This window comes from Lagopus leucura, unplaced genomic scaffold, assembly GCF_019238085.1.
Source record: "Lagopus leucura isolate 7727_CA_CO unplaced genomic scaffold, USGS_WTPT01 Super-Scaffold_100014, whole genome shotgun sequence".
NCBI classification, from domain to species: Eukaryota; Metazoa; Chordata; class Aves; order Galliformes; family Phasianidae; genus Lagopus; species Lagopus leucura.
In genome coordinates this window covers 4,714,711-4,858,889 of record NW_024962268.1, presented here as the reverse complement: position 1 = coordinate 4,858,889, position 144,179 = coordinate 4,714,711, and the positions used below count along the sequence as shown (strand labels likewise).

Genomic DNA, 144,179 nt, shown 5'->3' with positions numbered 1-144,179 from the left:
TTTTTTTAAAGAGGAAAGCTACATAAATATAAACTTCAAAAATGACAGTTTTAACATGCAAAAACATACTTACTCTGTAAATAGTGCAAAACCATCAATACAAGACTATAGCTGCTTAAAGTACCACGGCTGGCATCATTTATGTCATGAAAACTCGCCCACTTCTTTACAACCAATACTAATGGACGAACACGTTTCTCAACTGTAAACAAAACAAATTACTTCTCAAAAAAAGCACATTCAGCTAGGCAACAGTTAGTCAATTTTTGCTCCTTCTTGATCAACATGATACCATTCTTGCATTCTAAGGTTACCTTCTGCAAGCTTTTAATAGAACGCACTTAATCATTATACAACTTCTATCAATCTTACAAAGGTCACAATAAATATTTGCATTTGAAAAGCAGTAATTTGAGGAATAAGATCTAGAGATACCGAGCCAGGATAACTCTTGCAATGTAACTTGCAGATAAGACAAAACTGGATGCACCAGTCAGCAAAGCAACGTTGCACTCTCAGTTCTCTCCAGTATATTATATAAATTCCCTGAATTAAACTGCTATCAAGACAGACCAAATGTAAATGTTTTAAATGTATATGATGTAAACTTTGAGGGTAGGGAAAATAATTCTTATGATCGGCAGAGAATAAGATTAAGTATTCGTTGGACTTTATGAAAACAGTAATCATGCACTGAAATGCTAATTTTGTAATTTGCCTTGGGTTAAGTAGGTTTCTTTTCTACACAAATGCATACAGTGTGAGGAACAAGAAAGAGGATTCATAAGCCTTGGCTCAGTTCCAGACACAACTGGCAAGACTTGGTGGAAAGAATCCTGGGATGTCTGTCAGAGCAGATAGTCCTGGGCTTTTTAGGGGGGAGAGACAGGAAGGGTGAGGTGGGGTGGTGCTGTGTGTAATAGAGAGGCTAAGCTGTATGGTGCGTGCCATTGGCAATGACACAGCTACAGAGCCTCTGCTGCTGTGAGAGTCTACTACATAGGTAATTCAGACAGAAGAACAACACCAGTGTATTACTCTATAAGAAATAAAGGGGTATCTCTAGATCAGTTGCCCTTGCCCTTACAGGTGACTTCAACTTCCTAGATGTTAACTAGAAATACTACACACTTACTGCAGACAGGATCAAGAAATTCTGAAAGCACACTTCTTGGTACAAGTACTATAGGGAGCCTACTAGGAAAGATGTCCTGCTAGATTTGATAGATTTCTTGGTAGAGAAGAGAAGGCAAAGCGTTGTTAGTCACTGTGGTGACACTGGACATGAAATAGCTGAGTTCAAAATCGTTGGCAGAAGTAGGAAAAGGGACAGTAAAAGTTCATGGCCGTAAACTGGAGCATATGAAATTCAGCACCAACATGCGAAGGAACTTCTTCACAATGAAGGTGATGGGGCACACTGCCCAGGGCGTGTTGTGGATTCTCCTTCTCTGGAGATATTCAAGAACTGTCTGGACATCTACCTGTGCAGCCTGCTGTCGGGGGCCTGCTTTGCAGGGCAGTTGGACTCAATGATCTCTGGATCTCTTCCAACCCCTACAGTTCTGTGATTCATTCATAGATCCGGAGAGAATAGACTAAATTAGTTATGCTGGCCTTCCAGAAGAGGCCACCTAGGCAGAATGAAAGAAAAGTTGTGACACTAGGATCCCTTCCACTGCTTTTTAACATCTAATTCTTTTCTGCCATATAACAATTTGTGGGAAATTTGCAGCAGACGCTAGAAACAACTATAACAACATTCAATATAAGCCCTCACCCACAGCTATGAATTGAAAACATTATCCTATTATTTTAAAACTCAGAATTAAATTCCTTTCTGGACAAAGACATATAAAGAAATTATACTTAGTGTCTTATCCTGAGCAAGATTTAGACCCTCATAATAAAATGAATATGAAACACTGAAATGGCTCTCTTTGAAATTTCAAATCAAAACGAACCATTAAAGGTAACTTCTACTGATAGCTTCCTACACCTGCAACTGCCTTGCAACGAACATCTTGAGTACTGTGTTCAGTACTAGGCTCTGCAGTTCAAAAAAGACAGGGAACTACTGGAGAGAGTCCAGTGAAAAGCCATTAAGATGATCAGGTTCCGGGAGAGACATGAGACTGGTCACTCTGGAGAAGAAAGTCTGAGAAGGGATCTTATCAATGCTTATAAATACGTAAAGGGCAGGAGGCAAGTGGATGGGGCCAGGCTCTTCAGTGGTGCCAGTGAAAAATAAGGGGCAATGGGCAAAGACTGGAGCACAGGAAGTTCTATATGAACACGAGAGACAAACTTATTTACTGTGAGGTTGAAGAGCATGGAAACCAGCTGCCCAGCCTCCTTCTCTGGAGATATTCAAAACCCACAGGGATACTTTCCCTACTCTGGGGAACCTGGTTTAGCAGTAGGTTGAAGTAGATGATCTCCAGGGATCCCTTCCACCATCTATGATTCTGCGATTCTAATAATTAGCCCAAAGTCAGTCTGCTTCTTAAGTATGGATCTACTAAAAAATACTGTGGTACCAAGTTTGAAAAGCTTAGTTTACTAGATTTGTGTTACTTCTCACTAAGAAGTCTATCCTCCTCTGGAACACAAAAGCCTGAGAGGAGACAATCCATATTTCGGGGTGAGTGTAAGAACTGAAGCAGTATTTTATATTTTTCCAGGAAAAAACTCTATAAGAACATAGATCTACAGCCAGCTATCAGCCACACACACTGATTAGTAACTGTCAGGAAACAAAATTAAAGGTAACAGTACAACCATATGTTTGACACTGTTCTCCTTCCCTCCCTCCTTATCTACAGAAAACTTTAAATCTTGTAACAGATACATGCGCCTCAGTATGAAGAATCTTTATCACATTCTGAGTACTACAGAATTCAATTAGAAACATACCTAGCTGATACATTGGTTTAATCCAGGCATGTCCAACCCAGGCATGGCCCACAGATGGCCTAATATGGCTGGCAATGTGGCCCTCCAAATGCCCCTCACTACAGAAGTGACAGCTCTTCAACACAGAGCGGCCTTAGGCATGCACCTATCACTCAGCAACAACCAAACCAACAGTGCACTGCTAACACCGTCATCTGAAACCAGAGCACGGGGATGGCAGTGCTGACTCAAGTGATGGCAAATAATTGCATGCATTTTGATTCACTGGCTAAATACGGTGCTGTGAACAGTGAAGAATATGCAGCCATGCTTTCCATTTCAATAAAGGAGTTTGAAAATAGGTTTTAAGATTGCAAAGAAAACTGATTCATGTTTGTGACACCATTTTCATTGATATAAATAGATTACCTATGTATTTTCAAATTGAATGTATATAATTGCAATCAGATATTCAACTTAAAAATCTGATCACATCTCTTCACCTTTTGTAAGACCTCTCCTACCAGAGGGAAAGATCCTTTGCTTCGCAACCACACCTTATCCACTTCATTGCTTTTCGGCAGTACATACATTTGTGAATAATTGTCAAGGATCCTTCATCAAGCATGAAGCACAGGAAGAGTAAAATTTCAGCAAAGATCTGTAATCTGATGAACACTTTGAGGGCTCACTAAGAACTGTAGCCACTTCCACTAAACCAGACTGATGTATTAGTTAGAAAAACAAGTTCAATTATCCCACTAGTTTTCTGCTTTCGTTCTCTTTTCATTATTTTAAAGAAAATATTAAAAAATAAAATGCTTTGTTACTTATAAATGAACAATATTGTACATTTTACAAGGGCTGTTCTGAAAGTAATGCCTCCTGTATTATGCTGGTCTATAATGTCAGAGGCAGATGGTGGTGGTATAGCAGCAGCAGTTGAACCTTCTCAACAACATTCCATTATTTTGTGACTGATGGGAGCAGAGCAGCAGTCTGACAAAGTGGCTCCTGACATGGAAATGTATATGGAGCAAAGGTGTGAAATCGAGTTCCTCCACATAGAAGAAAATGCACCCACTAAAACTGATGCCTGCTGAGCATTTATGGAGATCAAACAGCAGATGTGAGCACACTGAGGCAGTGGGTGGTGTTTTTCAGCAGTGGCAACAGTGGATCACTTCTGCTGGTGCAGATTTTATAAGAACACAGCACACAGGTTCATTCATCACTGGTGAAAATGCATGGCTAATGGTGGCAACTATGTTAAAAAAAAATGTTTTGTAGCTGAGAATTTGCTCTGTCAAATAGTGCTATTGTGCCCTTCATAAGTGTTATAGTTTCCATGGAAACATACAGGAGGCATTACTTTTAGAGCAACATATTTGTATGCAGCCAAGACAACATCTATTCACTCAATGCAGCCATGCAAGTCAGAAGGCCGGACTTAAACTCAGGGTTTAATCCATGCATTTAAAGTGAGAAAGAAATTCCACTTAAATCTAACTAATGTAGCTAATTGGTAATTTTATGCAGTTCCTTACTGAACTAAATTTTCATAGTCTATCAATACCAAAATAAAACTAACAAAGCATGTTAAGCTTATAGAAACAAGGAAATTAAAAACTTACCATATGCATAGGTTCTCAGAAGGAATGTATTTCTTATTCCTACAATATTATTTACATTCAAGTCAAACTCCACACAGCTGTTAGGAAAAATAAAAAAAATCAATAATCATAGTACTAATTTCAAAATATTTATTACTAACCAAGTGGCAGAGGTGGAGAAATGCACCCTTAAGATAACTATACTGTAGAAGCCTCCCAAACGGTACAAATTACACAGTTTGATTCTTACTCCAGTTTTGTCTAGAGTAGTTGAATTATTGATAGACTTCAACTGCATAATCAAATACAGCTGTATTTATGGAGAATATATGCAGATACAAATGTAGAACACAGAACAGCTTAACAGATACTTGTTGGAATTCTAACAAGTCTTTCTCCCAAACAGAATTCCAGCACATGATTTACCATGGACACATTTGATGCTAATAAGCATTCTCCAACATACTCATTCAGCAGATCATGCTGGTGAACTGAAAAGGATATGCAAGTGGAAGAAGTCAAAATGTAAGAATCTCTTTGTTGCAACGATGATTAGGAATAGTCAGCAAGCATTTCCAAATGAATATTCTTTACTAGTAAATAGTGCATGTTACTTGAAAAAATAGTGGAAAAAAAAAAAAAGGATCATAACTATTTCAGAGAACACAATTTTTAATAACTGTTTCATTTTTTGTTTTTAATGATATAGTGAGGCAAACAAGCATTACATGCTTTATTTTTATCTGTTCAGCAATGAAATTTGAATTTCATACTGTCTACACACGTTAACTACCCATAGTACTAAAAAACCTATGAGGGTTGCTCCTGAAGTAATGCCTCTTGTTTTATTATGCTGGCCTGTAACATAAAAGGTTGTCAGTGGTATGGCAGTAGAGGTTGAACCTTTCCACCAATATTCCACTACGTGTTGTTGCCATGCGACAGATGGCAGCAGAACAGCCGTCTGACAAAATAACGCAAAGCAGGCATCTGACATGAAAACTCATATAAAGCAAAGGTGTGTCACTCAGTTCTTAATGTAAAAATGGCATGCACTGACAGTCATTGACACTTGCTGAACTTCTATGGTGATCAAACAGTGGATGAGAGCACAGTGAGGTGGTGAGTGGTGCATTTCAGCAGCAATGATAGCAGGTCACCTCCAGCAGTGCAGATTTTCTTTGAGCGGGGCATGCAGACTCTTGTTCATTGCTGGCAAAAATGCATAACTACAGTGGTGACTACGCTGAAAAATAATGTTTGTCAGGCATAACTTCCTCTTTGTGAAGGCACACTCACTATTCCTTATGATTTTCTTCCATTTCATATGCCTGGGAATGGTTTCAAGGGTAACCTATTTCATTACCTTCCAGGGATTGGGTCATTCTTCTTGCTCTTCCTGAACATATGAGCAGCATTTGCTTTCCTCTGTTTTTCAGGTACTTATGCCAGTTGCTATAATCATGCAAAAATTATAGAGTGGCCTCACAGTCACATCTGTCAGCACCATCAGCCCTTGTGAGTGCACGCCACCAGAGCCCACGGATAACACAAGGGGAATGGTTTTATAGTCAAGAGGAGAGATTTAGGCTAGACATTAGGGGTAAATTATTTATTCAGAATGTGGTGAGGCACTGAATCAGGCTGCCCAAGGAATCTGTGGATGCCCTATTCCTGGAGGTGTTCAGAGTCATGGTGGATGTGGCCCTGGGCAACCTGATCTAGTGGGCAGCAACTTACTCAAGCAAGGGGGGACAGGAACTAGATGATCTTTAAAGTCCTTTCAAACCCAAGCTCTTCTATCATTTTATGACTTGCAAATGATCAGCTTGCTGAAATATTTTCTGACCAGATCCTTCTCCTCTAAATACACCCTTCCCATTCCAGCCTTCCACCTTGGCATTTGGGACCTGGGATTGTTCTAAGTCGGTCTTGCAAGTAAAAAAGGCATTAAGTACCTGAGCCTTTTCATTGTTCTGTGACACCACACTCCCAGTCCCATTCAGCACTTTATCCACATCTTCCCTACTCCTTCCTTTGATAATGATGTACTTGTAAAGTCCCTCCACATTGCCTTTGATGTATCTTGACTGACTCAATTCCATTTGGGCTTTTAAATTTACTAACTTCATCACTGGATGCTCAGACAATATCTCTGTTTTTCTTCCAGGTTACCAATCCTTGCTTCTATGCTCTGTAGGCTTTTTTTCTTAATGTTAGATACTTACTATATCTGATAAGAACTACATTGCTCCCTATTCTAGTATATTCCTTTTAGTTACCTATTTTCATTGTGTTCATAACAAATACAAAACCAATAAAAGAATATGTAACACATCCACTTCACTCCAATTACTTCCCCTTCGTAAAAAAGGCCATGAAACTAGTACATAACATCATGAATCAAACATTTAACACTACATTTTGTTTAAACATGGAATATCTCCCTAGAAGAGGGAAGATTGTTTTCTTGATTTAAAATATATTCTGCCTTTTAGAAGACTATGCCATTACAAGAAACTAAATATTGTTTTGGTATTGTTTGCATATTGTAAAAAGCTGTGAACTGGTCCTTAAGTAGCTCAATAGTCCAGCTGTTTCCACAGAAAGAAAAATTGTTTTTCGCAACAGTTTACTTCCTATCTTTTTTTTTCCCCCCCTGCTACAATGCATCTGTCAACTGAAATCCTCAGTACACAAATTGCCTGTAGAAATACACAATGTCCTGCTATTAGTTCACATCACAGAAATGAAACAGCAGCCCCATCAGAAGAAGAGTTTTGGATCATCAAGGAATTGTTCTGCCACTGCACACTAGCTGTACAAATTTGCAATACAACTACAGCACAACATAAACAACAATAACAAAAGACTGCAATGGGCTAACTTATATAGAGAGTAAAAACGCAGACCATTTTCCCTTGTCAAAGTGCAAGAAATGAAGCTGAACAAAGTACTTGCCTGACTTTATCCCTGAACTTCACTATTGGCACTTTTGCTCGAATCAGCTGAGGTCGCTCAATGTAACTTGCTGAAAGAGAAAAATATTTAGTTAAGTTCCATGCAAGATGCCTAAAAAAAAAAAGCTCCTGGAATCAAACTGAGTGATCTATAGCAAACAGAAGCTTAGTACATTTAACAAAAATATTCTCAGAAGGGTGGTGCTAAATTAGGTAACATTTAGCAACTGCTGTGGAAGTGCAATCTAGGAAAGAGTATAAAAATGCACTAAACATAAGAAGAAAACAATAGGTCAAAAATTTTCAGCAGGAAATACTTCCAAGAAATTTAAACATAAGGAATGCCAGTCTAACGTGCCTTCACCAAGTAGTACTTACATTATTCAGGATTTCTATTATCATTACAGATCAGAAATAAGGGAGTAAGAACACACCTACATATACACCTATACACCACACATCCAGATAGCTAAGCCCAGCACCATGTTACAGCAAGTGGGACATGATTCAGCTGCATAGTTTTTAATTGAGTCTAATTTTCTTATGGTAGAAACTACGCATTTTACTGATAAAAAATACTAGTGTAACTGCACCTTCACTGTGCACAGATAATGCTTAAATTTTCACTTAAAATTGTTTTTTTTGATCAACAGAGCAAGTACCATGAAAGACTTTTCCCAATGAATTACCCCTGGAAACAGGGAATGTGATTAGCAGCTAAGATCTCACTTTCAAACAAAGACGGAATAAGTTCAATTTACATTTTGCTTTAAAGGAGATAGGATATACATTAAGTACACATCACAGGATGATTATCCTCAAAGTATCAACACCCAAAACCAAACACATGAACCCCTGCCAGATGCATCCAGTGCCACTAAGTGCATCTTTGCATTTCACTACCCAAAACTGCTGCATCACTCATGTTACCTCCCATTTACCAGTTCTCCTCAGTATCTCAGACTACTCTTAATGTTTGCCATAATCCTAAATACAAAGTGTCCACAAAACAACAACGGAAAATAAAGAAAAAATGAGTCTGTAGTTTAAATGACATGTGCTTGGGCAAGAATCACTGTTTAACTCATTTCTTATGTTGCAAAATATAGGTCATTTGAATTTGACTATAGTTAACTTTAGACATTTTCTACTTGTTTCTGTAAGTTAACCTCAAATTAGCACTCATAAGTGTGAGAAACATAGTAGTGCAGATTAAAGATAACCTTAAATGAAAGCTGATGTTCACTTTTTGCAAAACAAATTTTTATCAGTTTGGATAGTTACTTTGATTGAATACTGCCAGCTCTATTGTGCTTGGGTGGTATCTTCAAGTGAAACTTTTCAGGACTTCTGAAAGTGTTTTATGGATATGCTGTTTGGACAAGTAGGACAAAGTAATCCTCTACTTATATTTGAATGCATATATGATCCCAAGCAACACATAGACACACACACATATGCACACACACCCCTCTGCCTTCAATACATACCCAGAGAGAGAAAAGTCAATCTTACTACCTTACTATAAAGGAAAAACCTTACAGCTGGTTCTGTGGTCTATCTTCACTAGACATACAATGCAGTACAACTTACACTAGTGCATCTATTTCTACCTGTACCTGATGACATCCAAATCTCTCTCCACAACTCACCAGAACATTCTGAACTTAAAGCTATGGAATCCTGTCTTCTTTCTTTGCCAAATTTATGATAAAGACACCTGACATACGGTGTGCGGGTGACAACTGTTAGTACCCACATGCATGCCACATCAATTTAACTTTCCTCACTTACAGTCCTTCTCAAGAGCCTGTTAGGTATTAATGGTATTTGTTCTAGTGGAAACCCACTTCCAAACATATACTTGTATACAAGTACCTTCCAACACCAGATAGGTACTTGTGCCAAAATATTAGGCTACGAAAAATAAAAACAGTCAAGTCCAATCTGTTTTCCAAGGGTAACATAGAGCAGGTAATATCAGAAGGCAATGACCTGATGCTAACACCCTTAGTGGTTCACAATGATGACACTGCTAGCAGAATCTCTGTTGTACATAAACAGTAAATTGTAGTAGATGAAATAAATGCAGATTGAATAAGCATCTTAGTATGCTATCTGATCTTGATGCTATGACAGAAGGTACACACAAAAATCTTGTAAAGAATTCCACACAGCAACTTCAGTTTTGGGCATGTAAATGAAAACAAGTCACAGATGCCACTTCAGTGGTGAAAAAAACATAATCGATCCAATGAAGACTAAGTACTGTCATCATAAATAAAATAAACTATTCACACAGAATTTCAGATTAAGCAATTTAATTCTATCTTTTCTTCTGCAGAATAAATGATCAAGTGACTGTACAAAATATTACTTCCAAACATGGTACAAGCCAAAAGGATCTTTGGCATCCTACACACACAGCCTGATCTCACTAATGAAAGATAAACTAGATATTCTGGCACAGAAATCTGAATGCAGAGTAATGAAGTACCTAGGACAGTAACATCTAGCACAGGATGAATTAATCATTCATATCCAGAATTCACTTTTCTTGTAAAGTGACATCTTTTTGCAAAACCATATTTTAACTGAACAAATGTTTTCTTCCTCTTACGTTAAATAATATCTTACAAACTGAATTAAAACAAGATACAAGCCCTAGAGAATGACAAACCATTAACAGAACAAAACATTATAAATATATTGTGTACTATCAATTAATTGTAACTGGCATATACTGACAGCATCATATAATAAACATAATAATCATGTGTTGTATCTACTTTAAGTAAAAGAGTCATGCTATTCTAAACCCATTAAATTTCATCATCTCTATGATGGACTAAAACAGGAGTGTTAATTAATAACATTTGGTTTTATGGCAGGAAGTTAAGAGATGCTAAACAGTTGTGAAGAATTCACCAAGGAGATGTGGCAATGTTTCTAGGTCACATTTATTACAGCCCTCTGTTTTATCTCACATATACATAAACTATTCATGAGCAAGCAAGAAGGTAAGAGGAAAAGCTTGAAGATCTTAATGCTAATCAGGTAGAAGCAGGCAGAGAATGAAGAGTGCTCTTCTTAGGACATAATGTTATTCTTTCTACGTCGTGTTTGGAAAAATTAGAAAGATTTACATCCATACCATCATTAAGTACATTATATTCTCACCTACTTGCAAAATCCTTCAAGGTCATTGATTTTAGCTCAAGTTCCCTACTAGACAACTCCTACGAGGATTATGTTCTCAAATCCTGTTCTGACCACTACTGCATTCCTTTGTAGAACTAAGAGAAAAAGTCCTAATTAATTCAGACAGTAAGCATCGATGAACATAGTACAGCTAAACTGCTGTTAAAATAAATCCTGCCTAGACTGGATTAGTCTAAAGAGAGTAATAAAACTGAGGTTTAATTCTTCTTCATTTGCATTATTTTCTTCAATACACTGTAATAGTTACCAGCTCAAATTTACTTTTCTTGTTTGTACAAGACACTGGTTTGATCAGAGTTCTGCACATGCGCCAGTATTGTACAAATGTACACATGCAGGTATCTGAACAAATACTTCTACAATAAATCTACATAGATCTTTGAAAGAGGATGTAAGGATTGCAGTAACATATCTCTCTACTCTAGTAGAAATACAATACCTACATTTGAGACCAACATGTCACATAAAATACTGAATAAATATCAGAAGCCTCCTCCTGCTTGACTATGCAACTTGACAATTCAGAAAGGAACATATCTTTATTTCAGTCAGTATTCTAAATGCAGTGACAACACAGCCCCTAAATCTGATGGCCTCGAGTTTCTTGCTCATATTTGTTAACTTTTGCAAGTCTAAAATGAAATAAGCTGGAGTTTGCATGAATGCTGAATCCCACTAGAGAACTCCTTGAGTGAAACACTGATCTAAAAATCAGAGTTAATGACATAAAGAATGAAAGAGATGGCCCAAAGTTCTGAAGATAGTTTACATAAAAGAGGTGAGAAGCTGAGAAAAGGATGGATATAAGCTGTACAGTGAAGAACAGTATCACATACTTATTTTAGCTTTCATTTTTAAGTGTACAATAACATTACAGTCCAGAAAAAAAGAGGATGATGAGAGACACGCTTAGAAAAAACTCCCAAGTTTCTGTTTTATGGTCATGTAGTAGAAGATTTAAAAAAGCTTAGAATACAACCCATTTCACAAATGCTTACAAAATGCTGACAGAAAAACACCAAAAAACTTCTTTCTAGCCCTTTAACTCCTACACAATGCAAGACTAAGAACTTAGTTTTAAGAAGCACATTTCCTCAGTTTCTGTGCAAATCAAGCCTGAATCCACAAATCTATAGGAGTGCCCACAAGACACCACAGAAACTAATATTGCTTTCCTAGAGGCGAAGAGAATGCATATGAATTTAGATTCTGAGGGCCAGCTTGGGGAAAGAAAACAAGATAACTATTCCTTTTCAAATCACACAAGCTATTCTTAAATTGTGAATAAGAATTATATTTGTTTAAATAAGCTTTCATCAGAGTAACTGGAAAACCTCCTTGTACTGAACTTCAGCGCAATTGAAAAGAAGCCTGTAAGTGAATTAAATACAAATGAAAAGATATTATACAGAAAAGCATTTTCATTTTAAGTCACGTGAACGCTTCTGAACCTTATCCTACCAGCTCCATCTACATGACACAAGATAGATGGCTAGATACATGAATTTATGTCCACAGTGGTGTTAAAATTACGAGATGACCTCAGAGGTCTACATACCACAACTTACAGAATTAGCCAGGAGCAGTAGTATCAGCATTTTGTCTGGCCTCATCTTCCACAGAGCAATTGGATTAAATAATGTTTATCAAAAGCACATGCAATGTAACAGAGAATTGGGAAACAATTCGAAGAGGATAATAGCAGAAGAAAAACTTTCAGGGACTGTTGTCCCTGAAGGACAGGAATGTCTTTCTGTTAGCAGTACCCTGGAAAACAAACTTGTTTTTGTCTAAAACTCTCTCAAACATCTTTTGAAGGAAAAAAAAGAAAAAAAAAAAAAAAAGAGAGAGTGAGAAAGTAAGTGCTCCCTTTCTGGCCTCTGAAAACAAACTAATTTATCACTGTATTTCTCAGCAGTGGAAATTACTTGTATTACTTGCAAGTGTACCAGTCTAAGCTCTGGACTACTTAAACAACAATCAGTACAAAATAGCAATAATAAGTAATTAAATATCAGATGCCTGTGCTAACACGTCTGCTCTTCAAGTAAGCTCCTGAAGAACAGGTTGAAAGATTATAGAATCATGGAATGTCAGGGATTGGAATGGACCTTGAAAGATCACCTAGTTCAATCCCTCTGCTAGAGTAGGAACACCTATATCAGGTCACACAGGAACTCATCCAGGAGGATTTTGAATGCCTCCAGAAAAGAGAACCCTACAACCTCTCTGAGCAGCCTATTCCTGTGTTCTGTTATCCTCACAGTAAAGAAGTTTTTTCATGTTTATGTGAAACCTCATACATTCCAGCTTACATCCACTGCTCTTTATCCTTTCTTTGGATGTCACAGAGAAGATCCTGGCTCCATCCTCCTGACACTCACTCCTTACATATGTAAAAACATTACTGATGTCATCTCTGTCTCCTCTTCCCCAAGCTAAAGAGACCCAGCTCCCTCAGCCTTTCCTTGTAAGGGAGATGCTCCACTCCCTTAATCATCTTTGTGGCTCTGCGCGGGATTCTCTCAAGCAGTTCCCTATCTTTCTTGAACTGAGGGCTCCAGAACTGGACACAACACTGCAGATGCAATCTCACCAGGGCAGAGTGTAGGGGAAGGAGAACCGCTCTCAACTACTAACCACACCCTTTCTGCTACACCCCAGGATGCCACTGGGCTTCTAGGCCATATATGCACATCTGCCTGTAAAGAAATTCTGAAGTCTGCACAAAGATTTACAGTTCCCATTGCCATTGCAGGAGTAAGTAGTGCCATCAAAGACTGTATCACAAGACTGAGAACTAGAGGGACAGTCACTGGTAATAGTAAATGACATGATTTTTAATATTTATTAATATTAATTAATATAAAATAATAAAATTAATATAAAATTAATATAAATATTTAATATTTTTAATAATTCAAGTAGTGGTATAAAACCCTAGAATAAAAGAATCATTAACTTTGGAAAAGACCTCTAAGATCATCTAATCCAACTGTCCACCTACCACCAATATAGCCCACTAAACCATGTTCTTAATTCAACATCTTTATGTTTGTCGAACACCTCCACAGACAGTGACTCAAGGACCTCCCTGGGCAGCCTGTTCCAACACCTGATCACTTTTTCAAGTTCTTCCTAATACCCAACCTGCACCTCTTCTGGCTCAACCTAAGGCCATCCCCTTTCCTGTCACTAGGTATAAAAAGAAAAGAGGCTGACCCCACTTCACCACTACCTCCCTTCAGAGGAGAGGGCTCCCCTGAGACTAAACAATTCCTTCTCCCTCAGCTACTCCCCGTAAGGCTTATGCTCCACACCCCCGACAGCTCTGTTGCTCTTCTCTGAACACGCTTCAGGGCCTCCATGTCTTTCTTGTAATGAAGGACCCAAAACTGAACACAATACTCAACTCAATACACTACAGCTGAATGAATTCAGGGGGAGGATCACCTCCCGTGCCTGCTGGCTGTATTATTTCCGAAACAAGACAAGATGCCACAGGCTTTCTTGGCCACCTGGGCACACTACTACCTCACACTGAGCCAAGTGTTGACCTACATCCCTAAGTCCTTTTCCTCTGCACAGTCTCCCAGTCACTCTGCTCCAAGCCTGTAGTGTTGCAAAACCTCTTTCATGCAGGAGGCATTTACTTTTAGATCAAGAACAACCCCATTTTCATCTGAAAGGACACTGAACAAATCATAAAAACCACAAATTGACTTATTCCTCCTATATGTCTTGGTACTGTTAACACTTAAATTTTCTTCTCTAGGCACCCTAGTTAACTATCTTACAGGTATCAAGACCACAAAGAAAAAACAAACAAAAAAACTTCACAGTCTTCTGCGAGTGACAGCTTACTTTACAAAATTCTTAAAGTTCCGTCCACAGAAATGCAATGCATTCTAAAAAAGCTAGTACACTAGCTAGTACACTAACAGAGGTTTCCAAAAAGGAAAACCACTTTCCTCACATCTCTCTTTCCACTCCTAGTTATGCTTCATGATGCAAAAATCATCTGAGATCCTGCCCATACTTGAAGCTTACTAATTTCGGGAGCAACATTTAGGCTTCTTTATTTACTACCTATCAGTGCCATCTCACACTATAAGTAACATTAAGTATTTTTAACTTCAAATAATACTGTGATTAGAAGCTTGACAACAGAAATGCAATTGAAATTGTTATAACAGTGCATCAAAACTTCTAAAAATGCCAATAGTCTTACCACCTCACTGTAGTCTGGAACTTACAAAGTTTAGTACTGAAGAGTTTTTGGACTAAGCTGAGTATATGCCTTGCTTCAGTCTTCTGATTCACCTGAAATATAATACTGAAGTTAAAGAAAAACATTGTTGTCTCCAATTTAAATTCCTTATCCTTATGCAACAAGCATGCTTTACTTCTCAAACTATGAAAAAATAAACAGCACAGAAAACATCCAACAATTCACACAGTAAGACACAGATATACCAACCAAGATATACCAAACAGATATACCAACACATTCATCATCACGTGTTCAGTGCAGTAAAAGTCAGATAAAACATACCCAATTTATATCCAATATGCTAAGTAACTATTACACATCCAGATATAGAACATGAAGGGGAACCAACCCCACCCATATAAAAATGTAATTTGTTTCCTTCCTTTTTGTTTATGCTCCAGTTCCCTCAACATAATGCTCTATTTAAGTGGGTTTTTTTTGTTGTTCAATCAATTCTCTCAATTAAAATTTTACTTTTACAAAACTTCTTGTTATTTCGCATATCAAAATCCTTCTTATGCCTGCTCATTGAAATAGGTGACTAAGAATCTAAATAATAAATGACAAAGTTGCACTTCTTAAAAGTAGTTCCTGCATCTAAAATGAATTCAGTGTTCTTTAGACAACCTTCTGAATAATCTTAGGCAACCTACTTCTGTTCTGCTCTCTCCATTTGTGAAATGAAGACAAAGCTCATTTTCAGAATACTTTGCCGGGTTAAAGAGTTTATAAGGTTAATTTAGTATGTGCAATGTTATGAGACCCACGAATCATAGCTATAATCAGTGCAAAAAGATGTTATCCAATCAAAAGAGTATTGACATTTTTCTTTCATTTTAGAAGCCAGCCTTATAAAAGCACATATGTTTTTAAATGTTATTGAATAAAAAGTGTTCAAGTTATTAGAGAGAGTGCATCTGATCAGACTTTAACTATACACATAAAAATATATATTTAATTACTTACTGGTTCTTCTTTAACCACCAGACATAAATCCCCATCACTTGTACGAGTGCCAAATCCATTCAGAGAGGACCCAACCAAAAAGAGCCTGCTACCTGTACAAAAAGAACCACAGGATAAAACCTAGTGTGACACGTTGTAACTCAGAGTAAGGAAGAATTGTGAACCTCAGCAACATTCAAACCAATATTAAATAATCAAATTCAAAACATACATGGAAAAATTCGCTGAATTTCCCTCTGGAGTTCTGATCTGCAGAGCTCTTTTCTATTCAAATCACACGTCTGCTGTTGGCATGCTTGAAACAACTCCAAAACCTGCTGACTTAACTTGACACACATTCGAAAAGTAAAGATAAATGAAGTGAACATTCTTTCTTCTTGCAATCATAAGAAAAAACAGAAAACTGAGTTTAAAAAAAACACAAGTCAGTATTGTTTCACATGATCTGTTCCATCATTTTAGTTCACTTAAATTCATCCTGAACATCTGCCCTGAAGAAATCATTGCTATTTTTATTTATGTATTTTAATTGTTCAACCATTATCTTCAGCCTGTCAAGGAAAAGCAGTAAAAGACCAAGAATATCTTCTGCTGACTTAAATATCAACTGTTTGCCTAGAAGTAAGTAGGACAAAATGAAGTATTAAAACTGACTTATGTTGGCATCATTATTTTGCACAATGCCAATGATTAAAGAACTAATCAGATCTCTAGTGAAAACAGATACTAACTGATCCTCTTCATCCACCACCATTATATGCATTAATAAACATACATAAATATTAAAATAAATCTTCTGTCATGTTGGTGCAGATAAAACATTAACACTGACTAAACAAAAGCTTTTGTTTTTTTATTAAAAAAAGAAGAAATGAGCTTCTCTGATGTTACTCGATGATTTTATCAGAATTCTCCCTGCTCCCATATCCTTTGACTAATGAACTCTTCTTCCTTCTTTCCTTCTCTTCCCTCCTTCCAACTTCTGCTGTTTCTAAAACTGACATGTAGACATCCTCAATGTCAAAAGCGAACAGCTTACACAAACAACACCTAGACTATTGAAAAATGTTTCAAATGCCAAGGATCTCAGTGGCAGCTACAGTTGTTGATATTCCTTCTAAGGACAGCTCAGCATCTGAGACATTGTGACAATGTTAAAGAATCTTTGTGAAATTTTTTTGGCCCACCTCAGCAACTCTGTATCCTGCATATGCAGAAGGTAGATACCAAACACGGTCACAGACAGACAATACCTTATCTTTGGCCAGAGGAAGTGTTGTTTCTGTAACGTCCAGAAATGAAATATCTTGCAATCGAGGAACACGTATACTTAAATCTGGTACATAACACACATTGAACAATGGAGATGATCCTGAAAACAAACATGCACTTTCTTCTATTGAAGGCACTGCTTGGTTAACTGCAGGTGTTTCACGGCGAGGTGAACGATATCGCTGTCGTTTGACATCATATGGAACACTTTGTTCACTTAGTCTCCTAAAGAAAAAAAAGGAAAAAAAAAAAGTATTTTGCAAGCTTTTTTGCAAGCTTCAACCTATGACTAAAGAGTAGTAGTTACTGCAAAGAACAAACACTAATGATTAACTACATGACTGATTCACTCTTTTACAGAGCAGACAGTATGTCCATCCTAAGTTTCAGGGGAAATTAACCTGGAACATGGAATTAACCTGGAACACAGAATGGCAGAAGTGCAGCTTCCATTTAAGTGAACTGACGCTACCACTCACCAAAAGTACTTATACTAACCAGCTGAAACTAAATGTCAAGCTTAGTTAGGCAGGGCGGCTAGGAAAGATGAATGTTGATCATGCTATTTTTGTGGCCATCTACTTCTTATTTTTTGTAAAATATATTTAAAAGAAATTTGCACTTAATCTGTGTAAAAGAAGTGCAATGAGGAAATTCTGCGCATCCTGAATACTCAGGAGGTTAATAGGTTAATAAAGAGGTTAATAAAATCAGTATTGGGAAGGGGAGAAAAAAAAACTCAACCAAACAACCAACACAAATGTAGCATATGTCAGTGCAGGCTTAGATTATAGACAGTAAAATGTCATCCAGGCAAAAAAAGAAACACTTTTTTTTTTTTTGACAAATCAAACTAATGATACTAGTTAGCCATACCTAAAAATAACATTTTATTTTCAAACACAAACTTGTAAATTTCCCCCGTAATTCACCTGTCACAGGAATTTGTCTATCTTTAAGAACACAGTGATCTTAACAGAAAGTCCCTTTGCATCTGAATTTTTATATAGAATAAACTGTACTGAAAGTTGATTGAGGTTTGAATATTGTGAACGACCCACAGAAAAGTAAATACAAGGACATTCAACTTTTATGCACCTAGTATTGCATATAAGCTAACTAGCACAATAGTGTTCACGTACTAAGTAAAAAGCCAACATGAAATCAAGCGTACTCGTGTCAATGAATTAAGAATCAGTGAAACTGGAATTACTTCTTGCTATCAGAAAAGCTGGCAGCAATGTAGTCTAGGGACCAGGACAGGTAGTATTATCAATGAAATACAAAATTCTACTTAAGAGACCTCAAATTATCATTTCAGTTTTCAAGTGTGAGAGACGTTCTGGTAACATTCCCTACCCTCAGTCTTAAAGGAACTCACAGTGTAATGTTAAATCCAAACATGAGACTGTTTCAACAGAAATAGCTTAAGAAGAGTCAACTTGAGATCCAAGGATTAACTACTTGTCTGCAAATCTTTTAATGCGACACAGCTTTTCAAGAGGAAAAAAGCATGCGTGCTGCAGCATGAAACCAGGAACATCTCTAGTTCACGCAATGCCTATATGCTCAATTACAGTTAAACACCATGTTTTCATATACAGTTCCTTTCTGTTAAAAACCTGGTTGAGAAACTGCATATAAGAAATAAATATGAAGAAAGATTACGACATATGCTCTGTATCAGATGATTCACGAAATTGTTAAAAAGTGTGCTAACATGTATCAACTACTATTTCAGAACTCCTAAGGAAGATAAGTAATCTTTTTCTAAAATGCCAAGAGAAAACCATGCTCACATCTGAAATTCCTTTTCTTCTTGCAGCTGAAGAAACAAAATTACCTACATTTGTTTTTTGAGAAGCAGGCAAATTGTTTCCATACAAATTGTTTCCTCCTAAAAACCCACAAAACTTAAATACAAAGTCCTAAATTCAGACACCAAAAGCCAAAACACTGCATAATTAAGAAAAACAGAATAAACATTTACTGTTTCCACAAACACTGCACAGTTTTAACTTGCAAATATACAGAAGAGAACACTCACTGACACAAATCCTCCCATAGTCAAGCATACAAAGAATATAAGCTATCAAGGCATAAAAAGAAAATACACAAGCCACAGTTCCATAAGGCCACAACTGCTGGAAAGATAACTACATGTACCAAGCCACTTATGAGGACTAAAATTCTAAACAGCATATACAAGAATGTTTTGAAGTTCCATGACATGGAGATGAGGGGAAGGGAGGGAAGAAAATCATCAGTTCTGTTCAATATTCACAAATTTTCTAACTAAATGCAACTTGAACAAAAAAATTAGTATTGAATAAACTTTGTCACATGCTCAGTACAACCAGAGTTAACTGCACACCCACCCACTTCCCCATCCATCTTACTTTTTTCCTCGGAATGTCGGGGAAGGAGCAGATGTATTCACTGGACTGCCATTTCCATAAGTCAATGGTTGCGGTGTACGAGCCAGTGCAGTCGCAAGGTTTCCACCCAACGAAGCCCTGGAAAGACTACAGTCTATAACTGTTATTCACATAATGACTAAAACATGACTAAAACTCTTTATGAATTGCTTATTTTGCTCTGTATTATTAACTGATGCAATGGCACCTTGTACAGTACACACAACACGGCAGAGCACTAAAACTTGTAAATCAGTGCAAGAAATTATACAGCTCTGTTTTACGTGTGGCACACTCCAATCTTTAAGTCTAACAAAGTTTAATGTTAAAAACACTAAAAAATATCCCCCCAAATAGAAATACTTCTTTCAAAAGACAGTTAACAGTACTCATCAATTCAATCTCCAATAACAGATTTTACCATACTTACATTGCATTCTGAAAGTTAACATGAGCATTAATAATCTGCTGGTGGGAGAGAACAGGTCGTACGTTTAAAGGAACCTTATTGAGGAAATTATTCTGTTGTAGATGTTTAGGAGGAAAGGGTGGACGACCCAAGTTGGAGGAGTTTGGGAACATGCTCCTTTGCTAAAGGTGAACATGTATCCTTTTACCTTCAAGAAAAGCAAATAAACAAATGAAAATAGGCAACAAATAAGAGTTACCTCCTAAACTTTAGAGTTTAAAACTCTGCATTATTTGGAATATTTTTCTATCTACTGCTTAAGAAAATTATGATTGCACGCTGCAAAGGAGCTGCATCTCCTTTCAGGACAAGATGGAAAAATAAAAACACTGTATTTTCCAAGTTTCACAATTACTATCTATTTATTTTAAAATTTGCTTTTTTGTTTGCTCCCCTCCACTTTACTCTTAATTTTAGAAAAAAATCCATGAAACAAAATTTAAGATTTATAATCTCAAGGAAAAATAATTTATTTGAATGGAAAGTGTTTCATAATCCAATTATTCAAAAACAATGTTTATAACATACTCCATCATAAGACCATGCAGATGCTGCTGATCACCAAGCATAAGCAAAATTAGCTTTTTTGCATGATATTCAAAGAAGCTGCAGAAAGATAACAGCAATTGGAAAGTAATCTACTAATACTTTAAAAATAAATACATAGCATAGCTTTATACATATGTTTATACAGTGGATTCCGTAACAGTAAAGTTAATTTTTTCTTTTAAATTTAAAATTTATTCTGGCACAATTGACTGCTATTTGCATGGACTATGCTTTAACAGAACTACTGAAGGAATCTTTGTCTGTGCAACACGTTCAACTGCTGAATTACAGATCCTCAGTACTGCACTGTAGGTTCAACTTCTAAGATGGCAACAACAAAAACTCAGAATTTACAAGTCAAGACCAGATGATATGATTTTAAATACCAATTATCAATACTCTATACCTCTCTCAGCTACAGTGAAAACTTGGTATAATTTTGAGGTTTCTTCAATTATTGGTTTTGTTTTGTATTTTTTTCCCCCCCTTGGAGCTCATATAAGAACCCTGTAAACAAGGAGAAGTTTATTAAACATTTAAACATTCAAAAATCAGAAGAGTAATGGCAGTGTTTCCCTCATTATTGTATCAAAACCTTCTGTCTAACCAATGCCATAGTAATGCAACTGCAAGAAGTATTACACAGTATCTAAGTTTGCGATAAAATACCACTTCTAGGTTCTCTTAATTATCAAACAAATCACTGTATTAACAGTTACATTAGTAGCTATTCTGTCACAGCATGAAATAAAACCAGTTATTTCTAGTTTCACTGTAGTAAGGTGACACATTTGCCACAGTCTTGACCTCATCTTTCACCTACCACTGCAAAATGTCTTTGTGTTCCGGCCTCCTCAGACAGCTCTGGCAGATGGTGCAAGCAGCATTAGCACAGAACCTATGCAAAACAAGTGCAAGGAGTTTATTTGTGCACAGCTCCTGCGACGAAAGGCCACTTGTCCTTCTCTCCCTCTCCCACTGCTCCCTGTTACCTGACGTTTGTATGTAGTCTTAATGACACTTAAGCCTCAAACCCATGGAAAAGTACAAACAAAACATGCATGAAACTTGCGTTAAGAGAGGAAACAGACTCAGTAAGGATTACAGTGAGAAATGTGTAATTTGTTAATGGAGGGACTTAATCTTCACAGATGCAAGTCCCGTAAACACTCCTATTTCCACAGACAGCAGCTTAACAACAGGTAGCACCCCACAGCTCTCTCTGATCTCCTCAGGTGCTTCTACAGCATTAAATATGCTGTACAGAAGGTGACAGATATATTCGATCAGCAACTTAGCAGAGCCTCGCATCACAACTGAGGATATAGCTGTTACAGCAACAGGTTTTCCATTTTTAGACTGCAAATAGCAGAGAGGGAAACTACAGAAAGGGGGGAAGGGACAGAGAGAGAGGGGGGAACCAAAAGCAGTGAAGCAGTTTCCCTGACTCGGAACCCGACGAGCAGTGAAGCAGTTTCCCTCAGTCGAAGCTCGGCACAACGCAGTACCTCCGCTGCCCCACAGGAGCTGCGGCTGCACTTAGGCGGCTCTCCGGACAGTACCTCGACTGAGACGGCGGGGTGCTCCAGGAGCACTGCAGCTCAGGCTCGGTCCCTCAGAGGGGCACTTCCTTCAGACAAGCGCGTGCTTCTGCGGGAGGTAAACAAGGGACTGCCGGCACTCCTCCTCAGCGAGCGAGCCCGAAGGCTTGGCCGCGAGGCCCTTCCACCGCCCGGCCCAGGTCCGGCTCCGCCACGACACGAGCCCCGCCGGCACGCTCACGTCGGGCTCGGGCAGTGACCCGCAGCACCCACCTCGACCGCGTTTCGCAGACGGCCGAGCACGACAAAACCGGAAACGGGCCGTCAGCCCCCTCGCCGGGCGCGAGCCCTCACCCGGATCTACACCGGGCGGCAGGAAGAGCCAGCGCCGCCGGCCCTCCCCACCCGGCGCATGCGCTGTCGCCAGTGACGGGTAGCCGGTAGCGGCGGTGGCGGCGGGGTGTCGCCGTGGGGTTGCGGCTCAGCTCCTGGCCGGGAGCGGCGTCGGCTCCTTCGCCTGCCTGTAAAGAAGCGGAGCGAACGCCTTCGTCGGGCTGTGCGGTCTGGCAGCGGTCGCTGTAGGCCGGGCTCGTCCTCCCCGCGGCCCAGAACAGCTCGCGCTGCCGCCCGCGCCCCGTACTGCCTTGTCATCATGGCGGCCTCTCTGCCCCGGGGCCGGCTGCTGACGGTATGGCGCCCTGATAACTTGCAAGGAAATCCTGCCCGCTATCGAAGATGACAATTGGAAAAGGCAGACGTGGTGGCGAATTCCATGTGTTTCAAGGAATGCTTTGTAAAGACAAAATAGCCGAACTGAAAAGTGTCAGCTCAGCAAATTTTTTAAGCTGAATTTCAAATGGATTCTGTTATAAAAGCTAGTTAGGTTAGCAGATGTGATTACAGAAAAATCAAAACCATTTCCTGTCATTGAGTTTGTTAAGCAATGTATGGAAAGCACAGCACACAGAAGTGTCCTGATTTAAGAAAAGATTTTTTTGAAATCAGTTAATCTCACCAGTCCACAGCCGGGTGAACTAAAGGAACAGGAACATCTATTAAAAAAGATGTGGAGAACAAAGCTGCTGATTTCAAGTTTTATGCTTTGGTGATAAATTACTGCTTCTACAGATAGAACTCAACTTGCGTTTTTCATTCGAAGTATTGAATATAATGTCACCAAAAAAATGGCTTCCTGGGTGACACTGAATGACGCAATTAAATCTCTTGATTTGTAGGAAGCAGTTAAAAAAAAAAAAAATTTTTTTTCTTTAACCTTTGTCAACATATCTGGTGTAGCTACTGGATAGTGCCCCAGTGATGATTGGTAAAAAAGAGGAGCTTAATAGAAGAAGATGCAGTTACCACTAACAACTTAGGTTTGATGAAATATCACCATGTCAGACATGAGGAAAATTTGTGTCTAAAAGCTTTAAGAATGCAATAATGTCATGGAAGTAGTCATCAAACTCTGAATTTCATAAAGTCCAAGGGACTGAATCATCACCAATTCCGGGAGATCCTTAAAAGTATAGCTGCTGATTATGGGGTCATCATTTTTCTGAAGGAAGGTGGTTAAGTCAATGTAAAAAGCTAAAAATTTAAGCTTTATGATTTGCAGAGTGAAAACAAGCCCTTTTGCGGAATCAAAAGGAAAATTTCTGCCAGAATCTGAAGATTAAAAGAAGCTCACTACTTTAGCATTTTTATGCTTGGGACTGCTCATTTAGATGAGTTGAGCATGTGTCTTCAAAATGAAAATAACCTTGGCTGTGTCTAGTTTCAGACAACAACAGCATTTGAAACAAAACTTAAGTTATGGCAAGCTTAATTTATAGCAAATAATTTCATGCATTTTGATGCATTGGCTGAACACACTTCTGTGAACAGTGAAAAATAAGCAGCTGTGCATTACATTTTGATAAATATGAGAGCAGGTTTCAAGATTTCCAAAAAAGTTATTTTTTTATATATTTGGGACTCCATTTTCAGTTGACATAAATGCATTGCTTGCAAATTTCCTTATGATATGTATAGAGTTGCAATCAGACATTTAACTCAGAATCTGGTCCTGTCTCCTTGCAAGACTTTCATAAGCTCTCTTTTACTAGAGAAAAATCTCTCTCTCTTCACAGTCACACCTTATTCATGTCATCGCTTTTTGGCAGTATGTGCATTTGAGAAAAATTACTGTCAAGGATGATGCACAGGAAGAGTAATATTTCATCAGAAATCTCTGACGGACGCCTTTAGAACTTAACTAAAAATCTAATCCACTGCCACTGAACCACTTGGTGCATTCACACAAAAACAAGACCAAACATAGCACTAGTTTTATGATTGTGTTGATTTTTTAATATATATTTTAATTAAAAAAAAAAAAAAACAAAGTAAAAGTAAGTTTTGTTATATAATACATTAATTATATATTTTATATGTATCTCAAGGCAATTCCCATTCATTTAGTGTGGCCCAAGTAAGCCAAAAGGTTGGACAACCATGCCGTAAGCTGTGTCTTGTACAGCGTGTGGCTGTGACATTTCTGTGGCAGGATGGGGAGGAGTAGGTGGCAGTTCTGTCCCACTGATGAGCAGTGCCAAGTGAGACCTAGAGAGCAGGCAGTCAGTGCAGGTATTTTTAATTGATAGCTTAATTGCTATCAAATTCAGAATTAAGTTCCAAAGTTAGTCAATAATATAATATTTGGGTAAAGAAATCAGGATTTCGCTCCGAGTGGTGGTAGATGTACGAAGACTATGAATGCAAAAGCAAGAATGAGCTGAAATACTTGCACCCTGAGGAGAGGTAGAACTGAGAATAAATAGTGTAACAGATACTTTTGTTGTTGTTGTTGTTCAGACTGTTCACCTGTTTTTCAAAATAGCTACACTTTTCTATGAAGGACTTGAAATAACCTAGTGTTTTACAAATCAGCAACAGCCCTATGAGGCAGATCTCTGTGCTTTGACAAGAGAGCTATTCTGCTTTTTTTTCATTGTGTGCATTCTTCCATCCTGCTCCTGATTGTGATCCCTAAGAGTTAACAGATAGCATAGATCCTCTTGTATAAGAAAAGAGCTTCAAAGCCTTACTTTTTGTTTTAGTCATTCTTGTGAAGAATCAGGTTGCTTGTCAAGAGATAATCAGAGCTGAGCAACAGGGGGTTTGAAAACTAGCACTAGAGATTTCAGCTGAACTCCAGAATAGGATAGGATTAGGATTCATCGTGTACTTCTTGCCTCCAAAGATAATATTGTTTTAGAATAAATATGGTACAATTATTAGAACAGTTTGTTATGCAAATTTATTGGAACAACAGCGAAGAAACTGAACAATGAAATAAGTTTGTAATCCTTAATAGAAGCAGATGGCTGAATTTTGCCTCTAAAAACTGTAAATAACATTTATTTATGTTGGGTAGGGAAGAAAATTACTTTCAGAACCTAATTCTGGATACAGCAGTTCTTATTACTGCTCCAGTACAGTAGTTAAAATCTCTGTTATGGAAAGGAAATAATTAAACAACATTAAAGTTCTTGTTTGTTTTTGTTTTGTGGTTTTCTGAAACTTCTTTAGAGTTGAAATACTCCAAATTTGGGTACTATTTGAAGGTAAATAGTTCTGAAAAGTTTGATCAAAGGAGTTCAAAATTCAGTAGCTGGAGTAGGAAAAAAAAAAGGCAAAAAATAAACAAAACCAAACAGAGGAAAAAGTTATTCTTCTATGGAAACCTTAAAATTCCTAAGAAGTCTACAGCCTCTTTTCTCACTCTGTTTACACTGGGCAAGATGTATGGGAACTCAGCCAGCTGTATGTTTAGAATATGCTTTACAACAGCAAGCAGCCATATGCTCTCCTCACTGGGAAACAAATCAACTTTCTTAAAGCATTTTTCAGTATCAGAAACAGCCGGAATGTATCACTTTTTATGTTGCTCATGTTAGGGCCAGGTCTAAAATAATGAAACTGGCATTTCATTATAAATATGCCATTTTCATATTTTGTGCTGAGACCTAACATGGTAAGTAAATTAAAATAAGAAATGTAACTACGATGAAATGAACGGAGCTGAAAGGAGATTAATATGATGCAGAATCCACAGTGAAGACTGCAGTTTTTTCATGATGATATCCATATGATATACTTTGCCATTTGTTTAGCAACCAGGATATTCTGGGACTGATGCCAAACCAGAGACTTAGGTCTAAAATAAATTTTATGTATGAGGCAAAAAGCAGCTTTTCTCAGGAAAACAATACAAGATATTAATAAGAACTTAAGTCAGGTGTACACAAATCTATTGCTATAGGTTCTCAGGCGTACATGTAAGTATCTACTGCATTAAAAACATGATCCAAAAGTTTTGCAAATAAATACTGAGGGCAAAATGAATGTTTTTTTTTTTAATTGTTCTTTGTTTTTAATTAGACAAATGCATTATATCTTCCTCATTGTGTGACAGCCTCATTCTGATGTTCAATGTTGAACCAGGTTTAATAATAATAGTGTTATGCCTGTATGTACTTTCTCTTTATTTGAGAAATAAGGTGACGTATTTCTTTATTACAGTAAGGTTTTATATGCTCGTATGCATATCACACAATCTGCAGTGAACTATATTTGAAAAGCAGTGAGTATTCCATAGACATTGACATTGAAATATATAGTGACTATGCAAGAAAAACACACGTGTTGCTCCAAAAGTAATGCTTCCTATTTGTTTCCATGGAAACTCCAACAGATACAAACAGCACAATAATGCTATTTAATGGAGGAAAATCTTAGCTACAAAACACTGCTTTTCAGCAGAGTCACCACCATGAGGAGAGCAATTTTGCCAGCAATGAACAAGAGCCATCATGCTGCACTTATAAAAATCTGTGCTTGTGGAGGTGACACACCGTCAGCACTGCTGAAACACACCATCCACTGCCTCACTGTGCTCTCATCCACTGTTTGGTCTCCATAAATGCTCAGCAAGTGTCAGTGAATATCATTGGGTGTCATTTTTCAGATGGAGGAATTCAGTGACACACCTTTGTTCTGCATGCCCTTCCATGTCAGACACCAAATTGTTGGAATGCCCCTCTGCTGCCATCTGTCACACAACTAGAAAATATAACAGGATATTGGTAAGAAGGTTCATCTTCTACTGCTGTACCATCACCATCTGCCTCTGACGTTGTGGGACAACATAATAAAATCAAGGCCGTTATGCTAAGTTGTTAATGCTGTGCACAAGTTAGTTTAGTATGTATTTGTTAACAATTGCATGACTTCAGTGATTTGGTATTGTAAATTTTGTAATTGGATTCCTTTAAACACAACTTCTTTTAAACAGGAGGTTCTAAGTTTTGTATTTTCCTTAATGTTGCTGCTTTCTCTGCTGTGCAAATAAAGACAAATTTTAAAAAATAAGTTCTGAATTTTGATTGAAAGCAGTGGATGATATTATTCGATTCTTAGCTCTCCAAAACTGTGCTTTCACATTATTTGCTTTATTTTCAATCCATTGTAGTCCTGGGGAGATACTGATGTTCCCCAACTCCTAAACTAATCAGTAAAGCTTTGGAGGGCTTTGCCTAATAAGACAGTTTCTCAGGGTCAGATTTTTACTAAGGACACTAAATATTATGAAGTAGACATTTCTCTGTGGCTTGGTCTTTTTATCAGTGGGTGAGAAATGACCATTTAAAGTTAATGGCTCTGAAAACAGCGCTTAACCATTAGGTTAACTTCATGCAGATATTAGCATAGCCAAATGGAGGGACAAATAAATACAATTTTTTTTCTTTCTTAAAGAATTAAGCTTTTTGTAGAGACATTAGGTATGATGCCTGTGTTAGACCTGACCATACTGAATGCCTCAGCTAGGACACTGAGATTTGAACAAGTTGGGAGTGGCCTACTGTGGGCTAGCAAAGAAAATACTACTTGCTACCTGCTGTCTTCAGTTCCTTGCACTGCAAGATATTGAGTAGGTTGTGAGAACTGTTCTTTTTTTTACAGGATCATAGAATCATTAAGGTTGGAAAAGACCGTTGTGGTCACCTTGCATTCTGTTGTGTTACATTTTTTTACTGTCTCCATTTTTATGTCTGGTTCTGATAGCTTATTCTTTGTGGACAATGCAGCTGAAAATTCATTTTGCTTAGTTCAATTTTTTCCATGTTTAAACACTAATTTTGGTCACTCAGATATATGTGATGATGGTATTTCATGGAAAAACATTCTCTAGCGCCTTTAGTGATAAAAATGTGTGCTGATGTGTCTGTAGCTGATGTTGTGTTTTGGATTTAGACTGAGAACAATGTTGATAACACACCGGTGTTTCAGTCGTTGCAGAGCAGGGCTGCGCAGAGCCAAGGACATTTCAGCTGCTGGTACAGACCTGCCAGTGAGAGGCTGGGGGGACACAAGGAGCTGGGAGGGAACAGAACCAGGACAGCTGACCTAAACTGGCCAAAGGGGTATTTCGAACCATTTGGCATATAAAACCAGAGAGAATAGGTCAGGAGGAGATCTGCAGCGTTGGGACGGTCTGGGCATCAGTCGTCTGGTGGTAAGCAATCATACAGCGCATTACTTGCTTTGTATTTTAATCTTTTCTCTTTTTTTTTTCCTCTCTTCTTAAACTATTCTTATCATAACCTACAAGTTCTTGTACATTCACCTTCTTCAATTCTCTCCTGGATTCCACTGTGGAGGGAGGGAGTGAACAGCTGTGTGTTGCTCAGTTGCATGCCAGGTTAAACCACTAAACACTACTATTCTGGTTATTATAGGCCTCTGTACACAAAAGCTGTTGTGAAGTTTGCCAAGTTTTAAGTACACTTGGCAGAATACAGTACATTTTTATGTACTGTAAAAACTTTGAAATAAAATGTTCTATAGTTTCAGATTCTTTACTCAAGAAATCTGAATATTCCTATTGTTCAGTATAAAAAGTATCATAAACTTTATAGTACGTATTGTATGTGTTTTCTTCGAGGCTTTCCTCTGAAGCCTTAACACAGAAGTAACTGAAAATGTGTTTTTTACTTAGCATTTAAGTAGAGCAGCATGTAAAAAGTTGGACCTCTGACTTTGCAAACCCAAGCTTCTCATGCAGATTACTAACATTTATATTAGTATTACGCTATAGAAGTGTAAGCAGTGAAGAAACAAGCAGATATCTGTGTGTATGGAGTGCCCATGCACACTCTTGCCAGAATCAGTTAACAGAAGACCAGTCAAAAGTTAGAGGTTCAAAATGAGCAGTGTACTGCAACAGTAATCTGAAGTATTTCTTTTACTCAAAACCATTATGGTATAAGTTTTTTAATGAGCTATAATTCAAATAATCAAATGTTTCCCATTTTACATTTGCAGACATATTCCTTGCTGCCATTAGTTTTAATCAGTTTTAATCTAACTGTTTAGGACGGATAGTTTTTCAGCCAGGGTTGAGGAGGAAACAAAGTGGGGCTCCAAAGAGAAATTGCTAGCACCTTACCTCTAGATAGGCTACCACATACTCATTACACCAGCCTGAAGCTCAGTAATTGTTGTGAGATATGTATTAGTACAGTTTCTTCTGAATAATTTATGTTGCTGTGCAAACTGGGTTAGTATTAGGAGTCCTAGAAATGTCAGGTTTCAAAATAATCCTTCTATTGGTAAAAATATTCAGTGCAAAATACTATATTAAAGCAACATTGAAGATGAGCTTTTAAAATACAAAAGGCAGGAAGTGCAGTGTTAAGGTTGCCATGGAAACCTTAACTGTACACCTTTAAGTAGGTAGTATGCTATTGGTTTTAATAACTTTCTCTTTGTACAACTCTATTATATGTGCTCTTTTTTATTATGTGAATTCTAATGATATCAAATGCTACTTATAACACATATTAATTGCATTGGCTACTCAGCAGACATTAGAAATCAGGTGTGACCTGTGCTGACTCCATGGAAATAACTTGTGTGTTGATATTAAGGTGACTGTATGATGTGTATCCAGAAAACATACTATGGCTATTTTACCAGCTCAGAAATTGAGTGGGTTTTTTTTCTTAGAATAGTACAGTATGGCTATCACCTTATGGAGCATCATCATGGATAAAAATCGTAGAAAACAGAGGCAGTTTACAGGAGGTAGAATGTAAGTGGTACTTTCACTATGACCATAGCATGCTTCTTCAGCAAAGCATAAAAGTACAGCATTCATTCTTTACAAATGTGCATTGTTTCCTCCAGTGCTCCATCTTGTACTTCACAAGAACATAGGTATTGCTCTTTCTACTCTATTTTCTTTCCTGACAGATCAGTTTTATATAGAACTGTATAAAATCTCTACAATTTTTTGTTTAGGCTGTAGAACTGAGATTTCCCCTGCCCAATTCCAAGTTCCATTATCTGCCTGTCAAAAGGGCAATTTTTAATGAAGTTTTGTCTTCTTTTAATTAGTCATTTCCTCAGTTAATATGCAAGAAGTGCAAAGATGTTGAACATGAGAAACCTCAAGTCAGGAGACCTGGCAGCAAGTAGTTTAACTTCTTTAGTATGTTATCTTGAAAAGTGTACATTACTCAGATGACATCCTCTGTTCATGATCGCAATTCATATGGTATCTTGAACAACCTGTTTCAGGAGGGGGCACTTTTGCAACTGAAATTTCCATTACATTTATTAAAGCTTGGAAGATTGTCATCGAAATAGTATTTAAAAGAAAAAAAAAAAAAAAAAAAGATAAAATGCAGTTCATTAATTTTTATTTCTTAACCTGCTGGTAGCACTTTTGGCAGCACTACTTGGTTAATAGTAAATACATTTCTAGGATGTATGAATACTGCAAAAGGTGACCATGATGTCCAGCTAAAGTAAAACCCTTGAACCTACAACTGCCATTGAGGACTGCCCCCTAAAAAGTCATAAATCAGGCTTTAAATATATTGATAAACTAATACAATTTTGGGGAGTGAAATATTAGTTGTTATTTAACATTTAAAGAACAATTAAACAATTACAGCCATTGCTAAAACCTGTTACAAGGAAAAAAGAATAAAAAATTAGATCTTTGGAAGTCAGAGAAGAATTTCAAATGAAAACTCTGAGATCTTAAAACACATTAATCCTCGTTCAGGACTCCATTAAGCACCGCTGCTGTATGTCAGTACAAACTTCCTGCAAAGTCATACCCTGCAAATAATCATTAATATGTTACTCATTGATTTTATGAAATATTAGAATGTGACTACTGGAAATTAAAAGGAAAATTAAAAATACTTTATTTGTTTCAGCTTCTCTATCCTTCAGGAAGATTTGACACTCCCTTAACAAAAATAATGCGGATGATAGGGAACTGCAGGGTGAAAGAACCACTGTAGATTGGCTGGCTTCTTTTGTAGCTTCTCTTTTTGCCATTTTGGAGACTGAATTAGGGGTAGATAGACTGCTAATTGGTCTAAGTAGTATCTTCTATTAATCTGAACTAGCTAGTGGCTCTTTCAACAAAGATGATTGCACCAGGACTTCTTCTGGTAATATCTAATGATTTAATTAATTTCAATTTTATTGATTTCTTTTTCAGTCATTTATGCCTTTGCAATCTTGACTTTGTGTCCACAGCCTAGATAAGCTGGATGGCTCACAGGTTTACAGTTGCAAGGGCACCCTCTGGGGTGCCCATCCCTCCTCTCTCCCACTGCTTTATAAGCTTTCCTTTGCTTTTCTCTTACCAACGCAAGAAAAGGTACTTAGAATGTTTCTTTTGGCAGGGCATGGCGTCAAACACCCAGGAGGATCAGAAGCAGAGTGGCTCTGCGGAAATGGGCAATGCAAGCAAGCTACAGCAGGCAGGGCCGTGTCAGGCAGCAGACAACCGGTGTCCCATCTGCCTGGACACCATCTGCCAAGCTGCCCATGTGCCCACCTGCTTTCACTGTTTCTGCTTTAGCTGTATCTGGCAGTGGGCTGCCATCAATGCTGTGTGCCCCATCTGCAGGCAGCCTTTTGACCACATCTTGTGCGCGATGCAAGCAGATGGTGACTACCAGCAGTACATGCTCAGCACGTTCACCCATCACCAGAGGCATGCAGCCAGGGAGAGGATGTGGAACAGATCCCCGCAGCAGCGCTACAGCCTGCGCCTGCGTCACAGCAATGATCAGTCCATAGCAGGGAGTACAGAGCCTGCAGGGCCCTCTGGCATCTCTGCACCCAGCACCTTCAGAGAGCCAGCCCAGCCGAATGCTGTGCAGCGCCCACCAAGCCCCGTGGATGAGCATCCCAGAAACTTCAGCATGCTGCTGCTGCGTGCTCGGCTCCTGCGTTTCCTTGAGTTGGAATAAACAGCCGTAAGCATTCCAAAGAACAACCGTCTGCAGGAAATGTTTTCTAGTTCTATCTCAGCAATGTGCTTCTTGGAGTGTGTTATGATTTTGTTTCCTAGAATTGCTGCAACAGAGCATGTTTTGTTCTTCTGCTCCTGCCTCCCTCTTCTAAGTGCTGGGAGAGGGCAGTCTGAGCCTTGTAATAATCAGCCAGGGAATGTGTCCTGAAGACCTGCTAATGCAGATGCTGTAAAGAGTAACCATGCTGGTAGCCCTGTACCTGGATCCCTAGAGCTTTTTCTAAGCAGGCTGGAGGAAGCCCAAAGCCTCCTAGCATACAGCTAGACAAATGCATAATGCAACAGGTGAACAACTGGCTGGCGTATGAAGCTCAAAGGATGTTACATCAGGATGGCAACTAGTCACTAGAGGGGGCTCCCCACTGCTACATTTTAGGTACTGCTACATTTCTCTGATGTTTTCACAAATGACCTGGATGCATGAATTGAAGACATACTGAGTAACTTTGCAGGTGGCACTGAACTGGAAGGAGCTGTTGACTTTCTTTCAGAATTCTTGACGGATTGAAGGGCTAGGAAATCACCAGCCTAATGAAGTCCAACTAGAGCAAGTGCTGGATTCTGCAGCTGGGCAGTCCTGGTTGTACATACAGACTCGGAAACAAGAGACTGCAGAGCAGCCCTGCAGAGAGGAATCTGGCAGTTCTGGCTGTCCACAAGTATAGCATGAGCCAGCAGTGTGCCCAGGCAGCCAAAAGGGTCAGCCATACCCTGGAGTGCACCAGGCCCATCATTGCCAGTGGGTGAGGGAAGGGATTGTCATGATCTGCTGTGTGCTGTGCAGTCTCACCTCGAGGACTGTGCAATTTTGGGTGCACATTGTGATTTAACACTGGCAGTCAGATGCTGATCATTCACTCTACCCTGGTAGGATGGGGGCAGAAGAGAAAAATCGCAAGAAATCATGGGTTGAGATAAAAGCAGATTATTAGGTAAAGCAAAAGCTGTGCATGAAAGCACAGCAAAACAAGGAATTAATTTGCTACTTCCCATCAGGAAGATGTTCAGGCAGTTCCAGGAAAGCAGGGCTCATTATGTGCAACAATTTCTTCGGAACAAAAATGCTATCATTCCAAATGTCCCCCTTTCTCTTTTTGTCTAGCTCTTAATGGTGAGCAGGAGGCTACGTGGCATAGAATATGCCTTTGGCCAGTTTAGGTCAGCTGTCCTGGCTGTGTCCCCTCCCAACTCCTTGTGTATACCCTACTTTTTGCTGATAGGGTGGCGCAAGAAACTGAATAGTCCTTGACTAAGTGTAAGCACTGTTCTGCATCAACTGAAAACACTGGTCTGTTATCAGCATTATTTTCATAATAAAATAAAAGAAATCACAGCAACGTATCAGCTATTGTGAAGAAAATTAACTTTATTCCAACCAAAACCATGACAGAGCTACAATATAAGAAGGAAATAAAATATTAGAAAGCCTCCAAAAGAGAGCTATAAAGATAGTTAAAGGTCTCAAGGGCAAGATGTATGAGGAGCAAGTGAGGCCTGTGCGTGTGCTGAGCACAGAGCAGAGGAGCTGAGGGGAGGCCTGATGGCGGCTGCAGCTGGGGCTGGGGACAGGGTCCGAACCCAAGAGGGAGAGTAGTCAGGCACTGCAGCAGGCTGCCCAGTGCATGCCATGACCTCAAACTGCTGCAGTTCAAGAAACATTTGGACAGTGATGTCAGACATGGAGTTTGAATTTTGGTGGTCCTGTGTGGAGTCAGTGATGCCTGTGGGTCCTCGGTCTGTGATCCCTGGTCTGATCTCCTTGTTGGTGCTTCTTGGAACAGGAGGCTGCCCTGGACATCTCTCATTGTCCTTTCCAAGCCAGAGTTTCCTAGGATTGTCAGTCTTCTTGCCCACCCTGCTTTCTCCATTATGCATCTGGACTCATCCCATTCTCTTACCTTTGGATCTTCACCAAGACATCCCAGCATGAGTATCTGAACAACACCCCTTATAATATTTGTAGACCCCCAAATGCTTATGCCCTGTATCTCACAAGGACTAATGTAGTCCTGGCAGCTCCCTCTGACTGAACACTGCCAGAGCTTGCCCTGAGGTGTTGGAGTCTCCATCATCATCTCCAGCCATCTGGATATGGACCTGGACAACCTTCTGTAGGTAATCCTGCTAGAGCAGGTCCAGGGGTCTCTACCAACCCCAATCATTCAGTGATTTTGTTAAATAGTTGGTGAGATTCAAGAGTAAACTGCACCCACTTCTCTACAGTATCAAAGTCCTCCATTCTAAAACTGCCTACTTATGCCAGAGAAGAGAAAGCTAAGGGGTGAATCCTATTATTGTATATAAATAGATTATGGGAGGGAGTAAGAAAGACAGAGACAGACTCTTCTCAGTGATAATTAGTGGACAATTAGAGAAGAGGCAATGAGCAGACACCGAAATATTAGAAATTTGATAAACCATTGCTTCCTGTGGCATAAACTCCTATCTGTTATTGACAGGGAAAACCTGTCCTTTCTATATATTTGCAGTAACAACTGAGACAGTAACATATTGATTGCTTACCCTCAAAAATAACACAAAGGGCAACACAGTACACAGGTAAACACATAGTTTGTTATATATGTACTGGAAAGTCCATGCATCTGACTGAGGGCATTAAATGTCCAAAAGCTTAAATAAATGTGTTGAATTCTGTAATTTTCATCACTTGATTTTTTTTGTTTGTTTTTATTTTTACTTTTTTTAAGATCCACAGTACTAAAAACAGTATTACATCAGTTCCTCTTGAGAGGACATGAAGATTGCTTTATACTCATAAATAATTTCATACTCCTAAAAATCTAGTTAGAGTGTAACTATTGAATCTGGTAACTACTGTATCTGGTATGTTTTATTTTCCCTATTACATAGATTTAAATACTTCAACATTTTGATTTCCAAGACACCATTCTTGTGCAGAGGACAAGCAAATAAATAAAGGTGTCATGGCTTTATGATTTTTGTTACCAGTATTCCACATCATAACATCATGTAGTGCACAGGGAGTTAAAGAATTAATGCTCCAATTCTGTGGATTGTCAATAGTTTTGGCTATGCCTGTTTCAGAAGAGAATAACTACATATCCCAGAGAATTTTTCGTTTCCATTTTCCATTCAGAGGGGAAGATAAAACTGCTCACAGATCACCAGATGTCCTCTCTGCTCATCTCTGCAGCATGTGTTCCCTAGCTGTCTCACCTTTAGCATTAGAGTAAGGCCTTCGGTTTTTGAACACTCACTCTCATTTTATTTGATTTATTAGCTTCAATTCCAATTATATTGCATAGTATTGTGTTATCTTGTATTCCAATATCATATTTAGTAAATTAACTTTTCTCCTCAGATCGCTGCCACTTCTGTTTTTAGACCCATCTCCCTACACTTTTCCATTTTTCCTCTTCCCCCTTCCTCAGTCCGTGGGTCCATGGGTCCCCCCTGCCCCATTAGTCATGGAACTGAGCCAAACTGGGCTGTAAACCATTGACAAAAGGATAAATAAAAAAATTATGATTAGCCTACAAGGTATTGAGATGCGAGCAAGTTATGAGGACACATCTAAGAAACATCTCAAATGCCAAAAACAAAAACAGAATGTGACTAGCTTTATTTTTAAATAATTAAGAAGGCACGGGTCAAGACTCTTAAGTGTTACTGTTCGTGGATGATTCACTTCCTTTGAATTTAGAAAAAACACGTAACATATTTCCTCCTCATACCATGGAGTTTTTGATTAATGTGTCTGGATAAAACTGGACATATAATGTAAGAAAGAAGAAGAGAAAATGCATGGTTCTTTGGAAAAAAAGTACAAAGGAATGCATCTTTGACACCAAGTTCATCACATGATCACAGAATCACCAAGGTTGGAAAAGACCTCTAAGACCATCCAGGCTAGCTGTCTATCTATCAGCAGTAGTCCCCACTAAATGTCCCTCAGTATAACACTGAGTATAACCACTTCTTGAAAACCACCAGGTTGATGACCCCACCACCTCCCTGGGCAGCCTCTCCCAGCATCTGACCACTCTTCTGGAGAAGTATTTCCTAACGTCCAACCTGAATCTCCCCTGGTGCAACTTGAGGCCATTCCCTCTAGTCCTATCACTAGTTACATAGGAGAAGAGGCTGACCTCTACCTCATTACAATCTCCCTTCAGGCAGTTGCAGAGAGCAAACTGAGATGCAACAGCTTTCTGGAGGAGGCTGTGAGTTTGTCCATGGTATTGTCACACTGATCATCTGCTGACTGCAGCAACTGCATACTTAGCCTTCTGCCCACTTGTCTTCCAAAACACTACATTTTCTAGCCATCATGATCATTTTTAATGTAGACAGTCAGAGTGTTGCTGGGGCAGCCTCTGTGTGGAGAGGCTGTAGCTGCTCCAGGCTGGTCCCAGATGGCTCCAGTGGCTCCACTGCAGGGCACAGCACAGCTGAGCCAGTCAGGGCAGCCAGCAGTGCTACTGTCAAAGCAAGCTGAAGAATGAGTGAAGAACGGCAGTGTGAGGAAAACATGACAGAAGCAGTCTTGCAGACCGCAGTGTCAGAGCAGGAGGTGCTCCAGGTGTGGAGCAGGAGTTCCCTGCAGCCCAGGAGAGGCCCATGGAGAAACAGTCTGTCCCCCTGCAGCCCACGGGCATCATGAGGAACAGATCTCCACATGCAGCTGTGGAAGAGCCCACGGTGCAGCAGCCTGAAGAAGGCTGCAGTCCATGGAGAGCCCCCACAGGAGCAACCCCAGACTGGAGTTGCAGCCCATGGGGAGCAATCCACCTGAGGGCAACATCACAATCAAAGGGTTTACCCATGCTGCAAGTATATACATAAAACCATTCTGGGAGTGGAGCCAACTGATGGTGAACAAAGTAAAAAATTATCTTCCTTGCAGAGTTTAAAGTCAGCAAATGAAGTGAAGGTTGAGTCTGTAGAGAGTCTGATAGAAAAAGTTCGTGTGATGAGATGTCTCTGAGTAAGGCTCAATTCTGGGTAGAAAGCAAGTAATTTTTGTGTCACAGAGGTATTAGAGGTCACCTGACATCACCACCTAGAACAGCCAGTAGCTGTTGCTAACTTCTGTTTTTCACCTAGGACAGCCAACAGATTATATTTTCTATTCTCTCAGACCAATTTTCACTTTCCCCAGACAGTTTTCCTGTTCTTCTACTGAGAGTCAATAGCTCGCACACTATTTCCTCCTTTCCCAGGCTGCTCCACCTTTTGACTGTGTTTTACTTCTCTAGATAACAAATAGCTTCTTGGGTTAGTGCTTACTGAGAGTATCTCATGATGTCTCAGGTTCCCAGGTGCCCAGCTGCACTTCAGAGATGCCAGCTGTGCCTTCCAAGGACGCTTCAGGTTCACAAGGCTGGTTTTCAGGGCAGGCTCCCAGGCTAGCAGTTCCTGGGCTGGCAGACATCTTCTGCCAGTGTCTCAGCAGACATTTTCTGTCAGTATTTTTCCTGCTACCAATAGATTGTTCTTATAGCTGCTCCCATCAGGCAGGGCAGAAGTCTGAGGAATAACAAACAGCAAGGATAGACTGTTAGGAACTGACTGCAGCCCCTCTTTTCCCATCTGCTTTGTGCTCCTCTGGGTAATACCTGGGAGTGAAGCTGATCCTTAGAAAAAGGAGGGGAGGGATGTATTTTAGTTTTCTGTCTTTGTTTCTCTAGTCTATTTTTATTTGGCAGTAAACTAATTAATGTACCCCAAGTCAAGTCTCTTTTGGCCATGGTGTAAGTGATCCCTCTCTCTATTTTGATGCATTAACTTTTTAAATTTCACGCTGGTTGAGTGTGAATCTGCTAGAGAAGGTCAGCCCACAACATATATCTAAAGAGACTAATTTTTAAAAAAGCTCATATCCGTTTTCAGCTGAAAAAAAGAAAAATGAACTTCTTTCTTTTAATCAATCACAAGTTATTGTAGACTCATAACTATCATAAAGCATATTTAACCTCAAGAAATTCAAGGCGATGGTGAAAAATCAACCATATTACTGTATTGGAAGTAAAAAAAAAAAAAAAAAAAAACAACAAAACAAAACAAAACAAACAAACAAAAAAAAAAAAACCCAAACATTTTCACCTGTTTCATTAGAACTCTCTCAGAGAGGTGGGCTGGGTAGGTGAGAGGAAAATCTGGTTTTTAGAGAAGCAGTTTACTCAGCTTCAGAATCCCATAGTCTGAAATGGTTTAACACCTGAGGTCACAGCACCTTTTTGGGTACACATTGCAAGTCTTAGGATGCTGTGCAGAGTCTCAGCAGCAATGCTTTGTCCCTTGCTAACCTGCCACCAGGCTGTGCCACAGGACCGGGAACTGGGGTGGGGATGTACAGACTGCTGCACTGACTGCCCTATCCGGCTTACGAGCTGTTTGGGTGATCAACAGAAGGCAAAGAAGAGTAGCGAAAGAACAGGATGAGGTGCTTGGCATCAGCAGAAGAGAGGAAGTTATTTTTTTCTTGGACTCTTAGAAATATGAGGCCAGCGGTGACTTGTTGGTGTTGAAACAAGTGAGTGGGTACTGACATGGGGCCATTACAGAGCTTGTTCAGATCATTAGAAGAGCAGAATCGTGAGCGTACATTGATAAGGCACAGGGAATAAATGAAATATGGAAAAGAATGGGAACAGAGATACAGGAGAGCAGTAACATTGCCCAATCTATATTCTATATTTCACAGATCATGAAAGGAAAATCCTGACACCTTCATATAAATCGTAAACATAAAAAGAACTATGCCAAACAATGCCAGTAGAGTTTAAATGTAAAGCCAATTACTTGTGGGTTAGGAAATTGCAAAAATGAGTTTACATTTGTAATTTTAATTCGCAGTGGGAGTATGCATTATGTTGAAACAATATATCCTTTTGTCTCTCCAAACAGAAATACTGTAACACCAATCCTAGTTGTTATTCCCAGAATCTTAAGTTTCCCAGGAGGTGGATAGCATCATCCACCTCCAACTTTTAAAAAGCCCCTAGACTAGAATTACAAATGGAGTACAGTGGGGAGGAGTGAGGTTCCCTTAAACAGCATTCAGCTAGTACACCTATAAAATCATTCTCTCTCCCACTTTATTTCTCTTTCTCTTTTTACACTTAAGACCTGCTTCTATGAATTGTCTACAGCTCTGTAGCTCTGTAGTGTAAGCCTATTTTTTGTTTGTTTGTTTGTTTTCCAGGAAGGTAAAGGCTGTTCCTCCATGAAATGCATATTTTTCAAGTAAAGGAGTAGACCATGCTTCTTAGACAGAAGTTTTCCTTCATTGCAGATCTCTCTTTACAGTAGAGCTACCCCATTCATTGAATGAGGTGGGAATTCTGTGCAAGAAAGTATATAGCAAGGGGGAGTCGTATCAGCCTCTTCTTCCAGATAATTAGCAATATGACAAGAAGGAATGGCCTCAAGATGAGATGGGTGGTTCAGGTTGAACATTTGGAAGAATTTCTTCTCAGAAAGAGTGGTCAGGAATTGGTGGAATTCCCAGCTGCTCAGGGAAGTGGTGGAGTCACCATACCTGGAGGTGTTTAGGAAGATGTAGTACCCAGGGACATGGTTTAGTGGGCAGTGCTGGTGGTAGATGGAACTAGTTGGATTAAATGATCTTGGAGGTCTTTTTCAACCTTAATAATTCTATGATTCTATGATTCAGTGTTCATAGTCATGTGATAACTTAATCATAATGTATATGCACAAGAAGAAGATGAGGCATTTCTGTGCATCCTCAATTCTGGAATTTCTGACCCTTAAGAGCCTTCCAGCACAATCTCTAAATGTTCTTACAAAATTTGAACTGTATAAGACAAATCCCATCCTTTGGCATCATACACACCCACGTGAGTCACCAGCAGAATCAAGTTACTTTATTACTTGACTGTTCAGAACAAGTGGTAGAGTTCACAGCTGTCTGTTGTTATACAGTCAGCACCGGGCAAGGGTGAAAATACAGACTGAGCCCATGGGTTTTTCTGCTGTGTTCTGACAATAGAGAGACAGCATGCTTGGTTCTTAATGTACTGTACCTGGAGGAAACACCTGCTCTGCTAAGCACATCTCTCATGCTCTTTCAGTGATCAGATCCGAGCAGTTCTGTCTGCTCCGTAACACCCCATTTCACCCTCTCTTTTGACTCATCTGTATTTTTGACTGGAACTTTCCAATTTCTTCCTCACTCAGTACTTTCCAGTCTGAGGCCCTTCTTCCTCCCTCCACCATAGATTCTCCCCATATTTATTTTTCACTCAGTTTGTCTTCTTGGTACTTCTCCAAGCCTATATCATCAGATTCTTCATCTGACGGTGACTTGATCCTTGATTCACTGGATCCCACTCAGTCACTTGCCACTTCACTCCCTGGTCATTAGCCATGGTCTCCATTTAAACTTCTGTTTTCCTGTAATGTCAAGTGCCGTTCTGCCTTTTTGTGAAACTGATCTTAATCTCAAAGTCATCTTCTCTTTCAAGTGTAAGCTACACAATCAGCAATCTCTAGAGATTTGTAGATAAATTTCCCAAGTGTGTGTGAAGAGTCATACTAATCAAGTTCAGTATGGTGGATATTGGAAACAACTGGCAGAGGAATGGAAAAAGACTAAAATTTGGGGGAAAAAACACCTGGACAACTTTTGGAACATTCCCGGACTTTCCATTTCCTGAATCACTGCATGAAAATGTTAGTGCTTCTCAAAAGAAGCCTGGGCAAAACGTTCTCACATGGACAAGATAATGGATGTGTAGGATTTCATTCTCAGCGGCTGTCCAAGTCTGGGTGCATGAAAACTGGTTGGAAATAGTTGAAAGTATCCAATGTCTTTATGGAAAGATTCCTTATGGGAATATAATTTTATCCAAATATAATTCTCAAAGTCTCAGAAAAATTCATCTCTAAGAAGAAATTCTCAGGCAGAAAAATTAAGCTTTTTTTTTTTTTTTCTTCCCCCCTCCCGTATTCACAGAGAGATTCTATTGTTAAAACATCTAGAAGAATTTTTTTTTTTTTTAAGTGGAAGAGGAGAACTGCAGAAATCAGAAGCTAATTACTCTAATACAATCTCATAGTAAATGAGCATTTTATATACTACAAGCTTTCAAGCTGTGAAATCGTCTTAAAAATATCAAGCTATTATTGCAAAGAGAAAGAAATAGGAAGAACAGATACAGAGATCATGGATGAAATTTGGAATTTGTTAGGAACTCAACTAGAAATGATGTTAGTCTGGTTTGGCAGGACTTTGATATTTTTCTCTAACAAGAGGAAAAGAGCCATATGATTGATATGACTTCATGAAAACAGAGATCATATTGTTGTTAATGTAAATATGACTGAGAAACATTTTTTATATGTATGTAGTTTCTCAAATGTGACCCACAGAGCAGTAGAAAAGAAGACTCTGTGTGTGCAAGTAGTTTGTCAGGAAAGGGATGTTGTTTGAGAGGTTTGAGATCCACAGTGCCATTACTGCAGCACTTCAAAACTCATAAGTAAGAAATGTTTGTTTGTTTTAAAGTATTCTCAGTCTCTTTAGCTGAACTTGAAACAAACAAACAAACAAACAAACAAACAAACAAAAACCCCCAAAACTTAAAGTGTTGCAAAGCAAGTTCAGTAATGTATCTAGGTAAATATGGAATAAATAGAAATGACATGCCAAAATAATCAGTATTCTAGCACAAGCTGTCCTTTCTCCGTGGTCAGAAAAATATGTTAAGGAACTGCAGCCACTGATAACCCTGACTAAGAAATGAAAGCATTACTCAGAGCTCAATATCTTAAAAAAATTTCTGTAGGGGTGTAGAGCCAAAGAGCTGTGTAGGAGATGTGTGATCTATTTCTGGTGATAAGACAATTAGATGTTGGAAGTGGGTGCCGGAAAACCAGCACTCCCTGGCAGCAGGACTGAGAAATACTGGACCATAAGGCATCTCAGGGAATTATGTCATACAGTTGCTTTCAAAAACAAATCTAGTCCTAGTTTCAGTGTACTGCATTTCCTTGAATACAAGGGAGCACTTCGTTTTTTTCTAAGTGGATTCTAAGAGGAAAAATGGTGAATATAATTTTTTCCAGAATCCCTCCAGGCCACTTGATATGACAGTGAAGATTTTTCTGGGCTGATGGAAATACAGACAGAAAGCTTGAGCTCAGGGAAGAAGATACCGTCTACAGTATTCCCATCTCTTCTCTACTTCATTTATAAATTAAAGACAGATTCTGTAAGGGAATATGATGGAGAAGTGATCCCACACACAGACAGAAGCATGTGTGTGGGGAAAGAGATTTATGATTAGACAGGAGAAAGCAGGGCAAGGACAAGGCATGGAAGTGTAGGAGGAAGGAAGAGATACAGCACCACAGCAATTTTTCAGAACGTGAGGACAGTGTGAGGTGCTTGCTCCCTCTTTCTCCAAGGGAATGAACACCCTGACTTCCTTAGGAATTTTGGAATGCACAAACTCTGGGTATTAAACCAAACAGCAGCTGATGCAAGTGAGCAGCAGTGGTACCCAAGCCCAGATGCTTGGACCTGGTGGTGACTGCAGGCTGCAAACTAATGGAGGATGTCTCTGTCCCTGCAGCCACTATCACCTCTCCCACCTAGAGTCAGGGAAGGCTTGCTCCTGCAGTTTTCTCTCCACTCTCCAGTCATCGCTTCTTTTGTTTTTGTACGTTGGAAGGCTACTCATCAAGCCACCTGTTTTTTGAAAATAAAGATCCTTTGGATTGCCATAAGTTATTAGGAGAAAGTTTATGCCTTTTTATTCCTTTGCCCTTCAACAGAACTTTTGTTCCTTTATTTGCATTGACAACACCCAAAATATTTGGAGCACAAGACTATGTTCTTTCATGTTTTGGTTTGATAGACCAAACAAGCCAATCTTTTTTTTTTCTTTTCTTTTTTTAATTCTCAAATAACTGCTCTCAAGTTCCCTAAATATCTTTAGCAACTGTCTGGTTTTGGTACAGCTGTAGTACCTTTTCTTGAAAGTGCTGACTAGAACCTAGAGGAGATTGCATACCAAATCTTTCAAATGGGATTTCCATGTTACAAGCATGTCTGCCTTTTCCACAAGAATGATAGCTCATAACCAATATGTGACTTACCAATGCAGATATGGTTTTGTATGGAGAATACAGAGGTACTAAGAAGGGTTAGTCAAAATGCAGACCCACTGTGGGGCTTCTTGCTTTTCCAGCTCTGTTCTGCTGCTGTTTCAAGACTTTGGCCATGCCAGTGGCCATGCTGGTACTCAGCAGGCTTGAGCTTCAGATGGCACAGCCATCTGCTTTTTTCCTACTATAGGTATCACACCAGGAGGTTCAACACAACACTGCTCTCAGAGATACTGGTGCTGCTGCCAGGTTTACAAGCGTTGCCCCAGCTGGTCAGTTAGGGCAGTGGTGTCAGAAGAGGTTTGGCAGCTTGGCTGCTGCCTATGAATACACATGCCAGGAATATGCTGCTTCATGGCAGGGCAAACAGCAGCCTCTCTCCCACACCATACTGTGCTTTGCTCTGCCTGAAGCCATCCATCTCTTGTTTCATGGTGGCACTTCTTACAGAGAGTTACAGCCACTGATCTGCTGACGGTTTCCATCAGGCAGAGTGTTCTACAGCTCAAGGCTGCTGTCTGAGAGCAGGGAGGAAGGGAGGGAGGGAGGAAGGGAGGCGGGAAGGGGAAGGAGAGGAGAGGAGAGGAGAGGAGAGGAGAGGAGAGGAGAGGAGAGGAGAGGAGAGGAAGGGAAGGTTGAAAAAAGAAAGATTAAGTAGGAGATTGCCTTGGAGAGATAATTTCCTTGTCTCTGTATCTCTGTTACCATACTCAGGATCTTATCTGTCCCTATACTTTTACGTTATTACTTACAGAGGAGTATGAAATATATCGGACATTTCACCAGTCAATGAAGACATTCTTGATATCCGCCCCACAGCTGTTCTGGAGATAGCAATTTTTCTTTGCCCCTGGATCTTCTCACACCTCTGCTTCTTGAGTGCACTAAGAATTCTTCCCCCAGGGCTCTGTGTCAGTTTGGTTTCTTTTATATTTTTTCTTTTATCTTCAGCCTTAGTGAATTCTGTTTTTGCACCCATGCAGTTGGGAAAACATAATACTTCATGCAAGCCAAATATGCGAACAAGTTGAAAGGCAGAGACAGATGGAGCCATCTCTGTGATATCTAAACAAAACACTTTGGACATAATGAAATACTAAAGCATTTTCATTAGTGTGTGAGCTTTAGCTGAAAGAACAAAACTGACGCAACACTTAGTCGTCTATGGATTTAGAGCCTTCATTCCTTTGCTCTTGACCCGCTGTTACTGCATGTAAAATGTCATGAAAGCCCTTTAGAAGCTAATCAATCTAGACTCCTTGCTACTTGACATCAGGGAATATATTTATAAGCTGCATGCTGCTTACATTTGTCTAGACTGAATTATTTTGATCACAGTCTATTTCACTCTCATCACCGCTGTAAGGTGGCAGAAAGAGCTGGTGTGGATCTTGTCTTTTTCCAGATAGCAATTGAGGCTGCCAACAGCTATTTAATGCCAGAAGTTAGTAGATCTAGCTTGATTTTCAGTGGAACATACATTGAACTCCATGTACCTCAGAGTGAGCATACAAAACCAAAACAGAAAATGATAATAGCCATCCAGAAAGACAAAGCAGATTAATCACAGCAACGGTGTGACACAGGACAGTGACACTGAGTCTCTGCAGCTGCCCTAGTGCTGAGACCTCACTGCGCTGAGTTACTGTAAGAAATGTAAAACTAAGGAAGCTGCTGTTTTCTCCTTGTGATGCTATATGCCTCACAGGGAAAAAGCTGTGGGTACAAATGATTCATGCAAAGTTTATTGTGCTTAGTTTTTGTTTGTTTGTTTGTTTTGTTTTTTGTTTTTTCGGAGGTTTCCCTTGCTATTTAACTTGTTTGCTTCATTTCCATTCATGCCACGGCTATAATTTTTATAGGTCAGATGCTGAGGCTAGGATCAGTAACACACACAAATGTATGAACTACAGCCACTTGTGGAAGTGCCTGCCTTCACCGAGGGAGGTAGGATAGGTCCTCTCTTCCATTCCAGCCTCTTTCTGGGAGACCTCAGTCTCTGTGATAAGAACCCTCTGTTGAGGAGCAGGTGCGAACACACCGTTGCTTTGCTGTGTTTCACAGTACCATGCCCAATCCGTTGGTAAAACCTGGATCTTCTGCCATTTCTGCAGAGGGGCTGATGTCTGCACCTCACTGGTATCTTCCAGTATACTCATTGTAGTTTAATAGGCTTGGGGTGGCTACAACTTTTCTTGGACAGGGAAAACTGTGGAAGAGCAGAGGTCAGGACGCGTCCCACCCCGCAGCACTGCTGCCCTGCCTACCAGCAGCTACACTTAATACGGACAGGCGGGTGCCCATCGGCGGGACGCGGAGTATCGGCGCTGCTCTGCTGAGTGAGGTGCAGCGGGACACGTAACCCGCTGCACGGCACCGCAGAGAGACGCGGACAAAAGGAGCGCTGTGGGCGCGCTCGCGGTGCCGGCTCCGTTCCGCCTGCACAGCCGTGCCGGCAGCCGTCTTTTGGTGATATCGGAATGCCCGCGCGGGTCCCTCGCGGGTCGGGGTCGGGGGTCAGGCCGTTCCCGGAACGCCCTCAGTAATCGGCCCCGCGAGCGGGATGCCATAGCCGCCGCCCCGTACCCGGGCCGCCTCCGCCGCCCCGTGGGCGGGCGCGGCGTTGCCGCGGAGACGGCGCCGCGGGGGCGGGCGGGTGCCGCCGGCGCCCCGGGGAGGTGCACGGAGGCGGCCGCAGCGCGCCGAGCCCAACACCCTCGCCCGCCGCCCCCCCCGTCGCCATTCCCTATTATAGAAGCGCTTCCGGCGGCGCGGGCCGCTCTGACATCATCCCCCGCACCCGGTGACGTCAGCGCCGGGAGCAGTGCGTGACGTCGGTGCGTAGGGGAGCGCGGTGACGTGCGCTACTTAAAGCTCCCCGGGCGGAGGATGGAGGCAGAGCGAGCGGGTGCTGCCGCGAGCAGCGGCTACCGGGCTGCGGGCGCTGTAGGGCCCCGGCCGGATCCGTTCCCGCTCCTACCCTTGTTCCCGTTCCGGCTCCTGTCCCAGCCCGGGGGCGGCGGGACGGCTGCAGGCTGCGCCTGCGCCTGCGCCTGCCCACCGCGAGAGCGGGCGGCGGCAGAGGTGTGAGGTGGAGGCGGGCGGCCGCAGGCAGCGGCTGTCAGCAGCCGGCAGCAGCCGGGCAGCAGCCGGGCACCGCCTGACGCGGCGCTCACTCCCCCCGCCCGCTCCTTCCCTCCCTCCCTCCTTCCCTCCCTCCCTTCTTCCTTCCCCCTATCCTCCCGCCCCACCGCCGGGTCTGAGCCCGCGGCCCCACCGCACAGCAAGCGCGACCCGGCGGCGGCCGCCCCTCCCGCCCCTCGCCCGTTGGCAGCGCCCGGCCCGCCGCGCCCCAGAGCGATGCCCGCTCGCTCGCCGCAGAAGAAGGCGTGACGGCCAGGCGCGAACCCGCCGCGGGAAGGAGGAGCGGCGCCCCGCGTCTCCGCAGCCGGGGGCAGGCGGGCGGATCGCGGCGCCCCGGTGCTCGCCACCAGCCGCCGGGAGCCCGATGCCTGTGCCGCGGCTCGCTCTGCCGCTTCGGGGAGATGCACGGCTGCCCGCCGCTCTGCTAGTGGGAGCGGCGGCGCGGAGCCCTGCGCGCACCGCCCGCCCCGTCCCGCTCCGCCTCTGAGGCGCGCCGAGCGCTCGGTGACCGCGCACCGCCCGGCGAGAAGCGCCGCAGCCGCCGCCAGCCCCGCGCGGAAAAAGGCGAGCGCCTTCCGCCCGCCCTCCCGCCCGCGGTTGGGGACACGTCCGCACGCCGAGTCGCCGCCGCACGCCCGGTCGGGAGCCGGAGCTGCTGCCTGCGGACGCCCGGCGGGGCTGGCGGCCATGCGAGCCCGGCCCGCGGAGGGCGCTCCGTAGGGCGCGGGTGGTCCTGCTCGGTTCGGCTCGGCCGCTGCCAGCCGGCGGCGCGACCCCCGGGCCTGAGCGGAGAGGCGCGGGCAGCCCAGCGCAGCGTACCCACCGCCGCCACGGGGCTGCGGAGCTGCCGGCGCGGCGAGGCGCGGCGCGGCGAGGAGCGCCCCGGGGACGCGGCCCGCGCGGCACCGCCGGTGCCCGGCGCCGCCGGCCGCCATGGGGTAAGCACCTCGCGGGGCCGCCGGGCTGCGGCGGGGCGGGGTGGGGTGGAGTGGGGTGGGGGCGGGCGGAGAGGACAGCGGGTGCCGCTGCCATCGGCGCCGAGCGAGGCTGCGGAGCGCTGTGCGGGGCTCTGTCCGCCGTAGCGCGCCGAGTGCCGGATCTGTCCCTGTTCGGCGCTGGCGGGCGATGTGGCGGGGAGGCTGCAGCGCGGCCGGGGCTCGTTGTAGCTCTCCTGGAGTCTTCTGGGGATATCGAGCGTGTAAGGTGCCCACATGTGAGGAAGGCTCTCAAGAGACCTGCTTCACAGCGCGTCCCCCAAATACGTGGGGAAATCCACCCGAAATTTTAAGCAGATGGGAAGGAATAAATTCTTTGAGACAAAACTAGCTGCATCTGATCTAGGAGACACAAGAGTGGCATAGATACCTGTGGAAACTTTCCACGTTTGCAGTCTCGCATTTGTACAGAGAAATGATGAAATAATGCTTGCTTGCGGTGCTTTCCTGCTAACCTCTGGATGGAGTGGAAGCTCGTCCATGTTCCAAAGCAGCAGAAGCACGACGTGATTTGGGTAACTGCAAGGAGGCAGGCTTTTAATGCATCAGTAGGACACTGCTTTCCTGAGACTGCTGTATAGCTCAGGGTAAACGAGTTACAACTCGAGTCGTTTGTTTTTTGGTCATTCAGGAATTTGGATGTGAAATTAGCGTATTCAGTAACGTGGAGCTGCAGGTGCATCGCTCCTCCAGCTGTCAAAGGCACATGGAACTCTCCAATGCACGAACCTAACTGTGGTGGTGGTGGCAGCTGTTTCCCATCACACCGAGTCAGCAGGGAACGTTCACCGTGCAAGATGTAAAAAGGAACATATCGTTAGTCATTAGCTTTTATTTTCCACTTAAAAAAAAGTCCGTGCAGAATAAACCCAAACTTGCAGCCATCTGCATCTTCAGGGAAGTGGTCATATGTTTTGAAAGCCTGGCAAAAGGCTGAATGGTAGTACACCGTTTGGGGGCTTTGTCCTTAAAGCTGCTGAACAGGCATAGAATTTTTCATGTTTTAAAACTCGAATAGTGGAAAAGCACATTTATTTAAATCCAGTATTATATGCAGATATGTTGTTTAGGTGTAGCTTACTGCAAATACTGGGAACTGTTGAGTAATAAGCATTGTTGTGCTGTTTTTCCTCTAACAGAGCTTTCTGAAAACAAATATTTGATTAAAAAAAAAAAAAAGATTAAAAGCTCCCTCCATTTAATAAACTCAGTATTTATAATTTAATGGGTTTATTTATAATAAACCCAGACTGCTGCTGGTGTGTGAGTGCTGCAGTTTCTTAATGAGCAAACTGATATCTGTAGAGAGTGGTGAAAAGAGTGAATACTGAAAAACTATACAAAAATATTTGGAGAAATTATGCAAAGATATTTTTGTGATGACTTCAGGGTGATATCTTAGCACTGAGGTCAAGACAGCAAAAGTTGTTGGCATGTGTTTTGAGGACCCTTCAGACGATACGCATTGAGGTATGGCAACAGTGTTCCTTTGCAGACTCTCTTTTAACAAGATGGAGATAACCAGAAATCTGAGTGTGTTATTGATGCCCCCCCTGCCATGCAAGTTTGGAGGAGCACATCTAAGCCTGTACCAAGCCTGTAGACCTGCAGTTATGTACTGGGCATTTGCTGATGTTCAGAGTCCTCTTTCAAACGCTGTTTTGAATTAGCATCTAAATGCAGTTCCCTATGGATTTGGGGCTATTTTGAGACCAACATGTACTAGAATCTTAACAATGCAGTTATCAAAATAGTCTTCTGATACTCTGCTAAGGTCTTAAAATCGAGCCTTTTAGAAGCAAGTTGGGAAATGGCTGATAATTATGCATCCGTGCATGTGAGGACTGCTTCAAAAGTAATGCCTCCTGTTTTATTATGTTGAATCACAGGATCAAGGGCACATGTCAATGGTATGACAGTAAAGCTTGGACCTTCCCACCAATATCCCATTCCATGTTGTTGCTGTGTGATAGATGGCAGCATGAGGGGCACCCTGACAAAATGCCATCTGACATGGAAGTGTGAATGAAGTGAAGGTGTGGCACTGAATTCTTCCATCCACTTCCATCCAATTCTTCCAAAGATAGCATCCGCTGACATTCATAGACACTTGCTGGAAGTTTGTGGAGAGCAACCTTTGGATGTGAGTAGAGCGAGGCAGTGAGTGGTGTGTTTCGGCAGTGGCAATAGGGATGTGAAAGACAAGCCACGCTAGGGACACCCCTGCACAGATGTCAGACCATGAAATGAAGAGCATCTTGATCTGCTGCTCTGTGCAAGTTGGCTAAAGTAGCAAAGATATACTCTATCAAATAGAGTTATTGTGCTCTTCCTATCTGTTGAGGTTTCCATGGGAATAAGTAGAATGCATTACTTTTTGGTCAACCTTTGTATATTTGGTAGTTAATGGATGTTGCTGTCATGGCATGAGTTTGTATGGTGAATCTGTAGTGTCTGGATGGTGGAGAGTTTACTTTTATCTATGGTCTGGGCAAAGAGAAATTGGAACTGGGGAGAAATAATTACTTAGCTAACCAGCAGTGCCTTTCTTAGTTTTATGTGTTATTATGAAGAATTCCCTGTTCTGATAGAATAATTCACCCTGCATTGCTAGTTGAGCACCATCTGACAAATGAAGTAGCTGTTTGGTAAATATCTAGCTGTAGGTTGCTGGTCTCTGAAGCTGTTCTGCAGTGAAATACTTGAAGCTGCAGTGAGAACCTTGAAGCTTGAGAGCAGCTTATAGGGTGCAGCTATTCTTCTTGGTTCTTTGCCTCTGAAGTCTGTGTGTCTCTCTTTACTCACAGGAGAAGGTAAATGAATCAAGCCCCAGGGGCAGTACACATGTGCTCTAGTTCCTCTACCTGCCACTCATTCCTCTTTTAATTTGTCCTTCCTTTTGCATAAGAAGTTTTGAGCAGTAGTCACTGTCAGTGCAGGCCTTTCTCTCGGATTGTCCCCACTGGATGACTGTTCTTCAATAAGAAAACCTTAACTTTTACATAAATCAGAACTCAGTATGTTCTGTGCTACTTCATAATGTCTCTTTTCTATTGCCAATACAAAAGTATCGAACAATAAAAAAAAATGATAGTACTGTACAGTTGGTCATCTTCGAGCTGAGGTTTGGTTATTTTAAAAATTCCAAAGAAGTAGATCTTAAGTAAACATACTAAGAATGTGTATTGGTAGCCCAGATTAATGTGTACATAGCTGAGTTAAATTTTATTTTGAAAGCTGCAAATTATTACCTTATTTTACTGGTTATTGGTACTGACTTTACTTGAGCTGGTGGCGGGGGAATTAGAGCTTGATGCTCGTAGGCTGTGACGCCATCATTACTGAGTCTTAGTGGATACAGTTCATGCTAGAAGCAGTATGGAAGCCACAAAGCCATGGATTCTACCAAAATCAAGAATCTAATGTTCTGTAAAACCTAGTCTTTTGGATTAATTCCTAGTTTATCAATGTGTAGTTTCTCTGTAACAATTTTTCTTCATGGTCTTTTGTTCTGCGGACAAGTATCCAACTTCATTTTACTAGCTTTTCACTCATCCTGAATGACAAGGAATTACAAGGTAGAAGTTTCTTTAGATCTTCTTGTTGCTGTCATGTCACATTAATCAAGGTGTCTTTATAAAGACTTCAGCTTCTCTTCACTTTGGACTATATTTAGTATGTTATCTTCCCAGAGATGGTTGTGGTATGTGTCAGTTTGAGATGGCAGAATTACAATACTGGAGTTCTTAAGCTGGCTAGAGAGTATTGTGGAAGATGAATATTTTGAGATGTACTTTTGAACATTATCGTTGCCTGGAAATAAGTATTTCATTTTAGTTCTTGTCAGTCAGTGGAAAATGGCAGTTGCTGGTTGGTCTGCTCTTGGTTCCCACCCTTGTTGAAGCATAGAGGGTTGGTCAGATGCATGTCTTCAAGGCATTCAAGTTATAGGGTCCCAATCTGATGAGAGTATTCTACAGCTGATTGTTCTACGCTCAAGCTTGTAATAACTCCTACGAAACCAGGTTGGAGCTTTAGAATCTAAAATTATATGAAAATCTACACAGCTTGAGCATATGAAATAGACAAATATTGCTGTGGAAACTGGCTTTTGTTTGCTACCTGGTGACTTCTTGCTTTTTCAGGTGTTTCGTAGTGAATTCTTGACCTTAAACTTTTTGTTTTTCTTTCTTTAGCAATACAGCAATACAATGCTGTTAGGAACCAGAATCTTAGTCAGCGATTGGATCTGACCTCACTTAAGTTCTTTGACCTTTTTCATTCTCACACAGATTAATGAAGCTCCCTAAGCTTCCTCTTAGCAACAGTTCCTTCAGCAGTACTCCTGACACAGAAATACTGCAGATAAGAGGGCGAAAAGGTGCAGCTCCTTCTTGGTAGTTTGGTGTTACTGTGATTCATGGCCATTTTGCTATCTCAAGTGTAAAACAAGATGCTTCTTGTGGGAAAGCAGTGGCAGCAAGTAATTTATGCTCTCTTCTGTAACATTGTGTAGGGTCTAACAGAAACAGATACTCACATATAGTGATTGTCCTTTAAAAAAATTAGTAAGGTATAAATACCTGGACAGATGGATATGTAAATCAGCACTGAATGGTTAATAAACCCTTCTGTCAGACAATAATGCACAGAGACCTCAGTCCTGCCTAACTTATCTTCTGTTACAGTAGTTTTATGACTATAAAATAAGCATGAAAAGACTAAAACAGCTTTTCTGAATGGGCAATACGTAAACAAGTGTCCTGACTGCCATGGGGGATGTCTTCATGCTAATCAGTGAGGGGATTCGTAATACCTTATGGCTGCATTTGATCTGCTCCAATATTGCCATGCATTGTAAGGAGAGTATAGACCAGATCGTGAGTGAAGTCCTAGTTCTGCTGAAAAACATGTAAATCCTTCTAATTCATTGTGTTGAGATTATTTTTACTCACAGTAACTGTAGGCAAACATCAGATGAATGTTTTGTGTGTGTCTTTGTGATATCTGTCTCTCAAAGAGCTCCCACTCTGCTACTACTACCATCACTTTGCAGGACACTTAACTGTGTGTCAGGCCTCTCCTTGAGGAAATTTCTGGTCTTGAAACCAGAGAGAATGTAACAGACCAGTATACTGTAACAGGCTGTCTCTTCTGATTAGGGGAGGCAATGACACCTAACTGGCATTAGACCATTTCTGTTTGCTAATTGATAAAATAAGTGGAAGTCAGTGCCTTTATGGAAATTCTGTTGGAAAACTTTACTTTTCGGGATTATCTCTAAAGACTGTAACTAGATGTGTCACACACAGCCTTCTGAATCTATGCCTTTGTGCTAGTGTGCTACAAGGAGAAGATGTTATCTAGCGATGCAACTCTGACTTACTACTAGGTTTTCAGTAGTAAAGGTGCCTGGGGCATAGTTTTAGTTGAGTCTATGTTTCTCCATTTTTTTCCAAGATGAGTGCGCATCTAAACCGTGCAAATATCATGTGCATATTAGAAGCTTAGCATTTCCACACTTAGATATCTGTAATTTTGAAGTTGTTAAGCCTGAAGTGTCAAGGGCTGTTCACTTTTCTAGATCAGGAGCTCTTTTATTTAAGAGGCAAGGGAGTGAGTGTGCTGTAGATGTACCCAGTGACCCTGGGACCTGACATGGAGCTCTCACCACTGTAGGCATATACTTACACATATTCTTACAGTATGCTTGTGTCTTCACAGTGCCTGTTGTATCTGAAGCAACCCTTCATGTGGCTGTAGTCATACTAACAAGGAAGAGTAATAGTGAGCACTGAAACGAATCATTGTGTATTACTTAAGAGAACTTTGTACATTTTCCTTTGGATGCTATTTTAGGCTGAAATGTATATTTAAAGGCATTTCTTATGAAAAAGCCATCTGTAGGTTCTGCAAGCATGGTTTTTATTTCAGTGTTTCATGCTTCTCTCCCTGCAAAGCTTTTTGAAACGTGTCTGGTCTTAAATAAGGTGCTATGGGTGTGGAGGAATTGCACCACTAAATGTCAGTTTTCAGATCTACTTGTGAATATAGGTTTCTTTTCCTGATTCTGTTTTGAGTATCTTAGTTTTTATTTTTCCTGAGGCTCGGCAGTTCAGGATCCACCAAAATTAATATGTTCAAGACAGGTAAGATGTGAAAGAATGCTAGAGGAAGCTGTGATTTTTATCCCATTTGGGTCTTGCGTTACTGGGTACTGTTGCATCAGCACAGAGTCCCAGTGGTAATGTTAATGTTGTCTGCTCCATTCTGCAAAGTAATGGAATTGTGTTTGGATATAGTATTGATTTTTCTGGACCTGCCTCACAAATATAAATCTGGCAGTACTGCATTCTGTCACATTTTTCTGCTGGCCAATGTGTGGTGAATACCAGTCATCATTAAAAAATTTGGTCCAGGAGATTCTGTTTAAGCAATAAATAATGCTGGTTTGCCAGATATGAGCATATATTGACATTTACAATATCCTCACAATGATTTTTTTCCAGTTACAGATGAGCAAATTGAAGAAACAGTATAGAATCACAGAGGTTGGAAGAGACCACTAAAATCATCTAGTCCAACTGTCAACCCATCACCACCAAGTTGTTCAGTGCCACATCTACACTTTTCTTGCAAACATCCAGGGATGGTGACTCCAATCAGTAAGATGGGTTTTGAGTAATGGCTTTTACCTGAATGAAAAGGGAGGTGTTTGAAATATGCAGTTCCTCTCAGGTTTTCCTTCTTCTTCCATATCCACACGAACAGTTCACAGGCAGTGTTTTGTCCTTTTTTTGTGGCTGTGTTCTTTGTCAACATATTGACATCAAGTTTTCACTGAGCTTCCCACCAGAAAGAGGGGACAATAGAAGATGTGAACTGCTTTTTCTTGTCTGAACTACAGCACAAATACCTAACTATGCAATATGCCAGATAAGTATTTGACTGAGTTACTACTGTGTGTCTGTGCAAGTAGAGGAGTTGACACAGTCAAAGTGTCAATACAGGTGAGGTAGGCTTACCTTTCTCTGTAGCACTGTCTGCCTGACATGACATGATCAGAAAACCTCCAACAATTCAGAGCCATAGCTATACATGTCCTAGTTTGCTACTCAGTTTTGAAGCCGAAGTCTGGAAGATGTTTTTGAGACTTGTCCATTAGGTTGTCTCCCAGCTTTTTGAGCAGTGGCATTTTTCTCCCATTCATAGTGCCTTTCATCGTAAAGACCATATTAGATAATACCATAAAGGTTCTAGAACTTTTAAAAACATTCTTTTAAATGTCTTGTTCTGTCAAGAATATGTTATGGTCTTGAATCCATAACTAATTTTGAAGCTATTCTTGTAGTGAGATATGAGATCTTTCTTGAATTTTGAAAACTGAAGAATGACATTTATATGGTCAACACTTTACAGTGAAGTGTTGGTGAAATAAATCATCTTTGACATGTGTTCTCACAATTCCTACTTCTTATGCATGTTAATTTCCAACAGTCTGCTAGACCTGGCTTGTCTGTACGAAAATCTGAAAGAGTATACTGGATTATACTGGAGAAACTGTTATATGTGTTTTCTCCAACACAGGGTTTACTGAGGACTATGATGCAATGCAGGGTGGTCTTAGAGTGCATAGTGGTTTAGTTGCCAACAAAAATAAGCATATGCAAAAAATGTATGCTGTGTGACGTTGTCGAATTATTGCATAAAAAACAGGGGCCCTAAGCAGATGCTTGGCCAGTTGACCTTGAAACTGGGAGGCCTGTGTTTTTGCACCAGTTGCATTTTCTGCTGACTTTATCTCTTGTATATAGTCATATAATCTACAATTAGACAAGAAAATTTATCCTTGTTTAAATTATTTTCAGGTTCTAGATAATGTTTTCCAAACACTTTGTCAGCACCCCAGTATATGCTTCTTCCATGCCAATAACTGTTCTTGTTCTACAAAACATGGAGGAAATTCCTTTGTGTGATTTAGCAAGCCTGCTGCCTAGACATGTAGAACATCTAGACTTAAGTAGTTCTGGGGTTCCTACCAGGAAATAATAGACATTGCCAGGGAAGAGGTGGTTTTTGAAACTTCTATCATCTTGAACAAGAGATATCTATAAGCAGGATGGCACAATAGCATTTAACCCTGTTGACTGGAATGTGACAGTGACGATGACTAGTAAGTGAAAAAATGAACAAAAAAAAGAGAATTCCGACTTCAGATGCCATTGAGCTTATAAACTAGTGTACTGTTATGCCAGAGGTCTGGAGAATTAGCGATCATGATCAAGTGTCAGACAAAGATGAAACAGGTTAGTGATTACTTCACTGCAAGTACAAAAGTTTGTTCTAAATTATCAAGTCATATATATGATCACTTCCTAAAGAATTGTTCATCTTTACTTGCTTGTATACACTGATATTTTTTTGCAGTTTATTATGGTATTAGTACTTTCTACTCATAACATTCTGTTTACTAGGTTACACAGTTCAGTTGCATAATAAGTATTGTTTTTCTAAATGCAAAACCTATTAGAGATCAGAAATTGCCTGTTTCTTCTACATGGATTTTTATGTGATGGTTCAGTTAAGCCCCTCTATGATGTTTACGTGTAAGTTTTGGGTGACCTGACAGATCAATAGCTGGGGAAGCAGGATTTGGAGGCATGCTATGAATGCTTTGGGTGATTTCCCTTGCAGAGGCTTGTCAGGGGTGGGATATGTCTCAGAACCTGTTTTGCATATGTATAGTGTTAACAATTAGGGAAACAGAGATCTGTCACTTGCAGTTATGTCTCATCAGAGATGCAGCCTCTATTTCCAACATTCAGTAGTTTACTAGGCTGTAAGTTATCCAGAGGGAGGGACTTGCTGGCAAGATAATGGCATGCTCAGAGTGAATTAAAGAGGCTTTATAGTTCCTGCAGCGCTCAGTGGGATGATACAAATTGATTTGTTACCTATGAATATAAAATTAATTTGTTTACCTTTCTAGGAATCTAATTCAGTTCCTTGACACAGATGAAATAATCCAATTCTCATCTTGTGATGTGGGCCAATGATTCTTTTTGAAACATAGTAAGCAGCTGTAGCATCTTGGAAGGAATTCTGAATTCTTGGAAGACTAGTTGATGGTGTTAGTTTTGAAGTGCATGTCTATTCAGCCTGATTTGTTCTGCCTTTTGCATGTGTAAGTTGAGATACTTTGCTGGTAGGAGCTTAGTTTCAGTGAGAGGTGTCTGCAGTGTAAATGCACATTGCTCTGGTGATTTGCTTGAAGGTGTGTCTTTCTGAGAGTTTAGTGTAAAACCACTCTAAACTGATTGCTAACTGGTGATTTCTTAATATTCAAGTGGAAGTTTTGTGAGTTTTAAGTTTGAAATCAAAGGAATAACAAGTGACAGACCAACTGGAATAAAAAACATTTCCATGGGTAGAAGACATAAAAAAAATAACCCCATGCAGTATTATGGGCTTGGGGATGAATGGCTGGATGATTATGAAGAAATAAGGGACCTGGGGGTGTTGTTTGATGCTTGGCTGAACATGAGCCCACAGTGTGCCCAGGTGGCCAAGAGGGCCAACAGCATCCTGGCCTGCATTAGAAATGGTGTGGCCAGCAGGAGCAGGGAGGTGATCATCCCCCTGTGCTCAGCTCTGGTGAGGCCGCATCTTGAGTACTGTGTTCAGTTTTGGGCCCCTCACTACAAGAAAGACATTGAGGCCCTGGAACGTGTCCAGAGAAGGGCAACGAAACTGGTGAGGGGTCTGGAGCACAAATCCTATGAGGAGTAGCTGAAGGAGCTGGGATTGTTTAGTCTGGAGAAGAGGAGGCTCAGGGGAGACCTCATTGTATTCTACAGCTTCTTGAAGGGAGGCTGTGGTGAAGAGGGGTTTGGCCTCTTCTCCCAGGCAATGAGCAGAACAAGGGGAAATGGCTGCAAGTTGTACCAGAGGAGGTTTAGATTGGACACGAGGAAAAACTTTTTCTCTCAGAGAGTGGTCAGGCACTGGAATGGCTGCCCAGGGAGGTGGTGGAGTTGCCGTCCCTGGCAGCGTTCAAGAGGCATCTGGATCGTCTGGATGTGGAGCTAAGTGATATGGGTTAGTGCTTGTGGTGGCAGCGATGAAGAGAAGAAGTTGGACTAAATGATCTTATAGGTCATTTCCAACCTTGTGATTCTATTCTATGGTTCTATTCTATGATTAGTACCTTTAAGATAAAGAAGGTCTTGGTTGATGGGGGTGAGTAGTGGTAAGGAGGTATGGGTATGAAGACGTACAGTGAATTAAACAGGAGTATAAAGCTCCTATTTAATTCTAAAACTAAAGAAGGTAGTGGAAGTACACTGTTAAGAAGCATTACAGGGAAAGTTGCTAAAAATCATGATGCCAAGTGTGGAAACCGTATTTTTCAACAGAAATTCATTAGTGACAAATTCTGTCTCATGCTAATCTGGGAGGATAGATATTCCCTTATTTTTCTTTAGTGAGCGAGTTGCTGACAGGTCTGTTCATCAAAATTATGACTAGTATTGATTGTGTTCTCTTGAAGTCAAAGATGATCTGAAAAACATTAGTTAAGTTTAACTTCATCCAAAAATATTCATTTTCTAGTATTATCTTTGTTTGCTATGTAATTGCTGATTATCTCAGTGGAAGCACTTAATGAAATGATTCTATGATCTTGTTATCTTTCTGTTCCTTTTTAGGATCCAAAATCTACATATATCTCAGTTGACAAATGCATCAGTTTTGCCCCTGTTGGTGCATACTCTGAAATACAGCCATTAGGAGTTTGACACAGGTTATGATGAGACTTGATGGAGGACACAAAATCTCACTGAAGGTCAAATTAGAAAATACTAAATTTAGGAAAGCTTGCATAGTCAGTATTAAATTACTGGTGCGCATTTTTCCAGTAACAACCATCTTTGCCTATGCAGAGCTTCAGCATTATGCGGTAGCTGGTGGTATTGGATAAAAAACTTTTCTCCCAGGTTCAGTCTTTAAAAAAATACCAGAATTTATAGAAGTGGTAGCAAGTCAATTTTTCATTTATTTTCTTTATTTTAAAAATGAAGTTAACAGTACAGTTTATATCTTCCAGATACTGAGATATCTTGTTTTTTGTTTACTCTTTTTTAAACTCTTTAGCCCATGAATCAAGCATCTCTGCGTTCAGTGCCACTATTCAAAAAATCCAACAGAATTTTGTTGCTTTTTTCTTGGTCTAGAATATAAACCTTAATTTTATATACTTTCTTCAGAATGTAGAAGCTTGCTGCTTTAATGTCAAGTGTGATTTAGTGTGTTCTGCTGTGATCAGGACTTTTATGACCTGTTTTGTTTGGTTGGTAGGTGGACTGCACAAAGCAGCTTGTAGGCTAACATTGCTGTGTTCTGGGGCTCTTGTTTCTCCTGTTTTGTAAAGTTTCATAGCCAGTGAGATGCCCGAACAGAACTGCTGTTGAAATATGTTGGAAAAGTGTATGTTCAAAGAGGTAGGGGGGTCAAGAAAGACTTAATGAGGTCAAATGAATGACCTGCAATGTTTGGGCCCCCATTTAAGACTCTTTTCTGAAGTGCCTCTCCTTCCACCACCACTGTCCCCACAAGAAATTCAGTGTGTTTGACTTGTTTGTTTGTTTTCTATGAAGTGCGGGTGCGTGGACACTGGTTTGTCTTGTGCTTTGCCAGCTGCCATGCCATTGTCATTAAATCTGTGAGATTTTAATCTTTCTGCTATATAGTTAATATTAAATTTATGCTGTGTAAGATGCTCTTTACTATTCTTAATTTTGCCAAGAGCTGTTATTATCTGTAAGCAGGTATAGGTACTCTGAGTGCATAGTAGCGCAAGTACAGTTTAAGATGGATCAGGTGGAAGCTTTATTATGATCACAGTGGGAAAATATTTTGGTAGCATCTCCTTCTCTATTCCTGTTCTTTTTCCTGTTCTCTGCCCAGTGTTTGCAGCCACCCAGCTTATACAGTGTTTCAGAAGAAAAAACAGGTGCGGAAAAGCAACAATTTACATGTTAAGAAATCACTTGCCCATCCTTGGGAAGAGGGTTGGACTCCAGGCAATCAGTGCACGTTATTAAAGCCAGGTACCTGTCAGTGGGAGGAACAAGCTGTGTAAGTAACATGCTAACAGAGAACCAAACAGTGGATGTGTGGGGAGATGGCTCCTAGTGGAGCCTGTGGGCACAGCATGCTGTGTCATCTTAGCTCCCAAGAGGGGGAATTGGGGACAGTCACAGACTGTTAACTTTTAGTTGGAAGAAATGTTTTGTTAATAGGTCAGTGAAGCTTATCCTAATTACGAACTGGAAACAAATACGGAAGAGGAGTGGGTTTAAGTGAATCCTCTCACAGCTCTTCTGTTCATTTTGTTGGTTTCATGGTTTTTTTTGTTGTTGTTGTTTAATAGCAAGAGCCTCATTTTCCCAGCCACAGCAGTCTTAACTCCTATCATTCTGTATGTTGGCAATATGTTGTAGTTGTCTTGCAGTGCATGCTTGTCGAATATCCTCTCCCTTTCTACCCTCTCTTCTGCATCTGGAACATCTCAAGGGCTTCTTGAGTGTTTGTTTGAGACTTGCACATACACAGTGGGTTGTGAGTTGTTTTTTTTGTTCTTGTTTTGTTTTTTTAACTGAATGGACTGTTTTAAAGGATTGCATGCTCAAAAAGAAGCCATCCACTTCAGCAGATGAGCCAAAATGTTATTAGATCAGATCTCAAAACTCTTTTGTGCCCTGCTTTTTGAGATTATTTGCTTCCCATGTCATACAGAAACTTTTATTTATTGGTACGTACTAATTCAGGTAGACATACAGATTTGTTTATCTTTGCTCACTTCGTTAAAGTTGTCTGCTTGTTCTTGTCAAATTTACCCTATATCTATCCATATTAAAGCTAATTTGCCTGACTGTGTACTTGTAATGTATATCTCTGAGCCCATAGTAGAGTATTGTGAGGTCTTTTTTTTTTTTTCCTTGAAAGTCTGGGACTTTAAGATGTACAAATATAGTGCAACTATTCCTCATCCTTCCTGAATTACTCTAAAATTTCAGCCATTTCTTTAAAATAGGAGCATTTTGTTTCAAAGATAGTAGATTTCTGAGAATTCAATGAAAATACAGGCAAGTTATGCCCTTAAAACCTGGGAGATGTTAGGTGTAAACCTTTTTTTGGCTGGAACAGGTAGAAATGTTTTTTTGAACAGTGAAATAAAATTTCCTTTTACACAAATATTTTAAAATCTGTATTTCTACAGATATTTAGATATCTTGCTAAGGAAGAGTGATTGTCAGGTGCACCAACTTCTTATTAAATGTACTGTATGTAGAACTGAACGATAGGCTGTCTCTTTAGGATGAAACAAAATGGTGCAGATGTAAAATTGGGTGAATATGAAATCCTATGTAACGTTTCTGTTAGAATCTCTCCTGCTTTGCCTTCTGCAGATCCATCTTCTTACCTTTCTTCATATTTATTTTCTAACATTCACAGAATTGTAGAATCACCAAGGCTGGAAAAGGCCTCTAAGGTAATCCAGTCCAGCTGTCCACCTACCACCATTATTTCCCCACTAAATCATGTTGTTTAGTGCAACACCTAACATTTTTTTTGAACACTTCCAGGGATGGGGACTCCACCACCTCCCTGGCAGCCTGTTACAGTGCCTAACCACTATTTTGGAGACAAAATTAATGTCCAACCTTAATCTCCTCTGGTGCAACTTGAGGCCATTTCCTGTTCATGCTGTTGCTAGGTCGAATCCCACCTCACCACAACCTTTAAGGGTTGTAGAGAGCTATAAGGTCTCCCCTGTGCTTCTTCCAGACTAAAGTTGTTGTTGCCTCAGCCACTCCTCATAAGACTTGTTCTCAGATCTGTTACCAGCTTTATTGCCCTTCTCTGGACATTCTCTAAAGCCTCAACGTCTTTCTTGCAGTGAGGGGCCCAAAACTGAACACAGTACTCAAGGTGCAGCCTCACGCGTGCTGAGGGATGATCACTTCCCTGCTTCTGCTGGCAACAGTATTTCTGATACAAGCCAGAATGTCATTGGCCTTCTTGGCCACCTGAGCACACTGCTGGCTCATGGCCAGCCACATCCTCAGGTCTGTTTTCTTCCACACACTGATTAATAGTTAGCCACATGATAATTTAGGATCACCATGGCAAAAATGAAATACGTCCTTGTTGTCTGCTTTCACTAGGAGTAATACCACTGTTCTGGAATCTTTTCATGGAAGATACTTCTATGCAAGCCTGTCACAGAATCATTTCCAGTAATAAACAACTGCTGAAGCAAGTTACAGTGTGTTGTGATTCCCCATTTATTTTCTAAAACCAGCTATGACTCAAAATCCATTTAACATTACTGTCACCACTGTGCAGTGTAGTTTGACTAAGTGGGGAGGCCGACAATGCTTTTGCTTAGTTGTATACCGCTTAATATTAAAAATTGTTTCATCATTTTAGTAGTTTTGCCATTGTCTGTTAGAGTTATTTGACATCACGTAATCGTGGAATCACCAAGGTTGGAGAAGACCTTCAAGATCATCCAGTCCAACCATTCACCTATCTCCAATAGTACTCACTAAACCATGTCCCTCAGCATAAAATCCAAGCGACATCTAAAGAATTTTAGAAATCCAGTGTTTGTATAATTATTTAGTGTTTTCAATCTGATTTTTAATTTAATAGGAATGGTAATTATTTCAAAACATGGTATGTAGTTGTACCATTTTTGAAATTTCCTTGCTCACATGTAAGAGCAGAGCAATGAGGAGAAAAAGAATGTGGGAGAAACTGCAGTTTTGTGTAGCATGCACAAAGGACCCTTGAGGAGATGGGACAGGAGTTGACAGGCCAGGGTTTGGACCTTTCCTGCCTAAGAATAGGCAGTACTGGGCATTAGAATGTCTACTGTAGGTTTTTAAAGTGAAGATTGTAAGCAAAGGCTACAGCTTATGCTTGGAAAAGCAACGTATTAGGGCTAACCAGAGCTGATTAGGCCAGGCAGGTGTCTTGTGGATTACTGGCAAGACTTTATTTTCTGTTTACCAGTTACAGAAGGCAACTTTCATAGGAAAGAGAATTTGAACACGTAAATGAACTGTTTTCTTCTAACTTCCTGTGAGTTATGACCATTAGGTACTGCACAATATTGGATTTCACGCTGAAGCACTGCAGTTGATCAAAACTTCAGATCCTTGAAAATCTAACAATGCAGTGTTGTTTCTTGCACAGCTAAAGGTATTGTTTCCTTAACCTTAAAGATGTAATGGAATGTTCTAGCCCATTTTTCTCTTCTCAACTCCTGACAAATTGCTGCTATTACTTTTGATGATACAGTAACTCAGAAGTGGTCAAAGATCTAATATTAAATGGGAACAGAACAGTATAGAAAACAGCTTGAGGGCAGAGCTCTGTGCTGTATTATTTAGTGCTAAAATACACTGTATGAAGTTAGCCACTGAATGTTACATAGTTAAGTATATATACTTATATAGTAACTTCCAATTGAATATGAAAAACCTTCTAAGCTTTTTAGGAACTAATTCCTAAGCTTTTACTGATTGTCAGTAAGCCTGCCTTAAACCCAGAGCCTAGCAGTAAAAGCAGGCTTAAGAGTGTAAATGTAGAAGTAGATAAACAACTGGTGGTGTGGAAGAGATTTCCATCTGGTTGCTTGTAACTTTTTTTTTCTTACTATTTCAAATCTTGTTCTAAGACATTAAAGCACTTATTATGTGTATAAAATAACAAAAGCAAAATCTTAAGATTTACACATTTCATGAGTACACTGAATATGTTTCAAATATTTTATAATCTTAATTCTCACTTCACAGTTGTTACTTCTGTTCAGATTAAGTCTGTATTAGAGCATTTTTCATACATCATACATCAAGAAGGCAAGCTTACTCAACACTATCACTATAAGCTACCGTATATTTATCAGACCAGATTTCACACAGCATTTTTTGAACTATATTTTTTGGACTGAATTTCTGTATTTTACTATTGCTTTGCATTTCGTTTAGATCTTGTCGACACTGACTCTTGAGAAACCACTGTTCATATTTGGATGCCATTGCTGACAAATTAGTTTTGACTGTAACTGCACTTTTAACTGTTTTCTTATTAGGATCTCTCATGAAGCTGCTTAGAGAAACAAAAGCTTGCGACCGTTCTGCAAACAAGCCAGGGAAGGTATTCTTTAAGGAGTTGTGACCTTGATGTATTGTCATTTTGAAAAAGCAGTATGGTTTTTTTTGTTTGGTTGTTTTTTTTTTTAATCCTAAACCTACGGATAATCAGCAAGAGTGCAACAGATCGTGCAGAAGATTAATGCTTTCTGACAGAAGGAGAAATTAGCTTGGGTGACAGATAGTACAGGTCCTCAGAAGCTTAGTGCAGAATTACCACCTGCAAAAACGTGTGAAGTCTACCAGAGAGCAGTCTTTGAGATAGCTGCTGTATGTTGAGCACGCTGGCTGCCACATGTCATGGTTGTCTGTGTGTGTTGCTTTAGTGTTCTGAGGGCAGCAAAGTTGTTCTCCAGGCTTCACTGTGAGTATGACAGCCTGTGGTTGTACTCCTCCACATCGGAGCACAGGAATGTCGTCTCGTTTTGTTTTGAGCATACAGAGTGTCATCTCCCTCAGAACCTCTTGGTACTGGAATCTGAGGAGTGAGATCGTACTCCATTTGCAACTTGCAGGTGTGATGACAAGGACTTGCAAGCACATATTGTTGGAGTTGTCTTGAAAACAATCTTCCAAAACGGGAAGTATGGGTAATGCACACTGGAAAATCATAGTTATTTTTTAAGATCCATGTCGGGAAAACAGAAGTGACTGAGAAAAGGGACATCAATTTTCATTCTTACTTGCTTTTCATTACTTGGATACTTGAGAGCTCTTTTAGCTGAGCTGAGTAGAAGGATATTATCGTACTGGACTTGTTTATTTATCTTCTTTTGTCCTGCTGGTGGGGAAGATAGTTCTGTTTGAGGATTCGTAACTCCTGTTGTATTTCAACATTTTTGAGATCATAGGAAATGTTATGTGATGTTTTGGGTCTATTATGTCTGTGTAAGTGGTGGGGGCAAGTGTGATTGGATGACTAAGATAAGAGTGGGACAAGAGTGGAGTAGGCCATTTTGATTTATGACATTTCAGCTTATCAAGTTGACTGTCAATTAGCATGAAGACAAATGATTAACTAAATGCAGAAATCACTTAATCTTTCCCCTCCAAACCCTTCCTGGTATCCCTGTCCCCATACTGCAGATATTGCACAGCTCCCTCTATGCACAGAGCAAGAGTCAGTGTCTGGTGACTTCCTTTCTTTTACTGTCCCTATTCCTTATGCTATTCCTTCACAAATCAATATCTCCCCAGTCACCTACTCTTCTGTCATCCTTCTATTCCTGCTTGGGTAGCTCCAGACCCTGACTGGCTGACTCCCACTGTGCTTCTGCTTTCTGTAGTCCCTCTCCTGCTCTCTTCCTGCATTCCACAAGTTGGTTCCTGACCATCTTGTACATTTTGCAACACCTCTCCTACCAAAACCATGTCAACTTAGCCCAGCATCAAGGGAATTATTATTATTATTATTTTTAGCATACTGGAAGGGCAGGCTAGTAAGGATGTCAGCTAGTGCTGTAGAAAATCATACCTGCTTCTCTAATTTTATAGTAATTAAGAAAACAGAAACCCTGCCTTAAGAAGATGTAGATGTTAAATCAATGTGAGCATGATTTAGGAGTCATGGTAAACAAAAGCATGGTAGTACGGTGGTCTTTTAGCACTAGGGTGGCACAGTCTGGAATTATCAGACACATCAGTGAATGATACTAGAATGATAATCCTTTTTTTTTAATGCCAATCATGGGTTAGTGAGGAAAGTTCTTTCTAACCTTTTGTACTAACTTATGCTTCACTTGTGAAAGCTTTAATTAATCCCAGATATAGAAGAAGGAACACACAGGAACTTGCATTCATTAGTCTGCTTTTTTTGTGAAAAGAAGATGTTAAGATGTCAAAATGGAAAGGGTGGTTGAAAGCACAATTAATTTGACTATTAGGACACAGGACTGCCTCCTAAGCCGAGGCTAACACAGATCACATATCAACAAGCTGATTTCTCTATCAGTGATGGAAAATAAATGGTGTGACTCTACCTATTTGAATGCTGCTTGTCACACTTCTTTGGCTCACTCATTGCCAGGAGGATTTTACCACTTAATTCGTTTTAGTCTGTTTGACCGTTGTAATGTTGCAATCTAAGTGAATTAACAGCAGCATACTAGCATTAATGTTCCTGCTGTGCGGGAGCAGACATTTCTGATAGTCCGTCTGTGTTTCTGTGGCAGGCTGCTAGTTTCTCTTCTTACTTAAGATATTTCTGGAAAAATAAGTGCCTCTCTACAATTAGTGATGAGTTCTTGTCTCAGTTCTTACTACTGTCTTTAATGAGTAGTGAATACTGAGTACTAAGTTCTTTGTGGTCATGAAGGAATGTTAAGGGAAAGGTGAAAGAAAGGGAAGAGAAACAAACTGATAGTTTCCATACAATTATTTTTTCTTTTTTAACTATGTTCTCTTCTCTTGTAGCTCTGTACTGACAAAACTACAGTTATCTGTGTATAAGTGCATGTATATGTAGTTGTATACACACAGAGACATGCATACACTGTGTCTTGCACTTAACAAGAGAAAAAGGAAACTCTTAAATAAGTAACATCACTTCAATGCAGTTAATTTAAACTTCCAAACTGGTAGGACATCATGACCTGCTTTGATAACAGAAGAACAAAAAGTCTCAGAGTAAAGATTGGTTAGGAAAAGTTGTAAACATTGTGTTTATTTTACATATTAACTTACATTCATCTCTGAGTGTCTTAGCAAATGTAAAGTTAAAGTAGCTCTACAGTGTTGCCACAGAAAAGTACAAATGATATAGCTGTACAGGAGCTTTGAAGGGCTGTACTGGCAAATCAGTGACGGATTCTTTAACAGTCTTCGTCCTGTAGAGATAAGGTAACTTCCATTTGTGTGAAGAAGTAATCAGTATAAATGTTCATCATCAAGTGTCAAAACATATTTTGGAGGCATCTGAAGTTTAGTATCCTTATTAAAAAACCCTCTTAATTACCCCAGTAATCTGGCAAAATTATGATTTCTCTAATTGTTTTGTGCTTTTTATGCCATGGATTTAGCAGTACCTACTGCTCTGTTGTCACAGAGTGGAGACAGCATGTCACTCAGCAAACCTCTAGCTTCAGTCAGAGCATGGAAATGCTTTGTAACTTGTTTATCAGAAGTTATAAATAGCACATGAAGTTTTATTAATGCTGTGTTTTATCTAAATGTGATGCATATGCTGGCCACACATGCCTTGCAAAGTGCTCTGGTTTGTGAAACCGGAGAAACGCTGCTGATCAGTTGGCAGTGACATGCAAGCAATCTAATCAAACAGAAGAGACATAGCTAGGTCTATGGAAGGTGGCAGTACAGGAGAACATCATCTCAGGGCTCACCAACTAAACTTGTACTGGCACTCCTAAATGCTTTAGTTACATAGTTTTCACCTGGCTTGTACATAGCAAAACCTTAGCTTTTGAATGTTTCAGCTGTATGAGGTCTGGTTCAGTGATAGCACTGGATAGCAGCTCTGGTCAGAAGTATTCATTCACCACACAGCTATGCTTTAGATTCAGCTCTTCTTTTGCATTTTTAGTTAGTGTAGTTAGGGCCATTATTTTCTCCTTCCAATATCAGTCTTCATACGGATACTTCTGGATAGCTTTTTGTGTGTGTGTTGATTAGCTCTTAAACTGCCTCAGTGTTAAATAACTGGTTGCATTATGGTAATATGCATCACATTACATTTGGATGTGCTTAACTGGATGGTAGGTGAAAGATGCTTTTATCTAATACTGAAAGCGAGAATGAAATCTTAAGTATGATGAATTTATTCTAAACATTCAAAAGAGCAATTAATGTAAAGATTATATTGAAACACAAGAACTATGAAAGTCGCTTGTACATAATTTTTGTGTTTGTACAAGGGATTGGGATCAGGAGTAATCAGGAATACTGCTTATGTAACTGGGTGATATAAGGAGAACGTTAGTTGATATTAAGTGTACTGTGACGTTTGTATGGAGGACTAAGACATACATTCGTCCCTCTGGACTGCATGTATTCTCCTTTAGCTTTCACTGGAACAATAAGTCTTTGTTCTGTTCTGTATTCCTCAGACCATTTCTTCTAACACTTAGCATAAGAGATCACCACCTCTTCCAGCAGACAGGCTTCAAGTAGCCTTATCTCCCAGCTGAGGAGTACAGTTCTGCTACTGGAGACAGCTGGTTCTGAGTGCATTCAGTGCCAAGCAGCAGAAGTGTTACTGAGAGTTCATATATAACTGATTTATAAGAAGGCCAGATTGTAACTGTTTGACTGTGATTACTCCAAGACCTTTTTTTTTTTTTTTTTTTTTTGCTTTTATTTTTGGCAGAAAAATGTATTAAGAGCTTAGCCTCTTACTTAAAGGGAGATAAGGGCAGGGACAAAAGGTATGTTTATTATCATTTTAGAAACAGGATAAAGAAAAGTAATTAAAAATGCCTGCAAAGCTAAACCCAAATTGAAATGCTTTTAGTCCATTTTTTTCTTATTTAATGAAGCATTTCCTGAAGAATACAACCATCTATGTGTCAGTAAAATGTAGCTAAGGTGACAGCCATCGTAGTAATGCTAAAATACATTTTTTATTTCATGCAGTACTAATTAGAAACACGGAATGGTTTGGTTTAGAAGGAACCAAGATTACCTATTTCCAATGCGGCTTGTAAGAAAGATGGAGAGAGATCTTCTGTTTGTGCCTGTAACAATAGGGCAAGCTGTAATGGTTTTAACTAACAGAGGGTAGACTTAAAGTAGGCATTAGGATGAAATTCTTTATTCAGAGGGCAGTGAGGCGCTGGCACATGCTGCCCAGAGAAGCTGTGGATGCCCCATACCTGAAAGTGTTTAAGGCCAGGTTGGGTGGGGCCCTGGGCAGCCTGATCTGGTGGATAGCAATGCAGCACACAGCAGGAGTTTGGAACTCTAGCTTGGTTTTTCCTCATCTCATTTCTAAATGTCTTGGTTTGCATCCCTATATTCTTTCGAGGCTGCATGTCTTGATAATGATCACGAGGGAAAATAAATCATTAAATAATCTTTTTTTTTTTACCTTGCATGACTTAATTTGCTAAGCAGTTAACTTTGAACAATTCATGTTGTATGTATTTAGTGCTGCTGTGAGAACATATAGGTGTGAAGCTCCAAAAGGTGAGGGCTTCACAATGATGAGATTGTTCTTAAGTATAATTAATGTTTTCAACTAACTCTATTTATTTAGCCAGTTCAGTTTCAGATTATAATTTGAGGTTGAAAAATCAGAATACTGAAAGGCTTCTCAGAAGATGGGTGCTCAGTGTTGCACACATTCGGCAACATGCAGTGAACGTGAAGTTACACATGTGCTAATGACAGCTTGAAGGGATAGATGGAAAGTAATGAGTGAGGAGTGATGGAACACAGCTGAATCTTTGTTGAAAGATGTCAGCCTTTATCTGACTCTACATTTAAGTGCTGATTTTGCTTTTGGAGGCTTGCATTTTGCTTGTATGTGTATATTAATTTAGTCTATCTGCTGAATGCATCAGTACATGATATTTTTTTTCCTAAGAACTTTTTTAAGTAAAGTGAAATACTTGCAACCTACTGGGCACAACTGGTAGATAACTTGTGCACAACAATATTACATCCCAGTCATGTTCATGACTTTCACTTTCTGTCCTTCAGGGAACAACCTATCTTCAGCACCCGAGCTCATGTCTTCCAGATTGACCCAAACACTAAGAAGAACTGGGTTCCCACCAGCAAGCATGCTGTTACTGTGTCCTACTTCTATGACAGCACAAGAAATGTCTACAGGATAATCAGTTTGGATGGCTCAAAGGTAAGTTTTATTTTAGAGAAAACTTCCTTGCTTCTTTTTTGACTTTTGTATTTATGTTCCAGGCTGATTTATCTTCTCAGATGCTCTTGTCAGCATCTTAGTGAGTGATAAGTGATGTGTTGAAATGGTTATATTGTTTTATTAGATATTTTAAGCATTCTTGGAAAAATACTGTTTTCTAGTGTTTGTATAGACTTAGGTAACTCTGATAAATCTAAGTGGTGACCTACTAATATTGAGCAGTCAAAAGGTATTGCCTTTGAGGTGTACTAAAAACTACAAGTAGTGTTCCAATAAATTGTTTCTCTCTCAGTATCCAATGATGTACTGAAGTCATTGATTTCATCCTTCATCATGAAAGACATCTGTTCAGTGCCTGTAATCACTCTATAAATCCTTCTTTGTTACTTAATCTTCCAATTTTTGCAGTACAGCTTGTGGTGATTCCTTCTTAAAGCTCTCCAAAGTAAGCAGTTAGCAAAAGTCATTTGGGTTGGGTTTGGGATAAGGGTTATGTTTTGTTTTTTCATTTTTCTATGCTGGGAAAGGTAATATGTTGAACTGCTTAAGATAGTAATTTGGAAGACCTGGGGAAAACACTTGACTGTTTCTTAAGTTCTATCCCAAATGTGTCTAAAAACAGTAGTTGTGGAAACAACATGTCAAGAAATCTCATCAGTAAGAAAACTAACATTTTACGAAATGTTATCAAAAGCAGTAATCTTTTCAAGTTACTTTCAACTGCAGCTTCTGCAAATGTGTGTGTTCATGATAGTTGGAACTAAAGTATATTGTTAAAGCACAATGGTGTTTCTGGAGATTTCTTGGCTTTGTTGAAAGCTGAAAACCATTACTGTGCATATTTAAAGTTTTGAGTATTGCTACTTTGGTTGAGGAAGAAAAAAGTTCTATCATACAGAAGTGTTAGGAATTTTTTATCAAAGATCTCTGTATGATATTCATTTAGGTGATTGAGGCTCTGGTATTAAAGCTTACCAACATTTTCCAAATTTTGTCTTTGTCTTCCTTTTCCAGCCTTCCTTCAAATGATTTTTGCTTCTGTCAGATAATTAGGATACCTTTTTTGTGTATGTGTATGACTATTTATGAAAGACTTGGATCTCAACTTGATGTTGTATAAGATCATTGCTGATAGTTGTCACGTATAGCACCCAAACTGATCTGCTCAGTTTACAAAATTCTTCTTCCAATACAGAGAGTTCTGTTGCCTAATGCTACAGTTCTTGCATCGTGACTGCTAAGTTATGTTGTCAAGTAGTTGTTCATCTGTTTATATGCTCTTTTGTCTACTGCGGTACTTTCTTTGTATTTATAATACAATTGGCAAGGTATATTGATAATGCAATTTGTCATTTTTATTTATTCTTTTTAATTGCTGCCATCACAGTAATATTTTCATCTCAAGCACTGTGTATCTGACTAAGATCTAGGACCCCTAGCATGATTAAGATGCACTATTTCAGGGATCGCTACACTACTCTGAAACACACAGTTGAGTACCAGAAGGTAACTCAAATAATAATAAATAAATAAAAATAAATAGATGATCCTGCTAGGCTTTCTTGAAAGCCACATTGCTGATGATGAGTACCTTATGGGTCTGGAGAGAATGAAGACCATGTGGCTGCTCAGTTACAGTGGCCTAGGTGCTAAGTAGTGAGTTGGTAAGTGATAGCTGCGAACAGTCTTTCCACCTGGACTATAGAAAGTCTGAGAGAGTGAGGTTTGAGTCCTGCTTCTGCCATCCATGCCCCTTTCCAATCTTCAGGTCCATTCCATTCCCTTAGAGCTCCCTCATGGAGCAAGACTTCACCATCTACTCTCTCTGCAGCCCTGAGGGAAAAGATGCATTCTTCAGATTGCTTTACAGCCAGGCAGCCATAAGCTGAGTGTTTCAAGTCGGGGTATAGAGGTATCTTCTCTACTAGCTGTTTTCCGTAACTATTTTTAAGCAAATGTATTTTTTCTTCACTAGTAACTGGAACAATTCTTCAATTATTTTATTTCAGTTTTTTAAAATTTTCATGTCAGTATCTTGAAAGCAAGAGTTTTGGTGCTGGTTGGTAGGGGGCAACCACAAACAAGCCTCATATAATTTGTAGATCCTGTTTCTCCCTTTCCCTCCCCCCCCTCAGGTTTCATTAGGTTTCCTGAATAAAATCGAACTCCTACCCAAAGACTGAACTTCACTATGTTGCTCTACTTTAAAACAGGATATGATCTTTTATGGGGTGATCTCCACTCACTTCTGAGAAATCCTACCATACATTTCAGATACACTTGAGTTTGCTTGTGGAGATCCTTGATGCATTTTAAGAGGTTTTATTTTTTCCTTGTTCCATTTCACTTGGTTTGTGAGCAAGATACAGCTGTTAGACATGTTCTGTTTACTCCTTCTAGAGGCTCAAATAAATGTGTTGTATAAACCAGGTGATGGAGCAGCCAAGCACAACTCATCCTTTTCCAAACAGCTTCATCCTACTCAAAATTGTGTTAGCTTCCATCAGTTTTAGTTTGTAAATTGCTCTCATGTAAAAGTAGGCGTAGCTGGGCAAGTCATTGGGTTAATGGTTCTTGTGGATGTAGTATTTAGGTAGATTAAACTGTTCTTTTATGAGATTATTCCAGCTATATATATTATGCACTTTTCAAGCTATACACTGGTTCCCATCTCTGTGTAATGTTTTCCAAAGCTTCTATGTCTTCATAAAATACCTTGTACAAGAAATGAGGCATTTCCCTCTTACTTATCTCTGATAAATGTTCTAGGACCATAATGTGTTCACTGGACAGGACACATTTTATAGCTATATACAGTATCTGTCACCCATTGCAGAGAGATCCTGATGCAGATAATCTGGTAGAACTCAAACCTGACTGCGAGCAAATGCTTTTTATGCAACTTTTCTTCATATAACAGTAGAAATCAAGAGAAAGCCTGAAAAATAAAATCTGTTATGCAATACAACATGACCACATTGAGAAGCTGTTGCTAAGGCTTTCAGTTCTCATTAATTATATAGTCACTTCATATTTTCTTATGTCTTAGTTCTTCTTTCTAGTAGGTGATGGAAGGAAGCCTCCATTATTTCTCCAGTAACACTGCGTGTGGATATTAATTTATTCCCATAATCCCACTGTCATTTCCATTCAATCTCTGGTAGCCACTAAGGAAGGAGAATAAGTAAAGCGGTTCTTTTGGTACCAGTGAATGCTCTGATATTATTTTCACTGTTGTAAAATTGGAAAGAAAGCAGTAATTTGTGTCTATCTAAAACAAAAGACAACTTAGGAAAAGAGTGATTTTTGTCTGTAGATTTCATAAGCCATGCACATAATGTTTCTGCTTTGAGTTAGTCATTAGTGATCTTTACATTTTAATGACTTAATGAATAATGAAAATACATTAATCATATGTTAAAATAATAATGCTAAATACAGGTTGTAGATAAGTCCCATGAGCCCAGGTCTTCAGTGACCTTGCTTTGAAGAAATTCAGAGATACTCTGTGTCTTAATTTTTATTGCCATCATCTTTAGCATGAGCTGAAATCATACTTGACTGCTGCTGTTTTTCTTGCAAGTGTTGGACTTGCAGTCAGAAAAATGAACAGCCTAGTTAGACATGTGCTCTATTTTCTCATAGCTAAACTCATTTGAAAGTAAAACATGAAAGCTATTTTATTATTCCAACCAAATCTAAAGATAACAAGATCACTTTCTTCAAAAGCTAAATGTTTGCCTGTCAGATTGACTCTGTTCTGTTTTTAAGATATTCTTGTACATTTAGACTAACAACATTCTTAAAGGTTGATGACATATTTGACGTTCCTTACACTAGTGACTCTACAGTGCAATCTCCTGACATGGAGGAGAGTGGTTAAGACAGCATTTGTATAGATGAAACAAGTTAATAATAAATGATAATTCTAAAAACATTATTTTTTTAAGCTGAATTTATGAATACTAGTATCTAGTATTTCCAGAAGTAGCGAACGCTGCCTGTATCTTTAGTATGCTCTGGCACTGCACAATCTTAAAGCATAATTAAACATGAGACATTGAGCACACTAATGCTTTTAATTCAGAGAATTGAAAGCCTTGATTTTTTTCTTTTAAAATTGGTATAACTAATAAAAGGGCTTGTCTTTGTGTCAATGGAATCTGAGAGTCTAATCTTCAGGTGAACACTGTCTGCTGGAGTGGAGCATTCTTGTTTTTCTTCTGTTGGAAAACAAAGGGCAGAATAGTAGCAGCCCTTTCTCAGCATGGTATTTTTCTAAAAAGATTTCTTTCTACCAAATAGAAAGAGGTAATTTTGGTAATCTACTTTGAGTGCAGACTGCTGTCAAAACCTTTGGCCTTTTTGTGTCTGCCATTACCTGGATTATCCCTTGCATAGGCAGGCATGTGGTCTCAGCTGATGCATTGAGCAGTCTCAGATGAAAGCTCATTGTTTTGTCCAAGGTTTTGCACTGGGTTTTCAGTCACTGCAGCAGGTTCCAGACCTCATGCTTTCAACCTGCCTGTTGCTTGCAGGTTCTGAGTCTTCTTCTGCACTGAAGAGTATTATACCAGTGACAGAATACCTTCACTCTCAAATCTGACATTAGTTCCAATTACCCAGGCAGTGAGTGGGGGCTAAGTAAGCCGACAATATAGCTATAGCTTGAGCTGGGGAGAAGGATTGTTTTCTACACTGTCTCCAGGGTAGTTCATTTAAATCGTGCTGCTTTTGGCAGCTTCCACAGCAAAAGAGGGCTGAACGTTAGAGGAACTTTAGGAACTCTGTTACAGACTTCCACCAGATTATTTATTAAGGAGGGCTTCTGAGTACTAAGGAAAAAATACAAGATAAAGAGAGCCTCAGAATGTCTTTCTAATAAGTACACCTCTGTTGTCCCATGCATTTTTCTTTCCTGTTTGATGCAGACAGCTTTTCCTGATGAAGTCCTTTAGGGTCCTTAGTTCAATTGTGACCCTCTTGGCTTTATTTGGGCCTTCAACTCTACACTTAAAGGAAGGAGAATATTGTCTGAATTACCAATGACTTCTTGTTATAATGTAGGACACATGTCTAATGTGTCCCATTTGAAAATGTTTTAAGTTTTGTGGACAATTAAGTTTGCAGTTGTTTTTTCAGCCTTTAGTCAGACAGCAAATCCTATTCTTTATCTGATGAGACTTGCTGAATCAAGTGTCAGCTTCCAGGCATTCCAAAACTCTACAGTTTTCCACAGGAGTTGGCAAAACTTGCAATTTGAGGCAAAAGTTGTCAGAGCGAACTGCCCATTTGATATTCTCAGCTACACCCAGATTTGCTTTTCCTATTTAACATGTACATGGTGGAACTGCCAAAGCCACTGTAGAAGCTGCTAGTTTTGTTAAAGTTCCTTCATCTGTGATTTAGTATCTTTAACTCCTGCACCTGTGAAGGAATAATTCATTTTCATGAGAAGAGAAGGCTCAGAGAATTTTTTATGCCTATAGATATCTAAAGGAAAGATGTAAAGAGGATGGAGCCAGCAGGCTGTTTTCATTGTTGCCCAGTGTCAGCAGAAGAGGCAGTGGGCCTCACTGAATGTGTACAAGTCTACAGGGCTGGACAATACACATCCCAGGGTCCTGAAGGAAGTGGCTGATCTAGTTACTAAGCTGCTCACCATCATATTTGAAAATTCGTGGTTGTCAGACAAAATCCCTGCTGAGTGGAAAAAGGGAAACATTGCTCCCTTTTTTAGGAAATAGAAAGGAAGACCCAGGGAACCAGGGACTGATGAGCTTGTGCCTGGGAAGATCATGGAGTGGATCCTCCTGGAAGCTGTGTTAAGGCACATGTAAGATGAGGAGGTGATCCCAGAAAGCCAGCACAGCTTCACCGAGGGCAAATTGTGCCCTTATGAGTCTGGTGGCCTTTTACAATGGAGTGACAACTTTGGGGGACATAGGAAGGACAACTGATGTCATCTGCCTGGACTTGTGCAAGACATTTGACATGGTCCTGTGCTACATCCTTATCTCTGAATTGGAGAGATATGGCTTTGAAGGCTGGACAACTTGGTGGAAAAAGAATTGGTTGGAAGGTCGTAGCCAGCGGATTGTTGTCAAGGATGTGGTTGTCCTGGTGGACAGCAGGTTGGCTGTGAGCCAGCAATGTGCTCTTGTGGCCAAGAAGGAGAGTGGTATTCTGGGGGGGTGCACTAAAAAGAGCATAGTAAGCAGGTTGAGGGAGGTGATTCTCCCCCTCTGCTCTGCCCTGGTGAGGCCACAGCTAGAATACTGTGTCCATTTCTAGGCTTATCAGTTCAAAAAAGACAAGGACCTCCTAGAAAGAGTCCAGTGTAGGGCTAGAAAGATGAGGGGCCTGAAGCATCTCCCATCTGAGGAAAGGTTGAGAGACATGGGACTGTTCAGCCTAGAGAAGAGAAGGCAGAGTGGATATCTCGTAACTGTTTATAAATTTATAAAATGAGGGAGTCAAGTTGGTAGCGACAGACTTTTTAAAGTTGGTGTGCAGCAACAGTACAAGGGACAGCATGCAGAAACTAAAACTCAAGGAAGAGCTTCTTTATTGTGACAGTGATAGAGTACTGGATCAGGCTTTCCAGAGAGGTTGTGGTGTCTCTTTCTCTGGAGATATTCAAGACATGTCTGGAAGCCTACCTGTGTGATCTTCTGTAGGGTACCTGCTTTAGCAGGTTGTTTAGACCCAATGGTTTATAGAGGTCCCCTCCAAACCCTATGATTCTATGATTCTGTGACCAGGAAGAGGACAGGCACAAGTGGTGTCCCCCAGGGGTCAGTTTAAGATCTTTATCAGTGGCATAGATGATGATGATGTATATGCTTCAGCAAGTTTTCAGGTGACACCAAGCTCAGTAGTGCAGTTGACACCTCTTGAGGAAGGGGTGCTATCTAGACGGGCCTGGACAGGCTTGGAAATTGGGTCCACGTCAACCTAATGAGATTCAGTAAGACTAGGTGCAAGGTACATTTGGACTGGGGAAGTCCCAGACATGGGTACAGATTGGGAGAAGAACTCCCAGTTGAGATGAAGTTGAGATGAGTCCTACAGAGAAGGACTTGGGGGTTCTGGTGGATGAAAGGCTGAACATTAGCCTGCAGTGTGCTCTTGCAGCCTGAAAAACCATCTATATCCTGGGCTGCATCAAAAGAGACGTGGCCATAATGGAATAGGGGATGATTGTCCCCCTCTACTGTGCCCTCCATCTGGGTACTGCTTCTAGGCCTGGAGTACCCAGCGCAAGAAGAATGCAGAGTTGTTGGAGTGGATCCAGAGGAGGGCCGTGAAGATGATCAAAGGGCTGGAGCACCTCTCTTATGGAGGAAGGTGAGGGAGTTGGTCTTTAATTTCTTAGAGGAGAAAAAATTCCATGGAGACCTTATTGCATCCTTCCACTCCTTGAAGGGAGCTTATAAGCAAGAAGGGAAGTGACTTTTAAGATCTGGTAATGACAGGACAAGGGGGAATGGCTTTAAAATAAAAGAAGGGATACTTAGACTGGATGTTAAGAAAACCTTTGCTCAGAGGGTGGTGCGACCTTGTCACAGCCTACCCAGAGGAGCTGTGGGTGCCCATCTCTGGATGTGTTTGAGGCCAAGTTGGATGGAGTTCTGGGCAGCCTGATCTGGTGAGAGGCAACCCTGCCCAAGGCAGGGTATGTGGATCTCAGTTATCTTTAATGTTGCTTCCAACCCAAGCCATCCTACTAACTAACTGATGTTTTATTAAAATAACAAATATAGTTGCAACTCTTAATAGCACCATATACATAAGAAACTAAATTCTGCATTTCAGTTTTAATTTGCGTGCCTTTGATTTTATGGTTAGTTCATACTGTCCGGCTGTGAATTGTACTGACTGTCAGGTATGTAATTAAATGGAACCCACTGGAGTCATTGTAAGAATCTATCCTGACATACATATATGTCAACTGGATCTTTCCACATCACAGATTTAGAATCTGTTGAGTGTAACAGATACAGTTCTGAATGTATGATGGAAACATGTTGAGATCTGTTTAGCGTTTTTATGCTGGAACATGGCCTTCTTCCACTCTCTACATAACAAGAAGAGAGAAATGCTGAGTAGCTCTTCTGCAGTTATATGACCCTGGCATTGTTAGCCATTTTTGTTTGTGTATAGAGGAAAACAATACAGAAACATTAAAAAAAAAAAAACCAAAATCCTTCTTGTTTTATTGCATGTTTCCAGGTGATAATTTCATATACAATGGGGGAATTGCAACAGTGGAGCTTGGAAGACATTGCCTTAGGGGACAAAGAAACACATTCATGAGAAAAAGGACTTTGCTTCTTCTCTTCAGATCTCATTAGCCTATGCAGTTGCTTTGATGGATTCTTTTTAGACTTATTAACCATTAAATCTTTACTTGCAATTGCCAACAGGCATCTCCTCTACCCCAGCTTCTGCTCCTTTTTTTCAGACAATGTTTGCTATTACAGGCTTTCATAATTTAGTTGCCATTGAAGTAGAAGAAGAAAGTTGCCTGTTAGTTTGTGTCTCATTCTGTGTACATGGATACTTGACTGCAATGCTGATAGTTTTTATTATGAGGAAGTCTAAAAATATTTGAAAAAAAAAAACAGAAAAAGTCCAATTTTTTTTACAACATTCACTTTTTTTTTTTTCCAGGCAATAATAAACAGCACTATCACCCCCAACATGACATTTACTAAAACATCCCAGAAGTTTGGCCAATGGGCAGACAGCAGGGCAAATACAGTCTATGGCTTGGGATTTTCATCTGAGCATCATCTTTCAAAAGTAAGTATGAGCAACAAAAACTGTTTGGCAAGCCAAGCACCATAAGAATATTTGATTCCTGCTTGTTGTGCCTTGACTCAGTCTTGTTATTTACAAATAACAAAAAAATACCCTGTATCTACCCTTATAATTTGAAAAGACAAGACAGATCATGATGGCAGTATGCTTTTAACTCTTAGATAACTGTGTATTTTCTCTTAACTGGGAAAAGGGAGAAGATTTAAGCTTTTTAAATAGTAATTTGTTAGGCTTCTCTATTTTAAAGTTGTTGTTCTGTTACAGTTTTTCATAATAGAGTTTAAGAGTCAGCAAGTTAGTGTTACTTCTATATTGAGATGGCCTAGAAAATAAGTTACTGATAGTCTTTTGATGCTTTTTTGTCTTTTAAGTCACATTCATTTTAACTTTTCTTCTATGTGTATCTTGTTACAGATAATGTGACATCTGTAGGCTAAAGGTGAAGCTAGTGAAAAATTTATTTTGTGTAAAAGAAAAGTACTGTTTCTTGTTGCAGTACTGAAGTTGAAATAACTAATAAGGACATTCTGTGACACACGAGATTTTTTTTTTTTATATTCAACTTGAGCAGGAGGGTAGTCAAAGATAATCTGAAGAAAACAGTAAACCCTTTGAATAGTGATAGAGTTGTTGTGAGAAACACTTCTATAATACCTTTTGCTATTAATATGAATCTGGTAAATAATTATGGGAACCTGTACAAACCAGTGTCATCTTTCAACAGATAAAAAGCTCTCAGTTTGAGAACATGTCTATGCATTAAGCAGAATTCCTACATCTCTGAAGTACACAAAAGATCTGGAAACCTAATTGAAACAGAGATTAATGTATGGTTTGTGTTCAAGTAAGGAATCGTATTTGGCTTGTCTCAAAAAAAACCAAAACCAACACAAAACCAACTAACTAGCCAAAACATATCAATCCTTTTGGAAAGAAATTGTTAGTATACAAGTGGTAAGTGCGGGTCTGTTAGAAAATCATTAAAAAGACAACTACTACATCTACTTTATGTGGACAATGTAATATTCTCATAAGTTTTCTTCATTTTACAGTCAGACAGCTTTAATTTATATGAAGCAACACAAATCCACAAAATTCCAAGTGATACCAATGTTATATATATGCATGTAGATAGATTTATGCACATTATTGCTTCAGTGAACTTAGAAACTTCATCATTTAAATTGGTGTGTACATTTTAGAAGCTCTTGCTGACTAATACAGACACAGCTTTTGTTAGCATCTAAAAGGATTTAGTGTAAATGCCAATTTAGTTTATCTCTTTCATGTACTGTTTGTGTTTCTCAATCATAAAACACCTCTTTGGAAGCAAAATGTGATACTGCAGTCATGCATACCCTGTGCTTGCCAGGCTTCCAACGTTGGGTTGTTCTTGCCAAAGAACATGCATATGTATTTTCATCTGTCTTTTCCACCGCTCTTTCCTTGCTCTCCTCGGTGGCCAATTTAATATCATTCTTTAGCTGCTGTCAAACTGGTATTTAAGATTTTTCAGTATACTTCTGGTTTAAAATTTTATGTTGCTATTGTAAAAATAATAAGAAAAGGTACAGTAGATGTTTTGTCAAAAGGACATTTTTGATAGGCAGTTACTCAAATTGCTGTGATTCATGGAGGATACACAAGTCTGTTGAGAAAAATAACGAGTCACAGATCTATTCTGAAGGTTACGGTGACAAATTCTCAGAATGTTTTTAGGAAATTGTCCCCAGATTTATTCAGGAATAGGTTGTTTCTAGATGTTGCCTTGAAATTAATTCGGGAACTTTTTAAAAATGTATTTGATGAATCAGAGTCCCAAAGTGAATGTCCTTGTTATATGTAGCTGGTTTTGAAGAAGTGTCTCGGGGCTCTCTGGAGTATTTAAAGTTTCAGGGAACCCACTACTGCAAAACACTTTGTCCAGTCAGTGACTGATTTGAAAAGGCCAATGAAGCATATAATCAGGTCTTTTAATAAAATATTTATTCTTATATCATTGTCTGCTTAGCTGTGTCACTCTAAACAAGAATGATTATCAAAGCTTACTAAGTATTTGACTTTGCAACCATTTGGTTCATTTACCTTTGTCCTTCATAAACTAATTCCCAGAGTAGAGTGCATCAGTGGTAAACTTTTTTCTGTGTTATCATTGCGACTGTGAGAATATTTGATTAAAAAATAGATACATGGCAGTCAACTCTTTATGTGCAAGCAAGAAGATTAATTAAACATTTGTTTATCTTCATTAGAGCTTTTCTCAATGTGTCAGACCACAAATTCATTTTAAGATTATTCCATAAGGAGTCAGGCAGAAGTCAGCGGCTTTTAAAAGATGGTTTCTGCATTGGAGAGTATTCCCTTCACAGTATTAGGATTTTCTGGCATAGTCCCTCTTGCTTGTGAAGTAGGAAGAGTAGAATATCCCATGGTATTCATCAAAAACTGAAGCAAATTTCCCAACCAGAATGAAGTCTGTACTTCGGATAACATTCATCTGTATGGGAAGAAAAGCTCCTGTCTTATTTAAGTTAGTTGACCTGATTTATTGTGAACAATCTAAGAGTTATGAGGCATGACGTGTCATCGTGGGTATTATCTTTCCACAGTTTTTCATTGTTTCCTTAGATTATGAATCCTCCAGAGTACTCTTCTTTTCATACCATGAGACCTCTGTTTGTTAACTGGGGGTTGTATCAAGAGATTGCTATTACCCACCACCCAAAGATCTCAAGGAATTCTAGTAAATTGATGAGATTTTTCTTCCTAGGTGGCTCTTTTTCAGAATGTTACATGTTTACCAGTCTATTCACTCTTTTTATAATTTCTACCAGTGTGATACAGAAGATTATACTTACCGTCCTGTTTTTTTTCAACTGCATATTCTAAACTTCAGCATCATGTTTTCCATTTACCAGTCCTCTGGTCCTCAAGTCTTCGGACTTAAATAATAGGTTACCAATGAGATTTTGAGGTCTATGTATGATTATCAGTGCTCCTAGAAGAGTACGATCTAGTTCTGGGGATCCATTGCCAATTTTATCATCTGTTCTGAGACCTTTTTTGATGCTGGATTAGTTTTCATGCATGGTATTTTTTTTTATCTTCCTGTATCCAGAAAATGTATGTTTTTAAATAACCTACTAGCTGAAATGTAGGATTCCAGAGAAGAAAAATGATACTTCCTCAAGTGCTAATAGCCTTGACTTCCTAATAGTCCTAATAGCCAGGAGAAATTTAAGGATAATAAGACCTTTTGTGTCTTGAATAGCAAGTGAATTTCTAATTGAAAATAGTTGAGACTGTGTCAAACAAAGGTAGCCTTTTTAGCTTCTGTCTATGTGCAGTACAAAAGAAAACAACAACAACCATCCAACCAAAAAAGAAAAACAAACAACTCCAAAAAATGTATTTGTATGTTGCTGCTGGAGACATTTATAAACTGTTGGGAAAAATCCCAGTGTTTTTTTCAGAATGCAGTGTTTGGCCAATGGTAGTAAAATAATATTTATGTAAAAGCAGAAGCAAGTGAAATCAAGTGCTTAGCTACTTACAATTTGTGTGATGTAAAGCTGAGATCACTAAATTTTTCTCTAGCCAGAAAATTTAAGCAGAGTTCTTTATAAGTTGTTCAACTCTCAGGTTCAAGGCTGCAGGTATTTCTAAATTGCTGTTCTGTGAATATGTGTAGCAGAGACATCAAGCTTTCCAGGACAGTTACAGCAAGAAATGAACTTGACTCAGCATTCCCACTGCTGATTTCTTAGATAGCTATTGGAATTCTAAAAGCTTTTACAAAATTTGGGAAGGAATTAGTATTGCTTAAGTCATGAAAGAGTGAAGCTCTTAGGTCAGTTGTGACCAAATCTGGCTTCAGAATCTGGTTATTCATTGTAAGGAAGAGAATGAAACCTAAATCTGACAGCAGCTATGTAAGACGGTTTATTACTATTACTGGCTATATCTGAACTGGTTTGTTTGGTTGGTTGGTTGAAACATTTTTGCATTGTTAATTTCCTGCTATGTAAACAGTGCATTCTGTCTGAAAATTACTGGAAGCTATGCCCCTGTGTAACTTGATCAAATGAGTATCTAATAGGGAAAACAAAATTTAAAAATTCTACTAAGATAATCTGACATTGTACAATGCAGTATGTTCTGCATGCAATGTAACTAATTCACACCTACTCTCTTCTTTCTCTATTTTCTTTTATAATAACATATGTACATTCAGTTTGCGGAAAAATTCCAGGAATTCAAAGAAGCCGCACGGCTAGCAAAGGAAAAATCACAAGAAAAGATGGAGCTGACAAGTACACCCTCTCAAGTGAGTTTTTCTGCCTCTTTCAAGGCTTGTATTTCAAATTCTGTGCATACTGTTTTAAGAATTTGTACTGTATCTTACAAACACATGCTCTGTTACAAAAAGGAACAGGGTATTTCCCATTTAGCTTGGATCCTTTCAATGGTCAACCGTAGAAGTGTTCAGAAGTCTAAGAACACTGTTAATGTATGTTCTAGAGGAGTCAAAGGGAGTTGTTTCTGGAGCTGGCTAGATCTGGCTGCTGTCCACCATGGGGCAGCTCCAGGACTCGGCTAACAGAGGCCAGAGGTTTGGGGCAAGGGGTAAGGAGAGGCATGGACAGTCCAGCTGACATAAGTGAACAGATATTCAATACCATATTAGGAGTTGATTTCTTTTTTTCTTTTCAGAGGAGAAAAATGAACTGTTTGTTTCTTTCTCATTCCTTTTTTTGAACTTCACCTAGAATATTAGTAAAGATGGTGAGCTGTTATGTAAGAAAATCTGTAGTTAAGACCTTTTATTACTTGTTATATCTCTGAGACTTGAGCTGATACATTTTAAAGGACTTTATGTAAGAATCATTCAAACAAAAATCAAAGTTAAAGCAGCAAACTATTTTTACTTATTTCCAACTTTGTAGTGTTCATTTGTGTTGTGTGAAGGTCAGTGATAGTCTTGTGTGGGTTCCGAGTTTTATTACAGTTAGCCATATTGCAAAAGAAGAATTAGAAAAAGATGTTTCTAAGCATGTGAACTAGGTTAATATAAGCCCAGCAGAAAGATAATATGGTTATATTTGTTATATTTACATTAATCATACCTAAAATTAAGTTCCTTGAAAGTAGATACTTTGAATTTGCTTTCGGGGAGAAAAAAAAAAAAAACAAACAGAAATTGCATGAGGCATTTGTACTCATCCATTCCAGTGTTTTAGTGCAATTGTGGAAAGGTGTTTCCTATTTTTGGAAAATTACACAGCTTTACAACTTCAACAGGGATTCCTTATTGCGTAGGATTAATGCAGCTGTGTTTGCTTTTTTTGTTTGTTTGTTTGTTTTTGAGAGTGCGTTTTTATTCATTGAATGAGTGCATCTCTTTGGTGTTTTTGCACTGATGGCAAAAGGATGGCATGTGGTTTGCAGCATGCTGTAGAAGTAGGTTTACTGCTTCAGAAGAAAGATACATCTGATGTTCTTTGAGGAGAAGTCAGGGAAGCAGCCTCAAGAATATATACAGTGAAATAGCTTCATGTTGTTTTCACTGGTAGGCATTTTGCCCTAGTGCTAAGTTGACTTATGGTATCAAAGGGAAACTGCTTCTGTCTGTACTGTAAGAGGAGAAAAATGAGGCAGTCTTTTTTTTTTTTTTTTTTAGTACTGATCTTCATGACTGTCTCTGAATTTCTGGTAAATTTCATAAGTGCATAGATAATGGAAGCAGATTTTGACATTATTAACTAGTGTATACACTTAGTTTTAAAGACAGTGGAGAATTTCAGCTAGGCCTCTAGTTACTGAACATTAAAGATGAAGTTATTACTGTGCTTCTGTTTTTGCTGTACTAGTTAACAGTCTGGACTCAGGAGTTAAATCTGACAGTGTCAAATGGAGTCACTTACTTGGTTTGGATGTAAGTTTGAATTAGTCAGAGACGAGATTTTTTTATCAAGCAGTTGCCTAGGGTTAAAGCTTTCACTTTTTCTATATAAGCTATTAATATTGTTCATTTCCTGTATACTTGGAGCCCAACATTTTATGCTGTAGGCAGCTTTAGAAACGCTACCTTGAGCAATTCTGTAATGCATGTTGAGAGCTGCAATTTTATTACTGTACACTTAAGAACACCTTCTTATTCAGTCCTTCCTTTTTATTTCTTGGCTTTTAACTGCATTGGTAAGTCAGTGTATTTCAAAAGGTATAGTTAGCGCAAGTGCTGACATATCAGCACAATGGTTGTCACATACTCAATGCTTCCCATTAGTTCCCCAGAGAGAAGGCAGTTGAATCAGGAATTCTGGAGTTCAGAGCAGATGAGCAGTGATGGTTTTGTGGCATACTTCGACACTTATATGATGCTAGGTTTATTCAAAGAAATTTATAACTGAGGGGGAAGATGGATGCTTGGCAGTGGGTAAGGTAGGTGGGACACTGGAGACCGAAGGAGTACTTTCTGTCATTTTGATAGTCTTTCCAAAAGTGGTTGCAGGGCACTTAACTCCAGTGTTGTTTTTCTTAATCATTTTACAACTGTTCTTTTCCCTTTTTCTTTGGATTCCAGCAAAAGGACGTGAGGGACTGGCATGGAGCTGCATCAAAGAGTGCTCAAGTTGGGTGTTAGGAAAAGGTTCTTCACCAGAGTGTGAAAAAGGCACATAACAGACTCCCCAGAGCATGGTCATGGCCCCAGCCTGCTAGAGTTCAAAAGGCATTCAAAAGGACAGTGTTCAAAAGGACTGTGCTCTCAGAGTTTAAATATTGAGCGTTCCTGTCCGGAGCCTAAAGTTGGACTTGGTGATCCTTGTGGGTCCCTTCCAACTTAAGGAAAGAGATTCAGTGGCCAGGCAGGACTTCCCAAGAACGTGTTGGTTTTTTTTCTGGGGAAACTTTGACAGGAAAGGGTGGGAAGTGGTGTATAAACAGTGTGGTTTATAAGAATATTGCAGTTAACTGCAAGGGTGAGTCCTCTGCTGCCACAGACTTTCTGATAGTCCTTCTGCATCAAATTAATGATAGGAAAATACTGTATATCAAAACTGGAAAATATACGCTTAAAGCTTACATTAAATATCTTATAGCAGTGTTTAAAGAATGTCTTTCTCATTGTTTACCAGTTTATTAAATGTATTGGGTAAGGTACACTGTTCACCCCTCTCTGCTGCACAGTTCTAGGAAAAGAAGGACGTATGCTTTTTCTGCATTCAGTGTGTTCCTACATGTTAAATCTTTATTAAAATATGTTTACATCTAGCATAACAAAACCCTGCACAAAGCATTTACTGCTCAGCATTGTCTGATGCAGCTCTGCAAATATTTCTGGCATATATCAATTTTAATTCTGAATGTCCTTTAGGAACTTGATGTGAAAGTACAGAGAAAAATAATAAAGGAGATAACAACAGAAATGTCACATAAATAAAACAGGAATTTATAGCTCATGTACTTTCCACTTAGCCGTGTTGGAAACTTAAGACCCATCTTATCTAAAGTCCACTGAAGTTGGGCTATTTTTCTAAGATGCTGGAGTTTTAGAAGTGTTGGTATTGCTTAGCTAAGTATTTCCCACCTTAGAAAAGTCCTTTGGTGGCTAGGAAGTAGTAGTCCCATGTTAAGATTTTTTTTTTTTCCTACTTGTTTCATTCAAGAACATGTATTCTTCAACTATTTTTTTTCCCCACTGAAACACTTTCTAGAAATTCTACATTCTTACGGTTCTTTAATACTGCTTGTCCTTCCCCCATTTACCAGCAGGCTTTGGTTTAATTTCCCAGCATATCAGGTAATAAATAAAATCACTTTAACCAGAAAAAGAACATAACTTGTCCAGGGAATTACAGTGGAAGACCAACAAATCATGAAAGATGGTGCTTTGTTGTATGTAAGTCACGCTGAGAGCATGGTCTTTTTTACTAGTAGAGAGAAAAGCATTATTTCTGTATCAAAGGACTTGTACTTTCTACTCATCTCTATTAAGACAGATTCATGTAACAGTACAGACTTTATTTATATCTGAGCTGTATGAAAGCATCAGTCTGAGGTGGACTAGAAAGAAGATGTCAATGTTGGTACTTCTGAGACCACTTGTGCAAATAGGTACCCTATCTGTCGTCCTTTTAACCTTACTTTTGTGTTAGGGTTTTGCAAGGATATTATGTTGTTCATATAACACTAAAATACAGCCTCCTCTCCTCTGCCACCTCTTCTTTTTCAGACTCATCTTCAATACAGAGAAATAAAACAATGGATCTTACAGTAGCAAGAGACTTACGGCTTATTTTCTGTTACTGGTTTGCCTGCACATTTAAAGACTAGCACTTTGTTACACAGTTCACTGAACTGCATGAGGCAATAGCCTGAAAACTGTTTTGTTGCTGTTTTTGTTGGGATTTTTTAGCCTTTTTAAAAATTTTTTTTAAATACGTTCCAGTGCAGAACTAAATGTTACAGAACCCTCACTCCACTCTTAAAAGTTATGTCTGAATCTCAGTTCTTCTCTTCTCTTAGCCAGAATCTGCCCTTAGATGTTTCTTGTGACCGCAGCCATTTTAATAACACATCTGAAATTTTGTGCTGTCATTCAAAACAATCCGACTCTTCTCTGAGGCCTTTCATATGCACACTAATTAGGATAGTGATAGTCTGCTAAGTTTTGTATCAGGTCTTTCTATAGTGCAAGGAATAGACCAATTTTGGCAAAATGGTCATGGTTTTGTCACCTGTTGGCTGCTTTGTGGACAAGCAGTTTTCTTACACAACTTGTGGAAAAGTGACTGTGGGATGTATTGGTGCAAGTGTTTCCACTCGTATTATGGCACCTGAGTTGATAGCTGGCAGCCTTGTGAAATTGCAAGGCGGGAACTGGACAGAGAAATACAAGCTAGTGTATGGAATACTAATAACAAAAAACAATGCAACACTTAAAAAAACAAGGTGGAATTGATTTACAGGCAGCGAACCTTTAGGTATTACAAAAACTGTCATGTTTGTCTGCTTGAATTTTTGTCACTCAATTTTCACTCAAATTGGGAGTCTATGACTGTGCCTTACTAAGAAATAGGCAAAGATGGGACTTGCACATTTTTTTTTCTGCTGAAGAGAATTCTTTCATGCTTTTGTACTTAGCATGTTCTAATAGATAATCTGTGGCTTTATCAGCGTAATAATAGTGTTCCAGGAATTTCAACTTGAAGATACAAGCAAACCAGTTTTCATGGGTTATAGTATGTATTTTTTTAGAGCATAAAGTGTAACTGGGGAAAAAGAGGAAGTAACAGAAACTTTTGGGTGCATACTGCCTTTCGTTTAATGTAGGTGGAAACTCTCTATCACATCAGAGGATAATAATAGACAAAAATGCATAATTTATATTACACAATGTATGTGCCTGATTATCTTGCCTATTATACTCTTCTTCCACACTTAATTTCAATTCAGCTTCAGTTCAGCAAAATTGTTCTGTAAAAATCAAGGGTTATTTTTGACTTTTAGGATATTATCATATGAGGTTACTTTTGAGTATAAAGTAACAGATTTCCTCCCGAAAGTCGAGAGCAGTTTACATTCATGAAATAAATGATTTGCATTTATATTACAAATAACACTTTATATTTGTGTGGCAAATTAGGATAAAGTAATTATTTTCTACTTTACAACCCACCAGAATTTAATAAGATTGGAGAAAGTAATACAGTGAAAAATGTGAATTACAGTATTCTTGGATAAGTGACATGAGGGCTTTGTGGAAGGTGATGACAACAACTAGATCTTATTTTTCTCAAAAGATCTTGAGTTATTCCATGAAAGTCTCAAAGGTCCTGGGCCATGTTTCCTGTAGATGTAGATTCAGTACTGCCTTGTAAGCTAGTTGAAGGCTACAAGTAGATGCTAAAAATTAGACCTTAATCTTTTAAGACCATGAGTCACATACTTTGCAATTCTTTCTGAGATTGCTATTCTTCAGCTTTCTAGGCAATGTCAAAGAGCTGGAAAGAGGAGCACTTAACCTTTCAGAGCCTGTGCTTTTGCTTCAGTTTAATATTATTAAGTAGCAGCCTTAGCCATTACCCATGCAGATGGTATGAGTCTGTGTGGTCGTAGGAGATGCTTGGCTTTTAGAACAGTTGTTATTCAGCCATCTTCTGCTGTGCGGTCATGATGTTGATTTAATTCTAAATGAAAGTCTTTTTTCATGAGTTAGATTTTGCCACTTCACGACTAAAAGCTTACTAAGGTATTTCAGGTAGGACAGGCACTTAGCTTATCACTCTTTTATCTTCTGTGACAGCCATTATTTGATGAAGAGTATAATGGGAAAGAAAATACTAAAATTAAATTGTGTACAGGGATTGAAAGTCCTGTAATGTTCTCAGTTCAGAAGTGGGCTATATGGTGTACTTTTTTAAAAAAAGAAATAGTTTCCAGTGTTTAGAGATCAGCAAGTAATATTTGATGATCAAAACACAAAGGCATATTCTGGTATGATAAGGATGAATTGAAACTGCACCAGTGCCTTCTGGCTAAGAGACAGGCATCAAGTTTTTGAGGTATCAAGTTACCTAGGAGCAGTGGAAGCTGCCTGCTTGTATTTGGAATATTGCTCTTCCCAGATGGTACCATGAATAGCAAGAATGAGAACCAGGCTAAACTGACCATAAGTTTTGCAAGGACTCTACTGACCAAGCATTATTTACAAAGGAGTCTTCTACATCAGACTGACTGCAGTAGCAAAGACTCTTCTACTCTTTACTTAGGTTAATGCTGAATATGAAGTTTGGATTTTGAAACAGCAAAATTTGTTTCTTTGTGTTAGAATATAAAGTAAGGGGTAAGAATCCTGGGAGTGAATAGTTGTGGGTTTGTGGCTGAATGTGAATATCAGGCAAGAGTGATAGACATCTATAATAAGAAGGATGCTGAATGCTTGCAAATCATGTCAGTTGTGTTTTGTGCAAGACAGTGTGAATCTGATGGTAATATGCTTCTAAATTAAATCACATGATGAAACATGTCTGTGGGGAACACTGGAAATCTGTGAGCTTCACGTTAATATTGGCTAAAATTTGTATCTTATGTAAGAATTAAAGTTATGCTTATTAGCACATTGTCATCATGAGCAGGCCAGTTTGTAATTCTAATTTATCATTTGTTTGTTTTACATAAGGAATCGGCTGGAGGGGATATTCAGTCTCCTTTAACGCCAGAAAGCATTAACGGGACAGATGACGAGAGAGCTACGCCAGAAGTGACACAGAATTCAGAACCAAGGGCTGAACCAACCCAGAATGCATTGCCATTTACCCATAGGTACAGATTCAATTCCCACATCCTAATAAAATGATATCTGTCTTCTTCCTTGTTAAAGGGACCTTTTCCATGCCATGGCTTCTACCTAGCTCAGTTAAGAATTAAATCATGTGGTTTTTAATAAAATAAAACAAAATACAGGACCTGCTTTCAGATTTGCAATATAATCATTGTTTTCACAACAAAGAAACAAAATTATGTATGGGGAAGTCTCTTGGAATGAGACTAGGAGTGCATTACTTTGTAATTTATTCAGCTGAGCATGAGAATTTGAATGCTCATTAGTACAGGCGTCCCTTTAACAGGAAGCGTGATTTCAGTGACTGAGATCTTAGTAAAGATAACCACTTCACAGAATATTCCAGTTAAATTATTTTTGCAATTTTTATTTAAATAACTGGTAACATTGGATTGGCCTTTCAGTGATAACTTGTTGGAAGAAAAAGACTCTTATACCGCTTCTGGATTATGCAGTTTAAAGCAGCCTTTAGTTTAGCAGCCTTTAGCAGCACAGTTATAATAGTTGAAAACATTTTTTCAACTTTTTTTTCAGAACACAGGAGATGTGTAGTTTTGCTCCAGACTGAATTATAATTCATTGCACTTGGAAGCAACCTGATCTAGTAGAAGGTATCCCTGCCTGTGGCAGGGGAGTTGCAACTAGGGAGCCTTTAAGGTTTCGTGCAGCTCAAACCATTCCATGTTTCTATGAATGCTGTATTCCATTGTGTTCTGTTAAAAAAACAAAGAGTTTTTATCTAAATGAGCTAAGATGGATGTATCTTATTTGTTAAAAATTACTGAAAGTAGAACTCAATAAAACACATTATGTACTGAGACCATGGAGAGTAACATAAATATTTAATGAACTTAGAGGAAAGCTAGAAATACTGCATTACTTTTTTTTTAGCAAGTGGTCTCAATACAGCTTTATGCCCTTCATCAAAATTTGGGGAACAACAGAACTTTAGATATTATTCAAAGAATTTGGAATGAGCAGAGATGAAATTATTCAAAACTTCCCATTTTTGTGAGAGAATAATAGAAGTAATCTTTTACATTTTTCAAATGAGAAAAAAATTATACTTTTGCACTAATTTTTTAGCAGAATTATTGTGTTTATTTTTATACTTCAGCTAGTACCAGAGCATTTATTACATGTTTTAGAAGAAACGGTGCCTTGTAAGAGCACTGTTTGCATCTTGATGGAATTTTATGAATGTTGCATGTCTATTAGTGTTCTGTAAAGAGTACTTTTTACTTTTATGTTGGCATTCTCACTATTTTGGGGAAAAGTAGTTGTGGTAAGGTCCACAGACTGTAAGTGTTTTTTTGTTTGTATTTAATGATAGCTGCAAGATCTTCTCTCTATTTATGTAAGTGTAAATATGACTTCTGGAATGTCTCAGTATAGTACCAGATATTGCTTTGCATGGAGCATGACTGAAGATGTTTTCAAAGCTACCTGGTTGTAATTGTGGATGGGGTAGAACAGAGGTAACAAAACTACCAGGTTTTTTCTTTCATCTGCATGTATGCAATGTGAGTGCCTGGTTTTAGTTTCTTGTGTGGTGATAAACCAGTAGCAAGAATTGGCATTGCAGTGATATCTCTGTCTTTAGAGATATGTCTATATTTAGATATCTCTAAATACAGAATGATGACATTTCTTATGATAATTCTCAAAAGACATCAGTTTTGTCTTGCTGATGGCAGCTGCAAGCTTGTAATGAAGCAAAAGAAGAGAAAAAAAAACAGCCGAAGACATTTATATACTATTATTTAACAAAGAAGAAAATGCTTGCTAACACTTTCTGACCATTTTTTCGTATAGAAGGAAAAGAAGCCTTTTTGTATGTATGTGAGAGTCAAGGAACACTGTCTCAATCCAAGGGAAGCTACCATTTAAATTCCTTGTATTTCGAAAGATACCAGTTACATGATTATGTTTCACAAGTCATTGTCAGAACTTGGGTTGGAAATTAGCTTCTTTACTTTGATTTAGCTATGTTCTGCTTCGGTGTGACAGGACCTGCTCACCAGGGGAGGGTCCAAAAGTGATGGTGTAGGCTGGTGCACAAGGCAGGCTTAGGTCAAGCCACAGGCAGAGGCTGGAGCTTCGTGCAGCAAGGTGCCACAGCACCGCACAAGGTGGAGGTCCAGGTGGGAGCTGCATTGCTGCTGAGAACTGGGCAAACTCAGCTGTGTGCAGCGTCATTGCAGCAGAGGGTAGGGGTAGGAGGTTGAAGTTGTTGTTAGAACAGTCATTGGGGGAGGGAACTGTTATGTTTTTGTGTGAACTGGAAGGGTCTGATAGATGTTAACAAGGTCAGGATCGGAAGCGTGGAGTTCATGCTGTAAGCTACATCTCGCTTGTCATTTTTAATCTGCACACCTGAAAAATGTTCTATTTCATTTTGTTCTAACTCATCTCTCTGGACAGATAACGTCGTCTTCCGCACTTTGTATGTCCTGGTGTGATTAGTTGGGCTTGTATTATTTCTGCAGCGTAAATGTAGACTACTTTAGTATTTATAGTTATTTTCTGTCCATTTATACCCCAAAAACTGAATAAAAGCATTACTTAATTCACTAGTGTTTTGTTATTAGAAATTTAATTTCTTATTATTTCAGTAAATAATTGTAAGTATTGAGATGAACTTAATCTAACAAGTCCCATTCATGTCCCACAAGTGTAACAGAACAAAAGTCTGTCTAGTTACTTCAATTTATCCTTAACTGGAAAGTCCTAAAGCTGTCCACAAGCAGTGTGATTCTAGTCAACTGCTTGAGAGAGAACACTATTAAACTGTTATGAGCCTTGCACAGGAAGATAAATCCCTGCAGTTAAATCTCTTGCCTTTTTTAAAACTAAGATAGTTAATGTTGAATTATGAAGTATTATTACCTGGGAACTTTATATTTGTCATGAATAGCCTGAACATTGCGATCATTATTAAATATTGCCAGAAGAAATGAAAATAAAAAGTAGCCTAAGCTGGCATTTTAATTTTAATAATTTTGGCCGAGACATTGATGAGTACTTTGCTGAATGATGGCTAGTCCAGGGATACTTTTTTTTTTATTTTTTTTTTTTTTTTGCTATAAAAGCTAGTTAATAAAATCTAATATTTAAAATAAGACTAAAGGAAGGACAAATTTTCTTTCTTTATTAAGTCTTGGTCTACTCAGATGTCTTTCTTAGTTTTTTCCTGTCTTTTTACCTTTGGCATTTTCTTTAAATTGTGGGAGGTTTGTTTTTTGGTTTTTTTGTTTGTTTGTTTGTTTTTTGTTTTTTTTTGGTTTTTTTTTTTTTGTTTGGTTTGGTTTGGTTGGTTGGTTGGTTTGGTTTTTTTTCAATTATGTTTTGTTTTCTATTTTTTTAAACTAAAAAATAGTTTGATCATAAAATGGAGTTCAGGGAGAAAGTAGATGCTAGTAAGTTTTTAACCACTTCTGATGTGACTGTACCTGACTCTTAAATGCAAGTTTAATTATACTGATGCACAGTATGTAGAATGCCTAGATGTCTGAATGAGCCCAAAGGAATACTTTTCTAAGCTTATTCAGCCTTAGAATATAATTCAAGTACAAAAACTGAATAGTATGCCAGGCAAAATCTGCAAATGCTGCTTGGGATGTTTTGGTAACTGTTTGATGAATTTGCTTTTTTTCCCCCTTGAAAAAAATACATTTCTTCATAACAAGTTTTATTCAGTTTCTTGGCACAGTAGAAATCTGTGGGATAAAACACACTTTCAGAAACAAAGCTTACTATGAGAGGATTCTTCTGGGACAAATCTTGAAAGCCTTCAATTTTGTGTCAACCATGACTTGAACCTATTACATCATTTTTTCATGTCATATATGAAGATGTTCCATCTAAACTTAATGAAAGTTGGAATTTCTATAACTTATTATTTCAAACTGACAATACATATGTGTGTGTTTGTTGCTTGTTAGTTAAAATTCCTATTTGGTTGGACGGGGTCCTGGACAACCTGATCTGAATGTGTATGTTTGGTGGCCCTGCTAGGCAGGGGGGTTGGAACTACATGATCCTTGGGGTCCCTTCCAACCCGGGTGATTCTGTGATTCTGTGTGATTCTGTGATTCTGTGATTTAATATGAAAGTTTGACTCACTGCCTTAGTGAAAACAGACTCATTTCAAATGATGTTGGTATCTTAGATATTTTCTGTCTAGATAGATTAACTTTTAATAATGCTGCATGTAAATCCAATTCTGTAACAAAAAAAAAAACAACAACAACAACAAAAAAGCCAAACCTAAGATCTTGCTGCTAGGTCGTGTTCTTTCACTGAGTTATCATTAAAAATTGTACACAAATTTTTTAGTAGATTTTTCACTGTGTGTTACAAACGTGCTTCTATAAGCTTAAGCATTTTAGTTATATTACAGTAAAAATACTTTATGGATTGTGTTTAATTGTTAAGTTGGCTTTGAAGAAAAGTTTTGAGATAACAGGTTTTTTGTGCTGTCTTGTAACTTGAATTTATAGTCAAATCCCATTATTAGGATGCTCTTTATGGTGATACATACCATTTTCTTACCAAGTCGTGCAGGTGGTGCACACAACATATTTTTCATTCTGGATTTTAAATGCTATGTAGCCTGATCTTAGGATACTTTTATGCTGTGCAGAACATCAGGAAGACTGTAATAGAAGCTCCTTCTCAAAGCAGGTCAGCTATGAGATCAGACCAGGCTGCTCTGGGCTTTATCTAGTTGAATTTTGAAAACCTCCAAGAATGGAGACTGCTGAAGCTAGATGTCTTTTTAAAAAGGTATCTCTATGACATAAAAGAGAGTACCTGTATTTGAAATGCATGGTGCTATAAAGAACTGTGGCATCTTAGGGCACTAGAGAGACTCCAGTAAATTCAACTACTCTTTTGATAAAAGATTATTATTTCTTGGTACACATTTAGAGAACCAGCTCAAAGACAATCAGTTCCCACTGTCATTGTAAGCAAAGATTATTAGAGCACCTAAGAAGTAGGTCTTGACTTCACCTCAAGCAACATTTGTTTGACATTATGAAGATCCTAGCTGTGCTGTTCTCCTACCTATTCTGCTTCTCTGCCAGCAAGACCCTGGTGGTCTGATGAAGAAGCACAAGGAAAAATGAGTCTTCCTTTCCTCCCTGACCCAACTCTAACAACTTCCCACTCTTTTGCTTAATCAGTGATGTAGCTGAATCAGGCTATGCTTCACAATAAAGTTCTTGCTAGGAAACCAGTGATTTGAAGTGAAGATCTTGTGTTTATGCACACCTTTTCTTGTTTCTGGTTCTACTAATGGTGACAATTTCTGAAAATTCTATGGGGAATCTGGAATACGTAGTAAACTACTACATGTTTTTATACCAGCACTGTGTCAAATACTGCTTAGTACAGCTTGTACTGTCACATTTTAATAAGATGTCTGCAGGTATGGAAGGAGAGATAAAGAGGAATTCTGTCTGCTGTTAGAGGAATGACCATGCTGTATGTGTTGCTGAGCTCTTTCAAGTAAAGCAACTCTGCAACTGATAGGGCTGATTTTTATGGGTGAAGGAATGGATGAGAGCCAAAACTAAAAATAGCCCAGTACTTAAGAAATTTTACTGTCTCTTTTGAGCAGCTAAGCAAGTGCTAGTCTGGAGCACGTGGTCTATCCACTTCCTGCCATTTATTTAATGAGAGCTCCAAGGGGTAATTCAGAAGATGAGAGCTGGGTGTCTGAAAAAAAATGTTGTAAATACCATCCTCAGGGACAAGCAAGCATTTTTCTAATGTAACTGTCAATTACATTCTTCGAAGAAAAATACAATTCTTGTGCAATTTAAATTAAAAAAAAAAAAAAGGCATAGAACTTGGAACATGTAATTTTTCCTCTTTCAATCACATACATAACAATTAAAAAACAAAACCCTAGTAGAAAGGGAAAGGAGTTAGATTGCTGAAAGAATGAACTTTCACTTTTAAAAAAAATACATCCGTTGTGTTCAACCAATCCCAAACATGGATGACATGAAAAGATTGATACTTCAGCAACTATAAACTTTAGCTCTAGAAATACCTGATATTTAACACAAAATCAGACTCACTGGGGTGGTTTTCTGTGACAGACTGGAGAGCTGAATTTTATTTTTTTACTTATTTTTATTTATTTTTGTTTTTGTCCTTTACCTCACTGTCATTTCTATATAGAAAATATATATTTTTCTGAAACTTGTAACTCCTTTTATGAGTCTTAATGCACAGTTACTTTTTTTCTGTTATCTTTAGGCACTGGTGATGAGCTATTCTCTTTATTCTATGTGTTACCAGTAATTTAGTTGCCCAGTGAACTTATTTTGTATGTTCTGATACTGGGTGTGTGTCTGAGACATCAAAATTTTGTGTAGGATTATTTTCATGTATAGTATGTAGAATATCTGCTTTTATTTGAGTTTTAAGCTGAAGAATGAAGTAATCTTTTTAAGGATTCCAGCTGCAGATATAGGTGATCTTATGCAGGTAGTTCATATCGCATATTTTCTTCACTCATACTTCCTTCATTCAGAGTTGTCTGAGTCCTCATAGGAAACCTTTCTACCACTAACAGGGATAAACTGCAAACTTAGCTTTCCCAGGACACCATGAAGAAGGTTTAATACACTGGAGCTCTGTCTTGATAATTACTGCTGAAGTTAGATCATCATTTACAACTTTAGCAGATACCTCTTCCACTAGTGTCTTTTAAATCTTTCTTTTCAACACTCAACTGTCATTAGCATCAAACAGCGTGGACACAAAAAAAAAATGCTCCAGCATTCTCCAGAAAAAAATCACAGTGAAAAAATTTTATGAGGAAGTGGCTGCTTTGTAAAGTGCTATTCTTTAAAAATCCTCTTTGAAAAACTTAATACATTGAAACTACAAATCTCATATCTTGCTTGAATTGGAAGCCTCAGTGCATACTTGAAAATATTTTTCAGACACACGTTTAAAAAATATCTTCTCAGGAAAAGAAATCCATGAATGCTCAAGGTTACCAGTAAAGAAAAGCACATTGCTATTTATCCCCCAAGTCTCAAGTGAATTTTCTAACAGTCGTGAATTTTGAAATGAGAAGCCTTTGGTGAAAAGCAAGGACAGAGGGGGTGTTATTCAGGACAACTCTTAATATACTTTTCAGTGTCAGATCACTCAAACTTCATTGTTTTATCCTGATTGGTTGAGGAAATTGATGAGTGAAAGTATTTCATGATTAAAATACCCTGAACTGTTCATGCTTCCCTCCCTTCAGTTTGGGATTAATTCTTGGTGAGGAGCTGGAGGGCTTTCTTTAGAAACTGAAATTTTGCCTTTTTGACAAGACTTTCTTATGTTTTGCAGGTAAGAGTACACCCAGTTTGCTCTCTTCTGTACATACACATGCTGTGCTTCTCCAAAAGAGGACCTCTTAAAAATTATGGCCAAATGGCTATTAAGAAGTGTAGCATATAAGAAGACTAAAAGTTCGTAGTAGCTGATAGGTAGCTGCTTCATTTCAAGCACAAAACTTAATCCACTCATTTTTAACAGCACGGAACAAACATATAACCAGCTGTTCTGGTAACCAAGTGCTAAATAAACTTTTCCAGATTTGTTCATTTACTGTTTTGTATTCCTGAAATGTTGTAATCTTGTTCTGTGAAACTGGAGAATAGTTTAGACCTTGGTTTCAGGTTATGTATTACCATCCACATAGAAATAATTCAAATGGCTACACAGTTCTAGAGAAAGGAAATTAAAAAAGAGCTGAAGATTTGTGTTACCATAGAATCATAGAATTCTTGGAAGGAACCTCTGAAGGCCATCTAGTCCAACTCTCTTGTAGTGAACAGGGACATCCACAGCAAGATCAGGTTGCCCAGGGCCTTATCCAGCCTGACCTTGAATATCTCCAAGGACAGAACATCAACAACATCATTAGGCAAACTGTTCCAGTGCCTTACCACCCTCACTGTAAAAGATTTTTTCCTTATATCCACGCTTCTACCTCCTGTATCCTGCCTAAATCTACCTTCTTTCAGCTTGAAGCTATTTCCCCTTGTTCTGTCACCACAGACCCTGCTAAAAAGTCTGTCCTTTCCTGTAGCTCCTCTTTAGGTTCTGAAAAGCTGCTCTCAGGTCACCTCACTGCCTTCTCTTTTCAAGGCTGAACAGCCCCAGGTCTCTCAGCCTGTCCTCATAGGAGAGGTGTTCCATTCCATGGGTGATTTTTGTGGCCATTCTCTGGACATGCTCCAACAAGTCCATGTCTCTCCTGTTCTGGAGACTCCACATCTGCTCACAATACTCCAGGTGAGGCCTCGCAAAAGTAGAGGGGCAGGATCATCTCCCTCACCCTTCTTGCCACACTTCTGATGCATGGGATCTGGTTGGCTTTTTGGGCTGTGAGGGCACATTGCTGGTTCATGTCCAGCTTCCCATCCACCAGTTCCCCCAGGTCTTTTTCAGCAGGGCTCCTCTCAATCCTTTCATCCCCCAGTTTGTTCCAGTAATGGGAGTTGCTTCAAACCAGGTGCAAGATCTTGCATTTGGGTTTGTTGAACCTCGTGAGGTTCACCTGGGCCCTCTGGCCAAGCCAGTCTAGGCCTATCTGGATGACATCCTGTCCCTCTGGTGTGTTGACTACGTCTGTCTCAGTGTCATCAGCAAACTTACTGAAGTTGCACTTGACCCCACTGTCAGTGTCATTGATGAAGATATTAAAGATTATCAGACCCAATACCCACCCCTGGGGGACACCAGTTGTCACTGTGGATCATGAGTGACTTGTAGTTCTCATATGAGAAACTGCACGTATATATAGGTAGATACTGAGTTCTAACATTTTCGTATGCTGAGTGGTTATGGTTTCACTGCTATCTGGATTGCCTGATGATAGCATAAAGCAGTCATGATAGTATGAATGACTGTATTACTATTCTTGAGGCAGAATAAAACTTTTTTCCTCAAATTTCCAAGAAGGATATAAATACATATACCTTCAACCTTTCACAGCTCTCGTTTGAGACAAAAAGATCCATTTGCTTTATCCTAGTTTTTTCTGTGTCACTCCTTTCTTAACCACCTCCCCTCCTTGGAGAAGAATACTGAAGGCAGAAATCACTCCACTGAGAACCATGTTTTGCAGTGACTTATACTAAAAAGTCTATCAATTACTATATTCTTGTTGGCATTTATAAGAATATAATTAGATATTGCTCAGGGGAATTTACATTACATTTGACCTGTGTTACAAGGTGCTCATCATCTTAAGTCATAAAGTATTTCCACTTTCAGTGATGGTGAATTATTAATTGCGGAATGAAACAAGCTCCAGAAAGGACTCTTTTGCCATTTGAGAAGTGCTAAAGTTGTGTTAATGAAGCCCATATGGACTTACAAATTAGCTCATTTTTAATCAGTTAGATAAATTACTGCTGGGGGATTGACCATGGAAGCCTGAGCCCTAGATAGCTGTCAACAGATATTTTATTTTAGTTATGGATTCTTTTCCATTTGAAGGCATGAGAAATGCTCTGCCAAATTCTGCTTGCATTAAGAGGAAACGGAGAAGGAGAGTGTTTTTTTGAGGTGGTTGCAGTCCCTGTTCCTTTGGTACAGTTAAATCTCGTGAGTAATTGTACCTTAAGCAGCTGCTAGGGTTAGCTCCAGTGGTTACACAGCCAAGGGGCTTGGACAGAGATGACTGAACACTTCTGTCCCCTGTATCTTTATTGATGTCATGGATGAGGGTTTTGAGTGTACCCTCAGTAAGTTTTCACCTGACAACAAACTTGGAAGAAGTGTCGATCTGCCTGGGGGTAGGAAGGCAGAGGGATCTGGACAGTCTGAATAGCTGGGCTCAGGCCAGTGGGATGAAGTTCAGCAAGACAAGTGCCCAGTCTCTTTGGTCGCAGCAACCCCACTCATCGCTACAGGCTTGGGGCGGAGTGGCTAGAAAGCTGCAGAGAGGAAAATAATTTGGGGTGTTAGTTGGAAGCTTGCTGCACATGCACATGCTGCAGTGTGCCCAGGTCGTCAAGAAGGCCAATAGCATCCTGGCTTGTATCAGAAATAATGCAGCCAGCAGGAGGAGGGAAGTGATCGTTCCCCTGTACTCAGCTCTGGTGAGGCCACTTGTTGAGTATTGTGTTCAGTTTTGGTTCCTTCACTACAAGAAAGAGATGGAGGCCCTGGAATGTGTTCAGAGAAGGGCAGTGAAACTGTGAAAGATCTGGAACATATATCTTATTCCACGATTCTCTGATTCTCTGATTCTCCAGTTTAAAGCCAACATAGGATTGTGTGGTGCAAAAAAATTGTGGTAAATTTGATAAAGCTACTTGATCTTTTTGTTTATTGAAAGGATCCTACTAAATGGATTAGTATGTCCACTTCTTGAAAAAAACTCATATTTAAAAACTAAAGTTTGACAAAGCAGAGAAAAGCAGAAGACTCTCTATATTAAAAACATACACCATGAGTATCTGGTGTATTTTTTAGAATAATTGTCTCATATTCAAATGAAGCTCTTATGCAAAAAAAAAAAAAACACACATAATCAAAGTAATTTTTGTCTAGATTTTATGTGGAGTAGTGCTGGCTGAATTTCATAAGCTATTTAGCTTTGCGTGCTTTTACTGATCACTTTTCACGCCTGCAAAAAATACAGGACCAAGGCCTGGGAGCAGTTAATTTTCACATAAAATAAAAATTTTGGTTTTATGTCTAAGACCCACACTAGCTTCTTAGTATCATGCTCTTTCTTTGTGTCATTTTTGCCAAATGAATTAACATTACAAAGGATTTTTCCCTTACTAATAGGTAGGCTATGCAATTAAACCCAATTAAGGTAGTAATTCCTTTGTAGCAAGCTGTGGTGTGGATTTTCTGGGGGAAAAACAGGAAATTTTGCCATTTTCTTGTGACATTAGGGCCTGGAAATTTTTTATTCTATTGTGCCCAATGCCTTTTATCCTAGATAGGTGCCTAACATTGGTCAGATAAATCTGCCATCTGATGATATTTCTTTTAGCTTTCGAACATCTACACCTGGAGGTGTATTACATCCACTATATTCTCTTTAGCAGATCCAGCATAAAACTGTACCTCCTGCCAACATTATGATTCAGAGCTGCGCTTCTCTTTTTTCACAGAGGTAACACAGCAGTGTGCTCCCTGGCATTGCTGTCACACTGCCCTGTCTCCTTGGTAGGTTATTTCATGCATTTGACTCCCTTCTTCAGGTGTTAGTTCCTGTTACGATAACTTAAGCTCCTGGAAAGCTCAAGTAAAAGCTTGCTGATAAAGTAAGGTTTTGAGCCTTGCTAGAATGCATCCTGAATGCACATGAGCATTGTTCGGGCCCCACATACAGCAGATGTGTTACTGAAAATATTTGTGTCAGGAAGGGTATCATTTTGATCTTCTGTAGCATTCTGGTAGGAAGACCCTTTGCAGTGGAAGTCTGAGGGTATCAATTTTTGTCTTGCACATGTGGGCAAAGTTTCAGGGCAGGCACAAATAACCACATAAGTGGAATATTTTATATGTAAAAAACATGAAGTACGTGACACATTCTCTTCCTGGTGGAGTAGCTAGCTAGAGGAATAGAATGGGGAACACAGCTAAATGGTGATCAACACTGCCTGTAATATTTCAGCATTTTATGCTTTAGGGAACCTTTTTGTACCTAAAGTGTCGCTTCTTTTGAATACCTTGAATATCGCTATAGGTGCCACTGACATTTTGTGATACAGGCAGAAAGCAGTTTGTGTTGATCACTGTTTTGACCACGTAACAGATGACTCTGATGAAATGAATTCAAGTCACTGAGTAGTATTTTGGAAAACTGACAGTGCATAAGCATCATCAAGGTATTCTACAGTTACACTGAATAGTCAACAAGTTTTGTCACTAATGAATTGGGTGGACACAAATCAGCAGTGATATAGAATTTAAGAGAGTTTTTCTGTATCAGCTTTTAAGCCATTTGGCAAATGAAGAAACCTGGAGCTGGGTGAATGTGGTGAAAAAAAATGCCTGGAATGTCTAGGCCTCTGTTTTCTCAAGTGCACAGAAATAAAATATGACTGTTGGTCAATTCATAGTAATGGGCTTTGTATGTAGGGTTATTGCTTCTGCATTTTTTATTCTGTGGCACTTCTGTGTAACTATGTTCTATCTTTCTTCCATGGAATTCAAAGATTTTAGTTTTGAAATTCAAGTTAGAATTTTGGAAGCTGTCTTTTGGGACATTGCAATAACAAGACCCACACAAAATCAAAACAAAACAAAGCAAATACGCTCCTAAGTGAATTGTGCTTCATGCTAGTAGTAAATTATTTAACTCTCTAGTTTGCTGAAGAAAAAATAAATTCCTTCTCTAAACATGAGAATAAATGTAGAGGTAAGATTTTGGTTCGTTTGTCTCAAACCAAATGCTTTTTCATGTAAGCAACTCATATTAAGTTGATCATTAAAATAGCTTAATTAGTGCAAATTGTTCTTTACTCACTGTGTATGACTGGGACTCTCATATTCATTTCATATAGGAAATACTGTAGAAACTTAAAACTAATGTAATTACATGACAACATAGATTGTGTATCATCTTCTTGCTATATTTTTCAGAGATTTGAGTGTTATTATTTAATTCTACTTTAGCAGTTTAGGAAATTATCAGTGCTGGGCTCACCTACTCATTCAGTGCAGTGAGAGGCTTAGGGAAGCTTACTTTTATACATCTTCACATCATGCTGCTTGTTGTACCCTTTTCCTATTCCAGATGACTAATCAATGAAGTGAAATAAAACTCACAATGTTAGAAAATAAATGTGTAAATTGAAGCGGAGAGGATTCTTTTTTGAAACTGGTGTTTCAGTTAAGTGTTGAATTGGGCAGAACTAGCCTATATTTATTGCCTTTTTATCTATAAGTTGAGTTAAGAGCCAAATCATCTGACCTATGCATTTTACTGGAAAGTGACTGAAGGAAATAAAGTCATATAAATCACACAAGTCTAGATTGAGTAAAAAAAAACTAGCAACCACTCGTGAGTTAAGGAAAATAATATGTTTATGTTTTTTTCTAGAATTTTTTTTTTTTTTTTTAATAGTAGGGGAGCAAGAGAAACTTGTATCAGTAATGCTTCTTCTAGATGTTAACCTAGTGCATAGGAAAACAGACTTTCATGTATCAAATTTCATCTTTTTATTCATTTTTTTTTTAAAGCAGATTTCACTACAAGATCAAGACCGTGCTTTTACGTAGCTTCTATTCCCTTAATGGAATAAAATGATACTGTTGTCAACAAGTAAACTTGTTCATCTCCTATACCAACTCTGCAATTAATGTATGTCATCGTATTTACTAGGACAAGCAAATTGACAGTTGTAGTTCAGGCATTAATTGCACAAGTGGTTATTATTATTTCATACTGTGATATAAACTAGTGTGCTAGCTGGGTAGAGGTCAGATAGTCTTCATTCAGAATCTTTATTGCACTTTATTCCAAATATTTGTATTTGTCATTTATGGAAGATCTTTCTGTTCCTCATAGAGGATTTATGAGGTCCTGCATGTGCAATTGCTGCTCTTCTTAATTCAGTTTGTTGTGGTACTAAGAGAGGAACCAGCATAAGAGGGTCTTAGAGACTAAGGTGACCTCTGGTATCACTGACAAAAACGTTCCATTAAATCTAGTGTAAGCACATGTATATTGGAACACTTGTAATGCCTGCTGTTGTTGGCAGAGATGCAACACACACTAAATTAAGCAGAGGAAGTACCTAGAAATGCAGCAAAGGCTTTCGCAAAGGATCTCCACCCTGTTGTGTGGTATTCAATTTATGGGACCAGGAGAGGTGCCTTTAGCCACCTCACTGCTCAATGTGGTGTAGTTCCTCAGCCCACTCTGCTGCAGTTCTGTCTCACTTCACTCTGCAAAGCTGGCCTTCACTGCTATATCTGCAGAATCAGCCTGTAGCTGCAGCTGCCTCATCAGCTACATGTACACTGCCAAATGCAGGCCTTGACATCAGGGGCCAGCATCTAAACAGTGTTCACATGTTATTGCATGGGCCCGTGCTGTGTCCTTGTGGCATAAGACATAGTTTCTGTTTGTGCATAGTCCTTCCCAAATACATGCAGTGCCTTGGTGGCCATGTTGTCACATGCCACTGTGGAGCATGTATGGACATAAGGGTTTCAGCTGGGAATGCCTGAAGATTGCATAGAGCCTTTTGGTGTGATTTTGGAAGACTCTGCAGATGCCTGTCTGATTATACAGACAGCATTCACAGTTTGGTGTCTGGTATGGACCAGAGAAATCTGGGGTGCCTGCAAATTCATAGGGCCTTGAGACACTCAGGACGGTGGGCCCTGTTCTGCTTAGGGGTGGAGCTGTTCCTTGACATTACTGTCACAGCATGGCTGTGGAGAAGGTGAGAGAGATGCTCAAATTCACAGAGATGAAATTGATAGCACAATTCAGTGAAATTCTTAGAACCAGAGTAGCACTCAATAAATGATTGAGAGAAGCATAGGGCAGTCACATTCACTCTTTTCATTTTTTATGGTACTGACAGGGAATGAATTGTATCGATGCACATTGTTCGAGGTAGGATTTTTGAACAGGCTTTTGTCTCCCTAGGGCCTCTGGAAAATTAATTTGTACTGACTCAAAGTGTGAATTTAAGGTTAAACTGCTTTAAATTATTGTGTATTATGATGAGTTACAGAATGAAAGTGGCCTTCATTCAGGTCATTTTAATGTCAGGGTCATTGTGTCCTAGTATCTCACTTGCTGATAACCACATCATGTAATTGCTTTTATATAGTGAATGATTAAGTGCCAAAACACCTTTAGTCAGGTTGACTTTCTTCACAGCCAGATACTTAGTCATTTTAGAAAGTGAGACATAAGTTCCTAAGTAACTTAGGTTGCTTTTGAAAATTTAGTTCTGTTGCAATATTTGAAGTATTCGGCTCCATAGCAACAGCAAGGAATTGTTCCGTATATTCTGTATTAACTAAATGGACTAAAAACATGACTGGTTATCAGTTTTGAATAATATCAGCTACATTACAGGTATAAGAATAAAATACTTTGTGATATTGATAAGCAATTTCAGTAGAGGACTGAGGACAAATCTTTATTTTTTTCAGAATATGTGATGAAATTTTAGGTCTCCAAGGTTTTAATGTTTTGTGTGAAAAATCATAGGAATTAATTAGTTGTGCTTGCTCTTGCAAATGGCTAAAATTTATAAAACAGAGTTATTGATTTTGTTTTATGCTGTATCACCTTCATGAAAAGATAACACAGTGTCTCCTTGGTGTATGAAAATTAAATGACTAAGACAAAATTGAGATCTTTTTAAAAGAGTGAAATTAAAATGAAAAAATTAAGATTTTCTTAGTGCTGCCATGATATTCACAAGTCATTCACATTGTGAAATGATGTTTAAAAGACATGCTTTTAAATTAAGACATTAAATTGCTAACAGTGTAAATTTAATGAAAATCAGAGTTTAAATGGATTTTATAAATCCATCCAGAGTTCAGTAGCAAACAGTGCAAGAAGCTTGGAAAGTTTCTTCATTGATTCTGTGTGGAAGAGTGACTCTTCCCTTTTTGCCCCACTTTAACATGGGTAGGAATGGGATTTAAATCCCTGATGGATAAGGAAGCTGAAGCATTCATTTTGTGTTAATACCCAATCTTCTCCATCCCATGGAGTGCCTTTCCAGGCTACTACAATTGATTCCCAGTGTTTCAGAAAGCTGTGAACGTCACCATACTTGGACGTTTTTGTCTCTAGCTTTGTTATCTTTTTGGAAGAATGTAATTCTGAGATATGGTGGAAAGTGTTTCCATGAAGTATTTGCTTCTTAAAAATAATATAATTTAATTGAGGTCTATTTCTCAGTGATAAGCTTTGATGCTGAAAAGTTGTCTGCCTTGTGGTTTCAGTAGGTCCTGTGATGAATTAAGACTGTCTAATGAAGTACAGAACCTGGATTTAAGTGGTAGGAGATAAGTAGGATACAGCCACTGATTTTCATTGTGTAGTCATGTGCCGCACAGTGAAAGGAGTTGAAAGGAGTCTGTGCCATTATTCAACCTCTTTGGTCAGCTTCATCCATCAAGTCTCTTCTGCAAAGATTTTGACCTTTCTGCAGTGTAAGACAAGAGATGCCTAATAAGAGAACTGTCTGTAGGAACACCAAAGAGTCAGCTTTTCTGTCCATGGGCTACATGTGTGCTTTAGAAAATTTAGAATGTGAAAACATGATCAAACTGAAAGGTTAAATGCAAATGAAAAGTCATGTATGAAACACCCTGGAAGAGAAAGTTGTAATATCTTCATAGGCACTTCTCGTCCAAATTTCAGAATAGATTCTGCATTTCTGTCATCCGCACTGAGGTAGGACTTGAGAGCTCAAGGATGCTGAATATCTCCTCACTTCAAATATGCTTCATGAGCCTCCTTTTTGCTACAACACAAATTTATCATTTAAACTGTGTGTGTTACTCCAGTCTATAGAGCCGATTCACAACTAAGTTTCCTTTGTTTTGTGCTGATGTAACTCCACTCAGATCATATGAATATTCCTTGTCCCACATGGAAGAGCAGATATTTCATGCTTAGTTAATATTCCTACTTCTCTCCCCAGGGTACCTATCTTTCTTTGCTAAAAATTCTTTTGAATGCTCTAATTAAGAATAAAATCTTTTTTGAATATTAATTAGCTTTTCATCGTCCTCACTGAAAATATTTAACTCAAAGCAATTTCCCGGTAATTATCTTCTGATTATAACTTTGAGAAGACTTAACATTTATTAGAATAAATTCCAGGTTATCAAATAACATTTCCTTTTGCATGTGTCCAGTTAATAGCAACTTCAGATAAAAACACAATCAACAGTAGTCATAAAGAGATAGTTGGTTTGTTGTTTTTTTTTTTATTTCTTAGGCTTCCTACCTACAGAAACTGTCATTCCTTCTGTAGCTTTCCCTCTTTTGCTGTTTTGTACTTTCACGATTTAACTGTATGGTAGATGACCATGTCCCTCAAGCTCACAACTTCAGCATCTTTTGAGTATTTGAATCTGTTAGGCCTGTACAAACAGCTTTGTACAACTTTATGTGACCAGGATTTTTCTTTGTTGCCTTTTCCTGGAATGGTGAGGTAGGACCTGATGCCTTTCTGTTCCATTGCTCTTCCTTCAGCTTTCTGTTTATTCTATGACTCCTAGTTAGGTATAATTGAATGCCTGAGCAAAGCTTTTCTATTTCCAAATTTGTTTTGAATATTTAAGAGGAAGAAATTTGAGTTTCATGCTACATGGCATGTGGTACTTTGGATGAGCAGCAGGACAAACTCTAAAGACATGATATTTAAATTCTTTCTATTGTGAAGTAGCTTTCCACTTTGAATAGCTGGCCATAGGAAATACCCTTAGATATCTCTGTAAATGGGTGAAATTCCCAAAACGCCTGTTTGAAATGTTTTCTAAATCAGGATGTGAATTGAGGACTTTAACCCCGTGCGAATAAAAGAGGATTCTTTTGAGCTTTCAGGAATACTTCGTGGCATGCTGCTATCATCCTCTGTGCCAGCAGTCATCATCTGTGTCTAACAAAGCCATATCTGAATGGAATCAACTGCAACTGTAGCCCATTGCAGAGTCCTCACCCTTCCAGCCTAGTACCTTGGTGTTATCTTGAGTTTATGAAGATATCTTAAGTTGCCCTTTAAAGCTTACTGTCTTTTCCTTACAGCACCATTTACTGTTTTTGTTACTGAGCTAGGAGCAGTAACTGTTCTCACAGCACTGTGCAAGAACATTTGCAGGACTTTATTTCACATGACACATTTCATAAGGATCTTGGGCAGAATTCCTTACAAGATTCACCCAAGAATTTTATGTAAATTCAAACCCTTACCATGTGTTTCTGAAGGGAAGAAGAAGCAACACTGACTGATTTCACTAGAGCTACCTGATACTGTTGTAAGAGAGCAAAATCATTACAAGTCCCCTTTGCTTCCCTGAGCTTGATGAGCTGCTCTGTACAGTTCACCAGCATAGCTGTCAGAAAGGATTGCTCCTTACTTTCAGCATGGCTAACACGTTGCTAGCAGCCAGCTGATGTTCCTCTCCTGCTGACTGGTAGTGCCCATTCCACCAGGCTCTTGGTCTGCTTCCAGCCACTATTTATAATCTGAACAGCAGCTGCAGAGACTCTGCTTCATTCATGTGTATCAAGTCTTGTGGAGCTAGTTACTATTACCAGATGCCAAATGTTGTAGTGAAAGTACTCCAGTCTCCATTCAACCAAATTTCCCATTTCTGTCATCCCAAGACAGTGACTCTCATCATACCTCTATAGTGCAGATCAGTGACACCAAAAGAATGTACTTGCCCCTGACCAATGGTTTGCAACTGTGACTACAGTAGAGTAGGAAAACCAATTTCTAATTAGTTCAGTTTAAAGCAACATGTCTAGTAATAAAGCCATAGAATAGTAATAAAGCATAATTCTGCACACCCTTCTGTAAATCTAAAGTAAAGCTTAAATCGTGTTTTACAGTGCTGATATTGCCTACAGTGCAGCAGGTAATGACTAAGCAATATCGCAGAAAACATCTCTTGATTTGGACTGCTTTTGTTTCTTTGTTTCTTGAAGGCATCTCTTGAAATAACTTCATTCTGAATGCAGCTCATTAATGTGTGCTCCCTGCCCCCGCCCGTGCAAGTCTTCTCCAACTGTCTAAACATGGTGACTGGAGATTTTAGGATTAATTTTCTGTAAGCGACCTACTTCACAGAGAAAGATTCTCATTTATAGCCTCTGGCATTCTATTCAGGTCACAGATGGACAGATAGCAAAGCTATTCCTCGGTGACTTACTGGAGTTGTAACCAATACCCAGTGAGAACAGAGATCAGCTCAGTGTTTATTGGTCAGAATGCCTAAAGGTATGCAAGATCATTGAACCCTACTTTAATTTTCAGGGATGTCTCAGTTACGCTATAGGATACTAGACAGTGCTTTGCTGTAGGAGCATGTTAAAGCAGGGATAAAAGTACTGCGTGGTACAGAAGTTAAATATCTGATGTTGAAGCCTTAGCCTTGAAGGTGGACACCAGGCACAGTTCTGGCTGTGGAGGTCTTAGATATTACCCATGTAAGAGATTCGGTGGCCAACACCAAGGATCAGAGGTCCTGGGAATGTTTACTTACTATGAAGTGCTCACAATCCCATGAACTGTCGACACTGTGAAGATAATTCTACTTACAATCAGTATGATCTAAGCCTTTCTTATGGAAACAATTTTTGTACATTGTGGTCAGTGAAAGCAATAATACTCCTGTTTTACTGTTAACCATTACAGGCCCATTTTCTCTCTTGTAATTGGTTTATACTCTGCTGCTGCAGAAGTACTGATGCAGCTGTTTGTAAAACAGCTTGTTATCTTGTGTTCAGACACTCAGAATTTTCACAAAGGCAATTACTAGGCTTCATCTTCTGCTACAATACTTGCACGCGTTCAGTAGAACTTTTCATGATGAGAAAGGGGCAACAAGCCAAAGTGTGAAGGGTGTTTCTTTTTTTGAAAAACCATCTTAAAACTTTAAGTGTGCCATGAATCCAGTGTTGTTAACTGTGACAGGACTGAAGAAATGTGTATTAAAATCGTGGTAGTGCCAGTAAAAGGGTGCATGGCTTTCAGAACACAGCAAAAAAACATAGTTAGGCATGTCAAATCCTTAAGCTGCAGATATGTTTGTGCTCATGTCATCCTGTGTACACAGACTGCTCTGCTCTTTGAGCTGCAGTGCAGAACGCCTTTCAGTGTGTCTGTCAGGAACTGCATTGCTGTTTGGATCACTTTCACCACTGAATGCATGTTGCCATTTCAGATGAGCAAATATATTTGTGTTTGTTTCAGATGTTTGCAGCCATGAAGACTGCACTAAGACAGAGCTTTGCTGGTATTTCCTATGATGCACTCTAATACACTGAGGGCAAAATCAATTCCTTTTAGCAAAAAGCATTTCAATCAGTAGTTAAATAAAAGGCTTTAAAGAGTATATGTAGCCCTCTTATATGTATCCTGAGGGACTGCAGTGCTAGCCATAGGCTTGGTTATGATTTTGGATTACCTGTGTGTGTGCTTTCAGCTTCTGACCTGTATGTTTCCCACCCCAGGTCTCAGCCCCAGAGTTTTCTATCCTAAGGGAGAATTGCTGTTGAGCTTAAAGTTTGTCTTTCTCCTTCTTTACTCTGGAGCTGTAGATAAATTTGAACCAGTGTAGCCCTGTAGGTATAGACCTTAATACAGGTAATTTTAGTATGGTTTGAGAGCAGCCTGTTGTACATTTTATCAGTTCCTAAAATAATTAATTTAAATCTAAATAAGTCCAGTTTTAATAAAAATAATCCACAAAGCATACTTCTTTTTTTCTCAATATGTTGTTTGAAAAAGCTAAATCAGCACTCCTACAATGGGTTGCAGGCTATTTTAATCAGATTATGATTTTAAGAAGTATGTTAATACAAAAAAATAATCCATGCCTTTGATTCTTTGTTTTCTCATATTGATATCCATCACATTGTATTTATGTGGGAGAATGCGGACTTTTATGAGAAGAAACAGAATAATCCTAAGTAATTGAAAAATTAGTTTTATATGTGACAGTACACAACAGACTGATTTAAGTAATATACTTCTATTTTATGGAGCAATAGCACTATCTGTAAAAGATATGAGCAGGATTCTTGTCAGGATAGTTAGGGTACTGAGCAAAGGTGAAAGTGAGACACTATGAAACCCACTCACATGGTTACTCAGCATTAATTTAGACTCTGTCTTCTGAGATCTTCTGAGCTTATAAAAGCTTACCTGTATCATTGTGAGTATACACAGTGCAAGCTAAACCCTTCATCTCCCTTTTAGTGTCTTCAATTGTGATATGAAGTGGTCAAACGATTCACCTCTGTAATAATAATAATAAGACACATAGCTTATAATCCGCTGTGTTAACTGAATATAGTCTTGTGTGTGTGTGTAATTCTTCTTGAGGAAAGATGAGTATTATGATACATTTTGTAAGCAGGAATGGTGTCACACACAGTTTGCTACTTGTCCTGCTGTATTGGAGCTATTGAATATAGCCAATTGCATGAACCTGTTGGTGTGGTCATTTGTTTGCAAGATCAGAACATCCAGAAAGAAATGGGAATGTGGTGATGAACTAGAATTTTCACAGAATTTGTTGATATGATGTGCTATTGTAGATGAAAATTTGATAAGAGAAACAGAAGCATAGACATTGCTTCAAAAATTTGTTCTCATCTTCTTTAATATGTGAGTCAGTGTTCCCTGATGAAATGGGATTATTAGTTTAGTCATTTAAAATTTAAAATTTTTGGTGGCAAACTTCTAATTAGTTGAATAGTTCATGCAATGCTAGAACAATTTGAAAGAACCCACGTTCCTCTTCTGAAAGAACTTGTATTCCTGTTCATGGGGATGTCACAATATATTTGGAAGAAAATGCTGGAGCATGGAAGAATCAGACATCCCATGTTAGTGAAACAGTAAATGTGATCTGAATGGATAATGAATATTACTTGATGACTGGCTGGCTTTGAACACCTCAGGAAGTTCTCTAAGAATTATCATGTTTCTGAAACATGCTTTTGTGGGACGGGCTATGCATATGCAATTGCAAAAAAAGAAACCTAGTGGGTAAAATGGTGGCAGAATGTTTCATTGCTTCTATATGCAAAGTTCAGATAAACCTATAAATTTAAATGCAAAATATAATTCAACATATTGCATTATAATAATGAGAAATAGACTATAATAATTACTCATAATTCACCTTAAATGCAAAGTCATTTTGACTGAAGTTACAAATCATTGGTTTTCAATGGTGCTTTTAACAGTAACCTGATTAGAGAAAAGGAATTATTTTCTCTCTGTATGTTCCATGTAGGTGTGCACCTCATATGCTGCTGTCTTTATAAAAGTAAACAATGATGACCTGTTTGAATACTAATACATTCACCTGATAGGTCTGACATTTTTTTTTCCTTTGCATACTCAGTATAAGGATGGAGTCTACAGATGATGGTTGACTAATTATCTTTGAAAACTAAAGACCTGTATTTGCTCAGATAATAACTAAACTATAGGCAGGAATTGTTCCTTCATAAGCTGCTCAATAAACCCCACCACCAGAATCCAATTTGCAGTAATGGAAAAAATCTCTGTGGTTCTTGATCTTTAGCTTCTTTGCCAATATTACTGAAGAATAATTAACACTATTATGATGTTGAAATATAAGATCTTCGAACTTTAATTATAAATTAATTTTAAAAAAGGAAGTATAAAGTATATGTCAGTCACAGAAGGCTTGCATTAGGGCTACTAAGCTGTAGTTCCACAGCACTACATTATTTCTCTTGTAACAGATCTCTTTCTACAATATCTTTCATTAAGGAATAGGTTGAAAAAGCACTTAATACATATATGTTAAAATGACGACTAATCATATGCATATGGTAAAATTACGAGGTGTTGCATTTGGGAAGTTGATGTGTATTTCATCATCCTTAACATTTTATTAAAACAAAATAACTGTTGAGCTGGGAGATTAGAGGTTGTTTTCCAGTAATGACATATTTATATTAAGAATTCTGTTGATGACTATTTTTTGCATTTAAAGCTTGGATATTTGAGCACTTGCATTCTCATTTGAACATTTAGTCATGGAGGTGTCTGAGGATTCTCATTCTGTTCTTGCAGTTCGACAATCAGCAAGCATTGGGAGGCAGAACTGGCCACGCTCAAGGGTAATAATGCTAAGCTCACAGCAGCCCTGCTGGAGTCCACTGCCAATGTAAAACAATGGAAACAACAGCTTGCTGCATATCAGGAGGAAGCAGAACGTCTTCATAAGCGCGTAAGTCAAGTCAAACAGCCAGAGTCAGTGAGACGGAACTACTGGTGAATATGTTTACTCATATTGAAATAGAACAAATAAGCATAATGTTGAAGATTTACCTAAATCTTTGACTCAGACAATAATGACCACTTTAAAGCACAAGGAGTTTCTCAGGAAGTTCTTTTTTATCAGTTCCTTTTCTGTAGAGGATTTTTTTGCAGCAAAAGTTACCTAAGCTGTGAACCATAGAACATTCTTGCCAGCATTCAATCTTCATTTTATGTCAGCTGCATCATATTTGTTTCAGAGCCTTCTCCATAGAGTGCTATGGAGTCATTACATTCAGCGTCCTCTTGCCTTTAAGCCCATAGAAATGTGACATCAGATCTGTAAGTTAAAGAAATCCTTTTGTAGTTTCCAGAGGTGCTGAAGCAGAACAGCTTCCTTTTGTCCTTGCACCCAAAGAAAACTGAGCATAGGATCAAGCTCACAATGTGCAATTAAAGATCTGCTCCTGCATGCATATAAAAGGGACAGGATCCCATTCTCTACTTTCACAGAAGTCTTTTGACAAACCAGAAGTTAGAGCTTAGTGCAGGTAAGAGTAACACTCTTCTGGGAGGAATAAAGAATATGCAACATTGAAAGCTGCGCTGTGAATATAAGTATACAATTTCTTTTCTCTTTTCCTATGTAATATTTAATATATTGTTATAAATCATTCTGTTTTATCCACATGAATTTGTAATTGTAGCTTAAGACATATTTCTGTGCAAAGTGAAGGCAGCCATAAGACATGTATGGAGGAAAGATGTACTTTGGGAAATTTATTATAGTTTTGTTATTATCAGGAAATTAACTTAAGGAAAACAAACAAACAAACAAACAAACAAAACAAAGGACCTTGTTGTGATTTAATCCAGCAGGTCGCTGGGCTTCACACAGTTGTTCACTCACTCATCTGCTTCCCAGCAGGATGGGGAGAGAATAGAAAAAGATGAAGTAGAATCTGTGGGTTGAGATAAAACTATTTACTAAGATAGAGAAAAGGATAATAATTATGACAAATGTATATGTGTATGTATATGTGTTATAATAAGTGATGCATAAGTAATTGGTCACTATTCCCCGACTGATGCTCAGCTAGCCCCACTATCAGCAGAAGAGAACAAGATGAACTGACACCCCCTTCAGAACTCCTTCCACTTGATGTTATATGGTATATCATATGGCAAGTTTAAGACAGCTGTCCTGATTCTGTTCCTTCCCAGCTCCTTGGACTCTTTGCTGAGAGTGGCCTTGGCTCTATGCAACACTGGTTAGCAGGCTACTGTAATCATTGGTGTGTTATCAACATTGTTTTTCTCCTAGAAACAAAACATAGCATCATACCAAACACTTTGTAGTAAACAATTCCATCCCAGTTGAAATTAAGACAGATGGAACTGAGCTTGTTCAGCTTGGAGAAGAGAAGGTTCTGGGGAGACCTCCATTGTGGCCTTCCAGTACTAACAGGAGGCGTATAAACAGGAGGAAGAACGACTGTTTACAAGGGTAGATAATGATAGGACAAGGGGGAGTGGTTTTAAACTGAGAAATGAGGGGTTTAGGTTGATATTAGGAGGAAGTTTTTCACACAGAGGGTGGTGATGCGCTGGAATAGGTTGCCCAGAAAGACTGGAGACATTCAGGGTCAGGCTGGATGTGGCTGTGGGCAGCCTGGTCTGGTGGTTGGCGAGCAGGAAAGTAAAAACTAGATGATTGTGGTCTTCTTCAACCCAGGCCATCCTATGATTCTGTATGCTTTTGTGCATGAAAACAGTATTCTGGAATAAACTGACAGATGGGAAAGGTCAAGTACAAACACAGCGGACTTTTAATTTGATTTTATATGGTGAACTCTATTGGACAAAATAAGATATGGAAACTGTAGTTAGCCAAACTGCAAAAGTTTCTCTCAGACCTGCACTGAACCTGTCCACTGAAGGCTTCCAGTACTTGAAGTTAGTAGTCACTGAGAAGTTTGGCAGAAAATAACCCCATTTGTATTCCAGCTTGTACTCAGATATCAGAGTGTAGGGGTGGCTAGGCTTAGATTCTGGATGATGTCCAATTCAACACTCTAAGTCTGATCACGTTCAGTAGAGCATTATCACAATTATGGATTCACAAGTAGCGCACTGACCAATTCATCTAGTCATGTTCAAATGGGCTCTCACAATGACCCTTAAGGAATTTGTCAGCATTCAATGAGAACTCTCATGGCTGGATTAGTGAACAGTGCAGCTTATTAAAGGAACAGGAGTACAGGTTATTTTGGATTGCTGTTGGTAAGTGAGCTGTGTACAAAGCACGTGAGGTTGACTGAAAATAAGAATAATGTTTCCAAGTGCAAATGCATTAAATTAGGGAATGACTCTGTACAACATATTCCTAAGTTTCCCATGGGCAGCACTCTGCACAACTCTGTTTGCAAGTGTTATCCAATAGGTGTCCCTATGGGGAGGAAGGGAAGCTCAGCCCATTGACTGATCTTGGAAGTCAGCAGTGGTATCTTCCCTTCCATTTCTCTTCTCTTAAGGCATTTGTATACTATTTTCTTACTTTAAGATGGAGCTTGAGTGACTTTAGTCAAACAGAAAGGTGGAAAACTGCTGGTTCATGGCTGGCTCACTACAACAATGCAGCTTATCAGTTCCAATAGTATCACTGTGTCCCCATCCCTGCAAAGATTATGGAGTCTGTCCATGGGTCTTCCACCCTGTTCTGCCCTCCATGCTGCTTTTTTGTAGTGTCATCTCACCTAGTGTTTGCTAACAGCTAAGATTGCAGGTCACATTAGGGAACAATCATGGAACAGGTTATGACCTGGGAAACCATAGCAAGTATCAGGCTGTTGAAAATGTCCTATATCTGGACTGACTTGAAACGAGAATCTTGCAATCCCAGCTAAATGAGTTGGGAAGAATCGGGAAGAATAACATTTTGCAATAGACCCTAACTGCATGTGTTAATCTGTCTAGATGAAATGCATGAAGTGTAATTAAAACTGGTGCTTTTTTTTTGCAGATTATTTTCAATTCAAGAGATTGGCAGATGATGGCAAAATTGCTTTGCTTCAGAAAGATTCTATTGAGGCACAAGCTCAATATATGTTTGCATGGAGGCTTTCAATTGTCTCATTTAAGCATCCCCTTTGGAATGGTGGAAGCTCTAACCTGCGGTTCAGTTTTGTGAATGAAAGATAATAATCATAGCTGATAAATTTATGTAGATTATAAACTTATATCATGATTACTACACTACAGAAGTTCATGTAGATTTGACCACTAGATAGGTTTTACAGTGAATAACTTTTTGCTAAAATATAGACATAATGAAGTGGCATTCTTCATAATAATATGTATTAATAAGTTTAGGCAAAGAGGAGACAGTGCAGTTCTGATCCAACAAAGATTAAAAAAGTAAAACAGAACAACAACAATAACTGAATTTCCTGCCCACAGCTAAGAGACCCGTGAGACAAGATGAGCGAGTTGTGATGATAGATGATCCCTTTTTCTTCATATTGCTGTCCTACTATTGGCAATCACTATTAGCTACATTCATTAATAGATGATTATTTGTTCTATCCCACATGTTGGAAACTGATCTTTCAATTTGAAATAGTGCTCCATTTCAGAAAGAAATTGCGATACAGATATTTCTCCATTACACGTACAGAAAATGTGCTTGTGAAATGCTGCATCTGGATACTGTTGGCTATGGTACATTCAGTAGCAAGGAGTGTTATGAAACTGTATGATATAGTCATTCTGTTTGGTTTATCGTAGAATTATGGAATTACAGAATGGCTGGGGTGGGAAGAGACCTTAAGGCTCATCCAGTTCCAATTTCTTCCTAACCTCTAACCTAAATCTCTCCTCTTTTAGCTTAAAGCTGTTACACCCGTCATTACACACTGTGACAGAGTGTCTCTCCACAGCTTTCTTCTAAATCCCCTTCAAGTACTGGAAGGCCACAATGAGATCTCCCCACAGCCTTCTCTTCATTCTGAACAAACTCCTGCTGCTTCAGCCTATTATCTTAGAAGAGGTGCTCCAGCCCTCCGATTTTCTGGGCCTGCTCCAACAGCTCCACATCTTTCTTGTGCTGGGGGCCCCAGGTCTGCATGCAGTATTCCAAATGGGGCCTCATGATGGCAGAGTGGGACAACAACCTCCCTATTCCTGCTGGCCACCCCTCTTTTGATGCAGCCCAGGATGCAGTTGGCCTTCCAGGCTGCAAGTGCGTGCTGCTGGCTCATGTCTAGCTTTTTGTCCACCAGAACCCACAAGTCTTGTTCTCAGTGAGTTCTTACCAAAGAATCATAGAATCCCTATAATTGGAAGGAACATTAAGAATCATCTAGTACAACTCTTCTGCAGTGAACAGGGACATCTACAGCTAGGTCAGGTTGCTCAGAACCCAGTCCAACCTGACTTTGAATGTCTCTAAGGATCCGACATCCATCACCTCTCTGGACAATCTGTTCTAGTGTTTCACTACTCTTGGTGTAAGAAATTTTTTTCCTTATATCCAATCTAAATCTCCCCTCTTTTAGTTTGAAACCATTTCCCATTGTCCTATCAGCACAGACCCTGCTAAAGAGTCTGTTCCCTTCTTTCTTATATCCTTCCTTTCGATACTGAAAGGCCACACTCAGGTCTCCCTAGAGCCTTCTCTTCTCGAGACTGAGCAGCCCCAGTGCTCTCAGCCTTCCTCACAGAGATCTCTTGGATCATTTTTGTGGCCCTCATCTGGACACTGTCCAACAAGTCAATGTCTCTCCTGTACTGAGGATTCCACACCTGGATGCAGCACTCCAGGGGAAGCCTCACCAGCACAGAGTAGAAGGGCAGGATCACCTCCCTCGCCTTACTGATGCTTCTTTTAATGCAGCCCAGGATCTGGTTGGCTTTCTGGGCTGCAAGGGCACGTTGCTGGCTCATGTCCAGGTTACAATCCACCTGTGCTTCTAATTCCTTTTTGGCAGGAATTTGCTCTATTCTCCCAGTCTGTACATGTGTCTGATATTTATCTGTTAAGCTATGGAATCCATCTCCCCTGACGTTATAAAAGTTACATACCATGTCTAAGATGGTGATGTTTTTTTATATATATAATCCGTATAGAAGCAAAAATGTAAACAAGTGTACTAGTGTAAGAAAACTTACTAGTAGAGTCTGTGAATTTGCTTCTGTAAGTGCTGGTCCCTCTCCATAAGATAATCATCTAGATAGTCCTCTACAAATGCTTTTAGTCAAATGAGACAAAATCCATCTTTGTTTCACAGTATCACAGAATCATTTTACATGGAAGGGAACTTGCAACTTACCTTGGCCTACTCCACACTGAAAGCATGGCCAACTTTGAAGTTAGACCCAGCTCTAGGATTGAACAGATTATTCAGGACCATGATTCAAGTCCTGCGAAATGGAAAATATCTAGTTGGAGTTGGCCATGCTGAAGCTTGTACATGATACCAATTCAAAAGTCAAATGCTATTTGATCATAAAGGAACTGTGTTGAAAATGAGTGAATAAATGATTTATAGAAATACTTACAGAAAAATTTACTTCAAGGAGAAAGAAAATTTTGGAAATTAGTTTGCGTGTTTAGCTGCAATGTAGTTGTTGTTTTATGTGCCCAAGATGGCTATTACATAATCTTTCCTGCTGGAGAAGAAAGATGTGAGTACATCTCCATGCATTAGATAGATATGCTCATTTATAAAGGTCACAGTTTTGTACAGAATAAACCAGCTTCCAAAATTAAGAACTGTACTTCCAGCTCTAGCTGCTGTGTTCAGTGCAATTTAATATTATATTTTGTGGTTTATATATAATTCGATTGTGGCTTTAGGTTTGGTGCCTGAGTCATCTATCTGCAAGACACAGCAGACTCATATCCTCTGTTGAGTGTGGTGGGGGGGAGTAATGCAGTGTATATTAGTAAATATATATCAGTAAATTTTATGTTATTATTTCTGTTGTTAGATTTCTCTTTATATAAATAGCCTTATAGATAGCCTTATTTACATAAATAGTTGCCTTTTTATATAAATAAAGTCTTTTTGTTGCTTACACTATTTATTATAGGAAGATCTTATGTACCTTTTTCATCAGTTTCAAGTTTGTGATAATTTACTTACATTCTTTTGTTTTACTTTATATCTCACTCATAGTTTCTGTTATTCACTGGGATAAAATGAATCTTGTGGTTCAAAGAATCATAGGAGTTGGAAAAGTCCTTCAAGATCACCATGCCAAACCATTAACTTACCTACTGAGTCTCACCACTAAATCTTGTCTGTTAGGGCTACATCCAAATGCCTCTTAACTACGTTCAGGAATGAGAACTCCACCACTTCCCTGGGCAACCCAGTCCCATGGTTGGCCACCATCTCTGTGAAGGAATTTTTCCCGTTGTCCAATCCAGACCTCCCATGGCACAACTTATTGTGGCCACTTCCTTGCGTCCTAACTTGTTACCTGAGAAAAGAGACGGACATCTGCCTTGCAGCAACCTCTTTCAGAATTTGTAAAGAGCAAAGAATTCTCCCTTGAGCCTCCTTCAATCTCAGTTCCCTCTGCTGCTCCTCTTTTGTATTTCTGTAGTCCCTTCATCAGCTTTATTGTTTTTCCCTGAATACATTCCAGTGATTCCATATCCTTGTAGTGAGAGGCCCAAAACTGAACACAGTTCTCCAGGTGTGGCCTCCCCACTGCCAATTACAGTGGGACACTTCCCTATGCCTGTTAGGCGTACTGTTTCTGATACAGAATACCACTGGCCTTCTTGACCACCTGGGTGCACTGCTGGCTTGTGTTCAGCCAGCTGTTGACCAGCACCTCTGGGTGCTTGCTGGACAGCTTTGAATCCACTTTTCCCCTAGCCTATGCTGCTACGTAGATATGTTATGACGTGGCATTTAGCCTTGTTGAATGCCGTACAATTGAATGCGGCCCATCAGTTCATCCTGTCCAGGTCTGTCTGCAGAGCTTCCGATTCTCATACAGTACTCATTGCAAGCTTTGCTTTTTAAGATGTTTCAAATTACTTTAAACCTCACAACTCTACAGCTTCTTGAAGGGAGGTTGTTATGAGGAGGGGTTTGGCCTCTTCTCCCAGGCAACAAACAGGACCTGAGGAAATGGCTGCAAATTGTACCAGAAGAGGTTTAGGGTAGACATAAGGAAGTAGTTTTTCTCTCAGAGAGTGGTCAGGTACTGGAATGGCTGCCCAGGGAGGTGGTGGAGTTGCCATGGCAGTGTTCAACAGGTGTCTGGATGAGGAGCTACGAGATATGGTTTAATAGCTTGTGGTAGCAGTGGTAGTGGGAGGATGGTTGGACTAGATGATCTTGCAGGTAGTTTCAATTCTTGCAATTCTATGATTCTATGATTCTATGATTTTTTATTCTGTAACTGCTTTAAATTTGACTAAAATGGTTTTTCTTTGTATCACAGTTTACACTTTCTAAAATATAGAGACAAAACTATGTCTCTGTATTTGATTTTGATGGTATAAAAAAAAATCATTTAGTATTTTTTTCCTGATTTTCTCATCTATCAATTCAGTTTCTCACATTAAACCACATTTATTTGCTTCCTCTGAGGCTTTTATCTTCTTTCTCCTGTTTGTTTTCTGCATTAATAATGCCTGGAGCTGAGGAGAAATAGAACACAGATTCAGTGTGACTGAGCGTAAAGGTCTCAATAAATTAAAGCTTTGTGTTCTCTTCTGATATATTATGAGCTTAAGTCAGAAATATTGTATATTGGTATTTTGTCAGACGTATTTTTCAAAAGTTCACTAAATTCTTGTATGGGTTTTTCCTTCTAATAAATAGATAATCATTTTGAGAAGATATGATGCCAGTCAGGAGCTTAACACAGTCAAGAGCTAGAACTGAGAGTTCTGAACTTCCTGTCTTCTAATCTGCTCAGAAGTAGAAGAATAGAGATTTCCCTTGAACAGGGCTGGGGAGCACTCCTACACATCCTGTGTAGCTTTTTGAAGTCAAAGGGGCTCATTAGCTTAGAACAGCTTTGTAACAAAAAATAAATAAATCTGAAGTAGCTACTTGAGACAAATAAGATAGCATTGATACATTAATCTTGGTATCATAGAAAGGAGAGGATTGAATGGTGATATGAATTATGGAAAGTAACCCAAAGTTTCGCCTTTGTTAAGTAAAAAATGGAACCTATGCATTTCTTGCATGCTAGCTGCTAAAGTAAATCATCTTATGGCACTGGGCAATGACACAGTCTAATAACACCACTTCATACTAAGAATGTTATAATCCTTGAAGACCATTCATCTGCAGGAAAAGAAACCTCTAATGCCATCATGAAGGGAAGTGATTGAGTTCTTGGGTATTCCTAAAAGAACAGAGAGGTAAATTCCTGAATTCTAGATTGTCATTTTTCCAAAATTTCTTAGGAAATAAGATGCGGTTATCTTATTATATTCTGGTTCTCTCATCCAGTGAGTGAAATGAGTATGAATAAGATTTAAGCAGTCATCAAGAGCACCTGACAAATAATGGACCTTGATTTCATAGTGGTGAGGCCAGTCTCTTTTCAGTGGTGAGTGGAGACAGGACAAGGGGAAATGGACATAAGCTGCAGCATAGGAAGTTCTGCACAAATGTGCGCAAGAACTTCTTTACAGTGAGGTGACGGAGCACTGGAACAGGCTGCCCAGGGAGGTGGTGGAGTCTCCTTCTCTGGAGATGTTCAGGACCTGCCTGGATGCCTACCTGTGTGACCTGCTGTAGGGAACCTGCTTTGGCAGGGGGTTGGACTCGATGATCTCTGGAGGTCCCTTCCAACCCCTACAATTCTGTGATTCTGTGATTCACTATTATTAAAGGAAATTTTAAAGTGGACACTGAACAAATGCATGAGCATACATTAATACCACCATTTTACTGGGCCATTTCTATGCTACTTAAAGAAAACAAGATTCTTTAAAATGTGCTATTAACTATCTTTAAAGAAGAATGCGACTCCATATAAACCATCTTTACAGACCCTTATCAGTAACCTCTTCATTTTCATCATCTGCATTAATAACTGAATAGCCAAGGTTCAATTTTAAACATGCAGATGTGTGACTGCTTGCTGATTCATAGCTGATATTCTGGACTTCTCACCCGCTGAGAAGTCAGCGTTCATTTATTAGCACCAGTGTGAAGTTACTGTGACTGTTTGGTCTTATGTGAGTGAGGAAGGAAATTTCCTAAAATTGGAAATATGAAATAAGGTGACAGAAAGTTTGTTAACAAGAAACTGATCAATGGAATTTTAATTAAAAAAAAAAATATATACTGACAGAACAACCTTTTTTTCTGAGATGACTTTTTCTTGTCATTCTCCCTTCAAGAATGTGTTCCTCCTCTTACTAAAGAACAGCCTGACCTTACATTAGATTTCAATTTAGAATGATTGATTAAAGAAAAAACAATGTTCAAGTTAACTTCCTTCCTAAATTAATTTAATTCACATATGGCGCCATTTGTTTATAAAGTACATAGATAAGCATTTTGAAGGGTAAGTATGGTTAGCTTTGCTATTTAATTGATATAGTGGGATTACCATTTTGCTAGCATTTTTTAATGCATTTGATTGAAACAGATGAGTGTACCACTTGATGAGTTGTGAGTGCACAGAAAATGGACAAATCAGTACTTTTTCATATATGTTCTATTAATCTGGAATTGCAGTCAAATTCTTGTTGCACTTTGAAGTCTTGAAAAAGAAAAAAAATAGTAAGGTAGCTCTTGTCTAAGTTACGTTTAATGATGTTAAATATTGACCAAATGTTCAACAGAGGTGTTCTGAGGAATATTAAAAAGTTAGAAACAACATAGTAAGGTCTGAAAAAGCTGATTTTTACAACTGTTATACTCAAGTTTCTAGAAGGTATGTGGGAAAACAGGAACTTTTAATTTTTGAAATTATAATACGTTTCTAAAAGAAGAGTTTCTGATTTAGAAAAGGCAATAATTGTGTGCTTAAGGTCTGTTAGCTCACAGTGGAACTAGTTTCTAATATAAAGAAATCCAGAGTGGTATTTTAAAAATGCTTGAGAAAAGCTTTGTGAAGAGTGGCCATCTTTGTGTGATACTGGGAGATAAGTAAAGGAGAAATGCCAAACATTTTCTTTCAAGTATGTGTTTTCCTGTCAGATACACATTTTTGCTCCCCCAAGCCTATTTCAACTATCCTAAATTTCATATTGCTTTTCTTATTGGCTTTTGTTGGCTAGCACATACTCTCAGGTCCATTTTATGAGTAATTCCTAATACTAATAGTCCACGTATAGTCTTTATCAAGATTCAATCTTTGTTTAATGCTTCAAATTTCTTAAATTTGAATTCCCTTTAAATAAAGGCAATTCACTTACTCTTAATGTGAGATGCTAGAAAAGTAACTGCTGTCAGTCTGGGAAGGTTTAAAAAAATGTTTTCACTTAAAGGCCCATCGTCTGCTTCTTTGTCATCATTCCAAAACTCCATTGCAGAATAAGGAAATCATAGGACTCGAAGTCCTCAGGATTAAAGATGACCTATCTGTACCATGTTTGCTATTGCATGTGTTTAATGAAACGGTCAGATAGCTGGAAAAAATACTTGCTACTTGGATTGCAGACAAAGAGATGTCCCAAGAAGTATCAGAATTATCAGTTGAAAAAACAATTAATGGCTGATGCTCAGAGCATTGAGTACAATTCCTATATTTTCAGATTTTCCTACTGCGGTTTCATTACTTTCTTCACAAAAACCAAGCAAATGATGGGTTGTTTTTCTTTCACTCTGCAGAAATGAACTGTGGAAAACATTCTGATATTTTCATGGCTTGAGGCTTCAGTGCCCAAAGACAAAAATGTGTCTTTTTCAGCAAAATCTTTAATTGATTTATCAATTGAAGAAAAATAATATATTGTTGTTAATTCCCAAAAATCCCTTCTTCCCCCAGGTTCTTATTTAATCTATGGGTAAATCTTGGAAAATGACAAGAGTAAATTTGATGTCAGAAACAATCCATCTTAATAATACTTCACTTTTTTTTTTCTTTCAGCATCTATCCTGACATGCAATTTTCCTTGTTTTCTGCTTTTTCACATTTCTTAGATCCAAAAATCTTCCCAGAGTTTTTATTCTTGAAAGCTGTACAAGATTGTTCTTTATGATTGGCTTGTTTGCATGTTGTTCTCCATCTTACTGTCCACCATGAAGAACTGAGAAACTTCTTGTGCAAAAATTATGTGAAACTGTTCTTCCAAGTATTGCTGAGACACACAGTATCATTTTTCTTCTCATTGTGGAGAAGAAGTTTTTCTTTGTAGGAAGCTCATCTTCAATTATTGATGGAATAATATTATCACAGTTGCAGTTACGATCCATTAAGAGATGTAACTCAGCTGGCTAAAAATACATAAGGAATACTTAAACTACACATGAATATTCTGCTGTTCTGCACTATAGCCTGGGCTAGTAGATCTTGGATATTGTGTTCCACAATAAATACAAATGACAAAAACATCATTAGAAAGCAGATTAAAGAGTGTGAGAGTATCCACAAAACAAACTAAAGCAACACTGAAAATTTATCTTAAGCTGTCTTTCTCTATTTTTCTGTAATAGTTGAAATAATTTCTGTGAAGTTTAAGAACAGGTTAATGACCTATTGCTTCTAACTGTAAGATCCTGAATAAAAACTTCCGTTGATGGAGATCAGAAGAGTACATGGCTATCTCCAGAAAGTGGTTTGAAAAAAAATGAGCTTTGCGAGGATGGCCTCTTCAGATATTCCTTTAATCCCCACTTCTTTGCCTGGGGTGATCAAAACCTTCAGCAGTTAACCAGATGTCTGTTTTGAGATTTGATACAGTCTCTTCACTTGGTTTCTTAGCGCTTTGATTTGGTTTGCTTCCTTGGGGTAGCTTTGTGCAGACACTGTCTTGAGCTCACATAAAATCTGTTCTCCCTTCTGTTACACGGCCTCACTTCTGTCTTGCGAACAGCTGAACACTACGATGAAAACTTCTGCCTGGTGTTCTCTGCTTATAAGCTGTTGACCCTAGTTCAAAATCCCTGGAAAAGTCTTGAATGTCTTCTGCAGAAAAGAATCTATCAGAACAGTTGTGTTTCTGTCTTATTTGAGCTAGTGTATTTCTCATTAAACTATGCATTTAGGTATAATAATTTTCATATGATAAAAAACTATCCTATGAAGTAGTCACCAAATAGCCCTTTCAGACCTTCTTTCTTCATGAGCTGTGATTACCTTGGTGATAATGTAAAGTACAGAAGTAGGGGTAAGAGCAATGTTCCTTTTCTTTTTTTTTTTTTAAGTCTCAATTAGGAAGTCACAGTTTTGACTTTTTTCAGTTATTCAGTCTTATAGTGGCAGAAAGAATTTTGTTTAATCTGTTATTGTTCAAAGTTTTTTTTTAAGTCTTTGTCAGAATTCAGAATACAGTCAGAATTCTATACCAGAAATGAGTTTTAATAAGTTGGTTAATGTTGCTAAATGTTACTGTGCAAAAATTTGAATGATTGATTGTACCTTGCTCTTAAATATGAAAAAAATAGGTAAGATGTCCCTGAAAATAGCAGTTGGGAGGGTCAGACTAAAATGTTTTACCATTCTTCTTTGCCTCCCTCTGTGCATAATGCTTAAATAGTTATTTTTAATGTTTTTTTGGACCAATGATCACGAAGAAAATAATTCAATTTGAAACAAGGGAACTGAGCAAGTAAATGTTATCCAGTTTTTGCCTAGAGCTTTATCTTTTGTTACTTATGTTTTCAATCACATGTGCTTTATGTTGCGCAGTTTTCCAACCCATCTTACTCTACAGATGTTTTAAAAGGTCATAAAATGATTTTTTAATGTAAAGGTACATTGAGGGAGAGAGCATCATGGAAATATTTGACATCTTTTCAGATTTGTATAGGAATAGGCATTTAAATAAGACTGATTAAAGTAACCATCTCCTTTTAATTGTCCTGTTTTGTTGTTGTTGTTACTGTTTTTTCAACAAACATTAAACAGAACAGTTAAACAATGCGTTATTTTCTTGCATAAGCAGTAAGAAATCACAGAATCACAGAAATGTGTTTTTGCCCAGGGAAAAGCTGGACTAGAGTTCACATCACAGTCCCTTTAGTATGGGTAATTAATTGCCCTTCTGGGAGTGCCCGACAGTTGGCAAGAAGATCTATGTGGCAAACCCTACTCACTCACGCAAAATCAGCTGTGTTTGCTGAAGTGATTTCAGAACATGTCTGGAGTTGCCCAGAGCACACTGAGAAGTGTTCACCTGAGCCGTGTGGCCATAAATGGTCTCTTCTAGGCAGCATTTCCAGCTGGCAGCAATATAGGCAGCCAAGAACAGTAACATTTCACCCCCACCAGCTCCTGGGGGACACTTATGCACCCTTGCTTCTGGAGCGCTGGGAAGGTAGTTTGCGGACTGAGTTTTCTTCTGTCTCCCCTGCTGAGTGTGTAAATGAGCATTTACAGAATCACAGAATCATACCGTTTGGAAAGGATTTCTGAAGATCATCTAGTCCAACCTCACTGCTAAAGTTGATTGTGTACAGATTGAAAGCAGACTGGAAAACAGACAGGCAGGTTTTGAGTATCTGCAGAGAACGCGGCTCCGCAACTGCTTTCTGGGCAGTTGAGTTGTTCCAGTGTTCTGCAATCCTCAAAATGAAGGAATTTTTCCTCATGCTCGGTTAGAACTTACTGTGTTTCAGTTTGTGCTCATTGCTCCTTGTTCTGTCACTGGGCATCACCAAAAACAACCGGGCCCCATTCCTCCCACTTTCCTCCCACTCTTTAAATTTCTGAGTGTTGAGAAGATACCTCCTTAGTCTACTCTTTGTCAGGCTGAACAGTCCCAGGTCTCTCAGTCTTTCTTCGAAGGTAGATGCTCAAAGCCCTTCATCATATTTGTAGGCCTTTTCTGGACTCTTTCTAGAAGGTCCCTATCTTTCTTGATCCAAGGAGCTCAGAATTGAGCACAGAACTCTGAATGTGGCCTCACCAGGGCAAAGTAGGGGGAAAAGACCACTTCCATCAGCAGAAATGCTTGAAAATGTTCAACAGGTTCAATTTTGGAAGTGGTGGATGAGTTTGGCAGTTGTAGCAAAAGTTTAATATGAACTAGAGCTCAACATAAAGCATTAGTGGCAGGATTTATGCTGAGCCAAGGGCAGAAATGTAGGAATGTGTAAAAGTGTGGCAGGTCTACTAAATGGTGAATGGTTCTTGATTGGGCAAGACCCTTAGCACCAAACATGACTTCAAAATGTGTCCAGATTTGAATGAGGGCCTGAACTAAATGAACAACCCTTCCAGCCTAACTTGCTCTGTGACTGTCATTCTTGATGTGTTTACACAGAATAGTGTAAAACAGCATGTTAGGTCAGACACGCTTTGCATACAGGTTTATCCCAGTGAGCGTGTTGCATTCTGATCATTCGTGTTAGTGTAAGTGTTATAGTGAGCACTGTAACAGCTGCAATTGGTAGTAGTCAGAAAAAAAATCTAAATACTATAATTGTATGTAATTTTAGCAAACTGAGAAAATGATCTAAGACTGCAGTCATAATGCTCAGCTGCATATAAACCTGAATAAACTGTTGTTACTGTTTGAGTGTTGTTACTATATGAGTGCAGATATTTCTTTTGGGACCATTCTAGTAAATGAGATAATTCTTAGTGTATTCATGTTGGGGGTGTTGTCAGGTTATCTTCTCTTCCCTAATTTCCCTTATCCCTCCTAAGAATTGCTGTAATTTTTGTATCTCAACATCTATAAACCTCATGTGCAAAAATGCCAAATTACAGCTTTACAGGAGGAGAATCTAGACTAGCCATGACTGTTAACAGGGAAGGTTCGTGCCCTGTGACTCAGAAATGAAATGCTGAGAGGGATTTTGTTTTAATTTTCTTCTATTTCAATCTTGGCTTTCTCTCTACTTCTCCCTGCACCCTGTAATCTCAATTTAAGCCTAGAAACAATTCAGAATCTAAAATTACTGGCATGACAGCGGCTTCACTGGCATTCACTGGTGATATCCATTCCTCAAAAATCAAAGCAAGAAAATTGTCCCAAAGCATACCTGCACACTGTCTGGGATCTGCTTTTCTTAGGAAGTTAAATTGAGACAAGTTTACGTTGCCAAATTGGGTAGCATGGAAACATCCTTTCATCTAAGAAGTTTTTGAGGCAGATTTATTCTGTAGTTAGATGATGCAACTCTATTTAAGAATAAGTACTAAAATTGACAGGTGTATATATTCTGAAAAAAAAAAAAAAATTAATTTATTAATTACACATATTTTTGACAATTTGTTATTTAACAGCAGGGTTTTGGTGCAGATACCAATGCAGACATGCAGTGTGAGAGTTCTCTGTCCATAATTTGAGAGGTCTGTGAACAAAGACTTTCTGCTTAGGCTGTTTTATTTCTTTGGTGCATTTTTTTTTTTGTCAGTTTCTATGAGTGGCAGGGTATTTACATCTCTTCAATCAAGGAAATAAGATGGAAAGGTTATATACCATTGTGAGGTGTCTTACCGAAGGGCAGATAGAAAATGCTGCCTGCTAATAAAGAGGAACCAAACCAAAAAGTGCCATTAGCTGTTGGCTTTGTGACTTGTGGCTGTGGCTTTGTGATCTGAACCAAGAGGACGTTAAGAAGTTGGCAGCTGTGCATTGGTAGCTGAGAGTCTGCTATTGCACTTGAAGCAGTGTCAGAAAATGAGGCTGTGAATTGTTAATTGGCTTGCTAGGAAGAGAGGGAACATTGTTGCTTAGTTGATTAAGATGATGAAACGTTACAAAATGTCAGATGGAGAGGTAAGTTAAATGGACAGATCTGTGTTTACTCATCTAGCCATTACTGTTTCTGAAACAGTAATAAAGCTTCTTCTATAAAATAATTAGTAAGTATTACTTTTAAGTAATGTAAAATTAGCCTTGCAGATGTTACATTTATTGTTTCCAAGTTATTGTAGGAAACATAGTAGCCATTTTCTGCAAAAACGTTTTTTGAGGAATTTTATGCAGGCTTCATAAGAATATCTTCATTTTAATCACATAAGTCGCCCAGAACTAGGAGTGATAATATTTCAAATGAAGCTACTTATGCAAAGAAGTAATGGTACCTTGAAACTGTTACAGTTAATTTTGTATATGTTGCTACTAATTATTTCAACAGGTGACTGAGCTAGAGTGTGTGAGCAGTCAAGCCAATGCAGTCCACACACATAAAACAGAATTAAATCAGACAATACAGGAATTAGAATCTACACTGAAGAAGAAAGAAGAGGTATTTGCTAAAGTTTATTTATTTATTCACTGTTACATCATTTCTAAAAATTTTGGATATTAATCTTGCAATGACTGGTAAACACTGTTATTTCATACAGATGTTAACAAGTTAAAATAATCGTTCAGCTGATTTGAAAAAAATTAATATATTTTTAATTATATAATTGCAGTTGAACATAGATCATTTTTTTCCTTTGTGGTATCTCTGAGATCTTTGCAAAAATAAATCTACATTGTGGCAGAAGTGGTTTCTTTAGAGCAGTTATCCTCACACTGATGCTATGAACACTCAGTAAGAAGGAAGACAGTCATAAGCATGCTTTCTTTTTCTAGAGAGGGGGATTTGGAGCAAGAAATTGACCAATGCTCTTTTCCGACCAGTCTGTTTTTCAAGCTCTATTAATATAGCTGATTTTTATGATCCCTAAGATCAGCCTTTCAAAGCAAGTCAAATCTCCAGCCAGTAACAGGACTGATATTTCTTGTGCATCTGCCTTTATTCTAGACCCATCACCTAGAAAAAGGAAAAGGTTGGAATAAGACCTGTACTGACATGGGTCCTAGAGAAAAGCTACAGAATGATTGAGAATCAGCCCTTTTAGGATAGGGAAGAGGTGGAAGGAGCCTCATATGATGGTTTGTTTGCCTTGTTCAAGACCAGATTCTTTGAAGTATACAATTTTCAACTGCAAGAATCTTTAATACTCTAGGAGAAAATTTGTTTAATCTTTTGAAGCAGAAGAAGCTTGGACTTCTGTAACAAAGAAAATACTTATTATTGTTGTTTATTCACAATTGAATGGCCTCTTCAGGATTATGATTCAGGAATATTGACAGCATGGCTTATTTAACATGCAGTAGCCAGTTGCCCATTTTGGTACTTTAGCTACGGCTTATTCCAGAGAAGAAAAAGAAGTCAGCTTACCTGCACTGAAGCCAAACCACATAATGTCTTGTTAAAGGGATTGTTTGTTCTCCTTTAGGAAATCGAAAGATTGAAACAAGAAATTGACAATGCCAGAGAACTCCAGGCACAGAGGGATTCTTTGACCCAGAAGTTACAGGTGAGCTGTACCGCATCATCTTCATTTAGATAGAAGGGCAAAATGGTCTTCAGGTGAGCAGATTACATCAGCAATTTATGCTGCATTGGTTGAAGCTGCCAGATCAATCTATAAGTGGTGGGTCAGGATGCTCCTTGGGAATTTATTCCACAATTTCCACCTGCAATAAAATACTACATTTTTCCTGAGGGAACTGACCCAAATTCCTTTTAGAACACCACAGATCTCCACCCAACTCTGGAGCTGAAATGAATTTGAATTCAGACTTCAGCATTTTGATACACCTGGAAACTCAGGCATTAAATAGTTCCAAATCCAAAGCGCTAAATTTGACCATCACTGTTCCTTGTACACCTTGACCCAATTCACACTAAATGCAAGCTCCATCGCGCTGTACGCAGCTAAGTGATCATTAAATAAGTATCCTTTGAAATAGATTATATGAATTGGAACTTTCTTGAATCTCATTTTTAACCTAAAGAGTATACCATATAAGAACGAAAGTACTTTATTCATTTTCCTCCATCCTTTTTTTTTTTTTTTAAAGTATGTTATTAGGATGTTACTTCGAAGATTGTTTTTAATATCAGTTCCACTACTCTAAAAATTATTGCTGAGTTTAGACTAAGCATGGAAATTTTCATCTGAAAAGGAACTTATCTGAGAGACTTAAAAAAGAGATAATAATGAAAGTTGGAAGTTGTTCTTGTATGTAATAATATCAGTGTGAGATCTCATGACAAGTAGTAATGAGTTGGAAAGCAGCTATCCTCAGTAAGCAGAATAATGAGAGACTAGTAAAAGATCAAAGATGTCTTAGAATTAAAGAATGCTGTCTTTATTAAAAATTATAAAGTTTGCAGCTTTTTTCTTGCATATGGATGTCTTCAGTTAACAAGTAGATTTATTATGTATGTGTCCATATGTCACTTTGTAGGTGATCAGTTTCTTAAGTGGTTCTATTGAAATAAGTTTAAAGCTGTCTTAAGATCTGAGATAGAAGTTGCTGTTCTTCAGGTTCAAGCTTGTTGCTGACCAGATGCAGCTCTTTTAAAAGATCTTGAATCTTTGCTTACTGCAGCACTTCCCCGGCTTTGATAGTAACAGCCTTCTCTGAATCCTTCACCCTATGTCTGTGATGTCACAGAGAAATGGTGTTTTCATCCATAGCCCCAGACTGCCTATCTCACATGTTAATGTAGTAGACCTGTTGCCTGGATGGATGTTTCTAGAGTCTGTATCTGTTCATCACACTCTTTTCTCTTCTGATTTATGTTTTCCCCACTTGTGTTCACAAATGGATTACATAACTAATTGGAATGCAGCCTGTATGAAAAGCGCTGTCCAAAAATTATTATTTCAAGTTATTTTGCATTTCTGACACACCTGTGTCAGGGAATTACTTAGAAATCAGTCATAGGCAAATTTCAGTAAGTATGCTATCACTGTGAAAGGTAAATATCAGGGCCTTTGTTACGTAATAATTTTGTTAGCTAAGACATACGAATGAGTCATGATGAGTGTGACTCTCGTGATAAGTGAGGATATCTTTATTACTGTCCTGATCCCCGAGTATAGCTGTTGTATATGGTCTGAATATTTTATTCTGGTCTTTTCTCTGACTTCCCCAAGAGATCCATACAGTGCAAACACGTACTTCTGAGTAATTTATTTATTTTCTAAGAGGAAGTAATATACGAAAATACATTATGTCTTCTGTAAGAGCATCGAAAGACAATGTCCAGAGCCTGAATGGATCATCAGTGTCAGTTTATTGTCAGCTGGGATTAACTGCATATAACGGGAAGTTACAATACAACTAAGGGAACAGACTGTGTTACATGGGTACCTCTCCGCTTCTTCCATTAATAAGGAGCAGTTTTGAGGAAAACTGATTTGCAGTGGGAGGCTGCAAGCTAGCAGGACATGAGTTCTCAATTCAGTATTGTTATAAAAATCACTAATACTCATCCAGGCTAAAGATGTGTCGGGATCAAAAATAACAGCTGGGAAGTAATGTTTTTCAGAAATTAATTGCAAAAGGCTTAGTCAGTTCTGCATGAGCTATGGGTAGGACTGTGCCATCCCAGCAGAGCCAAGAGGACGCTGAGTTCCCTGGCTCAGCCTGGACATGGCTGCTTGGCTTCAGGGTGCTGAGCCATCACACAGCACCATGTGCCACAGAGCTTGGTCTGCAGGCCGGGTGCAGGACAGCCTGCAGTGGGCAGGCTGGGTGACAGTCAGCTCTTTTGTTTCTGACAGCTGTGAGGTAGCTAGTCATTACCTAGGCACACATCTGTTTTAATTTATGCTGTGCCTACAAACAGTCTTTTTCAGTTGGTTTCCTTTAATCCTTTGGCAACCATATTGATCTGTGTCAAATGGGTTAAAATAATTTTCATGCTGGCAGCAAGGGGTAATTCCTGTCAGCTGTGCCGTTCAAGACCAGTGGCCAAAATTCTGTTGCAGAATCACATAATTGTAAGGACTGTAAGGGGCCTCTGGAGATCACCTAGCGCAGTGCCCTGCTACAGCAGGTTCCCTACAGCCAGTGGCACATGTAGGTGCCCATGAGGGTTTTGAGTAGCTCCAGAGAGTTTTAAAATCTTTGTTAACTTGCCACTTTACAGAGGAGCAGTGAGCGAGGTATTCCAGTTACAAGGAGATGAGATTAGAGGTCCTGAGCTCAACAGTTCTCCCTGTCCAGGCCTGGGGCTCTGCCTTCCACCCCTGTGGCACTTGCAGAGCTTTGAGAGCAACAGAGGAATGGCAGTGGAAGCAGTGGGAGGTGGGAAGGCAGGAAGAGAAGCTTGCTGCTGGCAGAGGCTGCTGTGGGGTGCCAGGCCTTCCTCCCTAGGACTGGTTGAAATGGGTTGGTCTGAAAGCTCAGAGCAGCTCTGTTAAAGCTTTGTGCTGCAAAGCTGCTGTAAAGAAAGGAGGTATTTTAAAAATGCTAGCGTATGTAAGTACTAATTCAGAATGCACTTTTCTGGAAATGGCTGCTCAAGGTGCATTAAGTACACTGTTCCTGTGCTGCCTGCAGAAGTGGTTTCCATAGCTAAAATTAAGAAATTCCACAGGAATATTTGAGACGTGCAGTGAATGAGAGCAGCGTGCTGTTGCAAAGCAATGTGACCATGCTCCAGCAGTGAGATATGAGAGAGCCCCGGTGTGTGCTAGGTGCAGAGCTCATCTGCACAGCTCCATACTTGTGGGAGGCTGCTCCAGGTCACAGCTTGTGCTTGTGTTTTTAAATATGCTACCGGTGATTTCACCTTGATCAGTCCTGCTAGGTTTTACTCCAATCTTAATTTTTAGTGTGAAAAAAGCCTGAGACAGAAGTTAGGCGGTATTCCTCGCAACACAAAGCAGTGACCAGGTTGAGCTTCTGTGCGAGGCCACCTCTTGGGGACTCTGCCCTGCAGCAATTCATCCAGGTTAAGTAAGGGGACCTGAAAAGCCATTTTCAGTGAGTGCCGTATTTCCAAATCTTAGAGTGATAACTGAACATAGCACATTGTATGCCAACAAAATTTTATTCTTCTCCAGAAGCGTCTGTCCTTCAGATGAATTACTAAAAAAAATGGAAGAAAGGTTAGATATTCAGTCCTAATAGAAATGTCAGTTCTGGTTTTAGTACTACGGAGTCTTTAAAGGATTGCACATTGTTCTGAAAACAAAAGTAGCTCATGAATACCAGGAGGAGGTTTGACTGCTTTCTGTTTGTAGACAATACGTTAACATGTTATGTATTTTCTCTGAAGGAAGTAGAAATTCGAAACAAAGACCTGGAAGGCCAGCTGTCTGACCTAGAGCAACGTCTGGAGAAAAGTCAGAATGAGCAAGAAGCTTTTCGCAATAACTTGAAGACACTTTTAGAAATTCTTGACGGAAAAATATTTGAACTAACAGAATTACGAGATAACTTGGCCAAGCTAATAGAATGCAGCTAAAGAAAATGGGATTTCAGTGCCAATCAGCTTAAAGATGCACTGTCTCTCTTCGTAGGACTTTGTTGGGCTCTGCATCAAAGTTGCACAAAATTAGAAATGCTCCTCTGAGAGGGTTTGTTTTAAATTTGAGTCATATTTCAATGTAAAATTCAGAACTCAGCTTGTAGCTAGCTGAAGAGAAAAAAAGAAACAACAAAAAGCTTGAATTACAAATTACCTCCTTGTACTTTATTGGCCATAGATAACTTGAATGGTATTAACACTAATTGAATGCAATCCTTTTCTAATTATCAGTGATAGAAGAATTACCAGTGTCCCAGATACATCTGTTTTTTGTGACAGACACAATATAGGCCATCTTCTCTTTTATTTATTTAATATATTTAATTGCTATGTTTTGTGCAAGAACTTACTGATGACAGCCCTGTATTTTGTTGTTAATAATTTCTCAGGATTCTTTGCGCTGTGGAAAAACAGTGCCATTACCAATTTATTCTTGCCAGGAGTGAGAGAAAGTTGCATCTTTAATTGAAACAAAGTTCCTAATTGCTTGTGTGAAGTTATTCTTTTTGGGTATTTCAGTTGGTTGGTCAGCTGGTTTTTGTTTGTTCGTTTGTTTTTTTAATCTATATATATACTGGGATATACCGTATTTCTTTATGGAGCTTACTCTGGTGTTCTACAATATTGTCCACTGTAAGGTTTACATTATCATATGAATTCCTTGTAATTACAGTGAAATACTATTTCCACTAAATCTGTATGTTGAAGCCAACCGATGATGGCAGGTGAGTCCCCGAGGAAAAAAAGAAAAAAAAGGAAAAATGAGAATTTTGAATGTAAGATTTGACATGCACAGATAACGAGGAGCAGCTGGTCATTTGCTGTCTGGCCTTGCTACATATTTCAAATACCTATGTCAAATTAACTGTTAGCCTGTTCTGCAGGAGACTTTCTCAGAATGTCACATGAATTTCAGATTTTGTGAATAATGGCTTATGGGGAGCAATATTTATTAAGACTGCATTAAGGGCAAGAGATGTTGCAAGGGACTACTTGGACACTGAAATTGTCCAGCCAAGAAGGGTGTTTGTAAAATTTTTGCTGTCACAACAAGTTGAAATGGAGACGTGTTTACTCTCTTATGGGTCTTCATATCACATCCTTATTGAAACAACACCAAGCAGTATTCACAACTGCTAACAAAAAGCTTAAAAACAGGAGAAAATTGAATCTTTATCCTCAATGAGCAGGTTTTAAAGTTGTTTTGAGGAAGTTTTAACAGACTTTTGGCAACCACGCATTTCTTTATATAATAGATTTACTTAAAAAAAACCAACAACAGAAACCAACTCCGAAAGGTAAGTCAAGTGTGACGTGTCTTGCTTCAAAGTACATTCTTGCCATAAACTAATTGCTTATGATTTTGAAGAGGGCTTTTTTAAAATGTATGAATGAGTGTCAGACTTCAGAGTTGAAAGATGCACTGTTTGCTCCCCAGGTTTGTTTGAATGTTAAACATGAAATCTAGCTGCTTATAAATTTGTACAACATGATTTTCTCCACTTAGAGACTGCTACTGAAAACTAGGAAAGATAAGTTTGTTTTTGTGTGTATTGTATGTAAGTACCATACAATACACACAGGTTATTTATATTAGAAATACATGCTTTATTTCTAAAATACGTTTTTTTTCTCTTTACCAGTGATTTATCAGGTGTCCCCTGACTAGTCAGGAAAGTGGTTTAGGTCAAATTCTAAACCATCATGTATTATACTGTATGTAATGTACACAATGTTTAAGTTTTATCCATATTTTTAGGGTATTTTCTCACCTATTTTCTTTATTGATGGGGTAGAGGAGCTTGACTCAGTGTGCTACTGGTTGAAAACTTTGTGGTGAGCTACATGTTTTTCTTTCAGTGATTTTAGGCAGTGATGTGTACATCTTCATCAGGTCCACATGAGCAAATATCACAAGATTTCAATTTAACTGGGGATGTTTGGGCCCGATTTTCCTGTCACTTGTGCTGCTGTAAACCAGATGTGTCCCTGATGTGGTGTCAGCAGTGTTTAGCTGGCATAACATTGGAGGAAATGCAAGGAGAATCTGGCCCGTTAATTACTGCTCAGTGGACATAATAAGGATGAAGAAAGAATAAAAACATTAGAAACTTGATGATGGAATAAATGTAATATTATTTTTAATGATATTATTATTGACATTTTTAAAGATATGATGTCATTTACATGTGGGAAAATAGTGGACAGAAATACTTCCACTTAAATTTTGTGAATATGTGTGGTACATGAGTATTTCTATGTATACGTACACACACATATGTATATAAAGAACATGAAAAAATTTAGATGTGCACATTTTTAATATTTTCCTATTGAAATTAAATTTTAAATTGGAAATTGATATTTGAGAATTTCTTTTCTCATTCAGTAGATATGCTTCATTTCATTTTTTACAATTACTGAGGGCTGCACCTTTGAATTCCCAAGCAGTTGTCAAACATGAAATGGGATAAGGTAGACTTACGTGCACATATAAATAAAATCTGAATGCTATGAGTATTTTTAATGTTTATTTACAATAGGTGGGTGTTTAGAGTTTGAAACCTGAAGTTCATTCATAGGTGGTTATGCCTACTGTAGCCTCTCCAATTCTGTTTCAACATAATAGTTTGCTTCTTTGAAACGTGACTTTTCCCAGATACAGGTATTATGAATTGTATCTATCTTTGATGAAACTGTGGGAATGTGTGTACCTGAAAACACTGTTGAGTACTACAGGTTGAAAAACAACATCATCTTGTGTAGGAGAGGCGAGCAGCCACATTGCATAGACTTTGTTAAATGGCAACTATAGTCTTGTTTAAAAAAAAAAAAAGAAAAAAAAAAAGAGCAACAAGAATTACAGTGAGGAAAAACAAGCAACTGATAAACATCTAACAAAAACTGAAGAAAAATCAGAAATACAGCTTTTATTTTGAAATACACTTGCTGTTCTCTGGAGAATGTACTTTTACTCTTTATTTTTTTCCTTATATCTTTTCAAGTCTGTGCAAGTAATAGCAGCAGCTACCTTAATCTTTCAGGTGCTACTGGATTTTGCATTAGCGTGTTATGTTGTGAAATCCTGACTCTGACATAAAAGATTTTTGTAAGTATATTCCCGTCCAGATAGTTGGTTTTTGGAGTGTCTTGTTCATAATCCATATGCCTCAATGATCCAGAAATTGCATTTTTCTATGTGCACAAAGTAAAATGTGTGAATTAATGTCTGTTACAGACTGGGGATTCCTTTTCCTGGCTAATATACCAGGAAAGAGGCAAACAAAATGAACTGATAATGCAGAAATATTGTTATAAAGTCTCTACGAAAATACATTTTCAGGTAAAATATAATAAAGGGCTAAAACAGATGTAACACAAACAAGTATCGTCTAATGCTATTGGTGGCATTCTGAGGGTAATTCCTTCACCAAAACCCTGCAGGAGTGAGCAATGCGTCAATTAAAATGAATATTTTGGGATGCGTCTTGTCAGTTGTGGAAGGTTTCTGTTTTCTGCTCTGTTTTCTACAGGTTAGGGACTAACTCCAGGCTCCCCTGCAGCGAGGGGCTGAACCTTACTTTGTTTCGTTGCTGTTCATGTTCTGTACCAGAGTGGCTGTGAGCAGTGCCCCGTGAGCACCTCGTTCATGAGGAGCTTAGTTTCAAAGGCAAAAGGAGAAAATCTTTGTCGGAAATACAGCATGGGAAGGGAAATGGAAAAATGGCACGGAGCTTTAATTCTCTGCACAACCGGGTGTCAACAAAGGCGCTTGATTGATCTGGTTGATGAGAAAACCTTGGATCTTGAGGCCAAATATCAGTAGAGATTAGGTCTGGGGGTTGGCAGGGGGTCAAAAAAAAGCATGAAGAACCTGCAGCCAGGCATGTGCGGTCTCAGTAGCTGAACATGCCAGCTGAAGTGCGCGGCTTTACACCCATGTTTTTTCGGGAAATGAACCTGGCTCTGCAAAGCAATGCCCAGACTGTCGTTTACATTTTCTTAACAATGCTGCATACGTGCACTACCTCTGAATGGTGCTAAGCAGAGAACATACCACAGAATAACAGGTATTTCCTAAGACCTGTGTTTTTCTTTACACAATTAGTTTCTTGGCTTACTCCAGTTGCTCCTGACAAGTATGACGGATTTCACCTTGTGTTAAGTGAGAGCAAGCAGCAGTGCTGGCTAGCCCCTGGTGTCAGCCCGTGGTGCCGCAGCTCCTGACTCACCTCCTGGGTCTCACAGCCTCTCTTGCAGCTGTCGGTGCTGCCTTTGCAGCTCATCCTAGGACCAAAGAAACCAGAGCAGTTTATTCCCACTTTCTCCCCCTGCCTACTCTTGCACACACTCAGATCAGCGTTACATCCCATAGCCTGTGGCATTTTCAAATGCTGGCTGTTATGCTGGCAACTATGGGAAGGGGGAGGAACAGTCAAAGATGTTAGAGCTTTTGGGGGAAAAAAATGTATAGGTGTCAAAAGGATTTGCTTATGTGGCACCACCAGCTGTGAGATAGGTGAGAACATCTTGCATAGCAGAGAACAGAGGACCTGCTGAGCACATCTGTCTTGCCCCAAAACTGCTGCAGGCTCATCAAAGTCAGCGTTAGAGTTGTGCTTTGTAACAAAAGCCAAAATCCCTGCAGTCTGCAAACCCATTCCTGCCTTTCTTTTACTTCCACTAGCCCAAGGATCGGCACCGGTGTTAGTCATGGCAGTGACTGAAAGCCCTTCCTGCTTTCCTGCCATCAGCTCCATCCATCTGTGGTGTGCAACAGTTCTCTTTCTGTAGCTGTGAGCAGTTTTGGCCCCATGCATTCTTGCTCTGGGGTTTTCCCCTGCCTCCACCCTTGTCTCATTGCACTGCGGGCCCCAGCAGTGGCAGGTGCTCCTGATCCCTTGGGCTGAGAACAGCCACCTAGAAGTGTTCGTGAAGAAAGCTCGTGTTTCTGTGCATAGTAACTCAGAAGAGGAGAAGTTATTTCCCAGCTGATCACCAAGACTGTCATGAGCAGCACGCACCCACCCCAGTGCTAAGGGAAGAGAAGATTCACAGTGACACAGTACATTTAAGTACAGTCTGCCCGTGTGGAGTCCTCCATTTGAGTTACATTCAGTGTGAGATTATAGAATTTGCAAGTGAAGTTTTTCAAGGAGGGAAAAAGCCCTTAGAGTTCTTCAACTTTGGATTTTTTTTTTTCAATGGTGACTTGTATTTTCTTTAAACAAAATACAAGGAAAAGGGGAAGCGAAACTGACTTTGCAAAAGAGACATCACAGCCTCTAATCAGTAGGTGGGAATGTAAGAGATGAATTTTCTCTGTATCTGAATATACTGCTCTTTTATGAATCTGGCAGCAGTTGTTTGCCAGGATCTCCAGCGATAGGAATGGGAAACACGGTGTGAATGCAGTGAGGCTCTGCCTTGCAGTGGATGTGAGCTGCTGGGCGGCAGCGTGCAGCTGAGCAGGATGGGTCCTGCAGGCACAAGCATCCCCTGCAGCCTTGGCAGGATTCCAGGGGTGCTTGCCATCTGCCCAAGGTGGTGGTGGTCACAGATACACATTGCTGCTCCTGGAGCCCTTTTGCTCCACGTTGTTGGCATGCAGGGCAAAAAATGGAGGGGAATTCTGGTGTGCAACTCTGAGAGCAACAGAACTATTGCTGGTTTGAGACAAGCACTTCCTCCCCAACTCTTTGAAAGAAATTACGAAGGCCATTTGTGTGTGTGTGTGTGGTTTCCGTTATCATTGGAACCTACATGTCCTAAATTTTCTTTAATTTTTCTGTTTTTATTATATTTTACATTTTTTGCATTAATGTTATTTCCACAAATGCAAACTTAAGAGTCATACAGAAGGCAGGTAGGTGTGCGTATGGGGCAGCATTGGTTGTCCTTGGACGTTGCTGAGTCCTGAGGAGCTGGAAAGTTATGGAAGTGGGGAGGAGAGCAACAAGGAAACACCGGGCATGCTGTAAGAGGTGTTGTAAAAGCATGAAAAGCTCACAGGGAGCACCTGTGTGGGGATAGGCATCAGGTTGGATCCGCACTGGCACGGTGGGCAGGCAGTGATCTGTGCTGTGAATCTGTGCTGAAATCAGCACAGTTTGGCCAAATTGTAGCTATGATGCTCTAACAAGGGGGCTGTGTACCCAAAACATAAACAAAATCGAAAAAGGAGCCAGGGCACCATGGGGCACACAATCAGCTCATTAGTGAGTGCTCTGCACACAGAGACCCATCCATACCATCCCTATGTATGGGATGAAGTGGCAGTAGGCTCATCTGCCTCTGAATAGCCATAGGGTGGCCGTGGCGTTTGTCAGTCCCTCTTCTGATGTGCTGCACCAGAAGGAGGCAGTGCTTGAGGAACTGCCCTGGTAGGAAGAGTTGGGAAATGCTGCTGCTGCTTGCCAAGCTGGCAGCCATGGTGACTGTGTTCCAAGGATCAGACCCTCATTATACTGAGTGACTTGGCAGATACAAGAAATTGCAACTGTATTTCTGCGTATTTACAGGATATTTTTTTTAAGGCAACTCATTATTTGCCAGTGAGGGGTTGAGGGGATAATAGAAAGAAAAAGAACTCTGAGGGAACAGGTAGGTCCCTTCTGCACGCTGAACTCCAAAGGGTGCAGGATTGAAGTTCTGCATTCAGTTTAAACAAGCTGGTATGGGCAGTGCCCATGGCCACTTATTCAGGAGCATCCCTGAAACTTGGCAGCCTGTGAGGACGTTCTGAAGGCAGTTGGTGCACCCAGTGTGGGGATGACCTGCTGGTGACAGGAACAGCACACAGGTTCACCCCAAACTGCTGATGGTGCAGCCTTGACAAATGCTGGTTGGATATCTGTGCGACATTTCTTACTGCAAATTGAGACTTGAAGGTCTGTTTTTCTGTGAATTACGACCAAGTATTGACTTGGGACCATTACTGGCTTTTAGATATAAGATAGGACTGTTTGCAAATCTGAGCAAAGCATGTCCTGGCAGGCAACCTCCAGCTGCTTTCCCCTGAACACAGCATGAGCAGACACAGTGGTCTTTTTAAAGTGACAAAATTTCATACTCTAAACAGAGATTTGCCCTATCAAGCATAACTAGTTTTACCTCTGGCATCACTCAGAACACACACGTGCTGATTGGCTCCACCAGCAACGTGCACAGTGCTTCTCTCGGCCCCATCTGCCACCACACACCCTGGAGGAGGTGGCCAACAGCTCAGCCCAACAGCGTGAAGGCGAGCAGAGGAGTGGGATGGCAGGCGTGTGAGAGGGCTGCTGCGGGCGGGTGAGAATGGCTTGTTGGTGTGGAGATACGGGCGGGACGAGGAGCAGCTGGCTGGTTCTGCTCGGGCACTGCTGGCCCTCGGCCTCTTGGCTCTGTGCTGATGGTTGGAGTCTGTGACCTCGCACCAGGAGAAGCCCTCAGGCAAACGCAGACGTATGTGCTCCTGCAGCGAGGGGGTAGGCTGTGCAGTTTATTTATAATGTCTATTCAAGACCTTTTTTGGTTTTTTTAACATGCCTTTAAGAGCTGGGTGCGGTGTGGAGGGGCTTGTCTAACTGTTTTTTGTGGGTCTCCGTCTTCTCCAGATGTCAGTTTGCTCACAGCAAGCAAGGGGGTGGGAAAAGAATGGCCACTGCCTCATAGTGCTTCACATTACGTCAGTTCATACAGCATCTGTCGTGTCTACACTGTGTGGGTAACATGCATGGCAGTTCAAGCATGCGCTGATGACTTTGTACACTCAGAGCTCAGATACATTCCTGCTGGAATTTAATGGGGATTGAAATAAAATATGAAGAAAAAGTGTAGCCAATATAAATGTTTTGTATGAATTGCATGATTCTTCAAGTTTCTTATTCCTGTGAATTTCAAATAGCAATATACAGAGGGATTGTGTTGCAAGTTAGAAAGAAAGATTAAAAAATGAACTAAAGAATAAATGATGTCTGAAAGATGATGGATTTTCTTGGCCTCACACAAGCAATGTAGGACACGTGTAGTGAGATGTGCAGAGAAATCACATCCACGTGGTAAGCGGGAAGCAAGCACAGGCAGTTATCTCAGCACACATCACAGACTGCACATGGTTACAATGGGGAGGAAGGGAGCAGGTGGTGGATACAGGGGCTCATCTGGAGTGTAATTATTCCAATTGTTGCCAGAGTTTTGGCAGATGAAGGAGAAGTGCATCTGCAATGAAGACAGGCAGCAGTTCTGCCTGCCTTTTTCCAGCTGCCCTGCTGCCAAGGCTCAGTGCTGAGGGAGGTGTGCCTTTTATTGAGCTAATGAAAGCCGAGGCAGGAACAAAGGTTTGCACAAGCTCAAGAGACAGACCCAAGTCTCAGAGCAAGGGGGAGAGGGGGATGGCACAGCAGCAACAAGGTGGTGGGCCCACAGTTCTGCCAATGGAAAACTGGGTGCTTGCAGCCACAGTTAAATGCAGCTGTACATATACCATTCTGGGTAACATCTGGAGCATCACCTGCTATCATGCAGCACCTGCAGAGTGATGCTTGCAAGTTGCACGGCCTGCGGGATTCATCTGAGTTTTACAGAGAACACTTATATTTAGGTTAATTACACTGCTTTATCCTGACAGATAAAAACGCAGCACAAAACATTACAGCATTAGGCCCAAATGGGCTCTCTGTGCTGCACCTGGTCTGCTCGCTGTCACCTCCCTCCTGCAACAGGAAGGGAAAACCTGCAAAACAGAAGGCAGCGGTGAGCACTACTGAGAAAAGCTTCTTAAAATAATCAGAAAAAGAGCTCTGGCAAACTCATTCCGTGTTTTTAAGTCTCTCCCTCCCCACAGCCCCTCTGCTGAGCGCTGGAGCAGGAGTAAACCCCAAACATCCATGACCTCTGTGAGACAAGTGTTGTTTGTTAAGTGTGAGGTGGACCTGGGCCCAGTGATACTTATTTACAACGTGCATTTCCATCTGACATATAAGATGAAAAGAAAAAAAAGCAGTTCTGCGCAGCTCCAACCTCCCCTCTGTGCTGTGCAGACATTTGGGCCTCACTGTGACTACCACTGCTGTGGAAGTGCATCAAGAACCACACACTGATTTGTAGATCTGATGTACGCACTAGATCTACTTCCAGCCCACAGGAATACCCTTACAAGTTACTGAAAAGCAGCCTCTGATCTGCTCCCTGCGATAACAAGGCAGACACTGCTGATGGCAACAAACACCCCTACGCACAGTGCTGCGCTGCAGAGCAGGATGCAGGTTGGAACAGACCTCTACAATCATCTTGCCCAACCGCCCATCTTCCACGCATACTGCCCACTAATCCACGTCCCTAAGAACTTCTGCCCTCTTCTGAAACACCTGCAGGGACGTGTCTCCACCAGCTGCCTGGGCTACCCATGCCAATGCACCACCACTCCTGAGAAGAAATTCTTGCTAATATCCAGCCTAAGCTCCCCTGCTGCCATGTGAGGCCATTCAAATTACATCTTGCCTGTACAAAAAAAAAAAAAAAAAAAAAAAAAGAAAGAGTGAAGCCAGATGCTTCCAGCCCTGCTGTCTCCCACCACACCACCCCCTTGCCTTTCTACATGTAGCACAGCTGGAGGCCACTCTGCCCCTGCACAATGGCATTGCCACTGGTGAGCTCAGGTGCAGGAGTGTAGCAATGGATCTGAGCAATCTGTG

The 144,179-nt window shown here is 39.3% G+C and overlaps 3 protein-coding genes across 6 annotated transcripts in view; 2 read left to right on the top strand and 1 right to left on the bottom strand.

The window, feature by feature from the left end:
• Window positions 1-22,560, bottom strand: part of TENT2 (terminal nucleotidyltransferase 2) — a 41,301-nt gene extending 18,741 nt beyond the window's left edge. Inside the window, exons 1-12 of one of the 4 annotated variants that reach the window (XM_042875385.1) lie at window positions 22,451-22,560; window positions 22,199-22,286; window positions 21,460-21,534; window positions 20,049-20,235; window positions 19,601-19,726; window positions 17,183-17,426; window positions 16,141-16,255; window positions 15,930-16,021; window positions 14,947-15,013; window positions 7,470-7,539; window positions 4,530-4,606; window positions 74-202 (exon numbers count right to left, since the gene is read on the bottom strand). In XM_042875385.1, the coding sequence (XP_042731319.1) occupies window positions 74-202; window positions 4,530-4,606; window positions 7,470-7,539; window positions 14,947-15,013; window positions 15,930-16,021; window positions 16,141-16,255; window positions 17,183-17,426; window positions 19,601-19,726; window positions 20,049-20,200 (1,072 nt within the window). In that variant the 5' untranslated portion in view covers window positions 20,201-20,235; window positions 21,460-21,534; window positions 22,199-22,286; window positions 22,451-22,560. Of the gene's footprint in view, window positions 1-73; window positions 203-4,529; window positions 4,607-7,469; window positions 7,540-14,946; window positions 15,014-15,929; window positions 16,022-16,140; window positions 16,256-17,182; window positions 17,427-19,600; window positions 19,727-20,048; window positions 20,236-21,459; window positions 21,535-22,198; window positions 22,403-22,450 lie in introns of those variants that run through there. The other 3 variants (XM_042875388.1, XM_042875387.1, XM_042875386.1) reach the window with 3 other exon arrangements.
• A 6,138-nt stretch (window positions 22,561-28,698) lies between these two features.
• LOC122182291 (E3 ubiquitin-protein ligase Topors-like) lies at window positions 28,699-32,594 on the top strand. Its single transcript, XM_042875436.1, has 2 exons — window positions 28,699-28,736; window positions 31,930-32,594. Exon 2 carries the CDS (start codon window positions 31,933-31,935, stop codon window positions 32,500-32,502), a length of 570 nt encoding a protein of 189 aa, XP_042731370.1. The 5' UTR covers window positions 28,699-28,736; window positions 31,930-31,932; the 3' UTR covers window positions 32,503-32,594.
• Window positions 32,595-47,731: 15,137 nt separating this feature from the next.
• Window positions 47,732-135,630, top strand: HOMER1 (homer scaffold protein 1). Its single transcript, XM_042875417.1, has 9 exons — window positions 47,732-47,764; window positions 69,700-69,856; window positions 78,554-78,685; window positions 82,938-83,030; window positions 89,886-90,028; window positions 112,877-113,033; window positions 129,310-129,420; window positions 130,406-130,486; window positions 134,251-135,630. Exons 1-9 carry the CDS (start codon window positions 47,760-47,762, stop codon window positions 134,437-134,439), a joined length of 1,068 nt encoding a protein of 355 aa, XP_042731351.1. The 5' UTR covers window positions 47,732-47,759; the 3' UTR covers window positions 134,440-135,630.
• Window positions 135,631-144,179: the final 8,549 nt, after the last annotated feature.

Coding starts and splice junctions, on each gene's coding strand:
- LOC122182291 (XM_042875436.1), top strand. CDS start 31,933: ATGGCGTCAAACACCCAGGAGGATCAGAAGCAGAGTGGCTCTGCGGAA.
- HOMER1 (XM_042875417.1), top strand. Junction 78,686..82,937: donor CTGAGCATCATCTTTCAAAA/GTAAGTATGAGC, acceptor ATGTACATTCAG/TTTGCGGAAAAATTCCAGGA. Junction 130,487..134,250: donor CTTTGACCCAGAAGTTACAG/GTGAGCTGTACC, acceptor TTTTCTCTGAAG/GAAGTAGAAATTCGAAACAA.